The 105,404-nt window shown below is 45.4% G+C and overlaps 1 long non-coding RNA gene across 1 annotated transcript; it reads right to left on the bottom strand.

Moving 5' to 3' along the window:
- Positions 1-36,508: 36,508 nt before the first annotated feature.
- Positions 36,509-92,823, bottom strand: LOC119168098 (uncharacterized). Its single transcript, XR_012883894.1, has 3 exons — positions 92,696-92,823; positions 39,510-39,608; positions 36,509-36,831 (listed from the first exon to the last, which is right to left on the bottom strand). It is a non-coding gene; the product is annotated as an uncharacterized LOC119168098 (long non-coding RNA).
- Positions 92,824-105,404: the final 12,581 nt, after the last annotated feature.

The raw sequence follows: 105,404 nt of genomic DNA, 5'->3' as shown, positions 1-105,404 counted from the left end.
AGAGAAAGTGACGCCACGACGCACTGAGAGGAAAGGCGTGACCTACTTGGCACTGCCCTAACACCTGCGGCAAGGGGAGCGCAGTGTGGCGTGTTGGCACGGAGACACGAACGGACAGCGTTACACAGTTTAGTCAAAGAGCTGCTTCGTGTCTAAAAATATTCAGGCCTGCGCGGATTAGGCAGCAAGGTCTCAGCGAAATCTGAAAGAGCGGCCTTTCTAGAGCCGATTGTAAACTCACTTGCGACAACTCATACAGGTTCACATGTGAGAGACCCACCACTGAATGAATAATCTAAACTAAGAAAGTGTCTCCTGTTCCGATATTTTTCATTCTTCGTAGAGGCGTGGTACCCGGTACATATTTGTTAGGCATTACTGTGCTTTGTGTGTGCTGCAGACAAATCGAGTTTTTTTGTGATCCTATAGAAAACTTGGTGATAACAAAAGTAAGAATTAAAAAGACCAGCACAAAGTGGTTGCTCACCAACAACTCGCTAAGCAGAGGGTTGAAGCAAATAATTACACGCACCACCAGTGGCATCTGTCGGCCAGGTCGACAACATCACTTAATTCTGAGGATTGAGGTTAATGGCATGAAACACGACTTTTTGTTAGAAATGCCCATGCTTTTTCGATAAATATAGTAAGTATGGCTAACGTTCTTATGACTTTTTTCCTCGTGCGAGCTTTTCTTAGTTCGCGCGTTACTGGTTAAGGACACCGGGTTCGGCGGACAGCTACCCAACTACCACTTGTTGTGATCTGACAGCAGCTTTTGCTGTAAACTAAACGAGCCCCATAAGTCAAGGGTTAACTAGCTTAGTGGATTAAAGTTAGAAGAATAAATGATATTGTTTAACGCCCCAAAAGTATGATATGAGAATAAGAGACGCCATAATGAAAAACTCCGAAATTCCGGCTTCCTGGAGTTAATTCCCTGAACCTAGGTCTAAGTGCACGCGCCTCGAGCATTATCGCTTTTAGCAGAAACGACGCCAAGATTCCATTCCACGACCTGTGAGTCAGCTAGCGAGCGCCATTACTAATAAACTCTTGAAGCAGTAGGAAGTTTGTGCTTGTCCCTGTTTGTTCTTTTCTCTTGTCGTTTTTCTGTATTTGCGCACACCAGTTTACCCAGAATTATGAGCCAACTTGCCCAGCTACAAGTTTTACTGTACTAATAAACTGCCCCTATCAACGGCATCGAAGATGTTTGGCAAGAAATGCTGCTGTAACAAGAACGAGCTTTCCACTTGAAGGGCACAGCAACGGTTTTTCAGTATATCAGAAAACGCTTGTGATCGGTGCTCGAGGTTCTTAAAAACACTCTAGCCAATAATATAGCCTAATCACACGACTTGGAATGTCCGATAACTTCTAAGTCACCTGGCAATCGCTTCTCTTTTGACGACAATGGATGCCTTATACCATAACTACTGCGCCATAAACCCACACTCGAAGACCGCTGGCTAATTTGAGCATCGCGAGCTGCATTGTTACTGTAGTCGCAGCGAAATATCGCAACGTGCCCGCGCACGCAATCACACTGAAATGAAGCCGCGATTTCAAGTAAAAAAACTGGCAGATCCCACGTACATTGGGAATCGATGATATGCGAAGCATGAATGAGAAATATTGATACGTCACTTTGAAATCAGCCCAACGTTACGAGGTGGAGGTAAATGATTCTGTGTCATGATTATCTTGATTGGATGCGTCGTTTACCTTCGTCATCTATTCACGTCACATGATACCAAATTTAGCATATGTGAAGCTAGCGAAACGGCCGCGAGCACGCTATGAGCGTTGTCATGTTCTTACATGACACGCGTGTCAGAATTATCATGTTTGCACCAGTCATATACCTTCGTCATCCATTGATGTTATGTACGTAACACCAAATTTGTTATATGTGGAGCTAGCAAAACGGCCATGAGCGCATCATGGAGGGCCCAATATACTCTAATGTAGCCATGACGTGCGTGCACGCTGGGCACAGCGACGCTACGTCAGCAAAATGCGATCACTCTATAGTCTGACGCCAGGCGCGACCAGCGTCCGTCGACGCAGCCCGACGGGAACAGGCGCGTAAAGCGACATGCTGCATTTCACGCTGATGCGTTATCCAGTCAACACTGCGTCTCCCTCTATTCTTGGCGGAGGGATGCTGGACGCGCTGAAACGCGCATGCGTCATAGCAACGCAGCGCGGCGTGCGCCTGCGAGTATATGGCAGGACCCAGGCCTGGCATGGCAACGCCGGCGTGACCCGAGAAAATGAACGCAGGTGAGCACGCGCACCACTTCACGTCGAAATGTATTCGTGCTTTGACTGTGGCATGTAGTCATGTGCTCATACGACACGCATGACATGATTACCACGTTTTCACCAGCCACATACCTTCGTCATTCATTGATGTCAAGTAATACCAAATTTGGCATATGTAACGCTACCGAAACGGCCGCGAGCGCATTATGAGTGCGGCATGTAGTCATGTTGTTACATGACACGCATGTCGTGATTATCATGTTTGTATGTGTCTTTTACCTATGCCGTCTGTTCGCGTCGCATAATACCAAGTTTGGTACATGTGAAGCTATCGAAACGGCCACGAGCGAATGATGAACGTAGCATGTAGTCATGTAGTTACATGACACGCCTCTCATGTTCATCATGTTTGTACCAGTATCATATTTTCGTCAGCCATTTACGTCCCGTAATACCTTATTCGGTGTAAGTGAAGCGAGTGAAACGGCCGCCAGCGCATCATGAGCGTAGCATGTAGTCATGTTGCTACATGACACGCATCTCATGATTATCATGTTTGCACCAGTCACATACCTTCGTAATCTTTTCAAGTACCGTAATACCAAATTTGGTATATGTGACGCTAGCAAAACGGCCGCGAGCGCATCATGAGCGTGAAATGTCGTCATGTTGTTACATGACACGCATGTCATAATTTTCATGTTAGGGTCTGTCACGTGTGCTCGCCATGCAATCATGTCATACAATACCAGTTTTGGGACACGCCATGGGAAAAAAACCACTGCAAGAGCTGCAGGACCATGAAATGTAAATAATGTCATTCATGCCATCCTTCTCATGATTTTCATGTTATGACTTGTGAAATGTGTTCTTCATACAGTCATGTTATGCCATACAAAATTATGTGTTCTTCATACAGTCATGTTATGCCATACAAAGTTTGGTATTGATACCATTATCGAAACGGCCAGGAGAGCTGAAAGTCGTAGGTGGCTCGATAGATGGATGGATAGATAGATAGATAGATAGATAGATAAATAGATAAATAGATAAATACGCTCAAAGTCGCTGAAGTTCGCTAAGAAATGCTGCGCATTTAGTACGAATAAAGAACTCAAGGTAATGACGCGCCCCGACGAAGAGATGCATCTATTTCCACATTGCAATCCAGGAATAGATAGATAGAAAGATACGCTCAAAGTCGCCGATGTTTGCTAAGAAATGCTGCGCATTCAATCAGAGTAAGGACTCAAGATAATGACGCACCCCGACGAAGAGACGCATCTACTTCCAGATTGTCATCCGGCTTCCTGCGTAGCATTCGGAACGCTCGCAGCTACCAAACGTGAAAGAAATTGCTTGAACGGATACGAAGAAAGAAAACAATATCTCACTTACAGGCGAATGTAAGTTTCCGAAGTCCCTCTTATCTTAACGACTGCACCACCGTAATAATATAAATTGAAGTTCCTTCATTCATTCTTAAAAAAACATAAGATATACACATTGTTCCTAAAAAAAAACTTTCTATCCTATGTAAATTTGATATCCTGCATGTGCCTGTCTTTTTTTTTCGTTAGCCATTGTTGCGTGTAGGTGATTTGCCCTATTATTTATGTGTTAATTGCAATTATGCACATGATCTTTCTTTTGGTGGCTTGGTTTTTGAAAAATTGGAATATTTGATGCTATTGTACAGGTTCAATTCAGGTGTAACTGGTTATTCATTAGTATCGGCGCTTTGTTAGGCATTCTTTGCCTTTATACTGACCCCCTAGGCAATTGTGTATACTGCCTACCTGAAAGAAATATGTAACGAAATGAAATAATTGATTTACAATTTTTCATTTCTGAAGAACCCATTTTTATTATATTACGCCTCAAATAAAAACAGGGATACTTTTGTTGGATTACTAGTTGTCTGCAGTATACAAATGTTTTAAAGGAGTGGTGACACCGAATATCAAGGCTATTCCAACTCTGTTGTGGGTTTTCCTCTATGTGCAAGGTCTCTCAACACGAAGGGTCGGACACAACAAACGCGTAGAATATATTTTAATTCATTTTTAAATGTGTAGCTGAATGCTTGCGCTCGTGATCTAGGCCCATCGCTTGCGCAGCATCACTGACGTTTCAGAATAGAAGGAGCAACGACTGTTTTCGTGACGTCACCTCAGATCTGTAGTGACGTGAGTGACCTCCACCATCTCCGAAACGAGCGTAGGCAACGTACCGGCAAAGCATCAGTTGCTTCTTATACGCCAACTTTGATAGCTTCTTGGCTGTGCTACGCATCGAAACCTGCGAAGGCATTCAGCGTGCTCGAGTGTTGAAGACATCCGGTTGGTTGCCCGCGTAGCAACCATGCCTGTATACTATTTTGTGCTAGACTTCTGCCTGAGCAAATTTGGTGACCCAGTGAGTTTTCACAAGTTTACCCGAGACGAGCAACAAAGAAACACCTGGACGGACTTCGTTCGTGCTACCGGGCGGCGTTACTGGCAACCGAAGTAGACAAGCTTGTTATGGTCTTTGCGCTTCCGCTGGGACGCTTATCAGTGCAAGTACGCGACCAGCCTCCGGATTCCGCTCAAGCGGGTGTTGGTGCCCAGCGCCGCGCCGACGGTGAACCCTGCTGCTGCACAAGGTCTCCTTGAGCCTGAGAGCGGAGCAACTGCGCAGAAGCGTCAGGTTTGTATTACGACCGAGTGTAATAGCTGGAGGCATGTTTGTTGACAGTGGCGCTAATGCTGACCTATTCGATGGTGTGCGTAGTGCGTGGCTGAAGCTGGCAGCGATGAAGTTAATGTCTGCAAGAAAACGTTCATGAAAGAGACATCTCCGAGCACAGGTATTTGATTTTTGTTTGTCTGCTTTAATGTAAGCCTCGTCGCACACATGCCAAGTGATGAAAACTAACTAAAAATTATAGACGGTTACTGGAAGATAAGCATACTCACTGATTAAACTCACCAAAATGAGTCTTTAACAGAACAGAACTTTATCATTTATCTTAAAATTTCTCGTCGTAATAATTTTACTTGCCTTTCTGTACCCGTGCAAGTTAATAAACAGGGCACTTCATAAACAACTTGCTTACATTTAGTGGCAAACATGCGACATGTGGGACTGTTTTCTAACTGCACATGTGATTATGTAAACTTGCCATAAGACTGACTCCTGTGATTATCCCCTCTTGATTCAGCATGTGATTATGACCTCGACATATCGTCACCATGCAGAGCGGCAGCAACGACTGCACATAGTCCATGCAACAGCCAGACAAAGCGCACAGTGCAGGTGTCCCTAAAGTCCACGCAAGTGTCACTTCGTCCAAAAATGCGCAGCTGTGGCACACAGACAGAAAGTTCAAACCAGACCCTGGGTGTGTACGGAATGCCTCAAGACATCTTAAATTTGCTTAAAATACAAGAGGAACAGGCATGCACGCGTTGTAAGCATCGATGAGTTGACATGGGATATGAAGAATGAGTGTATTCTAGTGCAACTCCATGTTGCCGAGTTTTATATTGGTCACAGCCCGTGCATGCTTGTTGGCGTGAGTCTTCTGCCACCCTGATGGTTTAATGCTTATGCTGCTTGAATGCTTGCCCAAAAGACACGCGTTCATTCTAAGTAGTACCAGGTACACTTATTAGGAGGAAAAATATTTGAGAGCCATACTTGAGTGCCATACTTGAAAAATACTTGAGTCCAACGCCAGTATACTAGAGAAAAAAAAACCCGATCGTTGAAATTATCGCAAGTTTTCCTTTTGTCGTGGCACCTTTCATAGTGCGAGTCACAACCAACCATTACCGTAGCAGCATGTGGCTTGCTGAGAAATGTGATCGACCCTTAATAAGCATTGTTTTTGTAACTGAGAGCCACAAAGAATTACATGTTAAGACGCTGGAGCAAAGCAGTAGAGAGATTTGTCGTGTAGAGGTGGGAATGAAAATAGTGGCTTCTTAGCCAAATACTTCATTACGAATTTTTTATTGGAAAACTGTGTTCTACCATGGGTGGGTACGTATGCTGTGAACAAGGATAGAACTTGCGTGCCTGCCATGAAATGTTTATCAAAGACAGCAATATTAAGAAAAAACAGATATTTTATTATCATCACATCTTCCGAATACTTTGATCATTGTATGTAGCTGTGTTTTCGTTGATCAGGTTACTTTTACAAATTCAATAATAATAATTTTAATAATGTAATAATGTATTTCTGGCTAAAAAAATACATTGACGGGGGAGCTGCAGAAAAAGCTGTAGTAGACAGCTTGACCGAGCCACAGTTCCTAAATACAACGTAACAGCGAAGGCACTTGAAAATTCAGTTGAAAGCGTACATAGAACTTCATGTAACAAAGTATACAAAACATACATAAGCTCCATGGAAACACTGCGTACCAAAACACACAAGAAATAAACAGACCGAGTGTTGTCTACACTTTCTATTCACAGCATCAATTCATCAATTGCTTCCTCAATATAATAGTAATTTTCACAATTCTAATAACAAAAATAACACATCTCGAAGACCATCATGTATCAAATATGAGCACAAATAAAAATACAGATACAAATCCATTTTCACATCCATTTCGCATTTTACAAAACCTAAATTATATGCGGGGGCACATCCTTATACATAGAACAAAGGTTTTTAAGGGTGCAGGTAGATAGGTCAATGTTTGCAGATGTGTATGCCTTTAGAAGGGAGGGAAGTGTATGCTGGTGGCGCTCTTTCCCGGTATTTATGCGTGCTGTTGGCACCAACCAGCTTTCGGGTTGCCTAACAAGGTTCTTCCAAATCGGTGAGATATCGGATGGAGTTTATGTTACATTTTGTTTCGATTTTAAAACGAACACTTAGCCTGTATTGATATAAATGGAAGATTTTAATTATGCCAGTCTCAAGAAATAGCTCTCTGCTGTGTGTGCCATAGTTCGCATTAAAGACATGACGAAGAAACTTCTTTCGCGAAATATATATTTTATGTCGACAGGACGATGATGCCGTGCCCCACACGAGCTCGCAGTAATAGTTGGAAGAATAAAATAAAGAGTTATAAACGAGCAGTTCTATAAACTTAGGGAGAATGTATCTAATGGAACCGATTGCACCAGTTATTTTGGTTCATTGTTTAATAACGCAGTTCACATGGGCTGCCCATGACATATTTGATGAAAATATGACACCGAGACGTTTGAACTGATCAACTATTTCAATTTCTTTGGAGTTATATATAACACTGCAATGCGAAGGAACCAGTTTATTTTTTGGCCTGAAGATTACCGCTTTTGTCTTTTCTTCTTTGACACGCCAATAATTATATTTTGACCATTTTTATAGCGTGGTCATTGTCGTAATACATGATTCTTTTAGTTCATGAATATTGTTTTCTGAGGAAAAAATAGTCGTATCATCTGCATATAATATAAATCTTGCATTTGGGTTGAGGTTTACGATATCGTTTAGATAAATGTTGAAAAGTAGTGGCCCTAATGTGCCACCCTACGGGACACCAGAAAAAATTGGCTTTACTTCTGAGTGCATGTTATGTATATTGACCATTTGTCTTTTATTAGATAAATAAGATTTTATTATTTCTGCAGCTTGCCCTTGAATTCTGTAGTATCATAGCTTCTGTAGAATTAATTCATGATTTACAAGGCCAAACGCTTTGGAGAAGTCAATGAATATTCCTATTACAAAAGCTGTGTTCTCAAATTGGGAGAGTGTATATTCTTTTTGTTCTAAAAGCGCTAGTTCAGTCGATTTATTTTTTCGAAATCCATATTGATATGGCGTGAGCAAGTTGTACTTATCTATATATTTGGTGAACTTACAGTGGATATTTTTTCTAGAGCTTTGGATAAGACAGGGAGTACGAACACAGGTCTATTATTGCCCATATAATTTTTATCACCTTCTTTAATTAAAACAGTTACTTTTGCAATCTGCATTCTTTCTGGAAATACTGTTGTAGGTAAACAAAGGTTAAAAATATGTGTCATGGTTGGCTCTATAACACACGCAACATATTTTACTGGTTTTATCTGAATGTCATCAACATCTCGACATCTGCTATTTTTTAGGTTCATTATAGTGAATAGAACTTCAAGATTTAAAAATATTGTGTTGTTATTATTAAATTTTATGTTCTCAAACGTTTGCGGCAAGAATTCGTCTATTTTATTTGCTGTAAAAAGTCATTAAATGCATTTGCTAGCTCTTTCCCCCTCAGTTCTTTTCCATCAATATTTAAAGCAAGCACGTGGCTTTGTTACTGTTTATGTCGCAACAATGCGTTCAAACGAGTCCAAACCATATCATGACGTACCTTCTTAGCATCTAAATATGTGGAGTAATACTCAGTTTGTGCTGATCGCAGTTTCTTGTTTAATCTATTTCGAAACTCTTTAAATAAACACAAATCGTCAGCCGGGCGTGTAGTTAGAAACTTCCTGTATAACCTTCTTTTATAAATGATTTCCTTACGAAACTGAGGTGTAATCAATGGTTGGCGAGGTTTTCGAGATGGCTTACAAGTGGTAAACGGCAAACGGGAGTCATATACTTCTTTGAAAATATCGATAAACTTATTGTAGGCTTCATTGGCATTCGTAAGGTAAAGAATGTGGTTGAAGAACCCTTTCAGGAGCGTTCCGAAAAGCACCAAGAGCGTCATCTGTTATGCGCTGGTACCTAATAACTTCTGGCTGTTTTAGTTTTCGTGCCGGAGCATCCATGCAGATGAACACTGGTAGATGGTCACTAATGGGGCATGATAACGCCCCCGTCCTGATTTTAGGATGACAGATATTAGTAATGAATAAGTCCAAGGTTGACTGGCTTTCAGCTGTTACTCTGGTGGGCACATCAAGTACATTCGTGAAGCCGTTTGAAGCGGTATCAAAACACCTGCTACAATGAATGTTAATACTCATACCAATGTTAAAATCACCTCCGGCAAAAAGCGTGTAGCCTCGGTCAACTAGAAAACACAAAAAGTGGTCATCAAATTTTAAAAACGTAGCTGCATTTCCGCTTGGTGGGTGGTAACAGAGTAAATAAATTTACCCACAGACAGTGATATTATTTCGTAGTCCAATGTAATTGCAGTGAATGATCTCAACAGTTCACCATTTTCATTCGCTCCCACCAGCAGTGCTACTCGTCCACCACAACCAAAAGGCCTTTTAAGGTAATAGGTGTTATAATTGTTCATATTGAAAACATTATGTTCATTGGTGCTCCATGTTTCGGTCAGCATAATCACAGTGAATTTAAACTGAAATTCATAGAAAAACTCATCTAGCCTACCAGCTTTATCCTTTACTGATCGTGCATTAATAAGTACCACTTAAGTGGATGTGGATGAAAAAGAAGAAGCGATGCGGTTCAGGTCAGAGGGAAGAAAATACGCGTGTTGTATCATTTTTCTCTTTTTATCCCCGTACTGAAGTTGCGCAATACTTATTTAAGCAGATCTAGATCGTCTATTTCCTTGACACGAATGACAGCCGTTCCTTCGTCTTTGCGGGCGAGCATTTTCCCATTTTGTGCCAGACAAAGCGATAGCCACTATCTTTCGCTCTTTCTTTCGCAGCCCGAAGCAGCTCTCTGTTATGGCGAATCATGATTTCCTGAATGTGGATGCGTGGTTCATTATCTTTCATTTTGTTCTTAGCTTTCAGCCACAAATCTCTTAGCTGTTAGTCTCTTGTCTGTGTTGTGTTTGAATGTCTCCGGCAGTTAAGGTTGGGACTTCAAGTTTCTGAGCCAGGATATTTAAGAGGGAAAGTAGATTTTCATCATGTGCAACCACGATGCCATGTATCTGTAGGTTTAATTTCCTGCTCCGATATTCAAGGTCATTAACGTCTTGCTGGAGCTGTGTTTGCACTATTTGGGCCATGTCACCTTTCTCTTCCCGTTCCACAACTCTCTTCTTCAATGCCTTGATCTCAGTGTCCTGGCGGGAAACGTGTCTTTCAAACTCATAGAATTTCTTCGACATATGTTGCACCGAGTCTTCCATTTCTGCCACTTATTTTGTTAGTTCTGGTAAACTATCAAGCTTTTCTAGGATAGAAGCAAGAGTAAGACGGTAAGTCGGGCCAGTTGGTTAGGATCCATCGTGAACTTTCTTACAGCGCAACACCAGAAAAAATACAGGACAGGGAAGGAGTAGAACAGAAAGAAAAGACGGCGCTGACTCACAACTGTTGTTTATTGGAAAAAAACGGGGTGAAAAGTATTGGCAATATATATAGGTCCCGGCAGCCTACACCACAACATGCGCAGAATACGAGGTGCACCGAGGTAGCGTTATCACACTCATGGCAATAAACAAGCTTGGCCTAAATAACTTAATTCTTTTTCATGCAGTGTGACGGATGGTTCACTAACGCACTTGCTACCCCTAATCTTTATATGATATGCCTCAGCGATTTCTCTAGTTATCTGGTTAGGATGTTTGAAGATGATGGTGGTTCTCTCAAAAATGGGACGACAACCGCATGACCTGCAATGTTCCGGCAGATGAAGTCGCGCGATCCCTTGAAGAGATAACTCATGCTCTCTTAAACGAACATTCACACATCGTTTTGTTTGTCCCACGTACTCCCTGCCACACGATAATGGAGTTAAATACACAGCTTTCTTTACGCATGCGATGTACTTGTTTTTATGATTCACGGCGCATCTCCCCGTTTCACCCCTTTTCACCCCGTTTTTTTCCAATAAACAACAGTTGTGAGTCAGCGCCGTCTTTTCTTTCTGTTCTACTCCTTCCCTGTCCTGTATTTTTTCTGGTGTTGCGCTGTAAGAAAGTTCACGATAGAAGCAAGAGCTTGCTTAACATCGAGCTAATTTTCATTGCCGTCTTGGCTACTCGTGCGAGAAGCATTTCCCCTACATTTGAGACAGCGCCACGACTTCTTTGCAGCATTGTTTTTTGATTTAAATGACTTCTCTGCCACGCCTGCACACTGGCCAAATTAATACACACTTTCACACTCTGTACACGTCACACTCGGCCCGTAGCCACGGTGGCGGACTTACAGGACAGAGACACGCTAGACGACATTTGTTTTTCGTGATTGGTCACTTCAGCAAAACAACATAACATAAAATACGCGTTTCAACCAATCAATAAAATGAGTGGCTGCAGCAGCAGAGACAGTGGCATTTGACACGGTTCATTACAATCCTAAACAATATTTCACTAACCTGCAACAAAGGCAGTTTCGCCGTAAGCGATGTGCGCAAGTCGCCGCCGCTGCCGCCAAGTAGCCCGCCGTTCCAAAGTGCTCTTGTTTTATCCTGTGTGGGCTCCCAGTCGGCGTCTGCGCAGAATGTGACGGTAGCGCGCCAGGCACTCGATGATCAAGCTTGGTTACGATATCGTCAAGAAATGGCGTCGGTTTGCAGCAGCAGAAATGTTTTTTTTTTTCAGGATACCGGCCACAGGGGTAATCAAGGGGAAGCCCATTCTACAACAAAGGCAGTTTCGCCGTAAGCGATGTGCGCAAGTCGCCGTCGCTGCCGCCAAGTAGCCCGCCGTTCCAAAGTGCTCTTGTTTTATCCTGTGTGGGCTCCCAGTCGGCGTCTGCGCAGAATGTGACGGTAGCGCGCCAGGCACTCGATGATCAAGCTTGGTTACGATATCGTCAAGAAATGGCGTCGGTTTGCAGCAGCAGAAATGTTTTTTTTTTCAGGATACCGGCCACAGGGGTAATCAAGGGGAAGCCCATTCTGCAACAAAGGCAGTTTCGCCGTTAGCGATGTGCGCAAGTCGCCGCCGCTGCCGCCAAGTAGCCCGCCGTTCCAAAGTGCTCTTGTTTTATCCTGTGTGGGCTCCCAGTGGGCGTCTGCGCAGAATGTGACGGTAGCGCGCCAGGCACTCGATGATCAAGCTTGGTTACGATATCGTCAAGAAATGACAGCGGTTTGCAGCAGCAGAAATGTTTTTTTTCAGGATACCAGCCGCAGGGGTAATCAAGGGGAAGCCCATTCTACAACAAAGGCAGTTTCGCCGTAAGCGATGTGCGCAAGTCGCCGTCGCTGCCGCCAAGTAGCCCGCCGTTCCAAAGTGCTCTTGTTTTATCCTGTGTGGGCTCCCAGTCGGCGTCTGCGCAGAATGTGACGGTAGCGCGCCAGGCACCCGATGATCAAGCTTGGTTACGATATCGTCAAGAAATGGCGTCGGTTTGCAGCAGCAGAAATGTTTTTTTTCAGGATACCGGCCACAGGGGTAATCAAGGGGAAGCCCATTCTGCAACAAAGGCAGTTTCGCCGTTAGCGATGTGCGCAAGTCGCCGCCGCTGCCGCCAAGTAGCCCGCCGTTCCAAAGTGCTCTTGTTTTATCCTGTGTGGGCTCCCAGTCGGCGTCTGCGCAGAATGTGACGGTAGCGCGCCAGGCACTCGATGATCAAGCTTGGTTACGATATCGTCAAGAAATGGCGTCGGTTTGCAGCAGCAGAAATGTTTTTTTTCAGGATACCGGCCACAGGGGTAATCAAGGGAAAGCCCATTCTACAACAAAGGCAGTTTCGCCGTAAGCGATGTGCGCAAGTCGCCGCCGCTGCCGCCAAGTAGCCCGCCGTTCCAAAGTGCTCTTGTTTTATCCTGTGTGGGCTCCCAGTCGGCGTCTGCGCAGAATGTGACGGTAGCGCGCCAGGCACTCGATGATCAAGCTTGGTTACGATATCGTCAAGAAATGGCGTCGGTTTGCAGCACCAGAAATGTCGTTTTTTTTTTCAGGATACCAGCCGCAGGGGTAATCAAGGGGAAACCCATTCTGCAACAAAGGCAGTTTCGCCGTAAGCGATGTGCGCAAGTCGCCGCCGCTGCCGCCAATTAGCCCGCCGTTCCAAAGCGCTCTTGTTTTATCCTGTGTGGGCTCCCAGTCGGCGTCTGCGCAGAATGTGACGGTAGCGCGCCAGGCACTCGATGATCAAGCTTGGTTACGATATCGTCAAGAAATGGCGTCGGTTTGCAGCAGCAGAAATGTTTTTTTTTTCAGGATACCGGCCACAGGGGTAATCAAGGGGAAGCCCATTCTGCAACAAAGGCAGTTTCGCCGTTAGCGATGTGCGCAAGTCGCCGCCGCTACCGCCAAGTAGCCCGCCGTTCCAAAGTGCTCTTGTTTTATCCTGTGTGGGCTCCCAGTCGGCGTCTGCGCAGAATGTGACGGTAGCGCGCCAGGCACTCGATGATCAAGCTTGGTTACGATATCGTCAAGAAATGGCGTCGGTTTGCAGCAGCAGAAATGTCGTTTTTTTTCAGGATACCAGCCGCAGGGGTAATCAAGGGGAAGCCCATTCTACAACAAAGGCAGTTTCGCCGTAAGCGATGTGCGCAAGTCGCCGCCGCTGCCGCCAAGTAGCCCGCCGTTCCAAAGTGCTCTTGTTTTATCCTGTGTGGGCTCCCAGTCGGCGTCTGCGCAGAATGTGACGGTAGCGCGCCAGGCACTCGATGATCAAGCTTGGTTACGATATCGTCAAGAAATGGCGTCGGTTTGCAGCAGCAGAAATGTTTTTTTTTCAGGATACCGGCCACAGGGGTAATCAAGGGGAAGCCCATTCTACAACAAAGGCAGTTTCGCCGTAAGCGATGTGCGCAAGTCGCCGTCGCTGCCGCCAAGTAGCCCGCCGTTCCAAAGTGCTCTTGTTTTATCCTGTGTGGGCTCCCAGTCGGCGTCTGCGCAGAATGTGACGGCAGCGCGCCAGGCACTCGATGATCAAGCTTGGTTACGATATCGTCAAGAAATGGCGTTGGTTTGCAGCAGCAGAAATGTTTTTTTTTTTCAGGATACCGGCCACAGGGGTAATCAAGGGGAAGCCCATTCTACAACAAAGGCAGTTTCGCCGTAAGCGATGTGCGCAAGTCGCCGTCGCTGCCGCCAAGTAGCCCGCCGTTCCAAAGTGCTCTTGTTTTATCCTGTGTGGGCTCCCAGTCGGCGTCTGCGCAGAATGTGACGGTAGCGCGCCAGGCACTCGATGATCAAGCTTGGTTACGATATCGTCAAGAAATGGCGTCGGTTTGCAGCAGCAGAAATGTTTTTTTTTCAGGATACCGGCCACAGGGGTAATCAAGGGGAAGCCCATTCTACAACAAAGGCAGTTTCGCCGTAAGCGATGTGCGCAAGTCGCCGTCGCTGCCGCCAAGTAGCCCGCCGTTCCAAAGTGCTCTTGTTTTATCCTGTGTGGGCTCCCAGTCGGCGTCTGCGCAGAATGTGACGGTAGCGCGCCAGGCACTCGATGATCAAGCTTGGTTACGATATCGTCAAGAAATGGCGTTGGTTTGCAGCAGCAGAAATGTTTTTTTTTTCAGGATACCGGCCACAGGGGTAATCAAGGGGAAGCCCATTCTACAACAAAGGCAGTTTCGCCGTAAGCGATGTGCGCAAGTCGCCGCCGCTGCCGCCAAGTAGCCCGCCGTTCCAAAGTGCTCTTGTTTTATCCTGTGTGGGCTCCCAGTCGGCGTCTGCGCAGAATGTGACGGTAGCGCGCCAGGCACTCGATGATCAAGCTTGGTTACGATATCGTCAAGAAATGGCGTCGGTTTGCAGCAGCAGAAATGTTTTTTTTTCAGGATACCGGCCACAGGGGTAATCAAGGGGAAGCCCATTCTACAACAAAGGCAGTTTCGCCGTAAGCGATGTGCGCAAGTCGCCGTCGCTGCCGCCAAGTAGCCCGCCGTTCCAAAGTGCTCTTGTTTTATCCTGTGTGGGCTCCCAGTCGGCGTCTGCGCAGAATGTGACGGTAGCGCGCCAGGCACTCGATGATCAAGCTTGGTTACGATATCGTCAAGAAATGGCGTCGGTTTGCAGCAGCAGAAATGTTTTTTTTTTCAGGATACCGGCCACAGGGGTAATCAAGGGGAAGCCCATTCTGCAACAAAGGCAGTTTCGCCGTTAGCGATGTGCGCAAGTCGCCGCCGCTGCCGCCAAGTAGCCCGCCGTTCCAAAGTGCTCTTGTTTTATCCTGTGTGGGCTCCCAGTCGGCGTCTGCGCAGAATGTGACGGTAGCGCGCCAGGCACTCGATGATCAAGCTTGGTTACGATATCGTCAAGAAATGGCGTCGGTTTGCAGCAGCAGAAATGTTTTTTTTTTTCAGGATACCGGCCACAGGGGTAATCAAGGGGAAGCCCATTCTACAACAAAGGCAGTTTCGCCGTAAGCGATGTGCGCAAGTCGCCGTCGCTGCCGCCAAGTAGCCCGCCGTTCCAAAGTGCTCTTGTTTTATCCTGTGCGGGCTCCCAGTCGGCGTCTGCGCAGAATGTGACGGTAGCGCGCCAGGCACTCGATGATCAAGCTTGGTTACGATATCGTCAAGAAATGGCGTCGGTTAGCAGCAGCAGAAATGTCGTTTTTTTTTTTCAGGATACCAGCCGCAGGGGTAATCAAGGGGAAGCCCAATCTGCAACAAAGGCAGTTTCGCCGTTAGCGATGTGCACAAGTCACCGCCACTGCCGCCAAGTTTGAAGGACTAACCCCAAAATTTCACTTACTTTCTACAGAAACGAGCGGCCAATGATTCACTTATCCAAGCTGCAGACCTCGTTTGCTTCAGTGCATGGAAGTTGATTATTTTGAAACGTTGTAGTGTTCAGTGGCTGTTTCATCAAGTGCCGAGGGAAACTAATGTGGGATGTTGGCAAATATACTTGGTTCATGAACTCGTATAACAGTAATGCAAGTTCGCCGTATGAAGTTTCATTTGCATGTGAGCACCACGGGGGAGCGCGCACGTACGGAGCGTAGCAGGAAATACACTCATGACATCACTGAACATTGGTTGTTTACACTCAAAGAATGTTTATGACATTATAGGTATACTTTGTGCAAGAAAACGACAATTAGCGGGAAGAGACTGCACATTTCTCCATATGCTTGTCCTTGTTTTTTTCTGTGCAGTGTATTAAATAGACCATGAATCATCAAGTGGCACGCATGCACTTTAAACATTATCTTGGGTATGTTTCGAACGTAACTGTGAACTGATCACTCCAATAATAAGATGTTCTTTTAATGTTTATGCAGCCACTATTTATTTTATTGTATTATGCTCCTAAGCAGCATACATGATGTGTTTGTGTGTGAAGGGGGGGGGGCACTTTTGTAAATCTAGCGCTTTTTTTGCAAGTGCTAAAGAAGCAGTGCCACAACTATAGTTAAATTTGAATGCACATCTTTCCTGCGCTCTTGTGTTCCCGTGCTTTTGACTGCTTAGTTTCAGCCTCAATATATATTAGGTCATCTGAAAAGGCCACAAAACACTCTTGCGACAACGTTTTACTATTTAACATTATTGGTGCTGTTGTTCGGGTGAATAGAATTTGCGTACTCGTAGGTTTCATCATTCAATGGCAGAAAATGCACTCTAAGCCAAAAGGGAGCAACAGGGGTATAGGGGTTGCTCCTTTCAGGGAGCAATTGCATTGCCACTCCCATTACTCTCCTAAAAGGAGTAACTGCAGAGGGACGAACCGTTGCTCTTCTTTCAGTTCCTCCTTCGGGGGATGAACAGTTACTCCCTCCAGTTCCTCCCTGCGGACCAACAGTTACTCCAACCAGTTGCTCCCTGCGGACCAAACATTACTCCCACCAGTTGCTCTTCTAAGAGCAACAGTTACTCTTTACCGTTCCTCCCACGTGTTCGCAGTTACTCTCTGAAAACCAACTGCACATGCTTCCAGTTACTCCTTGGGCAAATGACTATTTATCTCGAGTATGCTTGTCACATGCTTAACACATGGCGACAGCTTTTTGGAAGAGCACTGCTTGGGTGCTTCTAACACAAAAAGTGGACAATATTGAAAGGAAAATAAATGCTTTATTGTTCTTTTTATGAGGCGACGTGTAAAAGCAGACTTCGCCACACCGCAGCCAGCCCTAAACAAGCATCATAATACATCAAAGGTTTTCTGCGTCATCCGTGGACAAACAATCTTGAATTTCTAGCATAGGGCAGTCTGTGTCACCATTGGTGAGAGAAGGGCAACGTCTCTAATGCTGAAGGACTCAAGTTTCGCAGCTGGTGTTTCCATCAGGCTAGCGCAGCGGAATGTCACCACAGGCATATGTGAAGCATCTCATTGCTGCAAGAAAAAAAATAGAAGTGTGAGGTTAAACATGCCAGAATCAATACATAACAATGAGTCACACACACTGCAGCAGCGCTTACATTGTAGGATGTCTACTGCAAAAGGAAATGTGAAAAAAATGGAAGGTTCGGCCAAAGGTTACTTGGCAAGCCATATAAATGCTGATGTGGTAGACACTTTTCACATGATGTCTCAGACAGCAATATTCTGGAAGAAAATGTGCAGCACCTCAACAAGGCATATTTGTAGCAGTTAAAAATACCCTCAGGTTAAGTTAACTTGTTTCCTATACACAGCTGACTGACATTTCTATGAGCCCATTCTCCAATGGGCATTCTAAGTGAGATCATGTGTGTGGCAAATAACACGTACGGTCCGCTCATGTTAAAATACTTATTTAGCTCGTGCACATAGTTGCTCTACATTCTACTGTTCTATCATACGCTGCTGCGCCTTGAATTGTGCAATAACTGTAGGCACAAGGCAAGCATGCAAAGCCTGCTTGAAAGCAACCATTTGCAGAGGCTACATGATAATCTTCAGTATATTTCTTTGTACCTGATGCAAACGGCTGAACAAAACTATAGACAAATAAATGTAGACCGTGCCACCTTCAAAAAATGCTTCAAATTTAGTAAACTAGGGTGCATTTGTTTACTCGGTTGACGAGTCACAGCCACGAGATATGTGAACGAAGCAACATATCTTAAGGCATGCAGAGATATTGTGATTCTTTGTTTGACAGTGTCACAGATAGCTTGCCAATACATATACATCTGAGAGCAACAAGATGTGAAGCTTTTATTAGTTCAATGTCTTGTTGGTTCACAGCCAAACAGGTTACTGCTCTGTTAGACAAATTGGAATAAGCGCACCGTGGTTTCCAAAAAAAGCATTATTAGAAGTTAGCTCCCGGTGTGAATGTCTGCCTATTTATTTTGTACTGCCTTCTACATGTACAACAAAGACATTTGTGTAAGACGTGCTACCAGTCTAGCCAAGATCGAATACTTGGTCAATGTGATGGAAATACAAACATTAGAAAAACTGCCACCTCTAGAAAGAGCATAACACTTCAGGATCTTAGAACAGCAAGCAGGTGCACAAGAAAGTTAAGCCCACTCTTGCAGAACTTTGAACGCGAATTTTTCAGAGTGGGGGAGGTCAACATGCTGTGGCACTTTTAAACCCATGAAACATCTGCAGAAAACAGGGTAAAGGCAAGTCAAGAAACGCTGTTATGAAGGTCTGCGTATGGACAGCTTTGTTAATGTAGGCCCAAGTGTTATGCTTTGTGCAAGCCAAAATCCATGTAAATAGGAAAAACGTACCTTTAGGAGCACCAGCGTAAACAAATCTTGACAGTTGGCTTTCTAGTACAAACAGCAATCCCTGCAATGAAAACATAAACATTTTATCTTAACGGTAACAGTGTGAGCACACACACGGGCCAGCGGAGCCATGTCAAATTGTCAGTGCCAGTGTAACCATGTGGCATGATAAACTATTCTCTGGCCAACACATGCACAGTTTGCCCCTAAAAAGCGATGCTTTCATATACGTAGTACAAAAAGTCTCCACTTACCAAAATTCACTTGCTTTCTGTACTTTAGCATCGTTGGGAGCATCTTTATCTGCAGTATAACGAAACTTGGGTCATATCCCTGAAAAAAGGTAGTAAAAGACATGCATCAAATATTGTTTCATTTGGTAGCAGTGAAGTCAGGTTAAGAACAGCCAAGTGGGAATCAGCCTAATTATGTGCATGCGGCAAATCTCAAACGGCGTTATTGAGGTTGTCGAAATTTTGGTCGATTGGTATTAACGTCGATATGTGACTTCAACGGCATGCCAAGTTTTCACAGCGCATAAAGATTTCATGATGCAGAATAATGACAACGCTAACGAGAACATACAGCATTTATGATTGTCTTTTACAATATTCAGTTTTGCGAAGGTTTTGCATGACTAAAAAAATCTGAAAGATTTGGGTCATTCCTCCTCCAATTGTTCTGTGTTTATGTAAATTGATCGCTTGATGGTGCGCTTTTAAAATAGTACGTTCAGCGCAGAGGTGAAGCAAGTGACGCAGGGATGTGGGCAGATTTTTTTTTTTTTTTGAGGCGTGCGGGGAGGGGGGGGGTCCGCTTATCTGAATTGGAGGCCGGGCAAGCGAATACGGTCGTCATTATGAGCTCCCTACGCCCGGCCTAAAAATAATTCTGTGCGCAACCGCCTGGCTATGTCAGTGAAGTGATGCGACAATGATTTGTTCACTTACTGATTTACATACACTTTACAGCTCTAAAAAATGCGGCCCAAGGCCCCAACACTCAGCCGTTAAAGTTACATAAAGCCAATGGTAGAAAAGTGCCAGTATGAAGGCAGCTACAACCCCGCCCCAATGTTTTTTCGAGCGAGGTAGTGTAGCGGAAATGAACTTTTACCTGCAAAAGTACACTGGCACTGCAGTGGTGACAGGGGAAGCAAGAGAGTATGCAGGCGGTAATAATAGAGGTAATTTAGTCCGATACGGCTAGCAATAGATACGGTAAATAAGAAAGAGCAAATAATTTCTCTTTTAATAGCGCAACCACTCAACAATGTATTGTAAGAGCATTAAATGTTGCTGGAAATGCCACTCACCTGCACGCTGATGCTTGCACAGTCCTTTGTCCGACGAGCGAACAGGCTTGCAGATAGCTGAAGACGTGTTTACGATGTGTTTGTTCCACCCAGCAGCAAAATCCACAACAACTTCGCGCTCCATAAAGATAAATATACACTAACCTTCATCACGAATAAGTAGAAACGCAAATCTGCGACACACACACACGATCAAAACATAGCTCACAAGCTCGCATGTCCATGTGCTCGCCGACCACAGACCATATGAATGAGTAGTGCGAACGCGAACCTCGGTGCGCCGAAAAAAAAAAAAAAAAACGCCGAGCAGTGGCAGCACAGGCGTCAGCGCATTGCTTTCAGTGTGTTTTCCTAATACACTTATAAAAAAAACTGAGGTACACTAAAACTCATATTAAATATAAAAAATTGAGTGTAATTTTTATTAGGTGCTAGTAAACATAAACACTGAATAAAAATTACTTTGTAAATTACATCGCTTATTACACTAGCGCCACACTTGTCGTGCGGGCGCAGATGGCGCAGATTTGTCATTCTGCCCTCAAACTACACGGTGAAGCGTGCTACTAAGTGTACGGCTGATGAAAAGCGCGTCTGGGTCCGCTTTTTTTTTTCTTCTCCGATATATCTAGGAGGGGGGGGGGGCTCCTTATGCACGTGTTTCGGTGCTTCATCGACTTTGACGCCCTTCCTTCGCGGACGAACGCCGTGTCTAGGCTTTTTTTTTATCGTTGTTTTGCACGTGTTTCGGCGTTCGGTCCGCTTTGACGTGCCAACTCTCCATTCTGCTGCTGCCTGTGTTAGGTACTTGCCGTAGCTGTATTCTCAGGCCTTCTGTGTTCAACCAGCGCTGCTATCTCCGGATGCTAAAATAAATCACTGTTTTGGTTTGGTGAAGTTTGGCACACAGAACAAACAATAATCTGGCCCATGAATATCAATGTGGGCGGCATGCATATTTGTGTGCGGTGTCCTGCCGGGGAGTAACCGTTGCGTGACGAGAGCATTTACAGCGGTTCCTCCTTCCGTTGCTCCCTTACAAACTTAGATGAATATAGTTGCTCCCCCATTCTCGAACAAGTCGGCCATCTTGTTCCGCTTAGTCTTTTCGGAGAGTAACAGTCGGTCTGAAGGAGTAAAAACAGCCATTGTTCCCATTTCGGCCGTTTTTGGCTTAGAGTGTGTATTACAACATTGTTCAGGAAATGTTGTGGGAGAGCAAGTTTCCGCAAGGTAATATCTCTTTGCAAGGACGTACAGAACTGCACGTTTTGAAAACATCATCACTGAGTTCTTGCCCCTCTGTTACACCTACTGTATATCAATTATATGGAAACACGACATAAGTTTAATACATTTTTGGTCACTTAAAATAGCACAAGATTATTACGTTTACTGCGGACCAATACTGTTGTAGAACTCACCTCACTGATTCAATAGGTGCACTTGAAAGATAAAAGCTAAAGGCAGTGATGTAGAGAAAGCTAGCGCACTCTAAGCCGAAAGGGAGCAACGGGGGTAAAGGGGTTGCTCCTTTCAGGGAGCGATTACATTGCCACTCCCATTACTCCCCTAAAAGGAGTAACTGCAGAGAAATGAACCGTTGCTCTCCTTTCAGTTCCTTCTTCGGAAAATAAACAGTTACTCCCTCCAGTTGCTCCCTGCGGACCAACAGCTACTCCCACCAGTTGCTCCCTGCGGACCAACCATTACTCCCACCAGTTGCTCCCCTAAGACCAACGGTTATTTTTTACCATTCCTCCCGCGTGTTCGCAGTTACTCTCTGAGGACCAACTGCACATGCTCACTGTTACTCCTTGTGAAAATGAATATTTATCTCGAGTATGCTTGTCACACGCTCAACACAAAGCGAAAGCTCCTTGGAAGAGCACTGCTTGGGTGATTTTAACACAAAAAGTGGACAGTATTGAAAGGAAAAGTAATGCTTTCTTGTTTTTCTTTTTTTTAGCTGACGTGTATGCACTTGTAGAAGTAGACTTCGCCATACCACAGCCAGCACTAACCAAGCACCATAATACATCAACGGTTTTCTGCGTCTTCCGTGGAAAAACTATCTTGCATTTTTAGCATAGTGCAGTCTGTGTCATCATTGGAGAGAGAAAAGCAACTTCTCCAATCGTGAATGACTCGAGTTTCGCCGTACTGGTGTTTCCATCAGGCTAGCGCAGCGGAATGTCACTGGAGGCATATTTGGAGCATCTCATTGCTGCAAGAAAAAATAGAAGTGTGAGGTTTAACATGCCAGAATCAATGCATAACAATTTGTCACACACACTGCAGCAGCGTTTACAATCTAGGATGTCTACTGCAAAACAAAATGTGAAAAAATAAACGTAGGTTCGGCCAAACGTTACTTGGCAAGACATATAAATGCTGATGTACACGCTCTTCACATCATGTCTCAGATAGCAATATTCTGGAAGAAAATGTGCAGAAACTCAAGAAGGCATTATATTTGTAGCAGTTAAAGCTTCGTTTAGGTTACGTTAACTGGTTTTCTATACACAGCTGAGTGACATTTCTATGAGCCCATTCGCCAATGGGCATTGATTGATATGTGGGGTTTAACGTCCCAAAACCACCGTATGATTATGAGAGACGCCGTAGTGGAGGGCTCCGGAAATTTCGACCACCTGGGGTTCTTTAACGTGCACCCAAATCTGAGCACACGGGCCTACAACGTTTCCGCCTCCATCGGAAATGCAGCCGCCACAGCCGGGATTCGGACCCGCGACCTGCGGGTCAGCAGCCGAGTACCTTAGCCACTAGACCACCGCGGCGGGGCGCCAATGGGCATTCTAAGCGAGATCATGTGTGTGGCAAATAACACGTACCGTCCGCTCATCTTAAAATACATACTTAGCGCATGCACATAGTTTCTCTTGATTTTACTGTTCTATCATATGCTGTTGCGTCATGAATTGTGTAATACCTGTAGGCACAAGCGAAGCATGCAAAGCCTACTTGAAAGCAACCATTTGCAGAGGCTACATGATAATCTTCAGTATATTTCCTTGTACCTGACGTAAACGGCTGGACAAAACTGTAGACATAAATAAATATAGATAATATAGATCCTGGTACCTTCAAACAATGCTTTAAATTTAAGAAACTAGGGTGCACGTGTTCACTCAGTTGACGAGTCACAGCCACGAGATCTGTGAACAAAGCAATATATCATAAGGCTTGCACAGGTATTCTAATAATTGGTTTGACAGTGTCACAGATAGCTTGCCAATACACACATATCTGAGCGCAAAAATATGGGAAGCTTTTATTCAACGTGTTTTTGATTCACAGCCAAACAGGTTACTGCTCTGTTGGACAAATTGGAATAAGCGCACCATGGTTTCCAAAAAAAAAAAGGCATTATTATAAGCTAGTGCCCGGTGTGAGTGTCTGCCTATTTATTTTGTGCTGCCTTCTACATCTGCCACAAAGACATTTGTGGAGGATGTGATACTATTCAAGCCCATGGATATACAAATATTAGGAACACTGCCACCTCTAGTGAGAGCATAACACTTCAGGATCTTGGAACAGCAAGGAGGTGCACAAGAAAGTTAAGCACACTCTTGCAGTACTTTAAATGAGAATTCTTCAGAGTGGGAGAGGTCAACATGCTGTGGCACTTTGAAACCCACAAAACATGCGCAGAAAATAGGGTAAACGTGAGTCGAGAAACGCTGTTATGAAGACCTGTGCACGGACAGCTTTGTGAATCTAGCTGCAAGTGTTGTGCTTTGTGCAAGCAGAAACCCATGTAAATAGGGAAAACGTACTTTTAGTAGCACCAGCGTAAACAAATCTTGGCAGTTGGCTTTCTAGTACAAACAGCAATCCCTGCAATGAAAACATAAGCATTTTATCTTAACGGTAACAGTGTAAGCACACACACGGGCCTCAGAACCATGTGAAATTGTCAGTGCCTGTGTGACCATGTGGCTTGATACACTATTCGCTGGCCAACACATGCGCAGTTTTCCCCCCGAAAAAGCGATGCTTTGATATACGTAGTACAAAAAGTCTGCACGTACCAAAACTCACTTGCTTTCTGTACTTTAGCATCATTGGGGGCATCATTACGTGCAGTATAACAAAATTTGTGCCATACACCTGAAAAAAAGTAGTAAAGGACATGCATGAAATATTGTTTTATTTGGTAGCAGTGAAGTCTGGTTACGAACAGCCAAGTGGGAATCAGCCTAATTATGTGCATGCAGCAAATCCCAAACGGCGTTATTGAGGTTGTCAAAATTTTCGTCACTTGATATTGACGTCAAAATGTGACTTCAACGATTTGCCAAGTTTTCACAGCACATAAAGATTCCATGATGCGAAATAATGACAACGCTAACGTGAACCTACAGCATTCATGAATGTCTTTCACAATATTAGGTTTTGCGTCACTACAGAAAAATCCGAAAGATTTGGGTCATTTCTCCTCCCATTGTTCTGTCCATATGCAAAGTGCTTGCTTGATGGTGCGCTAACAAAATAATACGTTCAGCGTAGAGGTGAAGCAAGTGACACAGTGATGTAGGCAGATTTTTTTTGAAGGCGTGTGGAGAGAAGGGGGGGGGGGGGGGGGGTCCGCTTATCTGAATTGCAGGCCGGGCAAGCTATTATGGTCGTAATATTAGGCTCCCTATGCCCGGCCTGAAAAAAAATTCCGTGCGCCACCACCTGGCTATGCCTGTGAAGAGATGCGAAATTGATTTGTTCACGTGCTGGTCTGCATACACTCTACAGCTCTGAAAACAAATGCGGCCGAAGGCTCCAACACCCAGTCGTTAACGTTACATAAAGCCAATGATAGATAAGTACCAGTATGAAGGCAGCTGCAACTCCGCTCCAATGTTTTTTCGAACTACGTATTGTTGCGGAAAGGAATTTTTAACAGCAAAAGTGCACTGGCACTGCAGTGGTGACAGAGGCAGCAAAAGGGTATGCAGGCGGTAATAATAGAGGTAATTTAGTCAGATACGTCTAGCAATGAATACGGTGAATAAGCAAGAGCAAATCATTTCTTTTTTGATAGAGCAACCACTCAACAATGTCTTTGGAGAAAAAACAATGAGCCAGCTATTCGAGAACTCAACATTTTTCACAAGCTGTGAACAAGCATAAATTTGGGATTGAAAACGCCCCAACCAATGTTACACTGTGATTACCCGCACTGTCAGAGCATTACATGTTGCTGGAAATGCCACTCACCTGGAAGCTGATGCATGCGCAGTCTTTTGTCCGACGAGCGAACAGGTTTTCAGATAGCTGAAGACGTGTTTACGTTGTGTTTGCTATACCCAGCAGCAAATTCCACAACAACATTGCGCTCTCTAAGGATAAATATACACTAACCTTCATCACGAATAATGGAAAACGCCAATCTGCGACACACAGCACGATCAAAACATAGTACAAAAGCTCGCATGTCCATGTGCTCGCCGACCACAAAACATATGAATATGAGTAGTGCCACTGTAGTTATGCGAACACGAACCTAATTGCGCCCCCCCCCCCCCAAAAAAAAACATCGAGCAGTGGCAGCACAGGCGTCAGCGCAATGCTTTCAGTGTATTCTCCTAATACACTTATAAAAAAACTTAGGTACCTCATAATTACTCATAATTCATACCTCATAACCTCATAATTATTTATAAAAATTGAGTATTTCATATAGTGCTAGTACACATAAACATTGAATAATGATCACTTACAGCACTTGCTATACTAGCTCAACACTTCTCGTGCGGGCGCAGATGGCGAAGATGTGTCATTCTGCCCTCAAACTACACGTTGAAGCGTGCTACTAATATGGCTGAAGAAAAGCGCGCCTGGGTCCGTTTTGTTTTCTCCGATATATTTGGGGGGGGGGGGCGGCTCCTTTTGCACGTGTGATTGAGTGAGTGAGTGGGTTAGAACAACTTTATTATGGTCCAGCGCAGACGCTGAAGTTGCCACGCGTCACCCGGCTACTCCCACGTGGGGACCGGCAGGTCTAGCCTGACGGCCCGGTCGCTGGCACACTGGACGGCCAGGATTTGGTCCTGATGTTCTGTGCTGTGCAGAAGCGCATCCCACTCGGGTTTGCTATAAGTAGGTCCAAGCGGCCCGCACTCCCAGAGCATGTGTGCTAATGTAGCGGTGTGCCTGCAAGCGGCGCAGGCGGCATCGGGGAATTTGTGAGGATAAATAGCCTTTAGGTATGCTAACGACGGGTACGAATGGGTTTGAAGTAAGTGCAACGAGACGGCCTGTGCTCTATTGAGTTTTGAATGTGGCACTGGGAATGCCCCCCTCGCCATTTAGTAATACTTGGTAATCTCGTTGTGTGTAGTAGGTGTGTCTTTATGTCCCATGTTGTCGGCACTGGAGCCGTCGCCCAGGTCGAGAGCAGCGCGGTCAGTGAGCGCGCGCGCTGCTGTGTGGGCCGTCTCGTTCCGGTTCAGTGAAACGCCGTTTACGGAGCCGACATGCATGGGGAACCAATGTATGATGTGAGGGTCAATCGTATCGCTGGTGGAGCTGTTCAAGATCCTGGCTGCCTGTGTTGATATGCGGTCTTTTAGGGGCGAAGCTCCTTATAGCGGCACCCGTTCGTCCCTCGTAGTCTGTAACAAGTATAACATTTTGACTTCCAAGGTGGTGCCGGTGAGAGACTTCTTCTGTGCATTGTTGAACAATAAGAAATAGTGCTCAATGTACATGTCAGTGGCTGCTAATGGGGAATGAGAGACAGGAGCATTCAGCTGTTAGTCAACGCGCAGGCTGCGATCACCATTAGCTGCCTTTGGCATGTACATTGAGCACTATCTGACAAGAAAGGGTTGCTACGTTATACTCGCTGGGTGTAACCTCCTTAGCTTTAGAAAGGTTTAGCGAGCGTTGAGCCGCAGTGCCATGAATTCAATGAACTTGTATATACCATGAATGAACTCGAGGTGGTTAAAAATGGGAAGTAGATACGAAGCGCAACCCGTAAGAAAGTAAAAGCCGAATTCTCTGCCTCTCATTTCCCATTAGCAGCGATTGGCATGTACATTGAGCACTATCTGACTGAAAGAGTTTGCTACGTCATACTCACTGGGCGTAACCTCCTTGGTTTTCGAAAGGTTTAGCGAGCGTTCGGCCGCAGTGCCATGAATACAGTGAACTAGTATATACCATGAACTCGAGGTGGTTAAAGGTGGGAAGTGGACCCGAAGCGCAAGCCGTAAGAAAGTGTGCGTGTGCCACCTCTCGTTTAGTCCTTGGAATGTCCGCTGGATGGCGGTGCTTCTATACGGGGATATATATGATGAAAAGATTCGAGATGGTGGTACTTGAAGTGTTGAATAGATGGATGAACGGACACAAAGACAGACGCATGGATGGACGCATGAACGGACGCAGGGGCAGCTGCATGGACGAACGCAGGGACGGACGCACGAACAGACGCACGCACGGACGGGCTGATGGACGCATGGACGGACGGAAGCAAGAACGAATGGACGGACGAATTCTTCGCCCCACTCTCCATCATTCACTCCGTGGATATGCTGCCATTTTTTTGAAATGCTCTGACTGTGGATTTGGAGTCGCTCTACACCTCTTCGCACCGACCGTTTAACGGAGCAAGTGCGATGGCCACTTGTTCGGCCACCTTGGGGTTCGTTGTGCGTACCATGGCGCAGTTCGTAGTCGAGCCCGTCTGTTCCACGACCACCGCTGCGAACTTTTTGCCGTCTCGATATGCTGCAGCGTCAACGGAACTTGCATTTACGCCAGCTTCTCCAAGTGCTTCAGTACAGCCGTCGCCCTTGCCTGACGACGACCCTCATTGTGTACAGCGTGAGTGTTTCGGGGTATTGGGGCAACAATGACGTTTTTCTGTATATGTCTTGATATACGCACGCTATTTGTTTTCAGCTCTAAAGGGTTAAAACCTAGCTCGCCAAGTATACGCCGACCAGCCGTTGTAGTGGACAAGCGTGCCAGCTGCGAGCGTTGCTGCACTTCCGCTATCTCGGCAGCAGAGTTGTGCACATCGAGCGCGAGAAAGTTCTCTGTGTGTGTCCGTACGGGAAGCCCCAGTGCTTTCTTGACAATCTTTCTGATAATCACGTCGAGCTTGTCCCACTCCGACCTAAGCCAGTAATGCATGGCAATGGTAAAGGTAAAGTGGCAGAGCACAAACGCATTGATGAGCCTTAACAAATTGGCTTCCTTAAGGCCTCTATGTCTCCCGGAGACTCTTTTGACGAGTCCAAAAGCGTTGTCAGTCTCGGCGACCCTTCGCTTCAATAAACATGCCTAGGATCCGGATGGTGTCTACTTTCGGGATTTCCTCCCCGTCACTCGCGTAAATGTGCATATCGCCTTCTTGGACAGATTTCTATGCCTTAAGTCGGCCACCTCGTTCTTTTCTATAAAGCAGGAGCTCCTACTTGGCGGGTGAGTATCTGAGTCCAGTTCAGCGCAAGCACGATTGCACCTCGTGACTGCTTCTTGAAGGGCATCTTGCACCCGGCCTTCGCTGCCGCCAACGCACGAGATTGTGATGTTGTCGGCGTAGATGGTATGCTTGATGCCGTCCACGCTAGCCAGTCTTTTCGACAGTCCCATCATGCAGAGATTGAACAGCACCGGAGAAATCACAAACCCCTGGGGCGTGCCTTGATGTCCGAGTGGTACATCCTCAGAGAAGAAGTTCTTGATGCGCAGCCTCGCTTTTCTTCCAGGCAAGAAGGAATTGATGTAGTTGTACAGTCTGGGCCCAAGCTCGCGTTTCGCCACAGTCTCCAAGATGAATTCGTGCTTGATGTTGTAAAAAGCCTTCTCTAGGTCTAGGCCAAAAATAGCCTTCGTATCTATACAGTATCCATCAAGGACTTGGTGCTTAATGAGCAGCATTGCATCCTGCGTTGAAAGGCCGGTACGAAACCCGATCATATTGTGCGTATAAATCTCATTTCGCTCCGGGTAGTCGTTATGTCTGTTGAGAATCGCGTGCTCTGCCACCTTACTCACGCACGACATGAAGGAGATGAGGTGAAGATTCTCATCGCTAGGAGACTTTCCTGGCTTGGGAATCAGTACGGTTTCAGGTAGCTTCCATTCCTCAAGAACCCTTCCCGTTTTCCACGCTTCATTTATGAAACCGGTTAGACGTTCTATGGATGCGTCGTCGAGGTTTCTGAGGGCTCTGTTTGTGATCCCGTCTGTACCTGGTGCCGACTTGCGATTGAGCATTTGTATCACTCCCCTGATTTCAGCCTCTGAAAAGTCTTCGTCTAGTTCACGTAGAGGAGGGCTGCCACAATCGGGGAACACGCCGTCTTCGTCCTCTTGTTCGACTGGCAGGTACTTGGAAACTAATCGGGTAACGAGTTCGTCAACCCCCTGTTTTTTGGTGGTTTCGGGAAGGGCATGGGCTAAATTGTGTCTCTGGTTGGCTCTTGTGCTGTGCTCGTCCAAATGGTGCTTCAGAAGGTGCCATGACTTGCCATTTCTGATTTGACCGTCGAAAGACTCCCACAGCTCGTCCCACTGCTGTTTGCACAGTGTGTCGGAATGTAGTTCGATTTCTTTGTTTAACCTTGATATTCTTTGCCACAGCCTACGGTTGTGCCTCTGCTTCTTCCTTCAAGAAATAGAGCTGTCTTGGCTTCGAGCAGGTGGGCAAGCCTAGTGTCCATATTCTCTGCATTTAAATCTGTCTTTATCTTCTTGGTGGCAGTGGAGGTATTTCTGCGGATGCCTTCACACCATTCCTCGAAATTGTCAGGAGCACTGGCTCTTGTACCGTGAATGCTCAGAAAAAGAGCCCAGTCAGCCACCGTGAACTCTCGGACTCTGCTACGGTCCACTATAATAGAAGTTTGCAGAACGTAGTGGTCGCTGCCATAATCCATGGCGGTGTTGACCCGTGTAGTCTTTTCGACAATCTTGAGGAAAGCGAGGTCTGGCGTCGTGTGTCTGGTCGCAGAGTAGCCTATCCGCGTAGGAAAAGCCTTATTAGTGATTAAAGTAAGGTCTATTTCGGTGGCGTCCTACCAGAGGTCGCTACCTTTTCTCGTTTCATACACGTATTTCCATAAGCCATGTGGGGCATTGAAGTCACCGACTATGACAAGGGGTGGAGGACCGGCTAATTCAACTGCCCCCTCTAGCAACGTCTTGAACTGGTGGCGCCTGTCAATCAAAACAAAAACACCGTTTTTCCGCTGATTGCGCCGTGGTGTGTCAAGTATGATCTCTACCATTTCATATACAATATTGCATCTGGTCATTTCAATTTGTGGGTGACGTGTGTCAGCTTTTTACTTATTAGTGTGCAAACATCTCGTCCTACTGACTGGCCAGGGACGGCCCGGTAACCAGAAAGGGACGCTGCAGAGGCTAAGGTCTCTCGAAGGGCTATAATTTGAGGTTTCTTTGTTATTGTTCTAAAGTACTGCTGCAGGAGTGCTCTTTTTCCAGCGTGCCCCCTGCAGTTTCATTGCCAAATACAGACAGTGTCTTTATTGTCATCTATTATGAATCCTACTTTGAACACCAACATGGGGGGACAGCGTGGCTCGAAAGATGTGTTCCTCTTCGTAATGAACTCCTGGGCTATCGACGTGTGCGGGAGCGGCCATTTCGACGTTGCCAGGCGACGCACCCTTTGGCGTAGATTTAGGCAGTTTGGCGTAATTTTCTAGCGCAATGATGCGCTCATTCATTGCCCTAAGCCCCTCTACTGGGTCAATGAGAGGAGCCTGCATCTGCCTAACAATCTCCGTGAGGCTAGCTAGACTCCCTGCCACCATCTTAATGTTCTCTGTAATTCTAACCAGCGTTCGCTTAATCTCCTAGACTTGCGATTCCGTGTTCTTAAGCTTGATTACTACCGCTCTGCGTTTGGTTGCCATGGGCCCATCTCCAATAGGGGCTGGAACCAGCGTATCGGTGGTTTCGCCTTCAGTATTGCTGTGCATCGTGCTGAGCTTTCTTATAAATTCCACCATTTCATTTGCCATTTTATTAAGCGTATCCTTAAGCTCGGCGTTTTTTTTTCAATCGTAATATCTCCGCATCTCTAGCATGCTCTGGGGACGGGTCACATTGCATGGGTTGCTCGCCTTCATTACTACGAACCCTAATACGGTAAGTTGGCGCTGTCAGGCCACCGTAATGGCTTCAACGTTAACGTAGCGCTTAACATTCTTTTGGCTCGAAGTAATGAAGAGCATAATATTTTGCGGATGATCAGGGCACATTGCGTCCGTGTTTCTCTCTCGGACTGAGCCGCGCCGCACTCCATATGGCCTCTGCCACGACGGACGCGCCAGACTTGCTAATACACAGATTACCTCTCGGCTTCAAGGCGACCTTAGTTTCTTCACAATGCAACGGTGGCATCTTGCTTCCCCTTATAAAATTTTTTTTAGATCTCTGAAACTGTGACGTCCAGGCGTAGGTTCTTGAGCGTTCATCTTGAACGCCGGCGTTCTGGTGCCAGCAGCTCTACTGGCTTTCCTCACTTCCGATCGTCGTTTAGTCACAGTAATCCATCCGGAATCCTTGTTATTCTCCTCAGCGTCCCCCGGGGTCTTCGATGATTCATATTCCATCTCTTAATGTGATGCGAACAAGTAATTTTCTGTTTGAGACGTGGTGTCTGTGCACCACGCAGACAGCGGCGCGGCCGGGCTGAATGATGGCGTCTGTAGCTGCACACTCAGCGTCGTCGTCACGAAAGTCCCTTATTAATGTACAAACGTCCACCCACTGGTGCGATTATTGTGTCCACAGCGTTCCGATGATCTGAGAAGTCCTTTTCGACCCAACTTCGGGTGAATGAGGCCTCACATAACACCAAGAAGCGAAGAAATCACTGGAGCCGATCGAAACTCGTCTGACCTGCACAACGCCATCACCAACCCCCCCCCCCCCCTGCACGTGTTTCGGTGCTTGATCGGCTTTGACTTCCTTCCTTAGCAGACGAACGGTGTGTCTAGGCCTTTTTTATATTGTTGTTTTTCACGTCTTTCGGCGTTTGGTCCACTTTGACGTGCCAACTTTCCAAGCTGCTGCTGCGTGTGTTAGGCACTTGCGGTAGCTGTAAACTGAAGACTAATACACTTGCTCCCCCGTTTTCGAACATGTCGGCCATCTTGTTCCGCTTGGTCCTTTCAATAATAATAATAATAATAATAATAATAATAATAATAATAATAATAATAATAATAATAATAATAATAATAATAATAATAATAATAATAATAATAATAATAAAAAATAGTCGTTGCTCCCATTTCAGCCGTTTTTGGCTTATAGTGCGGACCATCAGTGGCACCTCGGTTTCACAAACCAACACCTGGCAGACTGCAACCTAAAAGTTTGTGTCACAGAAAATAAGTTGCCGTTCTGGCAAATGAACTTGAAAGGTGTCCTTAAGCGACGTTTTTTCTTGATTTTTGCACCAAATCAACTTTATAATTGTTTTGCAATTTATAGCTTATCTAGAAGAAAAGTAAGGCAGACTGGGTAGCTGACCGACTACTCTAGCGCTCTTACCCCTAGTTGTCGCGAATCGCAAATGCCACAACGGTATCCGGTGGTCTCGTTTCGATGATTCTCGTACGCAGGCAGCAAGAAGAAGCAGTACCGCTTACTTTGCTGGCAAGTCGCTGTCTTGCAAGGCATGAATAGCAGAAAAAACCGCCGACGCTAGCGGCGTTCGTGTGTTCGTCTTGCTCTAGAATACCGTGAAAAGCTCGGTCACTCCGACGATAAGCTCGGTCATCTCTTCCACGAAGTAGGGACGTGAACTGAAATTGGTTACAACATTCAGTTACGTTCACAATGACATTACAAATGAATAGGGCTTACCCGCCGTATTTCAAAATTCCTCGACTAGCACTTCTATTGGTCCACGGTGATGCCGCAAAAATCGGCCCGAGAGCGATCGGCACGAAGAGGGCTGTTTCGGCAGATCTCGCCACCGCTGAATCGGATTCAGCGCACTTTCAGCGGCCGGAATGCTCACTGTGAACGCGGCGCTATATATAGGATTTCAATGTTCACATACGCTCACATCTCCAAGAGTAGTCTGCCTTGTAGTGCCGAATTTTAGGAAAAGTGGCAGATCCCACATTCAGTGGGAATTGATGATATGCAAAGCACAAATGAGGAAGGTTGATATGTCACTTTAAAATCAGCACAACGTTATGAGGTTGAGGTGCCGCACATAACTTCCGCGTGATGATTACCACGTTTGAATGTGTCGTTTATTTTCGTCATCTATTTACGTCACGTATACCATGTTTAGTATATGTGGAGCTAACGAAATGGTCACGAGCACGGTATGTTGTCATGTTCTTCCATGACACGCGTGTGAGGATTATCATGTTTGCACCAGTATCATGTTTGCACCATCCATTTAAGTCACGTAACACCAAATTTGGTATATGTGGAGCTAGCAAAGCGGCCGCGAGCACATCACGCTAGGCACACCGACGCTACGTTAGCAAAACGCGAGCACTCTATAGCCTGACGCCAAGGGAGAATGGCGCGACCAGCGTCCGTCGGCACGGCCCGGCAGCAACCGGTGTGAAATGCGACATGCTGCATTTCGCGCCCATGTGTTACCCCGACAACACTGCGTCTCCCTCTTTGTGTGATTGAGGGACGGTGGACGTGCTGAAACGCGGATGCGTCAATGCGACGCAGCGCGGCGCGCTCCTGTGAGTACAAAGCAGGACCGGCACCTGGTGGGGCAACGCCACCGTGACACGATGAAATAAACGCCGGTAAACACGCGCACCACGTCACGTCGAAATGTATTTGCGCCTCGACAGTGGCATGTAGTCATGTTATTATATGACGTGCATCTCAATATTATCATGTTTGCACTAGTCACATACATTTGCCATTCGTTGACTTCACGTAATACCGAATTTGGTATAAGTGAGGCTAGCTAAACGGCCGCCAGCGCATCATGAGCGTAGCCTGTAGTCATGGGTTTGCACGACACGCATCTCATGATTATCATGTTTGCACAAGTCACATACCTTCCTCATCCATTCACGTACCGTAATATTAAATTTGGTATATGGGAAGCAAGAGAAATGGCCGCGGGCACATCATGAGCGTGGCATATAGCCATCTTGTTACATGACACGCATGTCATGATTTTCTTGTTAGGATCTGTCGCTTGTGTTCACCACGAAATCATGTCACACATACCAGCTTTGCAACATGCCATGTGAACGAAACCACCGCAAGAGCTGCAGGACCATGAAATGTAAATCATAACATTGATGACTTGCATATCATCATTATAATGTTATGAATAGTCAAATACGTTTTTATACGGTCATTTTATCGCAGTTTTGTGTTGATACCATTATTGAAACAGCCAGCAGAGGTAAAAGTTTTAGGCGGCTAGATTGATAGATAGATAGATAGATAGATAGATAGATAAATAGATAGATAGATAGATAGATAGATAGATTGACAGACACGCTCAAAGAAGCTGGAGTTCGCCAAGAAATGTTCGCATTTAAAATAAATAGTCGTTGTCCACTGGCGTGTTAACCCTTTCACAGGTTATGGTGTTTGGTTGTGATTATTTGGCTGTGCTTGGTGGTTGTGCTTGGTGATTGTGCTTGGTGAAGTGCTTGCTGGTTTCTTAAGCCTTCCACTACGGTTCGAGCCTTATTGATATTACGCATTTGGGCTATGTTTTCACAATGAGAGCATCATAAAATAAATGTCTATGATATGAGTCTGTATTTGCAACGGTTCTGTATTTGGCTTTGGCAGGGACCTGCGGCATTTCCCGGAATTCGCTCTCTTATCCTCCTTTATGCTAGTTTGTTTGGAGCGTAGATTTACTCTGTTGCAAGAAGTACTGAAGATTAGAGTAACTGAAGATAGTCTATTTGCACCTGGGTCAAGATGTGCATATATATAGCTTCCATTTGAGAGTGCAGCAGGTGCAAATAGGGCACCTGTGCCCCATTTGCCGCATCAACACTCGCGCCAGGCTCAAGCAACACCGGTCATTTTACCGCCCCATTGTTCAGCACAGCGACACGACTCAGTTGTGCACCCCGCCATGACAAAATCATGCCAATACGCTGGCGCTTTCACTTTGTTTCAACCTTTCTTTTTCAGTTCTTGTATCCAGCGCACCTACAGCTTATTTGCTAGTCTAATTTTTTTCTCAGTAATTTTATTACTGTAGCTACACACAATATCACTCCTACTCCCTGAGAATCTCGGGATTCCTAAACTGCCCTAAAATTTCTACATAGGTGCGAGGTATAATGTTGTTGGTAATAAGAAACTATTATGTGTCAACTTCTCTAGATAACGTTATTGTTGCATGTTCACCTTTCTTAAACCGCCTCGCAAGAACACCATATAGATGAAGCATGTACAGGCAAACATATTGTTGGAATTCTCACCTAAACTCAGTGCTTCATTATTCATCCACCTGAAATTCTGTGTGTTCTTTGTTGGCCAATCGTGCACTTACGCGGACCTCTAAATTATACAGAGAGGCCATGTCCTCTGGCCATCTGGCTGTCAGATGTCAAATACGGGCCATCTGGCTGTCAGCAATAGTTCCTCTTTCGTAACACGCCTGAGCAAGGAACAGTGGAGCCCGTGGATGAACGTCTCACTGTGGCGCAAACTGGTAATTCATGAACTGCGCCTTTGTTTGCAGAGTATTTTTGATGGTCTGATGCGCTGCGTAATCACATAGAGTGCCACCAGGGGTCATCATTGTTCGCACCAGTGTGGGTTCGACTGATAAAACGAATATAAAAAATCCAGGGCAATTTACAGTGCGTATAGCTGTTTTGGTCAGCAATAAATGTGGGAAAAAAGGGGGAAAAATTTGGGGGGGGGGAGGAGAAGAGCTGAAGCACCATAAGTCCCCTTTCCCTCCGGATACGCCCCTGTGGAAGGGGACTCTAACTTCAATGCATCTGTGTAAATTGCACTTATAAGTTTCTGGCCAGACGCCTGGCCTGTTGGCGAATGAAGCTAGTATACGTTTCTATTTATCCACCATATTATCGGTACAGAATATAGAGATCCATGGTGTAATAAGGAAAGAACGTTTTTGGCATTCGGCCTTCATTGGTCTGTCGAATGCTTTGTCACTTTACAGTGCGCGTTGATCTCTGATTGCAGGGTATTTGCTTTGTCATTAGAAGTATTAAGAACGAGTTATGACAAAAATTATTCGTTGTAGCTCCAACTCGTAAGAGGTTCCTAGCATAGAGGACACGGCATCCAAGGTGTGATAAGCTCACGGTGCATTCGCCCCTAATACAAGTTCCTACTTTAGCTATTGAATACTAATTGAACAAACACATTGTGAGTAAAGTTAGTGTACTTTTGTAGCTCAGTTTGGAATTCATGTATTGGTGAACAAAATATATTTCACACAGGGAGCATTGTGAGATGACCCTAAGAAAAAAGCAACACTTTATTTCGCATAAAAAGTAGCTTTTCTTCGAGAGGTGGTTGCGCGTGTCAAATCAACCGCGCCTTATTCCACACTTCACTCTGCACTGCCCCTCCGTGGCGTAGCGAGGCCCCTTACAACCACTTGTTAGAATACTGTAACATGCGCTCCCATCTGATCTAGCGAACCAACGAGTAAACATTGTTGTTAGCGTCGGACGTTTGCATTCACTTCCTTCTTCCCGACACCAGGCGTTTGTTTTCCACCTTCCAGCTAGGTTATTTCCGGGTCCGCCGGCGTTCACGTACTCTGAGGCAAAGAAAAACGTTCAAAGCAGTGTAAGTAATATCGGACACAACCACAAAAATCACTACGATGCGTTATTATTTTGCTTTAGCGTATTGGCTGTTTATTACAAGCAGCAGCGATAGTTTACAGTCTCAATTTTTATGAAAGGAAACACGGGAACGCGTGGCCTACGCACTCCGGCGGCTGCTGGCAGCACGTTCAAGCGGAAGCGGGAGCTACCACAGTCTCTTTTCGCGTCAATTCGCAGGGAGCGAAACAACCATTCGTTGCTGATATAGAGCGACAAGATTGCAACTCCTACCCCTTAAAGCTGATTACCGGCTCTCGCGTGATCACATTGAAGGGGGAGGGGGTCGCAATCTTGCCGCTGGTTCTATAGCAATAACGAATGGTTGTTTTCCTCGCCGTGGGATGACGCGAAAAGAGACGGTGGTAGCTTCCGCTTCCGCTTGAACGCACTGCCAACAGCCGCCGGAGTGCGTAGGCCACGCGTTCCCGTGCTCCCTTTTATAAAAATTCTTCTCAGCGCATCATTTATTACTCATCAGATGCGCAGAATTGCACCTGGCGGCAAAACGTGTCGATTGAGGAATGAGTGCGTGTTTGAAGGACCAGCCTATTACGAAGCGCTCTGACATATTTATCTATGAGCGGCAGCAGAACTACCGAGATTATGAAGAACTGTGAAGGTTCTTGTGTTGCCACACGCAAATGTAATGGGCCCTTTGCAGATGCATAAAATGAATATTTACGGCCTAATGGGCATGTGGGACCTGTGCCTGCAGTAGGCATTTATTGATACTTTGAAACGGGTAGTGTTACGCACACAGTGGCTCGTATCCTTACGGCAAGCTCAAGGCGTCCACAAAGAACTGATGCAAGACAGCAGTTCAGAAGGCGGTGCACAAGCCCTGATAATGCTATCAAATCTGCTTGTCAAGGCGAAGCTTAAGCTCTCTCTGATTTCTTGTGTCAGTTTTTATTATCGCATACATGGCGCTGCGGTCCGCCCGAAACCGGCACCCTGCATCTACTCAAGCTGCTACACATATATACGTGTCATAGAGCTAACGCATGCCCTGTTCAGGAATCTTCAAATGTGCATGTCGGCGCATTGAAGCAAAAGTGTAATATAAGGGTTGGCGTATATGTGCAAGGCTTTTTAATGTCCTTGGCAAGTAAACCTATGAGTTGTACAGTTCTGGGACTGTACATAACTTCCTTCTTAATCTGGAATGAGATATTTCAATTAACGAAGAGAGACAAAACATAGCCAGCAGAACGAATAATATTGCAGCCATGTCAAAAATGCTGCTCCATCAATCGATATTAGTACGCAGTGCGAGCTCACATCGTACAATGTACGTGAATGAACTGCAAAGTGAACCAACGAGTCTAATGAAGCTTAACCTCTTTTTGAATAACTGGTGAGCATTCCGTTTCAAAACGTGCTGAAGACACCTGCGTGACAATCATTTTGGATCCTAATATTGGCAGAATCTTAAAACCACTCCGAGTCCAAACACGAAGGAGTGGTTTCTTGCCTTTATATCTCTTCACTATATCCGTTATATTCGTTTGGCCACTTATTTCTTCATAAAAGATGTAAAAAATGGCAGCACTACGTGTTGAGCCTGCCACGATATTGTTTCTTCCTCTACACGCGTTTACCATTGCTTACGCCGCCGAAAAAGCGCAAAATGAAATGAAGTGAGCTTATCACTCAAGATAGTTCAGCGAGACAAGGCAGCACAGGTGTGTTATTACTTGGCAGAGTAGTGTAGGAGGCAATTTAAAACTGATATGATATCACATACGAAACAATCTGAAAATTTATTTCCTCGTGACATCACATGACCTCAGAGCCGATGTCACGAATTGTGCAGAAAAGACGTGAAATGCCAGGAGACAAAAACTAGCTAGTTCATTGTGTTTGCAGGGTTGGTTTGGGAATTTTTAATGCAAAAACCTGTCTATTCGCGTATATGTATAGTGTCTTTGGTAGCACTGCACTGAAAAGGAGTTTTAGCAAGATGATAAACACCAAATTGGGATCTTTTTTGGCGAGCAAGCATTGAATTAACGTTCGCTCGGAAAGTGTGGCTTTCATAACAAAGCATAGATAAACGCACCAGTAACAGACAGTCGGACATATACTTTAAGGGTTTTGGTTTTGCGTGCGATATCGACGAGATTGGCATCAAACACGTCGTGCTAAATGGCTGCGAAACAACCGCTATTACAAAGCAAGTACCTCAGTAACGTATCTGCAGTTTCTTCCCAAAGTTCGAAGAGCCCACTTTGCATAAATGTTATAAGCTTTTATGGAGACATTAAAACCGCACCTAGTTCCCGTAAAGGATCAAAACAGATCAAAATAGCACTACGTTGTACACCTCTGGTTGTATTTGTGCAGTTTGACTCAGAAGTTTCAATAAAACAAAGCAAGCAGGAACAAAGAATCTTTATGTAAGTATATTTAGCACGAGTCCTCGGGAAGCATAGGCCATAACACCTCATGTGTGTTCATTTCAACTACAAAGATATCATGCTGGCTGTACAACGTGTTGCCAGGAACTGCGCTGCAAAAACTAACGAATATTGAAAGCTTTTTCTTGTGAAGGATTGTTAGGAATTGTGGCAGCCCTTCATTACACACAAACGCACTCATAACTTACCAGGATTCCATAGCATTGACACGGATATAAAATAAGTTGAGATTAGTACTCCATAAGTTTTCGCAAATCTGTACTGCAACATTATCGATGTGCATTCCCCTATAATGTAAAAAAATACAAACAATTAATACCTGCTAGAACACAGTGAAAACACTCACTTACTGATAGAAGAGTGCGCATTGCGCCATTCCACTAATTGTAGTAATGAATGTGTTTCCTAAATGTTGGAAGTTGGGAGGTTGTGCTGAGTCTTGCTGGTGGCCCATACATAATCTCCGAGTTTCCTACGCTCAAGCGAATGAAAATATCTGAGTAAAAACACTACTGAGAGAAAAAAAAAGCTGCCAATTTCCTAAAATATCAGGCACTTTTGTATACAGGATCCTTACCCAGGCATTCTAATAAAATTTCAGCCAAACAAGGTAGCTCATAAGCTCAACGCACAAGCGATCCACGATCGATGATGGCCAATAATTATGGACGTCGTCGCTGTGCGGCGAACGTGAGAACAGAAGACGCCAATTCAGAGCATGAAGGGGTTTAATTCAACGTAAGCTAGGTCGGACGCTCTAACTGATGATCCGACAGACAGTCAGTTTTTACTCGGTAGCCCCGGCCTGTAATAAAACACGAACGAGTATTCTTGCGTGACGTACTGCCCAGCGACTGCATCACCCAGACGGGTCCATGAACGACGACAGCATGCAGAGACCACCACGATTTGCGAACATAGAACAACTTATGCTGCACAGATAAAGCCCGAACTAGAACATGGCCTACAATAAAGCTAGGCATGGAATCTTTGTGATGGAAAATGTATGTTTGGCGGATAAGAGAACACAGCTTGCTTAAGTAATGACTGAACCGTTGCCTTGCTGTTGTTGACCGACGACCGCTTTATTTACAAGGCCACGGACATACATTTGTAGCTCTGTATGCTACGCCAGGTCAAAATGGCTTAGTTATGGTGGCACAGTTAGCAGATCAATCCAGGCAGAAAGGTAGTCTGCTTGCTCGACATGCCACGTGCAGAAAACTTTCTTTAGCAGCGAAGCTGTGCTTGGCCGATGTCTTTATGTCCAGAGACAGCCCTAGATCGCAGTGGCATTGACCCACAGAACGTTGGCGGATCCACCTACTGATATGTGCCTGTCCTAAATAAAGTTCTTTCATTCCATTCTATATGTGCCCCTCTTGCCGCCACTCTCACTGCACTCTGGTTCCACACTCACGACTACATCCACTTCTGCTCCTAACATTTTATTCACCCATAAGCAGCTTGACTCCCATTCTATCCACTTCATTCAGCCCGGCTGTAGGCCACCAGCTCTGCTGTTTTGCGATGTCCTCCAAGTGCTGCTGGCTGAACATTTTTTGGCAGAAAAAGTGAGGACAATAACATAATTATACTAATGTTCCGATGTTTTTCATAGAACACGGCACCCGAAATACTTGCACTGCTCGCACCTTAAAGGGACCCGATTAAGTTCAGGCATCGTTCGCAAGGGGGGGGGGTATATAATGTATAATGACTTAGCGTTGTCCGACAAATCACTTTGCAGAAGTCAGCCCGAAAGCAGCTCTTCCATGAACGTTCAGAATGACCGACGGACATGCGAGGTAGCTTACTAACGTTGGCGAATAGATGGTGGCATGGCATGAGTAACACAAGGTGATGGACATTTTATATACTCGAAGCTTGCAGTCTTCAATACGCTTGAAAGTTGCCCGCACGTCACAGAGTCCGAATGGTAGCTTCTGAACCAGTGGAGAGCGTCGAGCGTAATTTTTTTTTCGCGGTGCATGGACTTTACTGAAATTAGCTTACAGCCGCTCCGAAGGTCGATACACGAAAAGTAATTAACTCTATCGAGGCGATCGAGGGTGTCATTGATTTGAGGCAAAACTGAGACGGTTACGAGCTACTTTCTTTAAACTGCAATAATCATCTGAAAAATGTGAGCTACCCCGCAGGCGCGTTTACGCAAGCAGGCGTTCGGTGCATAGCGACACCATGGACCTGAGCTAACGGAGGAGGGGGTTTTACTCCCTCCCACGCCTAGCCGTGTATGGCTGAGCCGTGTCCGGAACAAAGGGGATCCATGGGGTTGAGCCGACGCCGGATGATTGGACATTTAAGGCCCCCCGACAGAGGCAACACACCCGTTTGGCTCCGGCTTAACGTAGACGCCACCTTTGCCGCCGTGGCTTCGCCGCCGTGGATGGCACCTGAACTCCTGCGACCGTTGTTGCTCTTTTCTTCTTTTGGAGATTTCAATCTCGATCGCAACAATTGGCCTCTGTGCCACCCTACATTTTGTCAAAGCTGAACCACGTAATCCGTCGACATTTCTTTGTGATTGCGAGGCAGTGCTATAAGGTTACCTTCTCTGGTCGACGTCAGCCTTTCCGCTGACTTGAGTAGCTCTTTGCGCAAACCAGGTAGTTTTACCAGGAAGCTATAAGAAAAACAACACATTATATTTCAATGATCACCTAGTCACTACGGCATTCAGAGCAATCATCAAGCTGATTCCTTTTTCAGATCCACCCACGATGGCACGACACAATGTAGCAGCTAAGAGTTGGCCAACCTCGTGGTAAATCTAGCATACTCTATGTTAGGCATACTTGTATCCAGCGAAAGAAATGAGAACTAATGTTCATCAATAATATAAATGATTTTGTCGGACGTGAAATAATCCAGCTCTGAAATGGGTAGGCTTTCTACGAGAGGTGGGGGTCAAGGGTGGTTGGTTTAAAAGAGGAAATGAAACCCCGCAACTCTTTTTAACAATGTTGGACGTATCAGCTGTTGTTCACAAGAGGAGGTAGGTATAAGGAGGAATTAAAAAGACAGAGGGCTCCCCTGGACTGAATGAGATGAGAACAAAGAAGCTTAATCTGATCATTAGAAAGAATATCAAACAGATACTTCGGCTCCCCATACATACCAACACACAGAAACTTATGGCGCTAGGCCTTCATAACACTTTCAGTAAGATTGTTGAGGCCCAGAAGCTAGCCCAGATTGCTCGACTCTCCTCGACTGAGGCGATACGTCAACTCCTGGCGCATCTCAAAATAAGCTATCCAATCATCGACCAAAGAAAGTGCACGTTGCCGTCTGAGCTTCGCGAACGCGTCATCATTTCTCCGCTCCCACGTAACATGCACCCGCAATACAACCCCGGCCGATGTAAGGCTAGAGAAACCACCCTCCTCAAAACCACTGCAACAATGCTCGATTCAGTAGCTTTCGTGGACGCCGCTCAATACGTTAATTTCAAGCACTTCGTAGCAGCTGTTACGTCGCTACAAGGTAAATAACTCACTTCTCTTACACTCCCCAACACGGATGCAGACCGCGCGGAACATGTAGCGATAGCATTAGCTTTGACGACCACGAATCGCACAACAGTATACACAGACTCCAAAGCCGCAGCTAAGGCCTTTCGCGCCGGCTCAGTTTGTAAAGAGGCAGCCCGCGTGTTCTCGCGTGCAACGTGGGCTGATACTAAACACTTGATCTGGTTCCCCGGCAACGTGGGCCAAGATGCTCACCCCCTCATCCCTAACGCCAACGAGCTAGCTCACTCCCAGGCGCGAAACCTTACTCGGCGTAAGGTCCCAGGGCCCAGGGCGAGCCATGGCAGCGGGACCCGCTTCTAACGTACAACGAAATTTGTCAGCACTACCGCCTTGAGCGCAGCAAGTTTCTTCAACATCATCCTCATCTAATGAGACCACAAACTCTCACTTTACGTCTGTTACAAACAGGTTCTTACCCTTCGCCTATCTCTTATTCACGTTTTATTAGTGAAATAAAGCCGGGCTGCCTTCGATGTGGGCTCCGGAGATGCTATTTGCAACATATGCTGTGGCAATGCCCTATGCTGCGCGCGGCTGCAGGGTCATCAGCCACGGAGGAACAGTGTACTGCTCTCCTCACAAGTCTGAAAGAGGAAGATCAACTTCGGGCTGTCCAAAGAGCCCACGACCTGGCCGTCGAGTTCCACCTCCCGGTCTCGTCGTGAACGCGGCCCGCGGACAAGCCCCCTTAGGGGGACTTGTCTTCTCAGGACAAAATAAAGTTCACTTCAGTCAGTCAGTCAGTCAGTCAGTCAGTCAGTCAGTCAGTCAGTCAGTCAGTCAGGGAACAGTAAATTTTGGGGAACGGTTATAGAGGTTCTCACACGAGACCCCGATGGTCGAGCGGTCGTCGAAGAGAAGACACAACGGGTAGGACAACCGTGAGCCGTCAAATGCACCCATGGTCTCTCTAAACGCGTCATCGCACATAGCAGCACAGTTGCTGGTGTTAGCCTGAGCGCTAAAATTTACAATGCTGTCCACATAAAAAAGAAAGCAGCGAGGCATGCTGTGTTTGCTTTGCGGGCGCACCTATATATCACTACCAGTGAGATTGAAAACGTGGCTTCATGTCTTAATTGCATGGTGCACAAATTCAAGGTGAAAACAGAAGAGTGCTACAAGTTTCATATTTCGGGCAATAGAATAGTGAGAGAGGTAGTCCTGTGGAAGCTTGATTACTGGGCGTGATTGTGGCGCTCCAAATAATAATAATAATAATAATAATAATAATAATAATAATAATAATAATAATAATAATAATAATAATAATAATAATAATAATAATAATAATAATAATAATAATAATAATAATAATAATAATAATAATAATAATAATAATAATAGTATATAATAATAATAAAATAACAATATATTTGTTTATTTACTTTATAAGAACAATCACGATGCACTACTACTAATAATATTAATGAAATCAATATTATTGAGAATGATAATAAAATTGTCTGGTGTTGAAAGCGCCAGCCCCATGATTTGAATATGAGTGACGCCGTGTTGAACGGCTCCGGGAATTTCGAGCATCTGGCTTTCTTAACGCGCACTGGTATTGCAAAGAACTTGGCTTAGAGTTTATTACGATAGTTACTAGAGCGAACTTTGGCGCCGCGACCCGTTAGGTATACTATTGGAATGATGGGTCGTTACGTATTTGTTTATCCTAAGTGCTTGCGTGCTTCGGCCGCACTTGGCACTTAGTTCACCTCGCACTGCCGACATCTTGGTCACGAACCCGCGAGGGCGCTGCACACAAGCGGTCGTCGTCTTCGTGGTCGATTCCGCATGCAACATACGAGCATTAATCCCATCATCTTCGCCATCACACGGCACACACTCGAGGTCTGAGTTCCGGTTTCACAATCACGGCACATATTGTCACATCACCCCCTGTTTTGAGAAAGTTGTTTACAGCTATTCTACCACAAGGGTGCGGGGTAAAACGAGGGGCAGTGTTCCGCATGTTCACTTTAGTGTTCACATAGTCGCAGTAGCAGACGCTTACAAAGCGCTGCGTACAGGTCAACTATACAAGATAACTGCGATTTTATATAGTTGCCACGAGCGACTGGATTCACAAGTGAGGGTTAGGGGTTTCAATAAAAAAGGGACTGCCTGACCGGCAGTTATGGGCGGCTCAAGTAGTCGGCTCCAGCGTTGTCGCAACACTTTATATAACGTAAGGAAAAAGACTACTCCATGGGATATTGCTGAACATGGACGGGCTTATCGGAGGTCAGACGTAGCGAACACTACGCCAGCACTGGCTTCCTGATAGGTCAGACAAAATGTCCACATACTCCTTAAAAAGTGTCTGCACCTTCTGCACTTGATCACCAGTGAGGTGCGGGGATAGCTTGACCTTCGAGCGTAAATGTGTGCAATGCAAGTTCAACATTGGCATCTCCTTTACTTCGTCATTTTCGGAGAAACCCCCGTGGGCCTCCGCAACAACTGATGCATGTTTCGGTTTTGTTGGCTATGCTATTTTTCCAGCATGTTTATGTGGAAGATATTGTTCTTTCCACAAACATTGATGACGTAATCAATGTCATTGTTCCAGGTAATGACAGGAAACTGCCCTTTCCACTGCATTAAAACCTTGTTTAAGTAGATCGGCCGCAAAAGAAAACCTTCTCGTCAGGAGATAACTTGCTTGGGTGACTTTTCCTGTCATAACAGGTCTTTTGTTTCGCCCGAGCCTTCCCCAGCTGTTCGTGTGCTGTTTTGCAAGTCTCCTCCAGGTGACTGCGCCGATTGAAGACGCAGGTGTACGTCGTCGAAGTTTCAGTGTCAAACACATCATTCGTCCACAGATCTCTAAGCACGGTAAGTGGTCCTCGGACGTGGCGGCTGCAAATTAGTTGGAACGGAGAGAATCCGAGGCTTGCCTGTGGGACTTCCCTATACGCGAAGAGCAGCGGGGCGAGGTACCTATGCCAAGAGCGGGGCCTCTCTTGGCACATTCTCTTCAACATTGTCTTGAGGGTGCCACTAAAGTTCTCTACAAGACCATTCACCATCGCGTGATAGGGCGTCGTCTTTAGAAACTTCAAAGAGAGAAGCCGACTGGCATCTTTCTTCAGTTTAGAGGTAAAACTTGCCCCTTGGTCAGTGATAATTTCCTTTGGTAAGCCGATGCGAGAAAAAATCTCGATCAGTGCTTCCGCAACATGAACTGAATCGATTGTGGGGAGTGCTACAGCGGTAGGATGCCGAGTAGCGAAATCGAATAACGTTAGGACATGTCGGTTCCCACGGTGAGATCTTAAAGAAAAGGGGTCGAATAAGTCAACCACGACCCTTTTAAAAGGTGTGCGGATAAAATACATGTTGTCTAGTAGTGCGACTCTTATTTTCTCTTCCGGGTAGTTCTTAGACATTTGTCGCTAGACTTGACAAAGCGCTTGACGTCTCCGGCCTGGTCACGCCAATGAAATTCTTCAAGAATAGATTAGGAGTTCTCTTGATACCCTCGTGTCCTGCCATAATACATGCATGAGCAATGTCCAGGATGTCTTCTCGGAATGGTATCGGTGTTATCATTTGTTTAAACGTTCTGCCTATCACAAGCCGGTAGCGACGGTGAAGCAACCCTATATCTTCAATAAACTCGTAGAAGTGGCCCTTTCCCGATTTGAAGTCTTTATTGACTTTGTCAAAAGTAGGTTTCAGGGTGGAATTCTTTCGCTGCTCCTCGACGAGTTGTGCTAATGTAACGTCGGGCAACATTGTTGTTGAGACGTACAAACGCCTGCTCTTCTTATTATCGTGTTGTTTGGCCTTGGCGTTCACCACGCTAGGCGAAACCGATTTTGAGTTAACAGGTGACTTGGTCGTAGGTGTTTCCACTATTAACTTATCCACCTGCGTATGAGCCGCCTGCTTCCACTCAGAGTCTGGATCACACGACTCTCGGACGCCTGGTAGGTTTCCCAAGACGACATCATACACCGGTTGGTCCATACGAGCCCCTCTCAGCCCCCTTGTGAAATACGGTGTGTTGATGTGTACCTCAGCTTCCGGGAGATGGCTAGATGACCCGTCTAGCAGAACGACGCTGATTGTCTTGCCTGTCAAGCAGACGTCAAGAATGAGTTCCCGTTGGACGATTGCCGTGTTGAATCCCGTGTCACGGAGTACTCGAACCACTCTTACTAGCAGTACACCTCGAACCACTGGCATCCCGTCGACCAGGAAACGTACTGCATGCTGCACGGTGTTGTTTCCATGGTGACTGGAATAAGGAATCTACCTTCTTAGATGTCCAGACGCTTTTTAGTACGGGCCTGGGAAGGTTTGGATTCGGTAAAAGCGCAGGAAGAACTCGTGTTGTCGTCTCGAGACTTGCTTCGGCTATTTTCTGCTAAGTGTCCTGTTTTGCCATACAACTTGCACTTGAGTATCTGCTTAAGTGGATTGCGGCAGTAGGGAGCCAAATGTTCAAAACGATGACAAAGTATGCAATTTTGGGCTGGTTTCCGCGGCGCTTCGGTGAGCTCTCTATTGGAATTGTTCGCAGTTTCAATACCTTTTCATATATTAGGCGAATTCTGGGCCTCAAGGAATCAGTCCGTCAGGTTAGCGAGTTCATCTAATGATTTACATTCTCGCTCCTTTAGGAATACTAGTAGCCTGGGATGGCAACAACGTAAGAATTGCTCAGCAATCACGTTATCTCTTAGACATACATAGGTTTCGGATACATTTGCCGTGTCGAATAAATAGTCGAAATAGCTCGAAATTCTTGCTGCTAACTGCATCCCAGTTTCGCCATCTGCTGCTGGCGCTTTTCTAAACGCCTCCTGATAACTTTGTACGTGAACTCAAATCGCCGCTGTAGCGCTTTCTTTACCTTCTGGTAATCCAGGGAATCGGCAGCAAACATCCGGCGGTCACGGTTAACGCGTCTCCGGTTAGGCACATGCTTACAGCGAGACCCCGTTTTCTTCCAGTCAATTCTGTCTGGTCGCGACACACTCTAAACGCTGAAGATACGCATGCAAATCATTGCGTTTCTCGTCAAAAAAAGGTAGTAACTTGTGTGGATTCACAGATGAGGAGGTGCTAGGCGTAGGCAAATCCTCAGTCGCTGCTACTGGCACATTCTTGGCTCCTTCCTGAAGGTTTAGATTAAGATCAAGAATTTCGCGCTCCCTCTCATCAGCTTCTTTGGAAGCATCTCGTTCTGCAGCTCTCTCATCTCTTAGCTCAGTTTGCTGGGCATCAATCCACTTGTGAAGCTCTGCACCTGCCTAGCCTAGTTGGAGCCCTACAGTGGTGAGTTTGTCTGATTCCATGGTGCAGTTTGGACGTGTGTGTCTTCACGCGAGCGAAACTGTCTTCTTTCGCTGGTTTAACGGGCAGATCCTGGCAGGCTCGCCAGTTTGTGATGTTATATCGGGGCAAGACCATGCTAGAAAGAAGTTGTTAGTACGCCTGTACACAAACAAACGTCAGAGAAATATTTCACACACTTCGCACCTTTACATGAATACACACTAGGGCTAACGTGCTCGCGAACAAGTTAGGGAAATATAGAGAACGTCCGGCCTACAGTTAACTTTGGCGACGTCGTTGCCTGGGCCGTCATCGTAGTCTTGTCGGAACCTTCTGGTGGCGAAGTTCTGTTGATGCGACGCCAGCGCGTGCGGTCGCAACTCGGTTGGCTCGACGCCACAGTCGGCTAACTGGAGTCGACGACAGACGTCCTCCAGCGGCAGGTAGTTGTGCCCTTGGGCACCAGCAGCGCGGCACGAAGATCCACGCTAGCCCTTCTGGACCAGCGGGGCAAAGCCAGGTTTCAGGAATCCTTGCTCAGGAATGGGCAGGCAGTCTCAGGAGCCCGGTGCCAGCTCTCCTGGATCAGTCGAGCAGCAGTAGAGTGGGTCGAGCGCCACGTCGACCGTCCTGGGCCTTTCGCCTAGCGGAGGCTGAGCACCAGCTGGTAGAAAGGCAGCGACGTGGCCGGGGTGGAACCTATGGGTCAGACGCCCCACGAGGTAGTCCGGCCTCGAACGCTGCACCTCGCACTGCCGAAATCTTGGTTACGAACTCGAGAGGCTGCTGCTCACGCTGTCGCCGTCTTCGTAGTCGATTCCGCACGGCACATACGTGCACAAATCGCATCATCTTCGCCACCGCAGGGCACACACTGGACGTCTGAGTATCGCTGGCACAACCATGGCAGATATTATCACAAAGGCTTGGTGATTATTAAAGTGCGTGAAGCTCCTGCCATTCAGGTAAGGTCTGAAATAGCATACGGCCATTAGGACTGCAATGGCTTCCTCCTCTGTAGTCGTGTCGTTCAGTTGCGTTTTCGAAAAGGTGCGCGAATACTACCCGACCACCCTCTGTTGGCGGCTCCGTGGAGAGTCGGTATCTCTCTGGTAAAGCACTACGGCTGTGCCATAATAAAAAGCATCGGTGTTCAGTTCAAAGGGCAATTTGAAGTCTGAAACAGTCGAAACCGAATCTGACGAAATAACGGTCACAAGGCTGCGATAAACAGATTCACACTCTGCCGTTAACTGCAGTGGCACACTCTTAGTTATTTTTGGGAGGTATTTGGTTTACGTCACATAATCTCTACCGAACGGGCGGAAACGCCCTGCAAAACACGGAAATACCCACAAAGGGTGCAAGTGATGTGGCTAATGCATTTTTGCGATTCGTTCGACTGATTCCTGTATTGTTGTCTATGTTTGGCCGTCAAATACTCTTCCGAGAAACACCACTTTGCTTTGGGAACACTCACTCCTCTTGTAATTAATTTTGAGCTCTGCATCACAAAGTGCTGGAAGTACACTAGCCAGATGGTTTGAGTGCTCTGCTTTGTTGCGGGAGAATACTATTATATGGCCTATGTGGACGTTACAAAGCTTCCCGAAAAATGGTCGCAAGACGTCGTTCCTGATTTTCTGGAACCAAGTGGGTGAGTTCTACCATTCAAATGGGAGTCGGTTATACTCATAAATGTCAAAGGGCATAATAAAGGCAGAATATTTCTTACATTTTTCAGAAAGCGGAAGTTGCCAAAATCCTTTACATAGGTCAATGCGCGAGAAACATCTGAAGCCACCCTTGCCATCTATGATAGAGCTCATACATGGCATTAAAACCGAAAATCTCAGTCTACTCAATAATTTGTCTGTAGTCTGTGCAGAGTTGATTGATTGATATGTGGGGTTTAACGTCCCAAAACCAATATATGAATATGAGAGACGGCGTAGTTGAGGGCTGCGGAAATTTCGACCACCTGGGGTCCTTTAACGTGCACCCAAATCTGAGCACATGGGCCTACAACGATTCCGCTTCCATCGGAAATGCAGCTGCCGCAGCCGCGATTCGAACGCGCGACCTGCGGGTCAGCAGCTGAGTACCTTATCCACTAGACCACCGTGGTGGGGCTCCATGCAGAGTCGAGGACTTCTATCTTCTTTTGGTGCAATGGTGATGGGCGAAGCGAACGTTGCCGTGGATGAACGGATGATCTGTGCATCCAACATACTTTGATTCTTGTTCTGAAGCCACATTCTCTTCTCTCGTGACATATTAAAAAACTTTTTTCTCACCACCCTCGTGTAATTTAGCTTGAATGGTACCTCAAGCTTTGTAGTTGCCGTAGGATATCCTTTTAAGCACATCAGTTGCGGGTAGAGCGTCCATGAGTCTTCACCTGACGATGGCTTCCGTGGAGTCCTTGAAGGCGAAACTGTGGCGTTGATATGGCGGCGCTTCTCTTCTATGGTAATTTCTCCTGTCTAGTAGATATTAAGGTGAAGCGCACTGATGACGGGACGTGCAAGGAGTAATTCATACGGCGCTACTTCGAGTACCAATGCTTTCGCAGTGACAGTGTTGCCGAGACATGATATTGTTAGACAAGTCCATTTATTGTGAACATCTCGCCTTCTATCGTATCCGTGTATTTCTACTGGCCTTTCCCGCTTTACTTTCGCCCTCTCAAAAATATTTGCGTTTATAACAATGATGCTTGCTCCGCTGTCAACTAACGCACTCCATTCCTTTTCATCAACAAAAACAGATATGTGCAATAGGCTTGTGCGAGACAAATAAACAGCTTCTCTTCATTTCGTCGGGTGGAAGCCAGGACCCTCTTTGTTTAGTTTTTTTGTTACGTCATCTAGCTCTTCGCCATGGTCTGAGCCTCCCTGCTCGGTCAAAAAGTACACGGGCGTTGCAGTTGGTCTCCAGTTTGCAAGCGAGCGTCGTTTCTCAGCTCGCGTGGCCCCTGTATTCCTTACAGTGGGTGTCATGGGTTGACGCTGGGTTCCTAGGTCCTGGAGAGCGAGTTTACAACGGCGAACGAATAGACACCCCCACAATCCACTGCGCCACACGGCCTCACAAGGCTCTCGGTAGCTGCGCGCTCATTGGTTCATTTGTGATCGCGTCAGCAAGCATAGCTGCGCCCATGACGATTCTGCTGGCAGCTGCCAGGCAAAACTAAATAACTGTGGTGTCTTCCCTGAGGCGATCTTGATCGTGAAAAACGCCTTCCGATCATTTGGAGAGACGCGTAGTAACTTCAAGTGTGCCAAAAGAACAGTGTGAGCGTGCTTCTATCGACGCTGCACTTCACTGCCACCAGCAGTGTTGGTCCGTTTTCAACAATTGCAGGAGACACCAAGAAGTGGACAGTCGTTTCCTCTTCAGATTAAGAGGACGTCGAGATGCTGGTCTCGGTAAGTTCTCTTCTTCTTTGCAGTTCCGAACAGAGCCGTAAAATGCTTGTTTACGAGACTATCGGTGCAGTCATCTTCGCAAACCTTACTCGGGCAGCCACAGCTTCGATTACTAGGCTAACCAGCAAGAGCACGACTATTGCTACTGTTGCACAGTGTCATTAGTGCGCATAGACTTCAGAGGAATAAATCAAACAACAACAAAAATAAAGTGAAACCCACAGCTTCGAGTGTTTATCGAAAGCTATAAAGCAATAAAAAAGTACGCACGCGTTTATTTAGGCTTCACTGCAATACTGCTAGGTATTTTGGTGAAGGCATAAGTGAATCTTTATGATCTGGTGCCCAAAGTAAGCATCATGTTGCAAATTACTGCAGTTAGTGTATGAAAGACTGCAGTGTGTACATCAAAACTGCAATCCGGAAATGTTAGTGGTTTGAGCTTGCATTCTTTACACGTCCACTAATTGACAAATGTCCTGAGAATGAGGAGAATCACCAGCTGCAGCTAAGTGGCGCGTAGTTTTAAAAATGCACCCTCCTCGGCATTTTTTTTACAGACAATGCACGTTCGCGTAAAGCAAAGAAATTATAATGGTGGGCTGAGTGCACGTGACAGCGAATGCTACACTAGCTGTAGGGTTGCGAATGATCACTTTATGAGCAGTATATAGTCTGTTTGCAGCACCTTGCTGAGAAAAACATTGGCCCTTTGCAACAGTGCTAGTTCTGGCTCCACGCAAAAGTATAAAAAACATCATTACACCTCAGGATTACAGGTGATGTGGAATTTATACGTATTATGCTGACTATGATAAGATAACTATACTCAAAGTGGCAACTAACAAAATGGTACAATGCCATGTAATTGACCCGTAGGTATGCATTGTTCCAAAACACTATAAAGTTTGGTGATGTTGGAATAGTTAGTTCACATTTTGTTCTAATGCATGCTAGCCTTGGCCTATCATACAAGTTACTAACAGGTGATATGTGAAAAGACTGCACGTAAAACAGAGACACAGCACCTTTTTTAGTCATTTTTAACCTTTTTAATTTATTATTTCAGTCCTGCCAGTTCCTTATGCGAGAAATCATTAGTCTTTTTCAACTGCTTAAGCTTGCTTCACTTCCGCAGCACTTGTTTTCAAACCTCCTGGGCTGAGGAAGGGGTACTGACAGCAAACTTTTTATTTTCTTGCGTCAAATTAAAGGCCCAGCCTTCAATGATCTAGAAAATCACTGCAAAGTGTGAGTACCCTGCCCCAAAGCAATTAAAGTACGCTTTTATAAGCTACTTTGCATTTTTACAGTGCCCTGACATCGTAACACAATATGAGCATCTAGTCATGTGCTTGTGTAAGAAATCGTGAAGCTCACTCGGCTGCCACACCCTGTGGCTCCATTTCCGAACCGCAAGCAGCCATTTGAATAGTTTATATGACGCTGAGCGGCCATTTTGGCACCTGATGTGATCGCTACTAGCCAGATTGCAGCATGAAGTCCCTAAAATTGCCTGATGTTCCACAGAAAACTTGAATTTATTATAGAAAATAAGACATCTTATCACCACTTTAATGCTTCTCACTTTCTCAGTCACTTTTGTATCCATTAAATTCACATGGCCGAGTAAACTCGCCTTTAAAAAGTGCTGTACTCCTTCCGAATGACGGCTGTGGAGGCCACTTTGAAGGTGCCATTGAGGCCGACGTACCAGGCAGTCTTCAAATGTTCCTACTGGCTTGCCATTTTGACAAACGAGAATGGCCCTCTTTGACTCGCTTCTGAATTTCGCAGTCAGCAAGTACTTGGCAGTCTTTCATCTCACTATTAGAGTATCGGTTCTATTCAGTATTGTAATTCATCTGTATTCAGCTTGAATGGTAGAGCAGTCTAGTAGATTAAGTACGGGATCACGTCGCATAATTGTTTCACAATTCAAACCTCCCTATGCTTCCATTATTTGAGTACAGTCTTTGATTTAGCCGCTTGTGCAGCTGTTGGTTCTTGCATTCAATGTTACGTGACTTGTGACTTGCTCTGTGATGTTGACACACCTATAATAGCAGACTTCTTCGCAAGCAACTGTCCTGAAAAACAAGAAAAAATGTCGCTAGACAGCAGGTTGCTGAATCCGGAATTTAAAAGCATTTTGTTCTCTCCTTCCCCACTTGAAGGCTGGCCTCTGAAGCAATGTGGATCAGGGACCGGAGGTGGAATACTGCCGGGTAATGCTACCCGGCTCAGTGCGGACAACTGTTGCAATGAGGACAGCATCTACCTTAGTGGACTTTTCTGAAGGCGTTTAGCACATTTCATATCTCATTCTGCTTGACAAGAAACTGTTCTGCAACATAACCTTTGTTACTAAGCGTAATTTCTCATTATGCTTGACAAGAAACTTTTGTGCAACAAAAGCTTTGCTAACAATCGAAAATGTAGAATGAACCCATGAATTGCCAGAGCAAACTTGCTCCTATTGAGGGTTTATATATACATTGAATAAAAAAAGTTGCAAAGAAAGCTTGTAGTGCTGGACTTGTTTGCTTTAACTTATCCTTCTACAAGCAAAATCTGTTTTTTTTTGTGTCATCTGCAAGCACAGTTACAAGACAGTGCTGTCTGTCATCAAAGGTGAAAGCAAAGCTGAACCCTCCTCAACCTTTGGAGTGCTGGGTGTACTGCACTGTGAAATGACTAATTTCTGGCACATTCCTAATCATTGATTTGAAGTGATTGTTAAAGAAAGAAAGACAAGGCAAACTTAAATTATAAATTCTAGTAAGAAAGGTAATAAAACACCTCTCAGTAATTATACATGGCTATGAGGAAAATGGCAGCAAAATCTGGAACAAAAAAGACTTTATGATACTCCAGACAACTCAAATCTGTATGAATAATAAATGTAAAAAGAAGTAATACAGCATTAGCTCTAAGTGTAACAGAATGCCAATATATAGATACAGATTAGTTATGATTGAGAAATGAGATGATGTTCTTTTTTAAAAGTGTTGAATGACATATATTTAGTGCATAGTGGATTTGAATTCCAAGAATGCATGGGAAGAAGTATGGTAGCGTGTTTGCCATAGTTATTGCGTGTACGTGGTAGTAAAAATTGTTGGTAGAGTTAAACCTGGTGAGATTAGCGCCTACTATTCAAAATTTTTGCAAGGCACTGGCTTTGGCGGAATCATTTAGACAGCTAAATACAAGGATCCCCAGTTTATATTTGAATAACTTTCACACTGTTAGTACGCTTTGCTGCTGAAAATGCAGGGACAAGCTGGTGAGTATAGTATTGAATGGTAGGATGTGAACGGCTTGGTTTTGGAGACGTTGAAGCGGGAGGATATGAGATAAATAGGTGTTTGCCCTAGACGTGGGGCAGTACGTACGTAATATGACTTTGAATACAGGCGGAGCAAAGTTGCAAAGTTGTTTAAGCAAAGTTGAAGAATGGTTGTGCTTTACCTAAGGTTATAATACCAGGAGCTATCCCCGGTCTTGGGTTATTGCTGGTGACTGTGTAACTATTAGACTATTCGCGTCCTGTCCACAAGCATAACAGTGTGATCTCAAGTTATCGCGGAGCTTCTCAAACACTGCTGCGCCTCCTGCGCCGAGTGTTGCTTAAAGTCTTTGTGAGTAAAACCCGACTTTATGTAAATGAAACACACGTGGCAATATGCATCTACTTAGTTGTCAGGCTTGTCATTTAGATGCTAAATTTATCTCTAGCATAACTATATTTTTATTCCCAAAGGCCAAAAGACGCCTCAATGTGGTGTGTTGTGCGGCATGTGTTATTGTCGTCACAAATATATATAGCAATTCACAAAGCTGAAGTAGCAATATATGTGGACCTCACATTCGTGAAGCATTTCGCTATGGCAAATAACTTTTTTTCATTTTCAGCACATCTTGTGAACGCCTAATAATCATCTCATATCCAGAATTCTGTGGCAAAAACAATTAACATATTGCATTTTATTTTTTATGGCAACATTTACTTGTTCATATGAGATTTTGCATTTATAATTTTTTTTGCAACAAAGCACCCAGAGTATGAAGGCAATTCACTAAACTTGAGCCAGAAATTGAATGCTTCCTAAGCTTTTTCAGAAAACAGCACAAAACTCGTGATGCTTACAGATGCCCAATCACATTCACACAGAAAGATGGTGGGTCATTGGTGGCAACAACATTACTTGGGGCATGCGAATATTTGAACAACAAATCAAAGAGCACTTGCTGGTCAAATTGAACAGTGCATATACGAAATAGCAAATATTAAAAAAATAATCGGCCCCTATGGGTCAACCCTGAAGCAGCAAAACATTGAAACAGCTAAATGTTTATTTTTTTCTTGTAATCGCGTAATTACCACAATAATGCAGCCCAAGTATTGGCAAAACTATTGATGCTATAAACATTACCAGATAAAGCATTTTTGCTGCGAACTCCACTTTTACTCTGTACCATGGTGCAGCTGCATTGCATTAATCATTTCATGTCTTCATCATTGAAGTTAGGGACAAAGGCTGCATTCAGCTTCACGAGTAAAAAACGCGCAAGTCTTCTGTGCACGTAAATGGTTCTTACAGATACAGCTTTCAACACTTGATTTTCACATGCCCTCTGCTCCATGGTATATGTACGGATATATTTGCCTGTTGCAATAAATATTTAGCCTAATGCATGGTGTTCGGTTCAGAATTGTTCAGATTTTATGCGGCAGTTTTACTTAAAAGCTGGTGATAGAGTTTCAACCTGAATAGCGTAGTTGCTGTGGAATTTTGGCCTACAGTTGAAAAGTATTTCAAAGTCTCTGGTTACTGATGTGTACAAGCTTATCACAGTTTTAAATGCGAAGCATTTCTCAACAAACTTCGGCACCTTTGAGTGTATCTATCTATCTATCTATCTATCTATCTATCTATCTATCTATCTATCTATCTATCTATCTATCTATCTATCTATCTATCTATCTATCTATCTATCTATCTATCTATCTATCTATCTATCTATCTATCTATCTATCTATCTATCTATCTATCTATCTATCTATCTATCTATCTATCTATCTGTCTGTCTGTCTGTCTGTCTGTCTGTCTGTCTGTCTGTCTGTCTGTCTGTCTGTCTGTCTGTCTGTCTGTCTGTCTGTCTATCTATCTATCTATCTATCTATCTATCTATCTATCTACCTATCTATCTATCTACCTATCTATCTATCTATCTATCTATCTATCTATCTATCTATCTATCTATCTATCTATCTATCTATCTATCTATCTATCTATCTATCTATCTATCTATCTGTCTGTCTGTCTGTCTGTCTGTCTGTCTGCCTGCCTGTCTGTCTGTCTGTCTGTCTGTCTGTCTGTCTGTCTGTCTGTCTGTCTGTCTGTCCGCCCGCCCGTCCACCCGTCCGTCCGTCCGTCTATCTATCTATCTATCTATCTATCTATCTATCTATCTATCTATCTATCTATCTATCTATCTATCTATCTATCTATCTATCTATCTATCTATCTATCTATCTATCTATCTATCTATCTATCTATCTATCTATCTATCTATCTATCTATCTATCTATCTATCTATCTATCTATCTATCTATCCGTCCGTCCGTCCGTCCATCTATCTATCTATCTATCTATCTATCTATCTATCTATCTATCTATCTATCTATCTATCTATCTATCTATCTATCTATCTATCTATCTATCTATCTATCTATCTATCTATCTATATGGCCGCTTACGTCTTTTAGCTCTCCTGGCCGTTTCGATAGTGGTATCAATACCAAACTTGGTATGGCATAACATTGCTGTATGAAGAACATGTTGAACTAGTCATAACATGAAAATTGTGATATGTATGTCATGAATTGCTTGATTTACATTTCATGGTTCTTCAGCTGTTGCGGTGGTTTCGTTTACAAGGCATGTTGCCAAACTGATATGGTATAGCATGATTGCATGGCGAACACAAGCGACAAGACCTAATATGAAAATCATGACATGCGTGTCATCTAACAACATGAACACATGCCACGCTCATCACGCACCCGCGCCGTTTCGCTGGCGTCACATGTACCAAATTTGGTAATATAGTATGTGAACAGATGACAAAGGTATGTGACTGGTGTAAACATGATAATCATGAGATGCGCGTCATAGAACATCACGACTACATGTCACGCCTATGATGTGCTAGTGGCCTTTTCGCCAGCTTCACTTGAACCAAATTTGGTAATACGGGACGTGAATGAATGAAGAAGGTATGATACTGGTGCAAACATGATGAACATAAGGTGAGTATCATTTACCAACATGACTACATGCTATGCTCATAAGCACTGGTGGCCGTTTCGCTAGCTTCACATGCACGAAACCCGGTATTACGCGACGCGAACGGGCAACACATGTATATGACACATACAAACATGACAATTGCGACATGCGTGTCATCTAACAACATGGCTACATGCCACACTCACGATGCACTCGAGGCTGTATCGCTTGCTTCACATGCGCCAAATTTGGTATTACGTGACGCCAATGGATGACGAAGGTACCTGACTGATGCAAGCATGATAATCATGAGATGCGTGTCATGTGAGGACATGACTACATGCCACAGTCAACTGCCAATACACTTCGACGTGACACGGTGCGGGTGCTCGCCGGCGTTCGTTTTGTCGCGTCACGCCGGCGTTGCTACGTCAGGCGTTGGTCCGGCCATATACTTGCAGGTGCGCGCCGCGCTGCGTTGCTTTGACGCATGCGCGTTAGAGTGCGTCCGGCGTCTCTCCGTCACGAAAAGGGGGAGACGCTGTTTTGTCTGGGTGACCCATGCGAGTGAAATACAGCATGTCGCATTTCACGCCGGCTGCCGCCGGGCCGCGCTGACGATAGAATTTTTGCATTTTGCTAACGTAGCCTCGCTGTGCCCAGCGTTCGCGCGCGTCAGTGCTACATTGGAGTATATTGGGCCCTTCATGATGCGCTCGCGGCCGTTTCGCTTGCTCCACATATACCAAATTTGGTGTTACGTGACGTCAATGGCTGACGAAATATATGACTGGCGCAAACATGATAATCCTGACACACGGGTCAGGTAAGAACATGACAACATACCACGCTCATAGAGTGCTCGCGGTCATTTCGCTAGCTTCACATATACTAAATTTGGTACCAAGTGACGTGAATGGATGACGAAGGTAAACGACACATCCAACCCTGATAATCATGACACGGAAGTCATGTACGGCATCATTTACTTTCACCTCGTAACGCTGTGCTGATTTTAAAGTGACATATCAACATTTCTCTTTCGTGCTTCGTATATCATCTAGTCCCACTGTACGTGGCATATATAAATTTTTCATAATTTTAGTATTATTTGGTGACGCTTTGTGTATATTTATTGCAAATAAGCTGCTGTGGAGCTCTCGCATATTTAAGAAGGTTTTCTTATTCTTTGAAAACTATCAGAAGAGTATTAGGTTCGTCTAGGCGTTCAATTCGGTTTTACCGCTACTGGATTCGCATTGACTTTACTCCTGAAATTCCCTACTTGCAAACAACCCCTTGCTTATGTGCGTTTTGTAGTATGAGAGTGTGCGTGCTGCCAACACTTCACCGTTGTACAGTTATGCATCGCGGTGAAGTGAACAAAAAAATAAACGCCGGCTGGAGGTTGGTTTTTTATACGCACAACATAGAGCAGATTTTGAAGTGCATTTGGCCTAGGGAAAACGCTGTCACCCGCGTTCTTATCTTATAATAATAGCGCGGCCACTCGCTACTTATGTGAACGGAATTGCTTCGCGTGTTTATAGAATGACACATCGAAGATATTCGTTTGCAAGACTATCGAGGCACTGCTACAGATATTCGTGTTGCTCATTTCGCATCGCTATCATAATTAGTAGCGGTGGCATTCACTACGAATAGGCTAAGATTTGCTGGAGTCAGTGCAAGCTGAGTCGATCGACTGACGTGCGTGACGTAGGCACTCAAGTGCTCCGACACTGGCTGTTTGAGCAGCTACAAAGGCTTACCGAGTTACGATTATTGTTACATCGTCCGCACATGAACTCTTTACACCGTCATCTTCCATTTTTCACTGCATATCTGCGCCGACTTTGATGCTTTCGGCAATCGTTGCAAACGGAGTGACGAGAATTGAGGCAGCGTCGACACAGGCGTGCGCACAGCGTTTCTGTGGCGCCTTGCTAGCACCAACTACTTGATAACGCCATCTTCCTATTCATCGTAAGTGATTCGTCAGTACGCGTGCGAGCGTCAACTTTGTTCTCGCCTTCGCCGCGGCGTCTGCAGGAGCTGTGCTTACGCCCGACACATCAAGTCACGAACTGAACCCTGCAGCATCTTCATGGGCGCAGCCATGTTTGCTGACAAAATTACGCACGAACCAATGACCGCGCAGCTTCCAAGAGCCTCGTGAGGCCATCTGGCGCAGTGCATTGGGGAGGGGGGGTGGTGGTCTATGCGCTCGTCTTTGTAAACTCACCACATATTTGTCGTCCATTCACGTCACGTAATACCAAGTGTGTTATATGCGAAGCTAGCGAAACGGAGGCGAGCGCATCTTGAAGAGCACGCATACTCTGACGTAACGTTCCCACGCACGCAGGCTGGGGGAAGCGACGCTATGCAAGCAACACGCGAGCACTCTATAGTGAAACGCCAGGCGCGACCGGCACGACTAGCGTCCGTTGGCGCAGCCCGGCGGCCCCTGGCGCGATATTGGTCAGGCTACAACATTTCGCGCCGATGACATTACCCGGAAATCATCGCGTCTGCCTCTCTTCGTGACGGAGGGACGCCGGGCGCGCTCTAACGCGCATGCGTCAAAGCAACACAGCGTGGCGCGCGCCTGCAAGTACATTGCAGGAAGATCGGCGCCATGCATGGCATCGCTGGCGTGACGCGACAAAACCAACGCTGGCACGCATGCGCGCTGGGTGCTTACTAGAAACAAGCTCTAGGAACAAGCGCTTACTACCAACTGAAAATTCGGAAAACTATGAAATATATACTGACAGAGGAAAGAGTGTCATGGCAAATATGTAAGATAAGACCAAATCACGCACCAAAATAACAGAACCGATAAAAGATCTATGTACGTCAGCCCCACCTTACCAACGCCTGTGGTGCCTTAGTGTCAGTAAAGTGAAAAGTTGGGCGAGTTGGTGCTGGTTCATGATGATACGGGGCGCGAAAAAACGACACACAACAGAGAAGAAGTACACAGACGACGCGCTACTAGCAACTGGAATATTTTATTCAGGAAACACCATTTATACCGCTGTGACGTCAACTTTAACCCAACGAATCGACCAAAAACTAAAAATACATGCTCAGCATGCCTATAAGTAACGTTGCAGATAGGCTATCTCCCCTTCCTGCAGACTGATAGAAGGGTGGCTGATGCAATCATGCCCCTCCCTCTGGATAAAGAGGGCTTCTATAATCTCCCTCTCCGCTGAGCCCCTGTGCCTGTAGATTACAGTTGTCTGCTCAAATACCGGCTTACAGTTACCCTGACCGCATCCTCTGCAATGCATCGCCAGATGCGTGAACGGCCTTCCTATTAAAGAGCTGCTGTGCTCTCGCAACCGCACGTTGAGGCATCTACCAGTTTGCCCTATGTATGCCTTGCCGCACGACAGTGGTATTCTATATACAACACCACGTGCGCAAGGAACGAACTGCCTTACGTGCTTAATGGCACATCCTCTTTTTTCACACTGCTTTGGCCTACCTGTCTTCTTACCAACCGCTGAGCAGATGCGGCCCACCTTGTTTTCTGCGGAGAACACGAGATCCACCCCATACCTCGAAGCCACTCTCTTAAGGCTGTGCGAAAGCCAGTGGATATACGGGATTTTTGACGCTCTTTTTCTTCCCTGCGGGACATTCGTGTCTAGGCCTGTCCCAGGCCGTTGCTTAATGGACTTTTTTATTTTTTCGCAAGCAGCAGCTAAGACACTATCAGGAAACGCCGCGTCTCTTAGTCTTTCCACCTGCGCGAAAAAACTTATCTCCATAAGATGTGGGCATGATCTGTCCAACGCCGTTTTTAGGCACGTCATGGCAATGCCATTTTTTACTAGGCGAGAGTGCCCAGAGCTGTAATCAAGAAGCGGCTTCGCGGTCCTAGGGGAAAACATCCAACACACGTGTTTTTGTTGGAATGACAGCTGCAAATCCAGAAAACGCAGCTTTCCATTCTTCGGCACTTCGCGCGTGAATGTCAAGCCCCGCCCCTTATTACCAAACACACTGAGCACTTCATCAACTCTGCTATCAAAGTTGTCTGAATTAATCAACAGCAAATAGTCGTCCACATATCTGTACACTTTTTGGACCAAACCATCAAGGCCAGTTACAAGATCGTTGTCAACTCTGGCTAAAAAAATGTTGCTCAGTACTGGAGCCACTTTGGATCCAATACAGATCCCTGATCTCTGCACAAAGTTCTTACCCTTCCAGCCGACGTACGTGTGTTTTATGTAAAAGAACAATAATTCTAAAAAACTTGGAACAGAGATGCCGCACATGGACACAAACTTCATTTCATCATTGTTGCCAATGCACTCTTTCACACTAGTCATCAGTTCATCATGAGGCAGTGAATAATATAAGTCTTCTATGTCGATGCTAAATCCCGAAGTGTTCTCATGGACATTTCCTTTAAGGAAATCCACTACCGTAGACGAGTTCGGAATGATGAACGGGTCCTCCACTTTCAGTGAGCTCAACTGCGACTGAAGATAGGTAGACACCGCAAGACACCAAGTGCCTCTCTCCGACACGATCGCACGGAAAGGAAAGTCTGGTTTGTGTGTTTTCACTGAAAATAATGTCTCCATAGTTGAGCCTTTCATCTTTTTCACTTCACTGCACACTTTTTCCAAGTTTAACCGAAGTAGGAGCTCGCGCACTTTTTTTACTACCTCCTGCGGCTTCTCCGACACTTCGCGAAAGTTTTTACACACCGCCGCACCTGCTTTTTCACTGAACATACCTTCAGGCATAACTACAAAGGATCCTTCTTTGTCCGACAGAAGAACACGCAGGCCATTATTGGTGAAAAAATCAATAGCGGGATCGAGACTAACACCCCGTTTTTTCCTACCTTCTGACCGCGGTAGAAGTTCCACGCACTCTGTGATACACCTAGACTTGTCTTCTTCCTTGACCTTGTTGGACACCGACCTTGCCAAGGCGACCTTATCGATGGCCCGTAGGTGTGGTTCCAAACAAAACTTTGGGTCCAGCTGAAGCACTCTCTTGTGTTCCTCAGGAATGTGGACGTCATCCATGACGACTACCGGTCGTTCAGGGAGGCGCTTTTTCTTTCTTGTCGGCAGTGTGGGACGAACGCTGTTCCAGAGGAGCTCCGTGACCTGGTCAGCAATTTTTGTCCAACTCCCGAAAGCGCGCCTTCCACCTTGCCGTTCACACGCGACTACAAGGCAATCCCTGAAGAAACGCACCTGATGCTGCCACTCAGCGCTGAGAATCCTGCACATACGCCGGCAATGGCCTTCCGAAGGTTGCATCCATCCACACATCTGTTGCAATTCAGGGGGGCACAAGGATTCTCTTGCAGACCAAGAAGCTGTTCTTGCCTTGCATTTGTAACGCAAGGCAAGAACAGCTTCTTGGTATGCAGTCTTGTTCAACCCCTCGGTGATGACGGCCCTCATCGGAATCTACAAATGCAAGGCAAGAACAGCTTCTTGGTATGCAAGAGAATCCTTGTGCCCCCCTGAATTGCAACAGATGTGTGGATGGATGCAACCTTCGGAAGGCCATTGCCGGCGTATGTGCAGGATTCTCAGCGCTGAGTGGCAGCATCAGGTGCGTTTCTTCAGGGATTGCCTTGTAGTCGCGTGTGAACGGCAAGGTGGAAGGCGCGCTTTCGGGAGTTGGACAAAAATTGCTGACCAGGTCACGGAGCTCCTCTGGAACAGCGTTCGTCCCACACTGCCGACAAGAAAGAAAAAGCGCCTCCCTGAACGACCGGTAGTCGTCATAGATGACGTCCACATTCCTGAGGAACACAAGAGAGTGCTTCAGCTGGACCCAAAGTTTTGTTTGGAACCACACCTACGGGCCATCGATAAGGTCGCCTTGGCAAGGTCGGTGTCCAACAAGGTCAAGGAAGAAGACAAGTCTAGGTGTATCACAGAGTGCGTGGAACTTCTACCGCGGTCAGAAGGTAGGAAAAAACGGGGTGTTAGTCTCGATCCCGCTATTGATTTTTTCACCAATAATGGCCTGCGTGTTCTTCTGTCGGACAAAGAAGGATCCTTTGTAGTTATGCCTGAAGGTATGTTCAGTGAAAAAGCAGGTGCGGCGGTGTGTAAAAACTTTCGCGAAGTGTCGGAGAAGCCGCAGGAGGTAGTAAAAAAAGTGCGCGAGCTCCTACTTCGGTTAAACTTGGAAAAAGTGTGCAGTGAAGTGAAAAAGATGAAAGGCTCAACTATGGAGACATTATTTTCAGTGAAAACACACAAACCAGACTTTCCTTTCCGTGCGATCGTGTCGGAGAGAGGCACTTGGTGTCTTGCGGTGTCTACCTATCTTCAGTCGCAGTTGAGCTCACTGAAAGTGGAGGACCCGTTCATCATTCCGAACTCGTCTACGGTAGTGGATTTCCTTTGAAGGAAATGTCCATGAGAACACTTCGGGATTTAGCATCGACATAGAAGACTTATATTATTCACTGCCTCATGATGAACTGATGACTAGTGTGAAAGAGTGCATTGGCAACAATGATGAAATGAAGTTTGTGTCCATGTGCGGCATCTCTGTTCCAAGTTTTTTAGAATTATTGTTCTTTTACATAAAACACACGTACGTCGGCTGGAAGGGTAAGAACTTTGTGCAGAGATCAGGGATCTGTATTGGATCCAAAGTGGCTCCAGTACTGAGCAACATTTTTTTAGCCAGAGTTGACAACGATCTTGTAACTGGCCTTGATGGTTTGGTCCAAAAAGTGTACAGATATGTGGACGACTATTTGCTGTTGATTAATTCAGACAACTTTGATAGCAGAGTTGATGAAGTGCTCAGTGTGTTTGGTAATAAGGGGCGGGGCTTGACATTCACGCGCGAAGTGCCGAAGAATGGAAAGCTGCGTTTTCTGGATTTGCAGCTGTCATTCCAACAAAAACACGTGTGTTGGATGTTTTCCCCTAGGACCGCGAAGCCGCTTCTTGATTACAGCTCTGGGCACTCTCGCCTAGTAAAAAATGGCATTGCCATGACGTGCCTAAAAACGGCGTTGGACAGATCATGCCCACATCTTATGGAGATAAGTTTTTTCGCGCAGGTGGAAAGACTAAGAGACGCGGCGTTTCCTGATAGTGTCTTAGCTGCTGCTTGCGAAAAAATAAAAAAGTCCATTAAGCAACGGCCTGGGACAGGCCTAGACACGAATGTCCCGCAGGGAAGAAAAAGAGTGTCAAAAATCCCGTATATCCACTGGCTTTCGCACAGCCTTAAGAGAGTGGCTTCGAGGTATAGGGTGGATCTCGTGTTCTCCGCAGAAAACAAGGTGGGCCGCATCTGCTCAGCGGTTGGTAAGAAGACAGGTAGGCCAAAGCAGTGTGAAAAAAGAGGATGTGCCATTAAGCACGTAAGGCAGTTCGTTCCTTGCGCACGTGGTGTTGTATATAGAATACCACTGTCGTGCGGCAAGGCATACATAGGGCAAACTGGTAGATGCCTCAACGTGCGGTTGCGAGAGCACAGCAGCTCTTTAATAGGAAGGCCGTTCACGCATCTGGCGATGCATTGCAGAGGATGCGATCAGGGTAACTGTAAGCCGGTATTTGAGCAGACAACTGTAATCTACAGGCACAGGGGCTCAGCGGAGAGGGAGATTATAGAAGCCCTCTTTATCCAGAGGGAGGGGCATGATTGCATCAGCCACCCTTCTATCAGTCTGCAGGAAGGGGAGATAGCCTATCTGCAACGTTACTTATAGGCATGCTGAGCATGTATTTTTAGTTTTTGGTCGATTCGTTGGGTTAAAGTTGACGTCACAGCGGTATAAATGGTGTTTCCTGAATAAAATATTCCAGTTGCTAGTAGCGCGTCGTCTGTGTACTTCTTCTCTGTTGTGTGTCGTTTTTTCGCGCCCCGTATCATCATGCCTTAGTGTCATCACTTAACTCCTGACACCTGCTACTGTCTAAATATGCTAGCTCCTTATCGGACAAAGCTATTGATGGTTTGCTGAAGCAAGTCAAGTGTTCATGCGCTATGCATGCTGCCGCAATTATAAGCCTTGTGCGCTCATCTTTGTGGTTGTTAAGTACGACTGTGTTAGCAAGCTGCACTTCACAGCCATATCTAATGATATGCTGGGCCAGAAAACCATCGCTGCCGCTGCAAACATTACACGCATGCTCACGCAATCTTTCGTTGAGGCATCTTCCAGTTTGCCCAATATAACAGGCACTGCACAAAAATATGATCATGTAAACAACGTTTAAAATGCATTAGCAACGTAAGTCATTGAAACAAATTCCAAGTTTTTCTACTACAGGTCTTGTTGCCAACGGAAACGGTGGGATAGAGAAGGACGGTTTGCGTGTAACTGAGTAGTAGACGGATCATTTACATGTGCTTTGCGTGGGTGCTGCTTTAGAGGTATGATTTAACTGCATAGATGACTTCTAGATATGTGCGCTGATAGTCCAGCAGCGACTGATCTGACTGTGCATAAAGTCTTTGGATAGGGCTGGCACGGATCGTATCAAGTACCAGCCGGATACCTCAGTGGTATACAGGGTCCAATATTTTGAGTGCTGTCTCTCAAGCTGACTGATATACTATGCATCTCATAGTCTATGCGTGACAAAACCAGGTTTCTATACGGAGATATGAGACAGTGCCTGTTTGTCCCCACTACTGATGTGATAAAATCTTTGAAAGCTTGTTGAACCTGAGACATTTTAACTTCAGCCGTTTTATGTGCTGGATGAAGGGGAGTTCAGCATCAAAAATACGCCGAGGAATTTATGTTCTTTCGCGATCACAAAGTTTTGTCCATGTCATTAGTATGCAGGGATCAGGATGTACACTTCTTCTTCTGGGGAAAAGCACACTTGTAGTCTTGTCATCGTTCAACCGAAAATAATTCTCATCAGCCCATTTTGCAAGGTGGTTAACACCTAATTGTATCTGGCGTTCGCATACAGTCAAGTTACATGATCTGAAACTGATTTGTATGTCATCCACATAAACAGAGTACGATATCGCAGGAGGAGTAACACAGGCAAGAGAGTTCATTTTAACTATAAAAAGTGTGCAGCTTAATATTCTGCTCCGTGGCACTCCTAATTTTTGAAGAAATGTGCGTAATAACACAGTGGCATTCTTACACGGAACTTCCTTTCAGGCAGATAATCTCTTAAGATGGTAATCAACCTGCCACTTATTCTGAAAGACAATATGTCTTGCAGGATTCCGTATCGCCAGGCAGTATTATATGCCTTCTCAAGGTCGAAGAAAAGAGACAGACAGTATTGATTGTGTACAAATGCGTCACGTATATGTATATGACTCGTAGAGCACAAGATTGTCAGTTGTGGATCTAGCTCTGTGTAATTCATACTGGCACGAGTCTAGTATACCATTGTATTCTAAGTAATAGACTAAACGGTGGGTAATTATTTTTTCAAACACTTTGAGTAGGCAGCTTGAGAGGGCGATAGGCCTGTAACTATTTACCGCAGAGGGATCTTTGCCCTGTTCAAGGGTCGGTAGTACTATTGTTTCTTTCCAAGCAGAGTGTATTTTGCTAGTATTAAAAATCTTGTTGTAAAGTGCTAAAAGGCATTTTAAGGTTTCATCAGAAAGATTTCTGGTCATTTCATAGCCAATTGTATCAGAACAATGGGCACAACTTCCCCTGGCACCAAGAGAAAGCTTCTGTTCATGTAGCGTTATTTGATTATTGTATGCTTCTGATATAGGCTTGTGCGGGCGCAGAGGTACACTTTCACCTATGCTTTTGTGGCGTAAGAACTTCGTGGTATAGTTTTCTAAACTTGATATTTTCTCAAAGTGTTCGCCAAGAGCATTTTTCTGTTCTTCTATCGTATCATCACACTCATTCACCAAGGCGAAGGAATTTGGGCGTTGTCATTTAGGTTTATGCACCATATTATAAACCTAGCTGGCGTCTCAGTAGGAGTTTATTGAGGATATATAGTGTCTCCAGATTTCTCGCTATACGGCGGATATGCCTGCCATTCGCCTTGCAACTTCTGAAGTCTATCAAGTTTTTTATAGCTGGGTAGCGAGAAAAAAGTGCTCCATGCTTTGTTTTGCCGTTTCTTAGCAAGTTCACACTCATGATTCTCCCATGGCTTTGCGTCGACGTTATTATTGCTAGACTGGGGTATACACTTTTTAGCGCAAGTGAGTACATGTTCGGAGATATAGTTGGCCATCTTTTCTACGCCCAAATGGTGCACCTCTTCAAGGTGTAGTGTACATAGCTCTATATATTTCGCCCAGTTTGTACGATGAAAGTTCAACTTTTTATGATAAAATGTTTGGTCTTCCCGTTTTCTTGCTTTTAGAGAGTCGGGAAATGGTCACTTCCATATGAATAATAATAACTCTCCAATCTAGGTAAGGTAAGAGTGACGGTGATGCAATGGCTAAATCTACGTATGAATATGTCTTGTGTGTTGTACTATAGTATGTTGGCTGTGCCTTATTGAATAGACATGCTCCAGATGACAGAAGAACGTTTTCTGTAGCGTGGCCTCTCACATCTGGTATCACCTCTTAAAAAACTGTGAGCATTAAATGCTCCAGTTAAAGCATACGGTTCTGGGAGCTGATAAATCAGCTTTTCAAACTCTATTTCATTGAAAGATTCGTCGAGGGTATATAGATGGAACAGATAGTTATCGAATGATTGAATAGAATAGCGCAAACAGCCCCAACCTCAAGCGAGATTTGTAGCGGAATGTGCTGACATGATACGCGTCTTTGTGCAATTATTGCCACACTTCCTGATGAAAAATTACCACCGTTTCAATTTTTACGAAAAACCACGTCTTGATTTAGGAAATTTATGTTTAGTTGACTTTAAATGAGTTTTTTGAACACAGAACACTTTAGGCTGATAATCATTCAGTAAGTCTTAGCTATCATCAAGGTTATGAAATAGATACCTGGTATTCCACTGTAATATTTGTGTGGTCATATTGTGGAAAGGTGCATGTGTCCTGTGTTGAGATGGACATGATGAAAGTGTGTGTTAAGAGAAGGTAACCCTTTATGTTACCGATCTTTCGGTGGAGCGGTTACGGGATGGTTTCCTTTCTTATTGGGCTTCAAAAAGCGCTGATTTTTGTGCTTCGAAGGCGTTGGTGTTCGTCCATCTAGTTACATTGCGTTCTCCGAGGCGCTGGAAGGTCGATGACCAGGCACAGAGACTTGAGTCTCCAGCCTTGGAATTAGATTCAGCTTTAGGGCCTGTTGAGCTGAAGCCTGCAGACCCACATTTGATGTTGGTGGCGCAGCAGTAGCAGCAGCCACCTGAGCGGTGGATGAAGTGACTACTGGTCCACAGTAGGTGACCGTGGTAGACTGCTGAGGCACTTGTGGCACTGCCCCCCATTGCACCAATTCGGCAAAATGGGTGTGATCAAGGTATGTCAGACAGTTCCTTGCTTCACGAAATGTTATATTTTCTTTTACTTTTAGAAAGATTATCTCTTTTTTGATTTTCCATTTAGAACATGCTCTAGAGTAGGCTGGATGACTTCCATCACAGTTCTCACATTGTGAAGATTATCCGCAATCGTCGCCCTTGTGTTCATTGAAGTAAGTTGCATTTGGCGCACGTCTGCTTTCTCCGGCACGTCTGGGATCCGTGCCCGTACCGCTGGCACTTGAAGCATCGCCGAGGGTTCAGGACGTACGGCCTCACGCGAAGTTTGATGTAGCCTGCATCTAAAGTGTTAGGGAGCACGCAGCTGTCAAAGGTTAGTATTATGTGCTTTGTGTAGATCTGTTCATTCTTTCAGCGAATCAGAATTCTTTCAACCTTTATAAAATTGTAATTCTGGAAGCCATCTAGAAGTTCCTCATCAATGAGGTGCAAGAAGTCATCTTCCGATATTACACCATGGCTCATGTTCATAGTACTATATGCATACACGTTTACTGGTACGTCACCAAGACATTTCTAATCATTAAATTTGTCAAATTGATCTTCGTTCTTAAGTTCCAGTAGCAAGTCACCGCTAGTAATTGTAGTGGCCTCGTAGCCCTGTCTCAAGCTGTTTCCAAGGCATTTTGCCACCAGGAAAGGAGACAACTTACTAGCAGTCAAGTTGCCCTCACTACGAAATACATGATATTTTGAAAAATTGTCAGTGCTTCGTAGAAAGAATTGGAAGGGTGCTTCGGTGCGCCCTCTTTTCTGAGGGCGATCAAGGAAAAAGGAAGCTTGTTTAGTCATAAAGTACTGCTAGTGTTCGGTGACAGTGCCAACCGCCCACCACGGAGCCCAACTAGGGGACGCGGCAAGACTTAAACGAAATCTACACAGCGCCAGCTGTAAGCTATCACTATAATCAGATATAGCATACTCAAGGTAGGATACCTACACAGGGTTAACCCTCGCTACCACGAAACAATGAAGTGAATGAAAAGGAGAAGAGGACAGGATGGATTCAAAGAGGAGAAAAAATACGAAGATGTAGGGAGAGAGAGATAGGAAAAAGCGACTGCCGATTTTTCCTGGATAGGTCAGCCCACGGGGGCCATCTACGTGAAGCCGGGGTCAAAGGGGTGTGTTTCCTCTGCCAGGGGGCCTTAAAGGTTCAATCACCCGGCGTCGGCTCAACCCCCAGAATCCTTTTTTCCTCGGACGCGGCTCAGCCTCTGTTGGTATCAACGAATGAGTCACTGTTCTGCAAAAGGTCGATCAAGGCAAAAATAATTTGCGATGTCGCGAATCACAGAGGTTTCAAGCTCCAGACTATCGTATTGAACCCAAGTCAGCACTTTTAACAGCGATGACAGCAATGCAGGTGACAAGACATGACTGAATGTGTGTGCCTTGCAGACCAAATGTTTGCGGAGCAGCTGAGCCTGACGTCATTCTTTACTGTGGAGAAGTGGTCAGCTCTGGCCTGATCTGGAGGTGACCACGAGGTAGCACCACTGCTGATGCTCTCAGCGCTAAAATTGCGGGATTGCCGGCCGTTTTGAATGGTGCTGGATACTAGCGATATAAATTAATAAACGTGATGGTTACTCATCCCTCCGTTGCGTTTTAGGTCGTGAATCGCTGCTACGGGGTCTATAGCTACTTGCTGACGCATGAAATCTTGGCATGAGTAAATTTGATGTCAGTGCTCATTTAAGGAAGTTGGAAAGTGATTTCCTGTTGCCGGGCTTTGAAAGGAACTCCGGAACGTTGGCTACCATAATTATCGTTCACAGCGGCAACTGTTCGCTTAAAAACTGTAGCCGCATATTTATAATCGCTCCACTTTCTACAGTTCCGATTACACTGATTATAGAACATTTTTTGCTACGCCGCTTTCTTAGCCTGCAATGACGTGAAGAGTCAGGGTTCCACCAATAATTACAAGGACGTTGTTGAGTGACCGGAACTGTAAATGTAGCTTTATTCAAGGATTGGTATATAAGATCAATGAAGTTGATAACATCCCACTCTTCATTTTGCTCGGTTTGTTTTGGCAAAGTCACACGTTGTGTCTGTTCAAATGTATTGAAATTGATGCGAGAAGTGGGCTGGCTCATCAAAGAAGTCACGAGACATACAAGGTCAAACAATATAGGAAGTTGGTCGCTATTTCTACCCGAGTTCAAGGTAGACCATGCAGAAATACAAAGGTTAGGACGACAGAAAGTAAGATCAATCGCAGAATGAAACTGCTTGCACACCAGCTTGGTTGTTCGCTGGTTAATGCATGTTAAACTATTTTTAGCAAAAAAATGTCCCAAACGCTTTGCACTCGTATCTGTTCTGTATCCCTACGAAGTGTAATGAGAATTGAAGTCTCAAACCATTATTATGTGTTTTCTGCAAGACAAAGTTACGGTATCTAAAACACTAGAATTTTGAACACCTGACGGAAAATAAGCGTTTACTAAGGAAAAAGGAAGGTATCCCGGAAGAGAGATATCTAGCGTTAAAACTTCACTTTCTAAATTCATTATTTGACTGTTACCCGATGCCCAATTTTCGCAGAGATAAACAATGCTAAACCACCAACTCGGGAGGGGTGGTCTAAGCAAAATGTTCGATAGTTTGTAAGATGAAAACATTTCTCTTTAGTGATCCAACTTTTTTTGCCACACTATAACGTCTGGAGAATTCTGATTACAAAGGCAAAATAGATCAGTAGTCGCCAAAAAAATGAACCGGCAACTCCACTGTGAAATTAGTTATTCCACCTATTTGGAGGATATACCGGCAGCATTCACTGCCTTCTGCAATAAGCTATCTTTTAAAAAATCTTCTTTTGATGCTCATTCTTTCTGATATTTTTTCATTTTTTCCTTTAGAACTCACTGGAGATTGATGTTCTCATGGCGACGCCCGCCGTTTTTTTTTGTCGAATTCTATTTGTGAGTCCTGCAAACCTGAATCAAAGCTCCAATCCAAATGTTCAACGGGTATTATTTTACAGCCGCTGTCCGACGAACCAGCACTTGATGAATATAACTCTTCAACTGGTGCTGTTATTTTCGTGTACCTGTTTCAGAAGACCCTGTTTCTACAGATCTTGTATTCACCTCTTTAGCTGAAGAAAGCATAGAGGCTGCAACTGGATGACGAACATTCATGAGGACTTGAGTGGTTTGTGCATTTAATATTTTAGCAAAGGATTCCATCAGTGTCACAAAAAGATTCTCCAATAGCGTTACCATTGCTTTCTCAACGGTCGAAGCTATCACGTCTGAGAGAGACGAGTCCGTGACATGGTTATTACGAATCGCAGCAACAGCGTACTCACGAGAGCGCTCTGTGATGGCGATTCAAGCTTCGCGTCTTGAACAACGTTTCCGGTCAATTATTTGCATAATCTCGATTTCTTGGACTCTTGCAAGGCATGTGCCATCTTCAGACGGGTGAGGGCCACCACGGAGACGTCAAGACCTTTCCTGAGCTGTGCATTCTTTAAAGTTGTGTTGTCCTGCACACATTTGACACCGCTCTACTGATCGGCAACCCTTTATGCTATGCCCAAACTCCAGCGCTTATGGCCCGGCAGAAACCGAAAAGATAGAACTTCGACCCGACATATTAGGGCCACGCTTTGACCTCTGTTGGTGAAGTGGCATCAGCAAAGGAAACTATCACTGATTCTGTCGGGATCATTTTGAAAAATTTTGCTGTCAACGCTATGTGAACAGCAAAAGACTGCTACAGTGCGTGCTACAGAAAACATCTCTAGAATTTTGGGTGAAGATAGGCTCTAGTCTACCCCACGAACTAAACCTTTCACACAGGCCAAGTGAGGAGGAACAAAAGAGTTCACTGAGAGAGAGGCAAATGATGTGCATTTGAGCAGATCTGATACAAATGCCTGATCAGGGGAACAGTACAAAATACCTCCACGACCAAGCTGTCGCACATCGTTGATGAGTTGGAAGTGTTCGGTCACCTTCCGTAGCTCTTCCTGGATGCTTTCTGGGTTTTTCATGTGAATAGATGCCCCATTTGTTGGAACCAGAGCCACTGGAACGCTGCTGAGACCACTGGGCAAGAAAAATCAATGGGTAAATCATCAATACTGAGGGATGCCGAACGGGCAGAGCTTGCCTGGCTGGGAGATGCGACAGACACCCGTCAGTTGAGCTCATGTCAGCACCGCCCGCAATGGCCGTACACTCCGGGAGGATGCACCCAGACGCCGAAGACAGCCAAATAGGACCTCGTAGAACGTCGCGATGTCGAGGTGTGCTCGCTCGTCAATGGCCAATAGGACAAATTAACCACCTCGACAAATTTAACCACCCTGGTATGCATTGCTTTGCCATTACGTTCTAGATTTCGCATCAAATATATTGAATATTTTTAAAACACTTGAAAACAAACATACTTGTATTTCGTTCCAAAGCAAGCATTCTTCATTTATGAAAATAACAGTTCATAAGTGCAAACCACTTAGCGTTTCTTCTGCTGCGATGCCAGGTGCGTCTGTCGAAGTAATCGGCCCCGAACACACCTCTCATTTCCTTCTGAAGTTGAGTCAGTAGAGTACGACAGTGCGTCTGCTTAGCTTCGTCCTCGTTTTGCAGTCGATTCGAACAAGTTTAGGCAAGACGCACTCGTCGCAAAACGTCCACTCGATGCGATTGCCTGTACTAACATGAGACGCTGCATCTATGCACAATGGTAAGTGGACGAGCTTCGTTTGAACTGTCACATACGACTTGTACGGCTCAAACAACGCTGCAAATCAAGAGACCTACTGGTCATCAACCTCTTAGAACAACAAAGGCACTGGTTAAGCGCTTTTCACCGCACCCCCTACCTACCCTACGAAAAGAACGAAACTGAAACTGTAGAAAAAGATCTGTAAACAGTTCGCTAGCTAACGCTATCCAATCCGAAGCCTGCACTTTCTATAATCCCATTGAAGGTACACGATCGCAATGACAGATTCCTCTCTAGTATTCTGTACGTAGACATTTGGAGGGAGAAGAAGAGAAAGAAGGTGTTCAAAATGCAGAACCTGACTGACACCCCAGCGTAGTGCAACTGTGTACATAACAAATTGGCGCAGCCGCGTATACTTTATGTGCGCATATTCAAGTCAAGATGTGGGTGGACTTCACCATTGAAGCAAATCAACGCGGTGGAATCCGAATCTTGACTGCAACGTCTCATGATGAAGAAGAACTAACTCTTCCGGAAGCAGTGAGCACTAACAAATTTGTTTCCTATATAAGCACTAAAATGAAGCTCACTCCAACTCATGTACTTGCTAAACGAATGGTGAGAATCAACATGAAACTTCAAGACTATGAGACTTTTGTGCTGACTCCAGTAAGAAACGGCGCGACGCCTGCTACCGCTGCTTTTTCTGACAGTTCTGTCGAGCTGATCAACAAGTTTCTTGAACTGCACAAAAAAAGCGTAGCCAGCAATTTCATTTATTGTGCTAGCTTGTAAATGCGACGGAAAGCTTAGGCAGACTGAGCCGCGAACACGTGAAGGAATATATGTTTGACGAAGAGTCTATTAGTCTCGAACGATTCCTGGCTAGCGTTTTAGGAGTATGCATGCAATAAAAGCTACTGGCACAGCGATGAATGTAAAGTGAAAAACATGCAATTATTCTTATCGGGCGTAGCCAAGAGGGGTATGAATGGCGTGTCAACGCTCACAGCAACAAAACCATCGATAGAGTGGAAAGTTTTAGCGAGAACAAGGTGTTGCTATGGGACGAAGCAATCACGTTCAATTACAGGTCTGCATCTACACTCGGCTATTTTTATGAGAAAAGGTGGTTGCTACAGCTAGTCATCTTTGCGTGAGACGTCTGTGGTTCCGCTTATCATCCATGGTTTATGTCCGTACCTCCGGAAGTTAATACAAATGCGAGGACCCACGATGGTCGAATAAATTCTGCAGGGACTGCGAAACCTTTACCTCCAGGACCCAAGTTTACAAAGGCGATCGGATAGACCCCCCCCCCCCCCCCCCGATGCATAAGTGTATTTGGTGGAAACGGGCCAACACTGCCGGTGACAGAGAAGTGCAGCTTCAATAGAAGCATGCTCACAGCATTTTTCGGCACACTTGAAGCTTCTACGCGTGCCTTCAAATGATCGGAAGGCGACTTTCACGATCAAGATTGCCTCAGGGAACACAGCGCACTTATTTAGTCTTGCCTGGCAGCTGCCAGCAGCACAGTCATGAGCGCAGCCTTGCTTGCTGACGACATGACGCGCAAACCAATGAGCGCGCAGCTACCAAGAGCCTCGTGAGGCCGCCTGGCGCTGTGCATTGTGGGGGGGGGGGGGGGGGGTCTATCCGCTTGCCTTTGTTAACTCGCAATGGGAGTAAAAACATAAGTGTCTTTGGTGAAAACGAATCAACACTGGCGGTGGTAGTTAAGTGCAGCGTCGATAGAAGCACGCTCACACGTTTTCCGGCAAACTTGAAGTGTTTACATGTGCCTCGAAATGATCGGAAGGCGTTTTTCACGATCAAGATCGCCCCAGCAAACACAGCGCACTTGGCAGTGGGCAGCAGCATCGTCATGGGCACCGCCACGTTTGCCGACGACATCACGCACGAACCATTGAGCGCACAGCTTCCGAGAGCCTCGTGAGGCCGCCTGGCGCAGTGCATCGGGGGGGGGGGGGGGGTCTGTCCGCTTGCCTTTGTAAACTCGTGTCCGGATAACGTCATCGGCTCGAAATGTACCATGACCAATATTGCGCCAGGGGCCGCCGGGCAGCACCGATGGACGCTGGTCGTGCCGGTCGCACCTGGCGTCACACTATAGAGTGCTCGCCTTTTGCTAACGTAGCGTCGCTGAAGCCAGCGTGCGCGCACGTCAACGTTACGTGGGAGTATACGGGCCCTTCATGATGCGCTCGCCGTTGTTTTGCGAGCTTTGCATATACCAAATTTAGTATTACGGGGCGTGAATGGACAGCGAAGGTATGTGACTGGTACAAACATGATAATCATGACACGCTTGTCATATAAGAATATGACAACATAGCACGCTCATGATGCGCTTGTGGCCGTTTCGCCAGCTCCACGTATACAAAACTTGGTATCACGTGACGTGAATAGGCAACGAAGCTAAATGACACGTGCAGAAGTGAGAATCAATATCTGCGCTTCATGTAAAGCATGAATACATGCTACTCTCATAGCGCGCTCGCGGCTGTTTGCTAGCTCAACATATACCACATTTGTCACTACGAGACGTGAATAGATGACAAATGTAAATGGCACGTCCAAACACAATAATGATCACATGAAAGTCATGTACGGCGTAATTTACCTTCGCCTCGCAACGTTGTGCTGATTTGAACGCGACATATTAACCTTCCTCATTCGCTGCAGGGTTTCTTTTTTATTTTTTAATAAAGTTTTTTTCCGTCCATCCGTCTAGCGCTACGATACCCGATTCAAAAGCTTTACTGGCTGCTCGTCAGTCTGTAAAATTGTAGGTGTGGAAGGGGTCAGTCATGGTGAGGGCTATGGCGACCTGCTACGCGATAGCGCTAGTAGCTAACCGAGCTGAGGCCGAGGAGCGTAATTCTCCGTTGCCGTCAATGACTTCCAGCGCGAATTCGCAAGACTGGCCATACTAAGCGGCGTCGACAAAGACAGTCGATTCATGATTCTCGCTGACCTTTTGTAACATTGCTTGTGCACGGGCTCTTCGCCTCTCTACATTGTATTGCGAGTGCATATTTCGAGGGAATGGGCAGACCACAAAGGTATCCAGAACCTTCCTAGATTAGGCGATTTCGCGTTCAATAACCATTCTAGAAGTCTTGCCAGCCGAGTCTAGGGAGCGTTTTTCAGCCCTTGTTGATGAGAGCGTGACCACCTGGGTGATGATCGGCACTTTGTTCACTTCATCAATGTCATTGTGCATACCGAGTTCACTTAATTTGCCTGAAAAAGAGGTTGCTATAATCCCAGTTCCTTTTTATGCTCTTCCGCATGAGTGAATTTAGCTCATTTGTTCCGTTTTGGTCTTATGAAGGACCGAGGCTACGTAGTTAACGTGACTCATTAGGAAGGCGTGAATATTCCGGAGTAGTTTGTCTTCACCTAGTCCTATCCTGCGGCCTGATACTATGGCGAGAAATCTCAGCATGTTCTCAGTTTTGGCCGTCATGCGCGTGAGAGTTTAGGCATTACGTCTTCTCGAGTTGATAAGTAATCCCAGAATTCTAATTGAATAGACTCGTGGAATGAGCTCTCAACTTTTTTGCAAGAATGGCGATGGGAATATGGTCCAGATGTGGAACTCTCCTAACACCTTGCCTGGCCAGCCTGTACAGCAATAGTTCCGATTTGTTTGGGGACAATTTGAGGCCTGTGCGTTCCAGGTAGGACTCCGTTTCGACTAGGGCTGATGGCAGCGTGTTTTCTACTTCTGCGAGTGATCCTCCCGGACACCAAATTGTAATATCATCCGCGTAAAGCAAGTGGCCTATTTGGGAAGGGAACTGAGTCTCTCTGATAAGCTTCTCATAACTACGGTAAATATCAAGGGCGAGATGTCTGCTCCTTGCGGGGTGCCACTGGCCCCAAGTGTAAATTTTTCCGATTTATGTCGACTGATCCTGATGGTAGCGTTCTATTTATTCATCAGACATGATCTTACGAAGGCCTGAAACTATGCTCGCAGGTGTAGGTTGGCTGTGGCCTACAGGAGAAAGCAATGAGGTACGGTGTCAAGGGCTTTCATATGGTCAAGGGCTAAGTATCCCTTACATCCCTACTACCGTTGTGGGAGATGTGCTTTTTGAGGAGTAACAACACATCTTGTGTGGGGAATCCGCGTATGAATCCGATCATGTTGTGCGGGAATATATCCTTGCGTTCTATGTAGTTCGAAATCCTATCGAGGATCGCATGCTCAGCTACCTTGCCTACACAAGAGGTTAGCGATATCGGCCTTAAATCGTCAACATGTAATGACTCACCCGGCTTAGAAATAAGCGCTATCGAAGCCACTTTCAACTCCTCCGAGATGCTTCCACTCTCACAAATCTTGACCTCTTTTGTAAGCAGCTCGCTGGATCTGTCATCCAAGTTCCTTAGCGGTCTCTTTGAGATGCCATCTGGACCTGAGGCTGACCTGCTGCTATTCAAGTTGTAAACGCAGTTCTAATGTCAGACTCCGTGAAGGGGCCAGAGCTCTTTTACCGTGTCACATTCTATTTCGGGATACTTGTCTGAAGAGGCTGCGCATAGCGCAATATATCTATTCGCTACCACTTCCAAGAGCGTTTCTTCTGTTCTGCCCTCTTGCCTGTGCTTGTGTATGAGATGGCACAGTGCCTGTATTTAATTACCTTTCGTCTGCGCGTGATCAAGCATATGTTTTGAAAGACTCCATTTTCCACCTGTGCGCATGCGCACATCGATAGCTCCACAGACGTCATCCCATTGCAGCCGAGCTCACTCCGTGCAGTACTGTTCGACGTCCCTGTTAAATTCCGCAACTCTCTTTCGCAACCTCCAGCTAAGCCTTTGCGTTTTCCATCGCGTGAAGATAAAGGCTTTGGCTTCCAAGAAATGTGCAAGGTGCAGGTCCATACTGGGAACGTAGAGCTCAGTTTGAATAGATTTAGTGGCCTTTTCAACATCTGCTCTGATTGTCTCCACAAGTTTGCTTAAGCTGGCGTATGCACCCACGTCTTCTCTTCTAAGAATTTGAAAAGCATCCCAATCGGTCACATGAAGGGTAACAGCAGTGATAAAGGGATCATTGCCCAGGTTTTTTAGCGTGTTCACCCAGGTTGTATGCTGCACATTTCTCATAAATGCGAGGTCAGATGTAGTGTCTCTGGCTACCGATGTACCCAGTCTCGTGAGAAAACAGGGATCGGTGATGACTGTTAGCGTTAAGTCATCGACTGCCCGCGCTAAATTTGTGCCCTTAGCCGTTTGCCTGATGTACCCCCATGTATTGTGTGGGCGTTAATGACTCCCGCGATTATTAATGGTGTCTGTCTAGCGATTGTAGCTGCCTTCAGTTGCAGGGAGTGAAAAGACTGCCTCAGGTCGGATGCTGGGCTGTCAACATTAGGAATGAAAACGCTCTGTCGAAGCCACCTGTTAGGGATAACCTCCGCAAGAAGCACTTCCATTTTGCTGCGTCCTGGCTGAATGTCATGCACAAAGTAAGCGACTTTTTTGCTCACTAGGGTAGCTATACCTCTCTTAGACTCCCCATTTACGGCCACCAATTGGTAACCAGCGAAAGTGAGTGTGTCGCAAAACGTTTCCTGCAACAAAATTAGCTGTGTCCTTTCCAAATGAGCCGTAATGTACTGTCGCAGTGAGGTCTTGCGCCGTTGGAAGCTAGCGCAATTTCACTGCGAAATCACTAGAACCTTCCGAGCGCCCGCCATTTTGCAATTTACGTTTTATTGACCTAACGGGGTTCCTACCGTATCATCATTAGCTGCAGCTTGTGTACGAGCCTTTGGCTTAGTTTGATAGTCATCTTATGCTCAAGCGCCACCTTATTCTCAATAGCGTCTAATTTGTTCTCAGGTGATCCCATGCGTAGCACTAGCTGATTAATGCTTGACTGATTGTCTTTAGAAATCCTAAGTAACTCATCTAAAATTTTGGTATGCGAGCTTTCCTCTGCAGACATATTCGTGTCACTCTCATCCTCCATAGGAAAGTGGGCCCTAGGTTTGGGCTTACTAACCTCGACTTTGGCTTCCTATGTGCTTTTATGCACGACGTTATCCGCCACAATCGTGCCCTCGACCCTGCTGGAAATCGCCTGCGTGGCTATCTGCTTGCGTAGCCCAGTTGAGAGACTAAAAATCTCCTGACGTAGTTGCTCAATTTCACTTTTAAATACGAAGCATTTCTTAGAGAGTTTCGGCGACTTTGAGCGTATCCATCCATCCATCCATCCATCCATCCATCCATCCATCCATCCATCCATCCATCCATCCATCCATCCATCCATCCATCCATTCATCCATCGATCCATCCATCCATCCATCCATCCATCCATCCATCCATCCATCCATTCATCCATCCATCCATCCATCCATCCATCCATCCATCCATCCATCCATCCATCCATCCATCTATCTATCCATCTATCTATCTATCTATCTATCTATCTATCTATCTATCTATCTATCTATCTATCTATCTATCTATCTATCTATCTATCTATCTATCTATCTATCTATCTATCTATCTATCTATCTATCTATCTATCTATCTATCTATCTATCTATCTATCTATCTATCTATCTATCTATCTATCTATCTATCTATCTATCTATCTATCTATCTATCTATCTATCTATCTATCTATCTATCTATCTATCTATCTATCTATCTATCTATCTATCTATCTATCTATCTATCTACGACCTTTAGTTCTCCTGGCCGTTTCGATAATGGTATCGATAGCAAACTTGGTATGGCATAACATGACTGTATCAAGAACATATTTGGCTAGTCATAACATAAAAATAATTACATGGATGTCATGAATGTCATGATTTACATTTCATGGTCTTGCAGCTCTTGCGGAGGTTTCGTTCACATGGCAGGTTGCCAAACTGGTATGGTATGACATGATGGCATGGCGAACACAAGCGACAGACCCTAACATGAAAATCATGATATGCGTGTCATGTAACAACATGACTACATACCAAGCTTATGATGCGTTCGCAGCTGTTTCGCTAGCATCCGAATATGAAATTTGGTGGTTTGGTACATGAATGGATGACGAAAGCATGTGACTGGTACAAACATGATAATAATGAGATGCGTGTCATGTAACAACATGACTACATGCCACGCTCATGATGCGCTCGCGACCGTTTTGCTAGCTTCACACATGCCAAATTTGGTATTACGCGACGTCAATGGATTACGGAGGTTTGTGACAGGTGAAAACATCGCGCGTAGTGTCAGACTAGATGGTGCTCGCGTTTTGATAACGCAGCCTCGCTGTGCCCAGAGTGCGCGCGCGTCGCCCCGCCACGGTGGTCTAGTGGCTAAGGTACTCGGCTGCTGACCCGCAGGTCGCGGGATCAAATCCCGGCTGTGGCGGCTGCATTTTCGATGGAGGCGGAAATGTTGTAGGCCCTTGCACTCAGATTTGGGCACACGTTAAAGAACCCCAGGTGGTCAAAATCTCCGGAGCCCTCCACTACGGCGTCTCTCGTAATCAAATGGCGGTTTTGGGACGTTAAACCCCACAAATCATTGAATGCGCGCGCGTCAACGCTACATAGGAGTATATCGGGCCTTCATGATGGGCTCGCGGCCGTTTTTATAGCTCCACTTATACCAAATTTTGTTTTGCGTGATGCCAGTGGATGACGAAATATATGATTGGTGCAAACATGATAATCCTTAGATGCGTGTCATGTAAGGACATGACAACATACCACGCTCATAGTGTGCTCACGGTCGTTTCGCCCGCTCCACATATGCTAAATTTGGTAACACGCGACATGAACAGATAACGATGGTAAACGACACATCCAAACATGATAATCATGACACATAATTAATGTACGGCATCATTTACCTCCACCTCATTATGTTGTGCTCATTTTAAAATTACATATCAACCTTTTTCATTCGTGCTTGACATATCATCGATGCCCACTGTACGTGGGATCTGCGAATTTTTTTTCATAACGCTCTGGCGACTCCGACCGCGTTACTTTTTTCAATTTTGACGTCGTCTTCTCGACCCGATCAGTCCATTTGAGCTCCTCCTAGAATCTCGTACGAGACGCCGAACGCCCGCTGGAACGCAAGCGGCTCTTGATGGTGTTGCGCCGCTGCCCAGCTGCTGTGACAGAGTGGCGTCTCTCATGGGTGCCAGAGACGCTAGAAGAGACACTGAAATTTCGGGACTGCTTTTTTCCACCTGCGTCCTCTCGTAGCGCCGCTGACGTTGACGTCTTTCCCGTCGGACAATGTAGAGGGTTTTAAATCTCTATGTGCACGCTCAGCCTGCAGTGGGATGTGGACCTCCACATAGCGAAAACTTTGGACTACACTGGTGTTCCTCCGTTCGTGATTTCTGTCCACACGTATGGCACCACTTGCTGTCCGGGTTAGGGCAATTGTCAACACGATGTCCTATACATCCACATCCGTAGCAAATCTCCGTGTGCCTCTGGTATTGTGTGCAGGCAAACATGCTAGCGCCACAAGAGAAATAATTGGACACCTTCATACCCTTGAACAGTACTACCCGAGCCGCGGTGTTCTTGAGTCTTTTGGTCTCGATAGTTCCTGGGTTTTGGTGGTTGACGATTCTTGCTCGGAGTTAAACATCGCTGATATCCACGTCGACACCCCTTATGACACCTTTGAATGTGTCATTGGGTAGAGCCGGATACACGGAGATGCGGTACGTGCGTTCGCCTAGTCAAATTTGCTCCGCGTTTATGTAGGCGCATGCATTTTTCTCGTGAGGAGTACACACCCCATATATGTTTTGGGTGCCATTAGGGCAAATGGTGTTCTCTTCAATGTCGGTTGGATCCAGGGCTGCCGACATAGCCAGGACTTGTTCGAATCGCATTTGACTGACCTTGGTCACATTAAGGCCGTCTCGTGGTCTGACGATGATGCGATACGTGTCCCTGAGGATCTGAGGGAGCCTTGAGGTGGTGACGATGCGCTCGTGCGTGTTTCAGGTGGTGGTGCGGCCACTCTCCTTTCGTCCATCGTGCGCTGAGCGGCGTTCGTAAGTAGTAGTCGACGCTCTCATCCCTTTTCTGCTCTATCGTCTCAAGTTGGTTGCATAGCCTACAATTCATTGTTCAGGGAACATATATTGATATTTTAGAGGCGAAGCTCCTTATGGCGTGGCTTGTGCGTCCTTCGTAGTACGTAACCAACAGTGGCACATACCCGAAATAGGTATAACATTTGACCTCCAAGGTGGTGCCGGTGAGAGATTTCTTCTGTGCGTTGTTTAACAATAAAAATAGTGCTCAATGTACATGCCAATGGCTGCTAAGGGGGAATGAGAGACAGGAGCACTCGGCTTTTAGTGAACGCGCACGCTGCGATCCCCATTAGCAGCCATTGGCATGTACATTGAGCACTATCAGATAAGAAAGGGTTGCTGCATTATACTCGCTGGGTGTAACCTCCTTAGTTTTAGAAAGGTTTAGCGAGCGTTGAGCCGCAGGGCCATGAATACAATGAACTAGTATATACCATGAATGAATTCAAGGTGGTTAAAGGGGGGAAGCAGATACGAAGCGCAAGCCGTAACAAATTAAAAGCTGAATCCTCCTGTTTCTCATTTCACATTAGCAGCCACTGGCATGTACATTGAGCACTATCTGACAGGAAAAGGTTGCTACGTTATACTCGCTGGGCATAACCTCCTTGGTTTTAGAAAGGTTTAGCGAGCATTGGGCCGCAGTGTCATGAATACAGAGAACTAGTATATACCATGAACTCAAGGAGGTTGAAGGTGGGAAGTAGACCCGAAGCGCAAGCCGTAAGAAAGTGTGCGTGTGCCACCTCTCGTTTAGTCCTTAGAATGTCCACTGAATGGCGGTGCTTCTATATGGGGAATATATGATAAAAAGATGCGAGATGGTGGGACTTGGAGTGTTGAATAGATGGACGAACGGACACACAGACAGATGCATGGATGGACGCATGAACGGACGCAGGGGCGGATGCATGAACGAACGCAGGGACGGGTGCACGAACAGACGCATGGACGGTCACACAGACGGACGCATGGACGGACGAATGCTTTGCCCCACTCTCCATCATTGACTCCGTGGATATGCTGCCATTTTTATTTTCCGGCCACGTTTTCACTGGCACACTGTTTGTAGGCTAAAAAAAATTGGCAGCATATCCACAGAGTGAATGATGGAGAGTGGGGCGAAGCATTCGTCCATCCATTCGTTCTTGCTTCCTTCCGTCTGTGCGACCGTCCATGCGTCCATCCGCCCGTCCGTGCGTGCGTCCGTTCCTGCGTTCGTCCATGCACCCGCCCCTTCGTCCGTTCATGCGTCCAATCATGCATCTGTCTGTGTGTCCGTTCGTCCATCTATTCAACACTCCAAGTACCACCATCTCGCATCTTTTCATCATATATTCCCTATATAGAAACACCGCCATCCAGCGGACATTTCAAGGACTAAACTAGAGGTGGCACACGCACACTTTCTAACAACTCGCGCTTCGGGTCTACTTCCCACCTTTAACCACCTCGAGTTCGTGGTATATACTAGTTCACTGTATTCATGGCACTGCGGCCCAACACTCGCTAAACCTTTCTAAAACCAAGGATGTTACGCCCAGCGAGTATAACGTAGCAACCTTTTCCTGGCAGATAGAGCTCAATGTACTTGCCAATGGCTGCATGGGAAATGAGAGACAGGAGAATTCGGCTTTTACTTTCTTACGGCTTGCACTCCGTACCTACTTCCCACCTTTAACTACCTCGAGTTCATTCATGGTATATACTAGTGCATTGTATTCATGGCACTGCGGCTCAACTCTCGCTAAACCTTTCTAAAACTAAGGTGGTTACACCCAGCGGGTATAACGTAGCATCCCTTTCCCTTCAGATTGTGCTCAATGTACATGCAATGGCTGCTAATGGGGATCGCAGCGTGCACGTTGACTAAAAGCCGAATGCTCCTGTCTCTCATACCCCATTATCAGCTATTGGCATGTACATTGAGCACTATTTTTTGTTGTTCAACAACGCACAGAAGGAATCTCTCACCGGCACCACCTTGGAGGTCGAAATGTTTGCAGGTCAAAGCGTAAGACTGGTTACATACTACGACGGGACGCGGGACGAACGGGTGCCGCTATAAGGAGCTTCGCCCCTAAAAACGCACCTTTTATATGTATGTTTGCCTTCTCTCAGTGCTTTTGGTAAAGTGCAGTAAAGAAACATGACTCCCACATTTGCGACTAGTTCCTTCTACGCGTCCTTCTTGCTCGTCTGTTCTATTAGGTGTATTTCCGAAGGAGGTGCGAAACCTGTCCAAACTTTTGCACACCACCATGTGGCGAACTTAGCCAATACGATGGTTCAGCTCATAGCACCCACCCATACCAAAAGACTCTAGAATGCACGTGCTTCAGAGTTTACGACCTGTTCTGTCAGGATGTAACTGCGCGTTTCCTACTTTCGCTCACACCGTGAACAATTGTGGCTGGCCAACAAAGAAGCCACAACACCAACTGCGTTTCTGTATATTCAGGCAGGAGGTTTCCATAGATACATTTAATTTAGCGTCCGCAAAAGCTCTGTGACCGCAGAGCTGCTGCGGACGCCGAACTAAATCGTTGTAATCACTGTAACATGCCGCGTGTACGCGACGTTAACCCAAGTTAGCGTATGTCAGCCACGCTCTTTTGGCTGTAACACCATTTTATTTGGCTGTGCTCTCATGGTTACCTACCATTGCAACCAAAGTGTCCATTACTACAAGGGAACGCTTAATATTTATTGAATCAGTAATCATGAACGTTAGTCGTCGGAATAGAGATGTATCACTAAGAGCAAACATGAATGTAATTACGCCCTGCCGCTGTGGCCTAGTGGCTGAAGTACTCGGCTGCTGACTCGCAGATCGCGGGATCGAATAGCGCCTTTAGTGGCTGCATTTTCGATGAAGTCGAAATTGCTGTAGGCCCGTGTGCTCAGATTTGGGTGAAAAACTCCAGGTGGTTAAAATTCCGGGAGCTCTCCCCGACACCGTCTCTCATAACAATATGGTGATTTTGGGACACTAAACCCCATAGATCAGATCATATCTGAATGTAATGAGAATAAAATGGGATTCAGCCGCCAACAACCAAGAGACATTCTATAAACTCTATTATGCCAAGCTACAGTTAGCCTTAAACTACTTTTGCAAGGAGTCGTTTTACTTTCGTGCTTTACCGGTTTCTATGACTGAGAGATAAACCATGTTCTTAACGCGATATAGCGTTAAAAATCTCGTTTCTCAGCAATTTTTATGGCTGTGTCAGCGTCGTTGGTCGTTAGCAAAATGTTATCATTTTGTGCGTGACCAAAAAATGATGCATATAAAATGAATAATGGAAATTTATGGGTCCAAATGAAAATCGAACCCTTGCCGCTTGCATGGCTAGCAGGTGATGTTGATGACGATGATGGCACAAATGCATGGCTCACACCCACTCTGGGAGATTGGCCAAAAAACGAGTAATTAGATAGCTTGGATCACATATTACTTGTAAATCGCAAGCAAGTGATCTATCATAGAGCATCACATCTACTCGGATGAGGTTGATAGTGATGCCTCAAATATGACCCATACCCATTCAGGGGGATCGGCCAAGAAATAATTACATCAATGAGGCATTTCAAATACTGAATATTAAAAGTAAAATAATGGGCATAAAATGAAGATCCGTGCCTCCATCCATGCCTTCGTTTCTGCGCCTGTCTGTGTGTGTGTGTGTGTGTGTGTGTGTGTGTGTGTGTGCTTGTCTGTCCATGCGTTTGGTCGTGTTTGAGAATGCAGACGGCGTGCGGGTAACACCGACGAGACGCGAGCCAAGGAAGCCGAGCGCCAGCGTCTCCAATGCACCCGCCGCTCTGCTTCGTCCTTGCCACACCACGTACGGCAATTGTTCAGGAGATTAAGGGAGGCACTCCTGACTCGCACACGCAGACACAACCCGCTCAGCAGCCAATAGCGAAGTAGTGGTACAGCACTATGTACAATGTGCTCACTCAAGGGCAGTTTGTATGTACTTCTATGAGACAGTGCCGTCAATTATACTGTTAGAGAGATATTGCCTACCTATTTTGCTCGTCTCTTCTTTTGTCGGTTACGCTACACGCAGGACTGAAGAAGAGCTTCACCTTTAAAAATATTGTTTTTCTTTTTCGGGTTCCAAACAAAAGTTGCATAGACAAGATATCTTCAGGGCAGCCCTGTATGAATACAAATTAATTGGGGGACACGACAACGTAATCAAGCTATTACGACTTCTAGTTGTCTGGCCGTACACCACTGAATTTTCCAAAGAAATTATAATTAACTTTACTCTGTACATGACGTTATTGAATCTATAGCACCTGCTTTTGAAGCGAACATTTTCTGCACCTTATCGCAGTTATTGTGGCCACTTGAGGAAGGACCGAAAGGACTGAGCCTTTCCATGCCGTTCTTGCTAGAGTGTCAGCAATTTCATTTATTTCTAATCCACAATGACCAGCTAGCCATACTAACTTTTGTAGCTTCAGCTGTAGAAGGAAATAGCACGAGAAATCTGGTTAAAGCTGTTCATTTTGATGGTTCGGTTGTTATAAGAGCATTATGGACACTCACTGGTAATTTACGTAGTGCTAGAATATTTGCCAGGAGTTCTGTTTCAAAAACGCGTGGGAACTGCGGTAGCCCCAATGAAAAGGACCAGCCAAGCGAACGGGAATATACCCCTACACCCTTCTGTTCTTTCATCAATGAAGCGTCTGTGGCAGAAATACAATGAGAACATTTTCGTTTGCTAGAGAATACAGTGACAATAACGTTCCTGCTTTGTAAACACACGCGTCTTGTATGAAGATTTCGGAACACAACATGTAATATCGCAATAGTATTGCACGGCACAAGTGAACATTGCCGTCGGGTATCAAAACGTGTGATTGTAATAACGACTTCACGGCTTAAAGGGCCACTCACCAGGTTTGACAATTTTGAGCTGACAAATGCAATGCGTAGCCGAGGTGTTCATGATCACGTCTGCCAAATTTTCCAACGCTACACGCTGCGGAAATGGGTCAAATTTCAAGATGAAAGCTGCTCCCCCTCGCCTCTGCCGGCGCACGCGTAGAGAATGAGGGCATTACGTAGGCGTAGAAATGACCCTACGTACACGGTAATGCAGTGACGTTGGTCCTCTACGTAGACGAGTCGGATCTGACGTTGTCAACAGTATACCACGTGACATGGCAAAAGTTATTTAACACAACATGCGTAGTTTATGCGTTTGTTGCTTTAAGACATGAATAAAACTTGAAATAAATAATGAGACGCAATAAAAAGTTGTGCGCGTTCTTCTTTCATTTTTTCCAGTGTAGTGCTACGAGATGCGGGGCTAATGTTCCAGCGTTGCGCATGCGTTCGTGTCCCCACGGTCAGCGCATTAAGCAGACGACCACCGTGGAACGCTCCTACGCGTTCACGCACTCATTGTGTTCATGTACTCTATCGCGCTTAGGCCAGCGTTTCCAAACCATCCCGCAGAAACAGGCAGAAGGCCAGAAAATAACGCTGGTCAACAAAGCAACGCTTCTCGCGTGCTCGGGGGCTGAGCTTGTTTGGCACGTCATGCGCACGTCACCTCTTGGTCGGATGCTTAAGAGGGTCGGGAAGAGATTTGGCTTGCGAAGGCTAGCGGAGGAGCGACAAAGGTTTCGAGCTCGCCTCTTCTCACCCTCGTTTCGCGCCCCTTCAAAAAAACCTGTTTTCTCCGCTCGTAATGAACCCATTCGAAAAATGTTTGTGGCAAAACGTTCCTCGTCGAACACCCAACAACTTCCATTGTCTAACTAAAATTCGGTAAGGGGCCTGGTGAGTGGCCCTTTAAAGGAGCCCACTCATTACAAAGGGATACACGTGACTGCACGTATTCTCTTAAGATCGCGTAGTGGGTACACGGCAAGTTTCAAAACATTTTACGCGCATGATCAAAGCATGGTGCCCATTACGCAGAATTCAGCCTGATGCAAAAGCTTCACTGATACAAGCGACTTTCAACTTTTCAATTACACTGTAGTAATGCACAACTGAAACCTCTCCTGTAACATCACGCTATAAGGTGTACGTACAAATGTTTAAAGTACGCACGAGGCACAGGATACCCCAATCGAGTTAAATATTCAGGGCGAAGCTTAAGGCTCCCCCGGGTTTTTTTCTTGGCGCTCTTACCATACGAAATTGATGAATGAGCATAAATTAAATAACAACAAAGCTCTCGATAGTGTATTTATGGGACCTAAATAAGTCTATTTTGACGTTGCTGGCAGAACTTTTATAAATGCGATTGAATGCCCATTTTCAATATCGGTTCCTAAAGAAACACTTCTTTTCCTCAAAAGTCTTTAATGGCACTTTCAGAACAATATTTATGTTACCGGGCAATATTGAGTGCGCACAAACCAGCGATCGAGTACAAAGAGTGTCTTTTTGACCCACCACAATAATTGCCATCTCTTTTGCGTTTGTTTCATTGCATTGTCACCGCGCCCAGTGCTTTGAGGTCACAAACAATATGCGCGTTGTCAGCCTGACATAGCATTCTTGATAGGTAAGTGGCCAGCGCCGAGCTTTGAAAAAAAGAGGTCTAATCAAACCACATAATGATTATTGTTGTTGGACAAAAAGACACCCTTTTTACTCGATCTTCTGTGGAGTTTGTTCATAGCGCTTTGGGTTTGTACATAGTCCTGCTGCTCAACTCACTTGTGGAGAACGACCGCTAGTAACAATTAAATTAGATGCACCAGCCATCGCACACCGTCGTGTTGGCATGGCGCAAGCTGTGGGCTAAGGCACAGTAGGACACTGCCATCAAGAAAAAGGAGAATGAACAGCAAAAGGAAAAAAAAATGTCATGTGCGCACGGACTATGTTTTCTTTGTAGTTCACTTCTTAAAGCGTTCACTGAGAGGAGAGAAATCTACCCTATGCGATTAAACCTAACCAATGAGAGCAATCTCTCCGTTCTCTTTTTGGCAGTCTAGCTATCTGCTCCTATTCTGTCCTTCTCAGTAATACAAAAAAATAGATACCCAGGTTTGTACTGATTCAAATATGGACGCTAAGCTTACGATGCTACAAAATAAACAGACATACAGCAGTGAGCGAACATTGCGGTAAAATGGGCCATCGCTGAGTTATGCTGATCTGTCAGCGCCTCTTTTCTATTAGAAAAGATGACTTTTTTCATTTGATTTGGTTCAGGTCACAAATAATTTCACTTTAAATTATTTCCGTTTGCGCAAACCTCTATAGCTTACATTCGCAACGTTGGTTGTATAAAACGTATTTCGCACGACTACATTTGGGCGCCTAAAAGGCACCTTTTATTAAACTCGGCCTCTACCAATAAATCTAGCTTCTCGAGTAGGCTACCAATAAATGTAGCTCCTCGAGTAGGCTATCAATAAATGTAGCTCTTCGAGTGGGTGGACTAATGCGGACTCGTTAGGCTACGTCATTGCAAATGTAAAATCACGAGACAGTGTAAAAGCGGCGAATGACACAGCCCAGACCTAACTGGAGGTAGACGGCTTATGTTTCTTAGGCGTACGCTGTCAAACTAGAGAAATGAAACAGAAAGCTTGTTAAAATAAGCCACACCATATGCTAGTAGAAGAACAGACGTTAATGCCGATGCAGACCGAACATCGTCAGCAGAAGTTAGTGAAGGTCAACGGGCTCTACTGCTCGAGGGCGGAACAAGCGTTCAGTGCATTGGCGGAAGATCTTGCTCTGCATGTATTTCAGATGATTTAAGCACGCCTGACTTGGAACTGAAACAAACACTGACGAAAAACGACGTACATGGAATATGTGTTTGTTAGAGGTATTCATCATGAGGCATCACAGTCGGGGTGCCAATGACTATTAAAAGTGTGTAGAAGAGAAACAGTAGCTCATGCGATACCACTGATTTGATTACCTCTAAGGTCGCATCAGTATGGTTGAATCAAGTAGATTTTGACAGGTTGCTTCGCCGCGGGCACAACACCCTAACATTTTTTTACAGTTACCTGCTTGAACAGATGTTTGGAAAACTGTGTGAAATGACTAGAGAATCAATACACTTGGCAGGTTAATCAAGTATGTTGGTTGGAACGTTTAGATGAACTAAATAAAGCATGCCGATAAACACTGCACTATTTCAAATGCAAAGCATTTCTTACCGACCGTTGCAACTTTGACTGTATCTGTCTACCTACATGTCTGTCTATCTAGCCGGCTACGACTTCAACGGCTCCCGACCGTTTCGATAACGGTATTTATACCGAAAATGGTATGGCATAACACGCCTGTATGAGGAGCACAGTGACTAGACATAACATTAAAATCATGACATGTATTTCATGAACGTCATGATTTACATGCCATGGTCTTGCTGCTGTTGCGGTGGTTTTGTTCACATAACAAGTTACAAAAATGGTGTGGTATGACATACCTGCACGGCGAGCACTAGTGCACGCAAGCCCTAACGTGGAAATCATGACATGCACGTCAAGTAAGTCATGACTACACGCCACGCTCATAATGCGCTTGAGGGCCATTTTGATAGCTTCGCATACACCAAATTTGGTATCACGTGACGTGAATGGTGACCAAGGTGACTGGTAGAAACACAATAATCACGACGTGCGTGTCCTGTAAGAACATGGCTACATTCCACGCTCATGATGCGCTCGCGGCCGTTTCGCTAGCTTCACATATACCAAATTTGGTATTACGTAACTTCAATGGTTGACCAAAATGAATGACACGTCCGAACATAATCATCATAGCATGCGTGTCATGTAAAACATGGCTACATGCTACGCTCATAGTGCGCTCGCGGCCGTTTCGGCAGCTTTGCATACACAAAATTTGGAATTACGTGACGTGAACAGACTATGAATGTAAATGACACATCCAAACGTAATAGTGATAACATCCGTGCCAAGTATGACATGAATACATGCTACGCTCATAGCGCCCTCGTGGTCGTTTCTCTAGCTTGACATATACCAAATTTGGTATACGTGAATCTTATCTCAATACGTGAGTGCGCATATCATATTTACTTGTGTTTACTGTCCACTACGTTCCTCAGCCCCGTAACGTTGAGCTGATTATAAAGGGACATATCAACTTTCCTCATTCGTGCTTCGCACATCATCGATTCCCGCTTTACGCAATATCTGCCGCCCCGCCGCGGTGGTCTAGTGGCTAAGGTACTCGGCTGCTGACCCGCAGGGCGCGGGTTCGAATCCCGGCTGCGGCGGCTGCATTTCCGATGGAGGCGGAAATGTTGTAGGCCCGTGTACTCAGATTTGGGTGCACGTTAAAGAACCCCAGGTGGTCTACATTTCCGGAGCCCTCCACTACGGCGTCTCTCATAATCATATAGTGGTTTTGGGACGTTAAACCCCACATATCAATATCTGCCAATTTTTTTCTCTGCTTCTATTCTCGTCCTTTGCTCTCTTCTCAAAGCAATACACACTCGAAGTTAGGATGGCTTGATACTCACTGTGGGATATTACGAAAACACGTTAACGGTTCTGTCGTGAACTCGTGGCGGTAAACAATGCCAAAAACTAAATGCTGAAAGAGCTGAAATTCAAGGCATAAAATCAGTCATGAAGCAGTGAATTATCGACGGGTGAATATCACTTTTAATTATTTATAATGATGTCTCACCCACGCGTTGACAGTCGTGTAATGGAAGTTCATGTGGTAGAATAGGGTTAGGGTTCATTCAACTAGTTTCATATTTTTGAGCTTTACTTAAGTGTATATGTCAGTCAGTTTGTCTTAGGCCTTTGTCACATCTACCTGTAGTTAAATGCTAAACTGTGTGTGTTCAATGAGCAACGCAGCAACCCATGACGTTTCCTATCCGCGAGTGACCGAAATGTGCTTGCCACTTGCAATAGCAAATAGCACATCAGGCTGCTCAATACTTCGGATATTCCCAGATGCTCCTTTAAAAGTTACGCCATTAGGTGAAGAGAGATTATCATATTACGAAGAATTTTTCTGTGGACTGCAGGCGTCTTGAGCATTGATGTATGTATGTATGTATGTATGTATGTATGTATGTATGTATGTATGTATGTATGTATGTATGTATGTATGTATGTATGTATGTATGTATGTATGTATGTATGTATGCATGTATGTATGTATGTATGTATGTATGTATGTATGTATGTATGTATGTATGTATGTATGTATGTATGTATGTATGTATGTATGTATGTATGTATGTATGTATGTATGTATGTATGTATGTATGTATGTATGTATGTATGTATGTATGTATGTATGCATGCATGCATGCATGCATGCATGCATGTATGTATTGTAGGCATTCATTAAGCACATCTACTATCTTTACACATATTCACCATCATGAGTGGTCGTCATCTTCATCTGCTGTGGGGACTTGGCTTGTCTAAGTTCTGTGCCTTAGGCGTGGTCGCTTCATCGTGTCTTCTGGGCCTAATAAAGGTAGCCTTCACTGTTACATAGAGTGATGGAGTGTGCTCTACGATCTTCCGTCCTCTCCCAGCCCGATCTGCATCCTGGAGCTCCACTCAGGTCGTCGTTTGTGCCAGGTGTCTAGTAACATGACTCAGGCCGAGCCAACTGGCGCTTCTGCGTCTAACTCCACGGCCCCGGCTACCGCGGCCTATCCATCGTGGATTATCACTGCGCACCAGCGTGAGCCGCCCACGTTCGCCGGACTTCGAGGTGAAGATGTGGAGGATTGGTGGAACAAGTACAATCGAGCGAGTTCCACTAACAACTGGGATGATCCTACAAAGCTTCGCCGTGTTTCTTTCTATCTGACAGGCGTAGCTAAAACATGCTTTTTCAATCATGAAACGGGCATTACGGACTGGACACGTTTCAAGCAACAGCTTCGCCAAATTTTCGGCACGCCGGTGGTTCGTTAAGCTCTCGCGAAGAAGACACTGGATGCTCGCAAGAAACAATGCGGTGAGTCCTACACATCGTACATAGAGGATGTGCTTGCTCTCTGTCACAGTTTCAGCACGTCCATGTCTGAATCAGAGAGAGTTCGTCATCTATTGAAATTTATTGCCATGGTCGCGTACAATGCCTTGGTCATTCAAAACCCGACTACAGTCGCTGACATATTTGCCACGAGCCAACACCTAGAGGAACTTGAATCCTAATGGTTACCGCCGGACAGCGCTGAAAACACCACCCCGACTGATGCCTCATTGCGTGCCATGATTCGGGCGATTATACGGGAGGAGCTGCAATCTTTCGGCCTCTCAATGACACCGAGTCCACCTCCCCCCTTCAACATTGTTTTGCGCGACGTCATCAAAGAGGAGTTGGCGTCCATGACCAGGCAAGCGTATGTAGACTCTCTAGTACCTCGACTCCAGCCGACATACGCACAAGTACTCGCTGGCTCCCCACCCGTCGTACAACCTATGCCCACACACTCGACACCTGTCCCACTGGCTTCGTTGACTCCGAGTGCGCCTTGCCAGCCCTTCCACCCACCGTGGCGGCCGCCTCGTCCGATCTGTTATTACTGCGGCTATCGGGGCCACATTGCACGCGTCTTTCGGAAATGTCAGCAGGACGAGCGTCTTGGATTCGACACCTACGGACGGGATGATGGGACAAGCTGGTACGCTTTCCAACGTCGTCCTTATGATCCGCCGCTACGTCGTTCACCGTCTGCAACGGCGACATCTGAGCCAACCAGTTCTTACCACTGTACCAGACGCCGCTCACCCTCACCCTTCCGCCGTTCCACGTCTTCATTGCGACCTGTCTCGCAATTCACGAACCAACGCCTCGAAAACTAACTTCTGCAGCTTTTGGAGGAAAAGCTGCATTTAACGAAAAGACAGAAATTCCTCCAGTGCGTCCATATAATACGATATCTTTTTTAATAGGAGGTGTGTACGTTGACGCTTTATTAGACACTGGTGCTTGTTTGTCTGTGACTGATAGTTCTTTGTGCTCACGTCTACGAAAAGTCACCACTCCTTATGATGAATCTACACTGTACGCTGCTCAAGGGGACGCCATTAGACCTACCGCTATGTGCACCGCTCGTGTTTTCATAGCTGGTCTTCTTCATTTTGTGCAACTTGCTGTGCTGAGTTCGTGTGCCCACCAGCTTATATTAGGCTGGGATTTTCTGTCTACGGCGAACGCGTCCATCTGCTGTCGAGAAAATGTTGTTCATATGATGGAAACTGACTATGCCCTGTATGCGGATGACAAGCCCGTTCGCTTGCTCGCTGCTGAAGATACCGAGCTACCACCTGGTCATCAGCGGATAGTTGCCATCACTTCTAATGAGATCGACTCTGGTGACGTGTTTGTCCAACCATCTGCACACTGTCTCGCAAGAGGTATAGCCCTTGCTTCAGGTCTAGCGCGGTTCCACAATGGCTCCAGACTTCTCTACGCTACAAACCACACTTCTGAGAAGATTCTCATTCCTAAAGGCACCACAATGGCTGGTGTTTCTGAATCTCAACCAGTCTTTGTTGTCCCGCTTATGCCAGCGTGTTCTGACCTTCCTTCTATTGGACGTTCATCAAGCGTATCTGTTCTTGCTGCGACTATTAATTGTTCCAGAACTGACCTCTTCACAGACAGATCAGTTGCTTGCCTTGCTACAAAAGCATAGGAGATAATTTGATGCCCATTTCTCATCCCTGGGACAGACTTCCATTATTAGACATCGTATCCAGACCGATGGCACTTCCATCGTACGCCGTCGACCATATCGCGTCTCTTCGTCCGAGCATGAGATCATTGAACAAAATGTAGCCGATATGCTGCAACGGAACATTATACGTCCCTCCGCGAGTCCTTGGTCATCCCCTGTTGTTTTAGCAAGGAAAAAAAGATGGCTCCGTGCGATTTTGCGTGGACTACAGAGCACTTGATAAGATTACCCACAAGGATGTTTACCCCATGCCGTGCATAGACGATGCTTTGGATTCACTGCAAGGTGCTGAGTACTTCTCAAGCCTAGATCTGCGTTCAGGTTACTGGCAAATACCCATGCACGAGGATGACAAAGAAAAGACAGCGTTTTAAACACCAGATGGGCTGTACGAATTTAGCGTCATGCCATTCGGACTTTGCAATGCTCCCCCAACATTTGAACGATGATCGACACAGTTTTACGAGGCTTGAAATGGAAAAGTTGCTTGTGCTATTTAGACGATATCGTTATTTTCTCGTCAACCTTCCCTCAGCACTTGCAACGACTGGACGAAGTTCTTACGTGTCTTGCAAACGCAGGCCTTCAGCTGAACACCAAGAAGTGCCGTTTTGCGAGCAAGACGATTAAAGTGTTAGGCCATATTGTAAGCAAGGACGGTATTCGTCCCGATCATGACAAGATTTCTACTGTCCAACGCTTCCCGCGTCCTGAAAAAGCCTAAGATTTGCGCAGTTTCCTCGGCCTCGCTTCTTATTTTCACCGATTCATTCGAGACTTCGTCTCAATAGCTTCACCATTGCACAAGTTGCTTGGATTAGGCGTCGCCTTTGTGTGGTCTCCTGAATGTGAAGCGGCGTTTGCCCAACTGAAGTGTGCACTCACATCCGAACCAGTCCTCTGCCATTTCGACGAAACCGCGCCTATGCTCCTGCGTACAGACGCGAGTGGTCGAGGCATTGGTGGAATTCTCCTACAGCGAGACAAGTATTCACGCGAGAAAGTTGTCGCATACGCGAGCCGTGCACTGACCCCTGCCGAAAAGAATTATACCATCACCGAACAGGAGTGCCTAGTGGTCGTATGGTCGATACAAAAGTTTCGACCTTATCTCAACGGCCGCCACTTTACTGTGGGTATGGACCATCGCGCCTTGTGCTGGCTCTCGACAATCAAGAATTTGTCCAGCCGCCTTGGTCGCTGAATTCTTCACTTACAAGAATACGACTTCACGATCACGTACAAGTCGGGAAACAAACATCAAAACGCCGACGCACTTTCGCATTGCCCGCTCTCTTCAGAGCAGCTTAACAAACCCACCACTGCCGCACTCGAGAAGCTTTCGGCCGTCTCTCCCCTACATGTTTCGTCATTAGCTACTGTGGACCCAACTTCTCCAAGTGAGTGTGGTTTGTTCTTATCTCACCAACGTGCTGACCCTTACTGTCGCCGCATCCTGGACCGTCTTGACGGGACTTGCCGGCCCCCTAAAGCCCGTCTTCGTCGACAGCTGACGCAATTCAAGCTCAACAACCACATCCTGTACCGTCATATCTACCACCCTGATGGTCAACGCAGGGTGCCCGTTCTACCTCGCTCTCTTCGAGCTCAAGTCCTCAAGACATATCACGACGACATGTCTGCTGGACACATGGGCTTCCAGAAAACGTATGACCGCATAAGATATCACTACTACTGGCCGCGGGCTTGTCCACCTGTGTCGCGAAGTACGTTGCCTCATGCGCCCTTTGTCAGCGTCGCAAGCTACCTACATCACCTCGAAGTGGACAATTACAACCGCTCCCGTGTCCTCTGCAACCATTCGAGGTAGTTGGCATTGACTTGTATGGTCCGCTTCCTATGACTGTCCCGGGCAATTGATGGATAGTTACAGCTGTCGACCACCTGACCCGCTACGCCGAAACAGCTTCCGTGCCTTCTGCATCAGCTTCGGAAGTGGCCGACTTCATCCTTCGAGCAATGATCCTTCGACACGGAGCTCGTCGTGTAATCCTGAGCGACCGTGCAAGAGTATTTCTTTCAGAACTCATCGAAGAAGTGCTCAAGGCATCCGGCACTACACACAAAACAAGCTCCAGTTACCATCCTCAGACAAACGGCCTGACTGAGCGCTTTCATCGTACACTGTCAGATATGATAGCGATGTATATCGAACCCGACCACAGAAACTGGGACACCATTTTGCCATTTGTCACTTTTGCGCATAATACCTCTGTACAGCGCACAACCGGTTACTCGCCGTTCGACCTCGTCCACGGTCGCTTCCCCTCTTTTTTCCTCGATGTTTTGTTCTTCTCTGTGCCTGTCAAACCATGTTCATCTTCAAGTGAAGAATACGTGTCTCGTCTACTTCATTGCCGCCAGCTGGCTCGCGTCAACACTGAAGCCAAGCAACAGGATCGCAAGCTTGAATATGATGCCTCTCATCGTGCCGTGTCTTTCAGCCCTGGCGACGAAGTCCTCCTTTTTACACCCATTCGCACTCCCGGACTGTGCGAGAAGTTTGAATTACGTTTTATTGGCCCCTACACTGTCTTGGAGCATACGTCTCCTGTCAATTATCACGTGGCACCCGTTCTTCTTCCGACAGACCACCGCTACAAGGCAGCAGAAATAGTCCACGTATCCCGCATGAAGCCTTTCATACGGCGTTCATCTTCGCTTTAAATTGCGGCCAACAACTGCGGTCAGGATGACCGCTTTCACGTGGTGGAGAAGTTAGTGTAGGCATTCATTAAGCACATCTACTATCTTTACACATATTCATCATCATGAGTGGTCGTCATCTTCATCAGCTGTGGGAACTTGGCTTGTCTGAGTTCTGTGCCTTGGGCGTGGTCGCTTCATCGTGTCTTCTGGGCCTAATAAAGGTTGCCTTCACCGTTACATCACAGTATGTATGTATGTATGTATGTATGTATGTATGTATGTATGTATGTATGTATGTATGTATGTATGTATGTATGTATGTATGTATGTATGTATGTATGTATGTATGTATGTATGTATGTATGTATGTATGTATGTATGTATGTATGTATGTATGTATGTATGTATGTATGTATGTATGTATGTATGTATGTATGTATGTATGTGTGCATGCATGCATGCATGCATGTATATCGCTATCTAGCCGCCCACTTTTGGTGATCTCTTGATGACCACCTGAACCTGAGGTAGACGAAAAAATCACAGCATATCCATGCAATAAATGATGATGAGTGGGGCGAAGTGTCCGTCAGTCCGTCCGCGCTTCCATCCGTCTGTTCGTCCGTCTGTGCGTCCGTCCGTGCATCCGTCTGTACGTTCGTGCGTCTGTTAATGTGTCTATCCGCCCGTCTGTGCGTCCGTCTGTACGTCCGCCCATGCGTCCATCCATGCGTCCGTCTTTGCGTCCGTCCATGAGTCCATCCGTGTTCTTATTTACTTTGGTGTCAAGTGCTCTGGCGTTCTCGTGCTATTTTGATCTGCGTGTACGCTTGGTGGGCGAAAGAAGATGCAGTGACGGAACGACCCTATTCCCGCAGACTGACGCTTCATGAAGTCCTCCGAATGTGAGTATGGCTGCCATCTCGGTGATTTCTCTGGCTGCAGTGAAGCAACATATAAAAGTAAATGTGATAGTGAACGTAGGACGTGACGTTGTGCATTATGCAGAGCGCCAAAAATTACTACAGCGAAAGGATAGCCGATAGATATCTACCTTTCAGTCGCCTTGGCAGAGATAGCTCGCAAGTAAGACATGCTTACTAGCTTGTCACAGCAGGTCGATGAATTAAAAGGCCCAATCCAATCACTGCCACGAAAATTCAATGATTTACTGAGTCGTCAAACTGCCCAGGAAAAAGAACTAGCAGCCAAGCTCGAAAACCTCCAAGCCAAGTGAAATTCAGCAACTCAGTGCATCTATAAACGACCTTGAACGGCGCAGCAGGAAGCTTAACGTTGCAGTGCACGGAATACCAGTAACCGATAACGAAAATATTATCACACAGATAAATAAAGTAGAAAATTTAGTGAAGTTGTCACAGCTGGCGGCTACTGATGTAGAGGCAGTACATAGGTTGCCTTCGCGGCAAGGCAAAGTACTTGGAATTGTCCTACTTTCACAGCTCTCTCTGCAATACAAATGGATCATAGGATGCAAAGCTCTACGTAACCTGAATGCTAATAGTTCAATCTGTGAAGATATGATCTCCCAAAGCCAGACACTGGTGCAGGACGTGAAAGATTGAACACCTGCAAACGATAATCACTTCGCGTGGCATGCCAACGAGAAAATTCTTGTTCGAAAGAATGAGAACGAACCTGCGGTTGTCATCCGCTGCATGACTGACCTTGATAAACTGTCTAGCATTTGAAATTCGATAACAAAGGTTTCTGATTATTTGAGTTATTCTTCATAGATTGAGTAAACTTATCGGACTTGGATACCTTCATGCGAAGTCACGATTTGAATAGCTACAGTTGCATACATTTTAACATAAGAACTGGTAAAAACCCTAGAGATGAACTTGACTGCTTTTCCGGCGGTACGGAATGTCCATATAGTGTTGTCATGTTTTTAGAAACATGGTTTGCTTCAAAAGATGATGTGCATGGCTTTCCCGGTTGCAAACCTTTTTATATAAACCGACAGGATTGACGTGGGGGAGGTTATTCAATGCTGATTTCAAATTTCTTCAGCTCTAAGAATCTTTCCGTATTCCGTTGTAATAATAAGCGCTATGACACTGTTGTAGTTCAATGTAAAATTATTATATGTTGAATTTTCTACCGGCTCCCGTAGTGAAATTTTTGCTGTTTTTTCATACTTAGATTCTATGCTAGAATTTGTTAACAGTAACAGTTATCAAATACTTCTTGGAGAGGACCTGAACCTAAATATGCTTACCGAGAACAAGCTGAAATAAGAACTGGGATCTCTCCTAATTACTCATCTCTGTCAGAATGTTATACCATCACCTACGCGAGTTATGGCAAAGGGTGAAACTGCAGTACATTTGTTCATAACTAACTTTCATGTGTCTTCTGTAGAACCTTGTGGTTGGTTTATGCTATTAGTGACCACTTAATTGTATTTATATTCATTACTACGGCAGTTGCAAAGCATAAATAGGCACATTAAGCGCTCTCTTATCGGCTCACAGAGGTTAACACGTTGTCGGCATTCGGAGAACGTATTGCTAAGGCCACATGAAGGAATGTGTATAGAAAGTGCAGATGCGACTGATGACAAGTTTAAGCAACTACTTTAGAAAATATACTGCACTTGTTTTCCGCTGAAAACACTTAAACAGACAAAAAGATGTCCTGAACCGTGGGCAGATAAGCGCTCGCTTACGTTTACAAACAAGAGGGACAGGTTGTACAGCTTACTTATGCAAACTAAATCACCGGAAGCATTAAAAACATTTACAGAATATAGAAGCTACGCCACAAGACAGCTAAAGGAAGGTAAGAAGCACTACCATTTTTAATTTGTTCAATTAAGCCGCAGGATGGCCGGGTAAAAGTTGGAGGACACTCGCTATATTAACTGGGACTACGCGTGAAAGAACTATGGCAGTCCTTAAAGAAGGAATTGAACTAAAAGGGGTTGACCTTGCTAATGCGTTTAGTGATTTTTTTGTCCCTCGGTCAGGCATATGATAGTATCGACCTCTCACACATGAGCCCACCTAATTGTCAGCCATTGTTCCTAGGGCGGGTTACAATCCAAGAAGCTATTTCCTCATACTTATCCTTTAGTAACAGCAGAGCCACTGATGCATTTGGTATTCAAATGGCACCGGTGAAATTCATCGTAGACATCATTGGATCTTGCCTAGAGTAGATATTGATTCTTTGTTTGACAACAGGTGGTTTCCCTCGAAGCATGCAGACTTGAAATAAAGGTCACAGTAATAATAAAAAAAGGCGACGACAATGATCTTTCAAATTACCGCCCTTTATAAGTGCTGCCTGTTTTTTCGAAAGGTTTAGAGAAAGTCATATTTGAACGGTTTTGTTCGTTCACTGACCACTTTAATATCATAGGTTCTACACAATTCGGTTTTCGTAGACATAGGTCAGGCGAATGAGGCCTTATGACCCAAAAAGTTTATATTGCAAAAGTTTGAGGAAAAAATGCTGCTTGGTATTTTTTTCGCTTTTTCAAAAGTCTTCAACCTTAAATATCATAGTGTTTTTCTTTCAAAACATGATCACTATTATATTCGGGGCGTAGCTCATTCTGGGAACATTTTGAGGTGAAATCTTTTGCAGGGGAAAATATTGGGTCCGTATTTATTCATGTTGTGCATCATTGGCATAGAAAATGTTGATGCATCGGCAAAGTGCGTAACTCGTGTAGACGATACAAGCAAGTTTTTTGACGGTACCTTAAGTTCTTAAATGTCAAATCAAGCCAATAAGGTGCTGGCAAGTATACAAAAGTGGGCAATGAGCAATTATCTTCGGGTGAACGTAAAAAAAACAGAGGCAGTAATGCTTCATCTATGTAATAAATAATTTCAACTATGCCCCATTAAATTTAAGAATACTGAAATAAAAATACTGCCGTCTTTCAATTCACTTGCCGTGTATTTCTGTGAAACTATGTCATGGTATGACAAGTTAATCACTTAAATAGTAAATTATCTAGAGCAATTGATACTATGCGTCGTCATTGCAGTTTTCTTCTGACATTCATGGACAAAATTTTATACAATTCAATGTTTCTTTGGTTCAACGTAGAATTCCAGTCTGGGGGACCACTACAGCTGGAAATATTCACCGGCTTTTGGTACTACGAAAAAGAGCCAGACGCCTTGTTTCCAGGGTGGGATATCTTAGCCATACTGCTTCTTTGTTTCTAATTCTTAGTATCATAAAAGTTTAAATTTTGTACCATATAGGATTTATCACATCTGTAGATTGGCAAACGGTAAGTATGATGACCCTCTGATACAGATGGCATCCTTACACCAACATAGATATTTTTATAAATTTCCTCAAATAAAACCTTGAAATGTTAACAAAACCAGAACTGTGTACGGTGACCAGACGTTACAGTTTTGTTTATCAACTATTTTAAATCAGTTACAAAAGAAAAAAAATGTTTTCAATGTGTCTCCTTTGTCGCTGAAAAGCATACGTGACATACTTGTATGATTGATTGCTTGGGCTGTCATAAGTTCAGCAGTTGTTTATTCTGTGTGTTTTTCTTACTTTTTCATTTTACTGGTATTTTTTTCTTGGTTTTACAAATGTTTACACATCTTTGTTCAATATTTGTTATCGTGTTTGTTTACTGTTTTTTTCTGTTCTGTTCATGCAATATGTATGAGGCACGCTTTAAACCACTGTAACCGCTCGGTGTGTAAGGTGGCCATGTTCCCCTCAAGCTTCTCAGTGTAGCTTTCTTTGCCTGGTCTCTTTGCCACTTTTTGCGCAATAAACTCAATTGAATTCAATTTGAAATTGAAGCATCGTTTTCTTACCTTGCTCACGAATGTGCATTTCTATTCCTATTTGAGCATTTAAAACTATTCCGCACTTTAACTCGTTGAGTGGGTTTTGTTTTTGATATAGCATTGCCATCGTGTCAATGAGCTCCCTTCACACGGTGTATAGAAGTATTCTCTCCGTATCCGTTAATAGTAGAATGAACTACTTACGATTGCACCTGAGTTTGCAGCGACCATCATAACGCGGTTGTAGCGGAGAGCCAATAGCAATTTCACGGAAGAATGCGCTGCTGATGTTAATTATTTACGTGTGCTTATGAACGTTTTTGCGATTATAACGAAAGGGCGGTGCTAAAAAAGTCGGCATAAGGAACTCGCATACAAGTGGTGGATGCTAAAGTCCACGTTTCGACAAGTCGTCTAACTCTTTTCAAGGCCGTAACTGATATCATTGGCGCTTGTGGGACGCTTCTTGACGCTCTCGACTGCTCAACTAACCTGCCGATTGAAGGCATCATCCCATCTGCGGCAGCCTCGCGTCTCGTACAAACAGACGTCTTGGTGTTGGCACAACCGTTCACCATCTCACAACGATTTCCAGAGGCGACTCCGCCCCTGCAATCAGGACAACAAACAGTGCGTAATGGCATATCGTTCATTGTAACAAAACTAAAACCAGAACATGAGGTGCCTTGTCGCTTAGCGCCAGTCTCCCTGAAAATTTCAAAGCGATAATTTCACCGCACCGTTGAGTGTGGCATCAGGCGTCCCTCATGTATTTTTTTGTCTTCCGCTTTACACTTTTTCCGAGGAAGACAAGATATTTGCGGCTGTGCAAAAAACACTGCGCGTGAGAAAAATTCGACTACTTTCAATAAGTATCATAATGCGTGGCGCTTTATGGCGCAAGGGCCAATTGATGTACTTTCGATGAGTAATCCTATATCTCTAGTTCACGTTTAATTCTGAAGCAGCGCATGGAACGAAGGCAGATGAACTCGCCCAACTTTCAAAGTTGCTGAAATTCCTGATTTTATAGGGATCGCAGAGTACAATGGCCGCTGCACTGAAAGCCCATCCGCCACCATATGCGTATTGAGGGAAGTGTTTTGTATCAATAGAACACTTCAAGATTGTCGTAATCTGATTATCTCGGCAAAATTTACGAATATTTAGTCATTTGATTGCAGGCTCACTACATGTTATTTTCCACCTACCGTAATTGACCAAAACATTGCAATACATTTTAATTTATCTGGGTGCTCTTTTGACGTGAATTGTCATTGCACTGAGGACGTGTAGACGGACGTGTCGAGTTGTTTTCTATGATTTCTTCACAATTAGGGACCGTGGGTGTTTGGGTCAACACCGTTTGCAACGTGTGCCTGATCATAAGGCGCAGCACAAAACAAAAAGACGTGGAGTCATGTCAACCGCCAGCAACGAATACTCTGCGGTTACTACATGCCCGAAGTAGGCGCACTCTTTTGCAACTGCCAGTGCACTGCTATCTATATCGAAGTGTTGCTCTCTTCCTGCATTGGTGTACATTACTTTCATTTTCTGCAGATTAATTTTATTACCTACCTTTCAGCTCTCAATGTCAAATTCAGTAATCATCAATTGCCATTCGTCACACGAGTTACTCTGCAATGTAATGTCATAGGCACAGTGCATGTTACCAGGGTACTCTCCTTAACCTGTATCTCTAACTCTTCCCATTCTAGGACTTTGAAAACCTCCTGAAAAGACGCGGTAAATAGCCTTGAGGAGATCTCCAACCTTCTTTATTGGTATTTTGCTGGTTTCTTTAGGGAGGAATATCGTGGCATTCGATATGGTGTAGATGTCTTCCAGGATGTTTATATATGCTTCGTCGACGCCCTGATTCCACAGTGTCTGCATCACTGCTGACATTTCTACTGAATCAAACGCCTTCTCGTAATACATGAATGCTATTTATAGTGGTTGGGTGTATTCTTAGCGTATGTCTATCACCTGAATGACAGTAGGAATGTGGTAGATTGTTGTGT

Source organism: Rhipicephalus microplus, chromosome 6, assembly GCF_043290135.1.
Source record: "Rhipicephalus microplus isolate Deutch F79 chromosome 6, USDA_Rmic, whole genome shotgun sequence".
In the NCBI taxonomy this organism is placed as follows: domain Eukaryota; kingdom Metazoa; phylum Arthropoda; class Arachnida; order Ixodida; family Ixodidae; genus Rhipicephalus; species Rhipicephalus microplus.
Note: the sequence above shows the minus strand (reverse complement) of the source record. Positions and strands in the feature narration are given on the sequence as shown.